This window comes from Varanus komodoensis, unplaced genomic scaffold, assembly GCF_004798865.1.
Source record: "Varanus komodoensis strain SLA01 unplaced genomic scaffold, ASM479886v1 scaffold39, whole genome shotgun sequence".
Taxonomy (NCBI): Eukaryota; Metazoa; Chordata; class Lepidosauria; order Squamata; family Varanidae; genus Varanus; species Varanus komodoensis.
In genome coordinates this window covers 5,426,569-5,541,572 of record NW_025335922.1, presented here as the reverse complement: position 1 = coordinate 5,541,572, position 115,004 = coordinate 5,426,569, and the positions used below count along the sequence as shown (strand labels likewise).

General features: G+C 40.8%; 2 protein-coding genes across 2 annotated transcripts; one reads left to right on the top strand and one right to left on the bottom strand.

Annotated features, from left to right (window-relative positions):
* Window positions 1-11,022: 11,022 nt before the first annotated feature.
* Window positions 11,023-56,439, top strand: WASHC4 (WASH complex subunit 4). The gene is made up of 34 exons (XM_044441015.1): window positions 11,023-11,165; window positions 20,001-20,140; window positions 22,227-22,280; window positions 23,217-23,282; window positions 23,425-23,470; window positions 25,613-25,680; window positions 27,554-27,636; window positions 28,686-28,728; window positions 29,527-29,630; window positions 30,158-30,278; window positions 31,065-31,182; window positions 31,292-31,419; window positions 32,641-32,801; window positions 33,928-34,054; window positions 34,798-34,923; window positions 35,760-35,867; window positions 38,570-38,716; window positions 38,820-38,899; window positions 39,851-39,956; window positions 41,296-41,412; window positions 42,491-42,659; window positions 42,908-43,062; window positions 43,484-43,558; window positions 43,658-43,762; window positions 44,740-44,874; window positions 45,351-45,459; window positions 46,102-46,168; window positions 46,844-46,930; window positions 49,350-49,497; window positions 50,099-50,195; window positions 51,506-51,702; window positions 52,373-52,472; window positions 54,052-54,127; window positions 54,955-56,439. Exons 1-33 carry the CDS (start codon window positions 11,105-11,107, stop codon window positions 54,117-54,119), a joined length of 3,516 nt encoding a protein of 1,171 aa, XP_044296950.1. The 5' UTR covers window positions 11,023-11,104; the 3' UTR covers window positions 54,120-54,127; window positions 54,955-56,439.
* A 1,314-nt stretch (window positions 56,440-57,753) lies between these two features.
* APPL2 (adaptor protein, phosphotyrosine interacting with PH domain and leucine zipper 2) lies at window positions 57,754-89,604 on the bottom strand. The gene is made up of 21 exons (XM_044441016.1): window positions 89,291-89,604; window positions 80,406-80,504; window positions 77,295-77,354; window positions 75,678-75,749; window positions 74,510-74,597; window positions 72,517-72,558; window positions 72,371-72,429; window positions 71,916-72,062; window positions 70,306-70,388; window positions 68,841-68,999; window positions 67,679-67,867; window positions 65,872-65,914; window positions 65,714-65,770; window positions 65,493-65,581; window positions 64,141-64,302; window positions 63,977-64,029; window positions 62,684-62,858; window positions 60,427-60,463; window positions 60,189-60,329; window positions 59,418-59,465; window positions 57,754-59,126 (listed from the first exon to the last, which is right to left on the bottom strand). Exons 1-21 carry the CDS (start codon window positions 89,342-89,344, stop codon window positions 58,995-58,997), a joined length of 1,989 nt encoding a protein of 662 aa, XP_044296951.1. The 5' UTR covers window positions 89,345-89,604; the 3' UTR covers window positions 57,754-58,994.
* Between the last annotated feature and the right edge of the window lie 25,400 nt (window positions 89,605-115,004).

Sequence of the window (115,004 nt, the reverse complement as noted above, 5' to 3'; positions counted from 1 at the left end):
ACTTTAGTCTTTGGTTGGGTAGGGGACTCAGTAAGGTTGCAACTTTTCTTTCCAGGGAGGGCTTTCCATTCCCTGCAGAAATTTAGCAGGGAAGAGCTTGGGGTGAGGGCACACGCTAAGCATCTGTGTAAGGGCCTTTGTCGTGCCCATCAGTCTAGGCTTGGCCAATCTGGTGTCATCCGGACATGTTGGACTGCAACCCCCATGGCCAACAGCTACGCTGGCTGGGAAGGAGGGGAGCTGTAACCCAACACATGGAGGACACTGCCTGGGTTGTCCCACTTTGTTCCGTCAATGCCCCTTTAGCAGCCTCTGCAGACTGCCCTGTTGCTGTAAGTGATGGGAGTTGGAGTCTGAAGGCCTCCGGAGGGATACAGGCTCTCTACATTTCATTATCTTTACAAAACAAAAGCTGTTCCTTCAACGAATTGTCACCTAGCAACTCCAGTACAGAGCATCTAGAGTGATCCTTCCTCTGCAAGAACCAATGGAGAGCTTTTATTATGAAAAGTAGAACACCCCATTCTGAGCCCTAAGGCATGAACCGCACCTCTGAAGTGTACCTTTTTGTGCATTATTGAGTGTAGCAGGATCAGGGGGGAGCTAAGCCTTTTGTAAGCCATCCTGAGACATTTTATCATAAAGGACAGGATAAAAATGTTTTAAATAAATAAATAAATGGAGGGCCGAAGGTGGGGGCTCTTCTATAAACCTGTGCAATTTATTGTGCCACCTGTTCAGTCTGCATGTCTCTTGCACCATGGGTGTCCACCGCAATGTTTCTAGGGAGGCAAAGCTGCACCGTAGTTTGTAATTTGTGTGCACAATTTGGTACCAAAGGGGCATGGCACCAGGTCTAACAAGTGGTACAACACAGCTGTGCACTCTCTTCGTGCTTGTGCTCTTTGTGACTTAGCATCATGTTCTGCAACATTTAAAAGCCTACACCAAGTACTATGAGATCCTGAGAAATGAAGAGCAGCAATGTGGAAGAGTGTTATATTCAAGAAGCATCATGAACTTCTTCAAAATTCTATGTGGAGTGAGAGACACATACCTAAGAACAAGAGAAATAGACCACCATGCACAAACATTGTACAACTGTCTCAAGATTATCATATTGTATAACTTATGGGATCACTTGACCTATCCTAGAATTATCTTCTTCATCTTGGAAGCATTGATGAACACTGCAGAACAGTCTTCCCGAGTCTGGTGGCTGTCAAGGATATTTATAATTGTTCATCAATTCAGAAAAATATTAGTAAGATATGAATCAGAAAGCTCAAAAACTCCTGTATTTGGTATTCCCTTTGGCTTCTTCATATACATACTACTGCCCAAATCCAGCTAACTTCAATCTGAACTTTAAAGGATCTATCCATGGTACTGAATTTATCCCAAAAGGGGCTCAGTGCCAAGGATAGCTTCTTAAACAATCAGGGTGAAATCTGGAGTGGATGCACCATCCCACGGACACCAGCCTCCCCTGCTAAGAGTAGACACCAAGTAATACTGGCAGGTGAAGTGTAGCAGCCACTTTGCTGAACTCAGAACATCGTCATGACTGGAACATGGGTGTGGGCGGTTGCACCCCATTGGCCCAATGAGTGCTTGCCCATGTATTGCACCCGTCCCTGCAAGGATCAGGGGCTTACAAAAGGAAGTACTACTTCACACAGCATATGGTTACATTCACATTTTCAAGTGGCATTGGCCACCATCTTAAAAATACTTTCTTGAGAATCAGACATATTGCGGTGCTTAGGGAGCAGGATTGAAAACCCAGGAGATCCCGGTTCTAGTCTCCACAGGACCATGAAATTCACTGAGTGAGTTTGGGCCAGGCACTCACTCTCTGCCTGACCTACCTCACAGGGCTGTTGTGAGGATAAAATGGAACTATGTAAGCCACCTTGGGTTCCTTGCAAGAAGAACAAAGATGTCATGTCATCAGCATCAGCATCAACTATAAGGCTATCAAAGGCCAAGGGCTTTTCTACACGAGGCATTTATCATGCACCCGTCATTCTATATTCAGAATAGTTTTTGGGTTCTTTGGTCAATGACATCACCCCCTAGTTTTCCTTCTGCATCTAAAGAGCACTTCTGGGCCAGTGGCTTTTAGAGCAGGGACAATGTGACATTTAACTATCAATGCAAAAGAACGTGCGGTTTTCTCTTGTGCATCTGTGCCATCCTGCTATGCTCTATCGCTTCCTAGAGGTGATCTAGCCAAAAAGCAGAAAGGTTAGTGCTTTATCATTTATCATCAATTCTGCTATAGCACTGAAAGCAGATAACACTGCAGAGGTCCTTTGCTGGGAGCCCTCTTTGAAAGAGGCGAGAAGAATGGCTTAACAGCTGATTAAGCCAATTAAGTGCCTTAGAAGAGCTTTAATCACCATGATGGGCATATACTGCTTTCAAGATCAGAGGCAGTGTGCCTTTCAATAGCAGTTTCTGGGGGGCAATATCAGGAGCAGATTTACAGCTCATGTTCTGTTTTGGGGCTGGTTTGTCAACAGGGAAACTGGAGAGGACTTTAGTTCAAATCCAGCAGTGCCCATTTTATGGTACACTCTGTTTCCCTTACCAGGTACATAGTTCATGTTTCTGTTAGCCATGGGTGATCAGTAATTAATGGTTTCCCTCCTGCAAAGTAAAGTACAGTGAAGAGTTTTATTTAAGAGGATTCTAGTTGGTTGCTCCTACCTTATTTTTGCTCACCCTACCCACTTGTTTTTTCTTCCTCTTCTTCCCTTTTTAGGGCACAATCTATGCATGTTTCAACAGAAAAAATAGCTTACAACTCCCAGCATACTGCAGCCCCCCAGCAATGGTGGAGTTGTAGGACTTTTTGCTGTCTAAACACGCATAAGATTGCGCACTAAGTTGTCTTCCAGGTTTAACTGTGCTTTGAAGCAGTTTGCACAGGTAACTCGTCTTTCTTGTTTATCTCTGCTTTTCTTTTCTTTTGCTCAAGATAGAAATATTTACAATTATTACACAAATTAAAAAGAACATGTTAAACTTTCTGTTATGCTGCAGGGGAGAAGCTAAGTCCTTTACTTCCAGTTTCACGAAACTTTTACTCTGGGTTAAAGTTGTCTCCCTGTTTTCATGCTGAATTGTTTTCATCCTGCTCAGGGTTTATTGTATTCTTTTTATTGCAGTCATGTATTGTACTGTTTTCCTCTATTTAATTTATAAAGAAAAGTGAAAAGAAATGAGGGTTTTTTTTCCCCAAAGTGTTTACTAGAACCATCACATAGATATCCAAGAAAGAATCCAACTTTGCTCTGGGATAATTTTGGTCCACCAGCTTACAGTGATGTCTGGGAACACACTTTGCCCCCATAAACTCCCCCTGGGCCAGTGCAGGTCACTTTTAGTAGTAAGGTTACAAACAAGGTGTGCTGTGTGAGGTCTGCCCATTTGTTTAGCAGAAGACACAATTTTGGCCGAAGTGGAAATAGATTGAAGCAGCACTTTAGGACTTAGTGCCTGTTCTCATTTATGTGGCAGAAAGCTTGGAGTTGTTGTTGTTGATGATGATGATGATGTATGTGCGGGGTGGGGAGGCATGTATTTGGAATCATTCATCAGTACATGGGCAACATAGCTTAAACTATTATCAACAAAGACCTGCCAGTCTCAATTCCCTATGGGTAATCTGATAGGATATATCTTTTCTGAAATACAGTATCTCTCACACAGATTGTTTTCTGATTTGTGTGTTTTCCATTTAAAAACTGAAAGATAAATTTCTGTACTGAGATCAGCCATGAGTACAAACCACTTGTGTCAGAATTACAGGGAACAGTTTAGGGCCTAGATATCTGAAGGAATGTCTCCTTCCATAAGAACCTGGCTGAACCTAAAGATCATCTGTAGAGGTCCTGCTGGGAGCCCTCCTTGAAAGAGGCTAGAAGAATGGCTACTGGGGAAGGGCCTTCTCAGTGGTAGCACCCCATCTCTCCTCAGAGAGGTGCCTCAACACTATTCATTTTAGTGCTGGACTAAAAAATTTTATTTGCTGGATATTTTAATGGTTAGAATGATTTTATGACATATTTTTATTGTAGGTTGTGCTTTTATTCATGTGCTGTTGTGGATTTTGCTGTCCTTGTTACTGTTGTTTTATTTTTTGTGTAAGCTGTCTAGACATCCTGACCAAATATACATGTTTTAAATAAATAAACAAACAATTTGGGATTCAACTGTGATTTGTCTCGGACTGCAGCTCTCATTAAGGCTAGAGATTATGGGAGCACCAGGTCAACATATCCAGGGGTTGGGGTGTGGGGAGGTTGGGAAACAATGCTTCACATTCACTTACCTTTGAAGAAGTCCCATTGAACTCAATAGGGTTTACTTCTGAGTAAACATGTATAGGATTGCAGTATCAGGATCTCAAATTAAAGCAAGATTATAATTACAGAGCAATTATAATTTCATATTCTGGCACTGAAGAGTTCATTTATAAACTCTAACAGTTCATTTATAAAACCCCTAGAAAATAACTATAATTTTTCACTTGATTTCCTTAGAAATTAATGTTTTAAGCTCTGGAGAGAATAAGTATGTAACCCATATCTCAGATTAGCAGGGTAATTTAGCACATGCCACAAGATAATCCAGTTAATTTAATAGTCAAAGCATCTTCTCTCTTAAAAGTGAAATCTTAGTGAGTGCATCTCAAGAGGTAAGCTACAAGGTGATTGAGAAGTGCAACATCACAGTGGCTGTGGATATAGTGCCACCTTGTGAGTGCACAAAACTGTTGTTGTCAGTAACATACCATATTTTTCGCTCTATAAGACGCACCTGACCAAAAGACGCACCTAGTTTTTAGAGGAGGAAAACAAGAAAAAAATATTCTGAATCAAATGGTTTATTAAACTATTTAATAAACTATAACAGAATACAGTAATACCGTATTTCAACCTTGTAAAGTGAACAGCAGTCAACAGTGGCATTAAGAACCATCATCACTGTCATTAACAAAAGAGAGACTTTAAAGTTCGAGTACTCTTCTAGTTTTCGTTGAACCCATAGAACTCATCATAACTAGAGTCAGAATTTATGAAGCTCTGTTGCTCACAATCACTGACATCACTTTCTTAGTCAGTAGTGGAATTATTGAAGGAATCCACAATCTACACCAGTTATTCAAGTGCTGCTGCAGACAATTCAATAACAAATCTAAAAAAGCCAGTAATGTCCACGCTGCCCTACTAGTAAATAATAGAAAAAAACTTCTGACAAAAAATGAGATATTGTATGGTAAATCAAACACACAGTGGACTAAGTAGCCTTTGAAGAATAAACTTCACACACGAAGGTAATGCTGATATCCACTGATCCTAAAAAAAATGTGTCTGATCAACTAACAGATAACTGATCCATGGAAAGCTTCCTGATAATCACAGGCACATTCCCTATCGCTTCCCCATGGGCTTCATTAAAAGACGGGTTGCCATTTGAAAACACACACTGACCTGTGATTAACAGCTCTCACCTGTGCCGGAGGAGGGGGGCGGAGCAGGGCGTGCCGAGCACGTGCTGGCCAGGTGGTGCCACATGGGGCCGGCAGCATGCTGGCGGTGGTCTTCCGGGCAGCGCGGCGGCAGGTCTTCCCAGGCAGTGGGGGTGAGCAGTTCCCAGGCGGTGGGGGTGAGCAGTCTGTCTCTCAGTGCGGCTGGCGGGTTAAAGTCTGTGGCTCCTCCTCCTCTGCACCGCTCCCCCTGAGCGGCATAGCTCCCACCTGCACTGGAGGGGGGGGCGGAGCAGGGTGCGCCGAGCGTGTGCCAGCCAGGTGGTGCCACGTGGTGCAGGCGACAGGCAGCGTCCCGAGCATCGGGCACACACACATTCGCTCTATAAGATGCACAGACATTTCCCCTTACTTTTGAGGGGGAAAAAAGTGCGTCTTATAGAGCAAAAAATACGGTAAATGTCTTGATACTGGGCAAGCCAATGAACACTTGGAGCATGATAAAAACCCTTTCCCCCAACCACAAATGATTTGGTAGTTTCCAGGCTTCTCTGAAGTTTTACACCTTATTCTAAAAGACTGAAGCCAGAGCTTTAAACTCTATTATGCTGATAAGGCGGTGGTGATGGTTTTGGCCTCAGTCATTCCATCTTCGGCCCAACCCAGCTTGAAAGTGGCCTCTGAGAGCTTTATACACTGGGATTGAGTTTACCCTTGGGCTGAAAGAAGCTCCCCACTTCTGCACTGGAAGGAAGAAGAGACTTTCCAGATATCCAATGACATTGATTGCTAGTAGATTAAAGGCAGACAACAGGAAGAAAAGTCTCTACACTGCACCTACATCCATTTACAAAATTTGCTGCCACAAGATGTCTTGATGGCCAGTCGGTTGGAAATCTTTGAGAAGGTGCTGATCAAAATTGTAAAGAAGACGTCCATCAGTGGCTATTATCTATAATGGCTAAATGGAGCCATCATGTACTTGCATCACTCCCTGTCATTGATCATACTGGCTGGGGCTGCCCAGAGTCCAAAACATCCGGAGGATCCTAAGTTGAGGGTGGAAGAGGCTGTCCTATTGCTTCCTATAACTCTTTTTGTAGAGGAAGAATGTGAATTTTGCAAGTTATCAGCAGCTTGAACCCTACTGCAGTGGAACAACAAACAACAAACAGCACTGCTGTTTTGATCCACTGGGATGTCTAGACATGCCTTAGATGGGATGGTATTAAAAGAGTCTACTTCCTAGCCTGAGGCTGTCCCATGCACTACATTCCTCCGTCATTAGGGAAACCTCTTTTGGCATTTCTTGTGTCATTGCCCAGCCTCATTCGCAAAATGCTTGGGGTGGGCAGTACAACCTGTTCATCTTCCACCTGTAGCCCTCCCATGCTTTCCCACTATCTCAACTTTGTTCTTTGGGTACTTCCAAGTAGAGGGCTCCTAGAACTATTAATCCAATGGTATCTGTATAGCTGTCCTCCTTTTTACTGGGGTTTGTTTGTTTTTTGTTTGTTTTTTGTTTTTGGTGTGAGAAAAAAGAAGAAACCATAGGAGGGCTATAGGGAGAAGATGATAAATTCTAAAGGACGTAACATATAATTCCATGAATGAGCCAGGAAGATTTCATAATAAAAGCCTTGTCTCTGCAAGCATGCTATGTACACACCCACTCACCACCGTTGAGAAGAAAGGATGGATTAACTTCTCAATGCATTTTTGAGTGGTCGTCTAGGAGCACTGCATCCAGAAGCACCCTTGAACACTTTGCCAGTGAGGCATTCTTGTCTTCAGGAAGTCATACACAAGGTATGTTTCCCCAAATCCTTCTATTCTGAAAACTGTATTTTTTCCTTTTGCAGGAATTAGAAGAGGGAAATTGTTATTTTCTGTGCCATCAAGTTGTTTCTGACCTATGATGACCCGATGAATGAATGCCCTCCAGAATGTGCTATCCATGACAGCTCGGCTCTTCTAATTTCAAGGCTGCAGCTTCTTTTTTAGAGGCAATCCATCTCTTCTTGTGCCTTTCACTTGCCCTAGCATGATTGTCCTCTCCGGGGAGTGTTGATCACTCATGATGTATCCAGAGTATGACAGCCTCAGCTTTGCCATTTTTGCTTCTAGGGAAAGCTCTGGCTTCAATTTGATCTAGGATCCACTCGTTTGTCTTCCTGTCAGGCCAGGGTATTTGCAAAGCACCGTGCTTCAAATGCATCAATTTTCTGCCTGTCAGCTTTCTTCATTGTCCAGCTTTCATGCCCATGCATTGTGACTGGGAATACACTAGCATGACTGATCTTGGCCTTGGTCTCCAGTGAAATGTCCTTACACTTGATTATTCCTTCATTGCTGCCCTTCCAAGACTCAGTCTTCTTTGAATTTCTTGGCAGCAGTCTCCTTTGAATTGATGACTGAACCAAAGTATGCAAAATCTTTTACAGTTTCAATTTCTTCATTGTTGAACTTAAAGCTATGCATTTCTTCTGTAGTCTGTACTTTTGTTAATGTTCAGCTACAGTCCTGCATTTGCAGTTCCTTCTTTTGCTTTCATCAGGAGAAGAGGGAAATGGTGGGAGAGAAATGCTTCCTTGGTTTTTATTTATTCTGATTTGTCCCTGCAGAAATGGAAGTGTACGAACAGTGCCAGCATGTACCAGGAGCATCAAGGCCCACTTGCCACAGTTTCTCCAGTGACTTAACACATAGAGCCAGACTGCCTTTATTTTATATTTGTCACAGCTCACATGAGAGTCACCAAGAGAAGCCGTAGCCTGATGTTCATTTCTTCATGGACAAAAGGGCATCTAGCCATGTAGCTTCCACTGAATTTAATTTAGCTGCCAGCTGGATTAATAGTGGAATTTTCTACAGCAGCATCTGAAACCTTCTCGGGTAGCTTTGGAATTTAAGAAACTGCTGTACGTACCACTACAAAATGATTCCAATTGAGGATGTGTACCTTCCCTTCTACCCCTTGCTTAAACTTGCCTTTTTTTTCTGATTGGTGGCAGGTTCAGGAGCAGAAAGGAACTTCTGCAGCCCCAATGCTATTCATTTTTAAAATTAAAAGTATTTATTTTAAGGGGACAGAAGGTGAAGGATTATGTAAATGCTATTGGAGGTGCCCATGAGTACTGTACTGGGGTCCACTGCACCTGTAACAACCATCTTTGTGCCACCTTACCTCAATATGAGCAGGGATGGGGAACCTGTGGCTCCAGCTGTTGTTGGATTCAAACACCCATTGACCCCAGCCAGCATGGCCCACAGGCATGATGATGAGAGTTGTAGTCCCATGTTTGAAAATTCAGAGGTTCCCCAACCCTGCTACATGCTAATAGCTCATGCTCCATGGTATAGATCCTTACATAGCCGAAATTATCCTCCATCTGCACAAAAGAGCAGCATGTGCAGTGGCTGCCAGAAGCTGGCTGACTGATGCCTCTGAGGAAATGGATTACAGTGGGGTAATGGTAAATTCTGCAGAGCCGGCCACCACCACCATAACATATTGGCTTTTTGAACTGTTTTAAAGCTGTATATTGGAAGTTTATGTTGTGTTTTTATCTTACTCGTGTCTCTATTTTTATTGTATCTTTTGTTGCATTTTTGAAAAATTGTTGTGAACTGCCCGGAGAGCTTTGGTTATTGGACTATATAGCCATCAATCAGTCAGTCATGATCTCAGTGGTCTCCATAGCCATGGCCCAAGAATAATCCAAAAATCTTCTACAAGTGCCTTAGCAGTACTAATAGCTGGATGTCTAGATCGCAACCTGTTTTGCTCTAGGCAAACTGCATCACTCAAATTGGCAACAGGGAGTTATCAGTTATCTTATCTACTGCTAGGGCACTTGCAGATGATTTTAATATTCACAATATGTGGAAACAACACTGGATAGAAAATTGTCCCCCACAATGTTGCAGTCAGCCCAGCATCTTGGAAAAACCACCTGGATTTGACCAGTCCCATGTGATATGGACAACAGTAAATCGAATTCACACTGGCCATGGCAAATGTGCAGATGCCCCTTATACATGGGGCAAAATACCATCTCTGAATTGTGTTTGTTGGATCAAAAGACAAACTATCCAACATATAGTGACAGAGTGCCAAAAATAGAGCTTATAAAGGAGAGTTTGTTAATTTCCTGGTTGGGACAAACAAAAGCAAAAAATATACCTGTAATCGAGATATACATTTATAATGTTTTGGTTCTTGTATTTTGTATGTGTTGGGAAAATGTGGATAAATCCTGTCTGAAAAGCATTACTCCTGTGTGCCTTTGCATTGTGGGATCAGACCCTGTCTTCCTTCTCAAAACCAAGCTGTCACCGTTTAAAATGGCATCCCCCCCCCCCACCACCGCTCCTTTCTCTCACCTTTAGCTGTAAGCTACAGTAGACAGGCCATTTTAGCCCAAATATACATTGTAAATAGTCATAGCTGGAATTCAGTTTACAATAATCTTTTGATAGCCCAGAGGGCTTCATGTGCCCTGATCATGCAGAATGTTTAGAGTCGAGATAAGGGTCTGAGCTTATCATGAATAGTTTCTAGTAGCTTGAATTTGCATGTCTGAGCAGACCTGGAGATGGGTTCAAGTTACTCAACTAAAGTGTCAATACAGGCAAATAGAAATATTTTAATCTCATTGTTACAGTGTGATTGACTGACATTTCTTTATCTGTTCTGTATGTGATGACCTCAGAATCTTATTGTAATCTCTGCATTCTGTCATCAATTGCCCTGTACCTGTGTACCTATAAATGCCCTGTAATGGTATTGAAGCTTGGCAGCGAGTTTATCTCTGCTAGCTCGGTAATGCATTATCGTGAGTCAACCGTGGGAACCTGGAATAGACAATAAAGACACGGAGGTTCATAACGATTGATCTTTCCTACGACTCCGAGTTTTATTTCCTCTTCTCAAATTGAGATTCCGGGATTCTGACATATGCCATGTTGTTATGCCTGTGCTTTTTCTAATTGAAGTGTGATGTGAATGTGCCATACAATAAATAATTTAAAACGTCCAAAACTGGAGGCTGCTGCTTGATCCATATTAAGAATCCAGTTCTAGTAGTTTTAGTCTCCACCAGGTGCAGCCTTTTGTCACTTGAATAGATGTTAATCGTCCATTCATGACCGAACAAACCCCAAAAGACTTTTCATTACAATAAGGCATAACATATTGTGTCTGGGGAAAAATATTTGTCCCTACAGAGAATTGCGTTTGTTCGAAGGAATTGATCAATAAGAAACAGGGTTAGCAAAACACCCACAATCATGGTGACACGTCCTTTACAGTACGTCTCTCTCGCGACATGATTCTTCAGCACCACTACCCTGGGCCTCTCTCTAACCATAGACACTCACCCGTAGGGGGCGCCGTTGCCCCGCCCCGCCCCGCCCCGCCTCTTTCGCTCGCTGCCCAATCGCCACAGCACCGGCGTCCTCCTTCCCTCGACAGCGGGAAACTACCCTTCCCAGAATGCTGTGCAGGCGTGGCAGGAAGTCCCGTGGTTTTCAGTCAGTGGGGCAAGGGCAGCTCCGGTTTTTGCTTTTGCTATCGCCGCCGCCGGTGGGCGCGGGGCTGCTATGGCGCTGGAGACTCTGTCGCCGGACTGGGAGTTCGACCGCGTCGACGACGGCTCGCAGAGTAAGGCCGGGGGGAAGGCATGAGGCGGAGCGTGTCTCGTCCTCCGAGGGAACCGCTGGGGGTGTCTGAGGGAGGCGGCGGTTGAGTCTGGCTGGTCCTTCATAAGGTGAATAGCGGAGCCCCCCCCCCCACAGTCGAAACTCCTCTCTCCGACCCCCCGCAAAATGGGGCCTCCCAGCGAAGTAGCTTCCCCTCCTCTTTTCCCCTTCCCGTGAGGGAGGCTCTTTTGCCTGTCATGCTTGTCCGCGGAACCTGTCAGCAGCCTGCTGCACGGGTGGTTGGGGGATTTCGAGGGGCTCATTCCCGATCACTCCTTGGGGGCAGCGATAGCCCTCAGCACAACTCCGACCGCTAGTGTCTTCACCGTCAAGGTGGGCGAAGGGTAAAAGAGTGGACTTTCTTCATCGGTGGAAAGATAACGGCTTAAAATTATAAAATTAAGGCAGAGAGAAAATCTATACATGCATTCGTGTCGCACAGGCAAACAGGAGTTTCTAGTCTGAAATAGAAAAAGTTGCCTTAGAAACTTGTTTGATTATGAGTACTGGTCAGGGTTTTGCTGTTGGTTAGTTGTTGTGCAAACATTTCTCTTCTCTTGAATGGTCCTAAATGGTGCCTTTCAACACTTCACTTTAGAGGGTAATTCAGTGTGGATAATAATTAACATGTTTTAGGCTGACTTAAAGTCTAATAGGTTTGGGATGTAAGCATTTGCGAACTATAGCACGTTATGTGAACATCTGAGTCACATACATTTGTTAGTCATTAAGGTTCCTCAAACTCTTCATTATTTTATCCACCAGCAATCTAACATGGCTAAGCAATCGTTAATGTTTGTAACTATTTCAAAATGGAATACCTTTAATACACAATCAAGCCTTTTCAGGAATATTAAATCAGGGATAAATTGACACCCCCTGTTCTGTAATTGCATGTGTCAACACAAACAACACAAATTCAAGTCGCAGGTGTATCCATGATTGTGCACTGATAAAAAGGGGGATGCTTTTTAACCACCTTTATAACTCTTCAGCCAGCCCTTATTGCAAGTATCACTGTGGTTAAAAGTGCTAAAACATATGGTTAAGAGTGGCATCCTATGTGGCTACCCTTAACTCGCCAAGCTCAGAAGATTATGGACTTTCTTTTGAGTTTGGAAGGAATGTGAATTGCCTCCTCTTGTCCTCCAAGACATGTAGACAAGTGATTTTACCCCTCCTCAGAAGGAGAAGTGGAAACATCTCCCGGATTCTTCACAGAAAGGTGGTGGCTTGCTTTTCCCTGCCTTTGGCTACCTCTCCCCCCCCCCCCCAGCACCTACTCTAAAGATGGTGCCTACTCAGCTGTTGTGTAAGGATCCATGCCAGCTACAAGGGTGGAGGGAGGGTCCTCCAAAGACAGAATATCCATTGTGATTTTGAAGGACTTTGCCAAGGTTGCAGCTAGGACTGCTCAAGGGACAAATCTCACCTGTGTCTCGTGCTGCTTGTGTGCCTGTAAATGTGAAATGCTTTCAGATGAAGATTTTATTGTGCACTCAAATTGTCTCATTCATGGCATTTTATGGGGGTCTTCAGACCACATCTCCAATTTTTGGCTTTCCACTTATTTTCCTACTGCAACCATCCGTTCTGCTTTCCAGAAAAAATCCATTAAGGAAGAAAAGATGGAATAGCTGCACATTGCCAATTGATTGGAAACATGCTGGGTTAAAGGATAGTATGGGGAAATCAGATTCTTTAACTGGCAGTTCAGGAGGCAAAGAGTCTTCTTCTTTCCACCACCAGTTTGGGACTAGGAATGCAGGAACTGATGGAGGATACTGGCTATTTGGAAAAGGAAATGTGTCAGCCAGCCTCATCTCACAGGAGAGCGGGAAGGCTTTCATGACAAAGCATGACATTATGGCATTATGTGAATGCTTTTCCAAAATCAGTAGATCAGTAGATGCTGTAAGCACAGTTTAAGAGTTGAGCTATCTTTCAATTCAGCAGTTCCATTTTATGTTTCAACAATATTCTTTAAAATTGTACTTTTAAAGTCAGCTAGTGGCGCTTCATGTCTCTTACATTTCTTTTTTAGGAAAACAGAAAATTCATATGTTACTATATAGTACTTTTAGTTCTTTGTTGCCAAACATTGAAATACTTAAATGTTTTCTCTGTGTAAATATTATGGAAGAATGCCAGAAAAGCAATTTCTGTAGCAAAAAGAAAGAAACATCTAGATGAATGACAAAAGAAACATTCACAGTAAGAAATACTAAGAACAGGAAATAAACAAAAGCTAAAGGAACCAAAATAGGGTCAGAATCCTAAATGCAACTTTCACCAACAATCGTGTAGAGACAAAAAGCACAATTACAATAACTAGTTCAAAAAATAAAAATAAAAGAGAGCAACAGAAGTGGGAAAACAAGGGATCTCTTCCAGAAGATTCAAGAAATGAAAGGAAAATTCAAAGCTAGATTAGGGATACTAAAGAGGACCACATTATTTGACCTGGATACAATAAAGAGAAGATGGAAAAAGACCTATATAGAAGAGATGAAAGGATGGCAGACTCCGTTGAAGAAGAATCCTGGGGAAGAGCCTACAATATTAGAAAGTGAAGTAAAAGCTGCTGTGAAAGCACTTGGAAGGAACAAAGCATCTGGAATAGACAAGGTACTAGTAGTACTGTTTCAAGTGGTAGAGACTGAATTGGTCCAAATTCAAACAAGAATATGTGAACAAATATGGAAAACAATACAATGGCCCATAGACTGGAAATGTTCAATATATAGTCCCCAAGAAAGGAAATACAAAATAGTGCAGCAACCATAGGGCCATTGGACTAATTTCCCATGCAAGTAAGTGATGTTCAAAGTGCTGTAACAAAGGATGTTACCCCATGTGGAGCAAATTGGATTCTAAAGAGGAAGAGGGACTTGAGATCATATTGCAAATATATGGAGCATACTGGAGCACACCAAAGAATTTCAGAAGATCAGTCTATGCCTTATAGACTATTACAAAGCCTTTGTGTGGATCACAAGAAGCTATGGATGGTCCTGAAAGAAATGGGTGTGCCTCCGCACTTAATTGTCCTAATGTGTGACTGTATTTGTGGACAGTAAGCTACTGTTAGGACAGAATATGAAGGAACAGAATGGTTTCCCATTAGACAAGGGCGAATTTTATATCCATGTCTGTTCAATCTGTACACAGAACATAAGGAAAAGCTGAATTAGCATCAGAGAAGGAGGAATGAAAATTGGCAGAGCAAGATACATTAATAATTTAAGATGTAGAAATGATACCATTTTACTGGCAGAAAGCAGCAACAAATTGAAATGACTCCAGATGAAAGTGAAAAAATAAAGTGCAAAACTAGGACTGCAGCTGAACATTAAGTATACAAAGAAGAAGAATTACACAACAATGAAGAAACTGAAATTGTGAAAAATTTTAGAAACCTCAGCTCAATCATCAATTCAAATAGTGGCTGCATCCAAAAAATTCAAAGAGAACTGAAACTTGGAAGGGCAACAATGAACAAACTAGGAAATATAATTAAATACAGTTAAAGTGGTTTCACTGGAGACCAAGGCCAAGTTCATCCACAGTATTGTATTCGGATCACTATGTATCCGTACAGTGAAGAAAGCTGGCAGAAAGAAAATGGATGTGTTTAAACATGGCACTAGAGGAGACCTCTGCAAATAACCTAGACCAGTGGTGGTGAACCAATGGCATGTGTGCCGCAGCGGGCGTGCAGAGCCTTCTCTGTCAGCACATGAGCCAAGTCACCTCAGCATTGCCCCAGCACCCAAGCATTGGATAACAGCACGCATAGGGGCCATGCGCATGCTTGGAAAGGAGTAGTGGCACCAGGTGATGATGTCACGAGCCGCAACTCATTAACCGCGACTTGTCCGAGCTTTCGCATGGCCGGTCAGTGCGCTGCCAAGGATATTTATATATTTGCTTGGAGTGGCTGTGAGTTTTAATACATTCATTTTTATTAACACAAGATTTTAGCTTTGAGTTTTCGCAAGGAAAAATGAAATTTAATATCTAAGATTTAGCAAGAGATGTTCTAATTAAAAGACTGAGATTCTTTTAATGTTGTGCTGTCCCCCTGGCATATTTGAATCTGCAGCATCATATTTAGTTGTTTTTTCTAAACTAAAACCTCAGTATTCAGGGTTTTTTTGCAGTGTTGGCTCTTTGTGATGGGTTTTGCATTGCAGTTTGGGCACTCAGTCTCTAAAAGGTTTGCCATCACTGACCTAGACCAACAGAAAGATGAACAAGTGGATGCTAGATTAAAAGTGGATCCTAGCCAAAGTTTTCCCTAGATGAAAACATAACAAAACTGAGGATCTCCTACTGTCACATGAAGGCAAAACTCCTTGGAGAAGACAATTATGTTAGGGAAACTCAAAAGCAGAAGAGAAGGAAGATCGCATCTGAGATGCATTGACTCTATAAAGGAACCCTCAGCCTTGAATTTGCAGGAGCTGGGCAGGACTGTCATGGATGGAACACGTTCGTTCATAGAGTTGCCATAAGTTCCAGATGACTTGATGGCACATTGTTTTCCAATCTTTTTGCCTCTGTTCAGAAAAACAGAATATAGCAACTGCGTCTGTCTGACTGTGTGATAAAATAAAAGTTTTATGCTTTGGCTATCGTAATTCAGGTTGTTTTGTAAATGCAGTTACCTCATAAGGTTGCAATCCTTTGCATGCTTTCCAGGGAATTAGAAACATAGGAAACATAGAAAACAGAGCGAGTCAGAAGGGGTCTCCCGGGCCATCTAGTCTGACCTCCGGCACCAGCTGGCTCCGCTCACAACATGCCCACCATGTGGACGTCCAGCCTGTCCTTGAATACCCGCACCGATGGGGCCTCAGTGACCTCTCGTGGAAGCCCATTCCACACCCTCGGGGTCCTGACTGTCAGGAAGTGCTTCCTGGCATCCAAATGGAACCTTGGCTCCCTGAGCTTTGCTCCGTTGGAGCGCGTCCTGCCTTCCTCTGCAGGGGAGAACAGGTCTCTACCCATCTCCATGTGACATCCCCTCACATACCTGTATGTCGCCAACATATCCCCTCTGAGTCTCCTCTTCTCCAGGCTGAAGAGACCCAGTTCCCTCAGTTTCGCCTCATATGGCATCCCCTGCAAATTGGCCACCAACCTTGTGGCCCTACGCTGCACTGACTCCAACCTGGCTATATCCTTTCTGTAATGAGGGGCCCAAAACTGAACACAATACTCCAGTTGCAGGCGCACTAGAGTCGTGTAGAATGGTAGCAATACCTCTCTTGATCTAGAAGCCACACTTCTGGCTATGCAACCAAGGGTGGCGTTTGCCCTCTTGACCACTGCATCACACTGCTGACTCATGTTTAGCCTGCAGTCAACCAATACCCCGAGGTCCCTTTCACAAGTGCTGCTCTCCAGCCACTTATCACCTAATCTGTACTTATGACAGCTATTCCTATGCCCTAAGTACAAGACCTTGCACTTATCCACATTGAACACCATCCTGTTGTCTCCTGCCCACTTCCATAGTCTGTCCAGATCCTTTTGGATCTGGAGTACCTGCTCCTCAGTTGTGGCCACTGCTCCAGTGTTAGTGTTGTCTGCGAATTTGATCAGCAGACTGTTCACCCCTTCTTCCATGTTGTTAATGAAAATATGAAACAGGATCGGCCCCAGGACAGAGCCCTGGGGGACCCCACTTGTCAATGGCCACCATCCCGATGATTCCCGCTAATGGTTACCTTCTGCTTTCAGTCAGTCAACCATGCCCTAATCCACCGGACAGTGCTTTGGTCTATCCCAAAACTCCTTGCACTTTGTCAAAGGCCTTGCTGAAATCCAGGTATACCATATCCACTGCATCCCCTCCATCTAGCCATCTCGAAACCTTGTCATAGAATTCCACAAGGTTTGTCTGGCAGGACCTGTTTTTGCAGAAGCCGTGCTGTGTGGCTGTCAGCCTCCCTTCCCTATCTAGCATCACTAGATCTCTCTCTATTATGAGCCTTTCCATTGTTTTTCCTACAATGGATGTAAGGCTAACTGGTCTATAATTCCCCATGTCCTTTCTACTACCCTTTTTGAAAATTGGGACCACTGACGCCACACTTCAGTCCTCTGGAACTTCACCTGTTCTCCACGAAGTCTCAAAAATGGAGGCCAGCGGGCGTGAGAGAACCCCTGCCAACTTTCTAAGTACTCTTGGGTGTAACCCATCAGAGCCTGGCGCCTTTGTAATGTCCAATGCCCTGAGGAGCCGCTCGACTTCAAGGAGGGTTGACTCTAATCTGTGCCCCTAAGTCCCCAGCCTCATCTAATCTCCTATGCGGATATCCCCCATCCTGCTTTGGGAAGAACACAGAGGCAAAATAGTCATTTAGCATCTGTGCCTGTTCCCTCATATCAGTCATTGGATCTCCTTCCTCCTTATTTAGTGGTCCCACCACTTGTCTCCCCTTCCTCTTCCTATTTACATGCTGAAAGAAGCCCTTTTTGTTGCTCTTGATATTCTTGGCAAGTCTCAGCTCGTAATCAGCCTTAGCCTTGTGAAGAATCCTTCTGCAACGGGCCTCCTCCTCCCAATATACCCTTTTGTCTATTTCCCCCAGTACGCATTTCCTACGGAGGTTCCTCTTTCGTCTAAATTAGTTTCAATGAGCTTAGCAGGACCGACTTATCAGGTAGACACATATAGGGTTGTACTTTGTCTTAATTTGGAAATAAGATTTGCATTGAACAACGAAAGTACTATAAACAAATTAAGCTACATTTTATCTGGTCTTTATTCTTAATTAATATCCATTTTCTATATTTGTAGTAATAGAGAGCATAAGCATCCCTGCTTGAATATCCCAAAGGTCATCCTGGTACAGATATATTGTTGTGGGAAGCCAATCACCGTGGCACAGAGGCAACAGCACCACACACATTCATATTCCTTCCAGTAACTAGTATTCATAAACATGCTTCTTTGAATAGGAAGTACCTATTTAGTTGTTGTGGCTAATCACTGTTGATTGATGTAGCCTTGATAAATTTACCCCCTCTAAATCCATTTGAGGTGTGATCCTAATCATATTTAGATAGAAAAAGCTCCTAAATGTCCCAGCTGTAAAGATGCTGGGAACTGTAGTACTTTTTTCTTTCTAAACATGCATATGATTCACCCTAGTATAGCTACATGTGTACTGTGAAGGTGATTTCTTTTATCTGTTCTGAATCTACTGTAATCAGTTTTGTTGGTTTCACTGCGTTCCAGTGTTTTGAAAGAGCAGGAAAGCATTGCTCTGTTCACCAACTCTGCAGAATTAATAATGCTTCTATTCTTTCAGTTACCTTTTTTAAAATAAATTGAATAGACCTTTCCTTACAGGGAATATGTTCTGATCCCTTGATGTTCTCAATTTCCTATATTCAATTCTGTTTTCTGAATTGGGAAAACAGAATTGAATATAGGATTCTCAGTGCGACTGCATTGTATATTCGTATAAGTATGGTATTGAACATTTTATTTTCAGTCCCTTCCCATATCATTTCTAACATAGAATGTTCCTTCCGTGCTGCGGTTGTACTGAGCAGATGTTATCATGAAGCTGTCTTCAGTCAAGACCTCTTTCCTGTTTATGCCCCAACTCTCTATGGAGTGCATCGCTCTGCACTTCACACTAAAACATGATTTGTACTGAATCAATTCATGAATTAAACAATTAACTCATGAATTGGGTGGCAACTGAATTGCATCAGCTTTGTTGAACAACCCAGGAATGCTTGTTAGTTGTGAAGCCTGTTTTCTTTGTTCCATCTGCACCCTTTCTTGAAGGAGGAAGATCTAGCCACAGTGATCTGTGCCTTAATCTTAGTAACCTTCTATGTGAGGTTTTCCTTGAAAAGTGTTTGGAAATGCAAAATGCAGCAGCCAGACTTTTTAAAAGAGCACACTTGCTAAACATGAATTTGAGCCAATTTCACTGGCTTCCAGCTTGGTTTCCAGGCACAATTCAGTGTTGGGCCTTATCTACAAAATCCTAAATAGTTTGGGGCCAGGATATCTGAGGGGGCTGCCTGCTTCTCTGTGAGCCTATCCACAAACTATAAAATTTATTGAAGGACATATGTCCCAATACTGTGAGAGGTTAGGTTATTGGTACTTGAGACAGCCATTTGTGCAATTGTGCAGCTCCCCACTAACAGGATTAGATTAATTTCCTCTTTGTTATGCTTTAGGTGGACTGTGATGAGTGTCCTCTTTTGCCAGACTTTTAATACTGTTTAGTGTTTTATGTCATCCTTTACTTTTATTATGTATTTATAATTTTATTAATATTTTATAATTTTATTATATATTGAATGTGTTTTATTCCCATATTTGTTTTTCATGATGTAGACATTTTTCCTAAGTCTTTATTGTAGTTTTATTGTATGTCTCCTGGATGGTTGGAGGGTGTGATTCATAAATCATGTGATTCATATATAAATGAATATATAAATACTTTTGTGAATTTGAGAAGTCATAAATAAAATAAGTGTGATGGTATACAGTAACAGGGAAAAATAGGTGCTGTAATTAGTTAAATTGAGTATGAACATCTGTAATATTTTATTTAAAAGTTTGTATAATATATATGCTTGTCTTAAAAGGTTTCTGTTTTGAATATTGAGTTTTAAGTAGATGGCTAAATTTTGTCCTTTGTACCTAGAAAAAGGTACAAAGTAGAATAATTAACATATCAGATCATTTCTGTTATTGAAAATTTAAGAAATTTTAATAATATCCTGTCATAATGAAAATACTGTTTCTTCTTAGAAATCCATGCTGAAGTGCAGTTGAAGAATTATGGGAAGTTCCTTGAGGCATATACATCCCAGCTGAGGAGAATTGAAGATGCACTGGATGAATCTATAGGAGATGTTTGGGACTTCAATCTTGATCCCATTGCATTAAATGTATGCTTGTTTTTAATATTCATGTATGTCACTCATTCTGGAAACTTCCAGGCAAAGGCTTTTATTGTCCAATAGCACTGCTTCAAGCATGGAATTTTACAAAGGATCTTTCATTTGTAATCCTTTCATATTTTCCCAGTTCATCCATCCTTTTACTTACCATAGCAAATCTGTTACAGAGGGAAAATCTGCAAAACTATAGATGGTTTGCATGACATGGCAACCTACCTTGCAGATAAGCTATTCAGTGTGAGTTGTTTGACAAACAGCCCAGGGTGTCTGACAGATGGATCAGTATCCCAGTGCCCTTCAGGACACAACCTAATCTGTCTCCCCGTCTACATTCTAATTGTGACTATAATTCATTCATCATTGGGGTTTTGCCTGGAAATTCCAAAAAATGTACCTGTGGTATTTTTTTTTATTTGTTTGTCTTCCAAAATGTTCACACACATTGTTATTTTTTAAATTATTATTTATTATTGGTCTTTCAGAGTTGCTAAAGTGTGGTATTTTGCCTTTCTGGTATAGGCAGTCTTGCCTGGTCTATGTTGTGATAAAGGGCATTGTCTAGGCAAGACTGCCTATTTGGACGAATAGATGCTTGTGCAAGTCTGACTGGACATAGAAATATTTGTGCACATTTGGCATGCAAAAATTAGTAAGGATAGATGACAAAGTAGTGACAGTCTCTCCACTGTACAGTTGAGCCACGCTGAAGTGGCTATTACTAGCTATCCATTTGGATACTGTAGTTCATGATCTCCAGCTGCAAGCTAGAAAGAGCTTGTGATCCTGATGAGCTGGTTTTGTCATGGAGTCTTCTGAGATACCCGTATGAGCAGGAATGGAAACAACTTCATGGGGGGTCTGGTCTTCTGTCAGGTGTACTGTAGGTTGCTCAGGAATCAACCCACTGTAGTTTATTGCCAGGGTGGTTTAGTTTGATGTGTGAACCTGCCTGTCGTATAAGCAGTAGTTAGAAGCTGGGTTTATATTGATCTAAGTAATTGTCTTTTGTTTTTTTCCCTAAAGAGACCCATAGATTTATTTATATCAGACATTATAAATCATTTTCCCATGTTAAAAGTGAATTAAATAATGATAGAATATTTGCAATTATATTAAATATGAAACATAATTAGGAATTGTCAGTATGAGTTTTTTGGCTTAGGCATATCCTCGTTTGACTTCCACTCAGGACACACTAGCCCTGAGTCTTTAAAGAGCCATAAGGAAAATGGGGAGTATGTTTAGGAACTCCTGTTTAGGACTTCCCTAGCCTTTAAAAAGATGTAGCATAGAAAGTCACTATGGTAAACCCTTGTGGGTTAAAAGCTGATATATAACATAGAGAACATTACTGGACAACCAATAAGCCATTTTAGTTTAGACAATAGGAAGATCTCAAGATTAGCCAGATGAAGAAAAATGCTGCAACCATACTGCCATCTGTGTATATCTTTGTGTACAAAAGCATGTTGTTTGTTGGAAGCCACTCTGGATCCGGAATCAAATCAATATTTTACTAATTATCTAAAATCTGACTCATTTTAGCTTGCTGGGCTTGTTAGTTTATATCTAAAGAGTTATAAAGATTCAAGCCTCTCAGGAACCATACATTTTTGTTATAATGAGAAATCTCACTATTTAAGTACATGGCTTTGAAATTCTGACAGATGGCATTTTTGGCTGAGTACATGAGCCTCTAAAGGCAAGCAAAATTGTCTCTTTCCAATGGTCATAGCTAGGTATTGTCCTATGTACAAACCTTATACAGTTACTGCTTGGTAGATCTTTTTCTTACAGTAACCATAATTTATTTAGTATGTTTTTGCATTAATTTTGGAAGGAAATCTCATAGCTTCTTGTCATATGTGTTTTCAGGGAAATAGAATGGAGTTTGTTTAAATATGGGAACCAATTATTTCTTGCCTGTTGGCATAATTAACACTTTAAAAAAGCCCTATGGAATATGGACCTCAGCTTGAAAGAACTGTGTTAGGGTAACTTGCTTCAGTTAGTGCAGACATGTGACAGCCCTCTTAATTTCCTTAAAAACACTAATGTTTTTGCTTAATTTTAGCTTTTGCCTTATGAACAGTCTTCCCTACTTGAACTCATAAAGACAGAAAATAAGGTAAAAGTCTCTAGATTCAACTACTTGTTACACAAATGTTGATGATACTGTATTGTCTTTTTTAAATTACTGCTTTTATATATTTTTACTTTGCCTGACAGTTAAAGATGCTTCCAGTGTGACTTGCTTAGGATCAGTGACACATGTTTTGTTTTGTTTTGTTTTGTTTTGCTTGTTTCATTTTTATACTGCCCAATAGCTGAGGCTCTCTGGGCAGTTAACAAGAGTTGTCCATAGCGATTCTTTCCATTTTTAAAATTAGCAAATTATGCCCTGCCTTAGAAATGGAAGTTCACAAGCAGACTCAGTTTGCTCCATTGTAGGTTGGTACTAGTGTGGTGCTGGAAAATTGTAATCCACAATCTATTGGATTCCCCCCTCCACACACACACACACACTGGATTCCATACTCTTACCATCTTGAAGACACAACACTTGTTTGGATGCAGTGGCAACAAATCATGGATTAAATCATGGTGTACTGCTGCCATTTTGTACATGCACTTTCTGATTGGCTTGATTGAGGTTAGTCCATGATGCTTGAACTCAGACACTATGAGGTTAACAGTGGGTTAGACAACCCAGTGTTACTCTAACAACTGATTGCAGGTTAAGCAACCTCTAATCCAAGTAATCAGAAATTGCATATTTAAAGTGACCTACAATCAATGCACAATTTGCTGTTTCTTCATGTAAACTGACAATAGGACAAAGGCCAGGGAAGGTGGCGGGGTGGGAAGCAAACTTAGCCACCTGTTTTAAATTCTCAAGTTTTTACTATGCTGAGCCTAGATGAAACAGTTCAAGGATAGGGTAGCCAAACAGAACTCATCCCTTATCAGAGCAGGTCCTACTTCCCTCTCTGCAGCAGCCATATTTTGTTTGTTTGTTGCTGTACATTTACTATTCTGTATTTTTTCTATTTGATTTATCCAGGTTCTAAACAAAGTCATTACTGTGTATGCAGCCCTTTGCTGTGAAATCAAAAAACTAAAATATGAGGTAATATCTTTAAGACTTCATTAAGTGCAAACAGCCGTTTAGACTTTGCAGCTTTTATTCCCTGTTTTTGAGATATAATATTTCATGCTTTGAGCCTTTATAGGTTTCTTAGTTAAGTAAAAATATCTGTTCTTTTTCCTAGGCAGAAACAAAATTTTATAATGGCCTCTTGTTTTATGGAGAAGGAGGTAAGTACCTTAATTATGCTAAAATGTGAAAACACTTGTGCATAATTTAATTCAAACATGGATTAATTCTTGATAAATAGAGCAGACCATTTTGTCTACATTGTATCTAAATATCTTAATAATCAGTGACAAAGGATAAAGGGCTTTTTATGCAGTTTACAGCAGAATGATATATTTCAGAGAGACTGTAGGAAATAAAAGCAAACAACTTTGAATGTCCTTGGTCATAATTCAGACAGTTGTGGGTAGCTGTTTCACTCATAGTTGCTTCTAAGGTTCCTCTTGAAGTGTCAGCCCCCATGCCACCTCAAAAAGCTGCCTTCTAAATGAGGAGACCACTCAGGAGCAGCACTGCATAAAGTAGAAGGGACTTCCCTCAGGTGCAATGTTTGTTTCTTTCCTCTTTGGGATTTCACCCCTTGGATGTTCAAAATCATTTGAGCAGACTGCTTGATTTATGAGTAACTTTACTGGTTTGAAGTCTACAGGTGGCCATGAAATGAATACTTAATTGGCAAAAGTCAATTCTGAATTTTATATTTTAAGTAAAGCCTAAAATTAGTGGCATTTCAGTGTGCGGTCTGTAGTTAAAGAGCAACTACATATGAAGGAATTGCTACACTTTGAGTACAGTCTGCTAGAACCAGTTTGTTATATTTCAGAATAGGACTTGAAGTCACTATAGAATATTGATATCACACACATCAGTTCTTTGTCGAAGAATAGTTTTTGCTATTGCTTAGTGCTTTGATGGGTAAATCATAAGGAAGCATAATTAAAGTAAAGTTTGTGGCGGAAAGAAAGTTATTGCCAAAATGGTGAGAAGACCAAGAACAGAAATGTTAGCCACCTGATCAAATCCTTCCAGGCAAGAAGCATTATATGCTTCTCTGTGCTTATGGAAATATCTCTGTCTCCTTTCGCTCATCAGTATAATGAATGAGATCACACTGCTTTCTGTACAGTCTTTTGAACATTGGCTCATTCATCCATTGAAGGAGGAAGAGGTCTTTTGAGGTCATAAGACAGAGGTTGCTGCAGAAGTGCTGTATAGTAATTGCTTCTAGTTTAGTTGATTAAAATAACTTTGCTAATATATTTTAGCTGTAGTACTCACAAAGGAAGAAAGTTGTGAATACTATTTCAGGTAATCTATTTTAAAGCTGTGAGTGACTTTTAAGTTGGTATTGTTCATATCTTGGTCTCTCTATTATTAAAATTCTGTTTGAAAGATATAGTGATATAATGCCAAAGCTAAAACAAAGCACTTCTGATTTTTTGCCTCACTGGCAGGAAGCAAAGAGAGCTGAAGCAGCTGCAAAATTCACATTATTGCCAGTAGTTGTTTTTTTCCTGACTCTGTCGCGGCTATGCCATTCAGATAGAGCTGGCATATTCAAGTAAATGGATGTAGAGAGTCTGTCATGTACAGTTGCTTCTATCATGAAGCTACAGTGGTGGAAAAATTCTACATAGATGCAATGTATGTGTTAGAAAACTATATATGCTCTGTATATGTCTGAATATGCACATATTCAGTATCCAGCTGGGCTCCCATGCTTTCACAGTGGATGCAGTGCTAGCAGGAGCAAGCTCTAGCACAATGCCCGATGATGTCAGCTGGAACAATGGGTTCTCAAAGAAAACTGGTTGTGCTTTCTGATGCTGCTGGTATTGTGCTAGAGATTGTTTGTTCTACCATTTTGTCAGTGGCATAAGTGAAATGACTTGTTGGATATTGCCCTCTGTGTGAACATGGTCAGCATGTGACAAACGTACACTTTTTGCCATGTGGGCAAAGGATGGGAAAACTTGATTGTAGGTGGCTTATAGCATGGACTTAAAATGAGATGTACAGAAAAATGATTTTGGCACAATAGATGTACATGCCATTAAATGTACTTATTGCCTCTCATAATATTCTTGATGTTTTTTACACAAAAGTAATAGTACTAAGCAATCTGTCAGTTTTTGTGATCCACAATAGTTAAAAATATATGCAGAGTGAGCAAGCATCCAAATAAATAGATCTCATTAATAGCCACATAAATTTTATATTTTGTAGGAGGGAATAGAATTCTCCACTTAATTATTTCTGATTTGTGATCAAATCATCTTGCTGTATTTTTTTTACCTTTCAAGCTGTGGGTTCCAGTAAGGTTGAAGGAGATAGCCAAATACAGATGGGAAGATTTATTTCATTTTTACAGGTAAATTCTATGATAAGGTTCTATAACTTCTGAAATACATTCTCTGTTAAGCAGTGGCTTTCCTATCTGTTGCTTGCTACAATTACTTGTAAATGTTTGCTTAAGCCATTTTTGGGCAGTGCACAGGCAATAGATTTCATTGACCTGTGGTGCAATGTTGTATGGTTGTCATTACTTGCGTTACACTCAGTCTGTTTTTCTGCCTGCCTGTGGTTTCTGGTTACCTGGTTTTGCAGGATTTGTTTCAGCAATTCCTAGGAAAAGCTAAACACAGATTCTAGCAGTGCAGTCATTTTTGTTCTGATATATATGTGTGCATGTTGATCTGACTGTTACAGGTATCTGTTGTACTGATTTTTAAACTTATTCTAAATTCTTAAATCAATTTTAAAACATGATTAGGATCCTTGCTTAACTAAAAAGGGAGAGGGACAAGTCTAAGATTTTCTCTTTTGGGGAGAAAAGTAGCCGGGGAATTGTGTAATTTTGAGTGGACAAATATATGGGAGGGAAAGAGTTAAGCAACTCCTTCCTCTTTGCCCCCTTCCTTTTCAATTCCTCCTTGCTCAAAAGTGCAGTTAGTGAGATTTATGCCTTTTTCTAGACTGAGGGAAGATCATAACTACATGCAATGTAGTTAGATACAAAAAATAAACTTTTACTCCTTGCAAAAGCTATGCAGGTTGAAACACTGACTTGTAAAAGGAACTTTCATTTAAAGATATTTAGTATTTCAAGAAACCTTAAAAAAGAGATGTATTTTTAGAAAAAAAAATAGCCACTGCAGGGTTTTTAAAAAAAATGAATTCAGGTTCTGAATTGCTAAACTTCCTGTACTTGTTATTTTTGTTTCTGGCATAATTTCAGTAGCATGTGATTGTTGTATCTTAATCATTTTCAGTGTAAAATTGAATTAAACTAGGGAGAAAAATATGATTTTGAAAAGCCCTATCTAGGGTAAAGATCAGCTGGTGGTTTTTCTGTAATCTTTCCAGGAAATTGATACCTGTCTTTGTTACACATACCTGCTCTTTTTATTATATTATAAATTTCTGTGCTGTGGCTGGTTTCTGTTGAGTAGTTATTTGAATGTTTATACTGAAGTTTTAAACTTTTACATATTACATTTTATTGTCTGGTATCTATCTATTGATTGTTTCAATGTATATGGCACTATGTTAGCCTACACTTGGAATCTCTTTTATGGTTTCAGTTGTTGTGAATGGCCCAGAGAGCTTTGGCTAATTGTGTGGTATCTAAATATAACAAATCTGTTCAGTTTTATTTATATTTTGCTTTCTTTTATTTTAAAACTACAGAGGTATAAGTGATAACATTTTGGATAATATTTTACTGTTTCATAGCATACTGTTGGGGGGTATTCCAGGCAATCTAGATTTTTTTTTTTTTACTTTTTTCTTTTGCTACTTGTTAAGGCATGGGGCTGTTAGCACTTTCCAGATGATAGAAAATGCTGACTAGTAATGGTTTATCCCTTTCTGGGTGGAGTCCTAATTTAATGTTAGTCAGTTTCCTTTTACCCGGACAGTAACAGTAAATAGTATGCATAACTGTTGAAGTTGGAACTTCAGGGTCAGTCTCTGGAGAGATCAAATAGTGTTGAAAATATTTAGAATTTATGGGCTCTGTAACCAGGACTCTGCTGCTAATGTCAAGGGATTTGGCAGTATTCAGGTCACAAATACTCTGACTATGTGGCACATAGTTATGGTTGTAGCATATTTGTTTGTTTTAATAGGATATTAATGTGTCCAATTACAAGGGTGTTTTTCTGAATTGCTCCATAATAATGTACTCTAATTTTATTGAGGAATAGTTTTTAATACAATTTTTTTTACCAAACTTGTTTCAGGAGCTGACTTGCTTTGTGACACGATGCTATGAAGTGGTGATGAATGTAGTTCACCAGTTGGCTGTACTTTATACCAGTAACAAGTAATAATACTAAACCTTATTTTTAAATATACAATACACATATTAAAATATATCATGCTGATTAACTTCCTAAATGTTGTATATTTGGGGAGAGAATATGGGATATTGTCTGATGAATCCTCTGCATTCATAAAAGAGTGTCTGGATTTGTTTAGTTGTAACATTAACCATGGTTTAATATTGTGAGAATAATCCTAGGCTCTTCTGTGCTTATATGTTTTCCTTCCCCTCTCCTCCTTGGACAAGGCTGCAATGAGATCAGAACCATCAGCTTTTTAAAGATTGGCCCCAGTTTAGCATGACTTCTTAATTATGGTTAGTAGAAATAAGCCAACTTCTTACGATCTAGCTTAAAACTGTATTGTTTCCGCTAACCATAGTTAAGATTAACTAAATGATCTAGTTCACACATAGTGGTGTGAATTCCAGAGTTAATTTTGAATGTGCAACCTGTGATCAGAGGAGAGGTTGCTTTGTGACACAGATCTGGGCACTATGGGTTAATCGTGATTAAGAAGCCCCCAGGCAACCTACAGTTAATTGTTAGGTTAACTGTGGCTTATTTAATCTTATAAACCCATAGCATCTGGATCTAGATTTGAATGTTGTGGAACAACATCTGATTGGAGGTTGCAAGTTCAAAGTGGCACCATGACTTGTGAATGGAGGCTGTTTGTCTGTGTTCAAATGACATAGAAAGGAGTGGTTAATCAAAACTGGAACTAAAAAGCTTCAAAACTCCTTATGAAGGAGTGAAAACTGAAGGAGGTAAAGGAACTGCACAAGTATTTGATGGCTTGTTGCAGCTCATTCATTATCTATCTGTCTCTCCATCCTGGAGGTTTTAATTTATTTTGATATTGATATATTTTGTCTTGCATTTGATAGTATTGCATTGCTTTTGTGGCAGTAAAGGTGGAATATAAATAATGAACAATAATTGGCTGTTATGTTGCAGTTGACAGTTAACTTGTTTAAGGGTTAAATGCTGTTGCTCCTAAAATACTTTAATTAAAGGTTGTGAAGCACAGTATTCTTCTGTCTTTCAGGAATGCCCCTAAAGTTATAGAGACTTCAGGAGTTCATTTTCAGGTGAGACTTCTTTGTGGTTTTTGACATGGTGTGTAAAAACGTTCGGAGTACCTGGAGGTTGGACTGTGCTGTCTGTACTGCTCTTGAGCAATCTTTTTAGGGTACAGTCCTTTGGACTGCACTTCTGCTGTTCAGAAGCCTTTGAGCTTGGAAACTTCTAAGATTCCTGTGCCATGGTAGGCTGAAGCTAGCTGGACGGGGGGAATGGAGGAGGTGATTTTTGTCTCTCTGCCCTCAGTGTTTAGCAAATCTTGCTAGACAGTCTTTTTTGCCTGACAGTGGAGAGTGCTTTAGAGAGGGAGGGAAGGAGACTGAAGGAAGCTCAGGATAACTCATATACTGGACTTCTCCAGTGTCCTCCCCTCCCACTCACTGGAGCACCCTTTTGCTTCTCCTTCAAGGTCACATTTTCAAACTTGGAAAACATGCTGTGTGGTTCTTTTCACACTGGCTTCAAGGGAATGGGAAGGGGGTCGGAGCTCTGATTTTCCTTCCAAATCAGAGATACCCCTTCTGAGTGTGCCTTGCCTCCAAACTCAGAACAGTTTTCCTATCAGACCTGTGCTCCCTGAGACTCTTCTGTAGGGATGAGAGAATTGTTCTCCTAGTAAGAATTGCATTGTGCTATGTTTTTAATAGATTTTAATAGCTATGTAATAGCTTTCTTGAGGATACTAACAATACAATCCTGTTCAAAAGTCTGTCTATTCAAAAACAGTCCCCGCTGAGTTCATTGGAGATTATACTGAGGAAACTGGGTATAGCAGTCTAAATGGATAAACTATAATTTCCAAACAGGCTATGTATGAGCATCTGGGGGAGCTGCTGACAGTTTTACTCACACTGGATGAAATCATAGAAAATCATGTCACCCTGAAAGACCACTGGACCATGTACAAAAGGTGTGTGGGTCAATTATTACTTTTTTCTGCTGGCGTTGCTGTTGTTGAAATTGTTACTTTTTTACGATCACATAAAGGACTCCTGGACTATGCCTATTTTGGATTTTGATTAGGAGGCTTGCTCTGAATTTCTTACTTTTTAGGCTTTTATGCTCTGCCTCTTGGATTTTATCACTGACTTCCAACAAAAGCCTAATGTTGCTTAATGTTGTAATTATTGTTACACTGACCAAAGGATATGAGCATGTTTAAGCTGCACATGTGCAATAGTTAACACCCTTGACTATGATGGGGGCACTCATCATTTTCCTCTAAAAATGTACCTAGAAGCAAGACTTCAGCATAAAGTAATGCCATTCTCAGAGATATTCTGTTGCAGGAATGCAATCAAGCAATGAAGTCTTAAAATTTATGTGTGTGTTGGGTGATGGTGGCTATCTTATGTTTAATGGTATGCTCTTCCACAAAGTTCTGAATTCACCTCACCACTGAAAGTCTGAGAATACTTTCTCTTTTCACCTTGTTAGGTTATTAAAATCTGTCCATCACAATCCCTCTAAATTTGGAGTCCAGGAAGATAAATTGAAGCCATTTGAAAAGCTGTTATTGAAACTAGAAAGCCAATTACTGGATGGGATGATATTCCAGGTAACATTAGCAATACTGATTATTGTATATGCTTAATAGAATTTAAATGTGACATTTAAGATGTTCTGTAATGGGAGACTTCTTTTCTGAAAGCCATATGACAGGCACTTTGGAAGTTCTCTCAATTTGAAAAGTAGTTTGCCAAGTTGGATGGAGAAATCTTGTTTGCAAATACGAACCCTTCCCACCACATGCTTGACAAGCTGTTTATAAGTCAGGCCTGCATAAATGAGGGAAATAGTAACTTTACTTGTTTAGATTGTTGTTTCAATTACCTAGAAAATATGTAAAATTTACTATGTGGGGAAGAGTTGTTGTAAAGAATCTGTGGCCACATTTTTGTATATAACAATAAGCCAGGATTCCTGGCCTATCCAAGCATTAAATAAATTTGTATGCTGATACATGCAGCCCGTGTGCTTCTTCCTTTGTGTGAGTGGGTAAAAATACATAGACACTGATAGCATAGCTTTCAATGTATTTTATCATGTTGTAAGCCGCCCCGAGGTTTCGGCAAGGGGCGGCATAGAAATGTTATAATAATAATAATAATAATAGCTTTAATAACAATCAGTGTGGCATAGTGATGAGAGTGCTGGACTGGGACTGGAGGGATCTGGGTTCTAGTGTTGCTCAGCCATGAAACTCGCTGGCTAATGTATTAGGACAACTTATAAATTAAATTGTCCCCATCAATTATGATTGCTTTACTATAATGTTATCCATTATTCTCTTAATCTCCATAATGCTTCTGTTATAAACCAATCATATTTTGTCCTTACTTAGGCTTGTATAGAGCAGCAGTTTGATCGCCTCAGTGGGGGAGTATCGAAGAACAGCACTTTTGCTGAGGAGTTTTCGCATAGTATTCGCATGATTTTTGCAAATGTTGAATCTAAACTTGGTAATAAAAATAGATTTTTGTTTTATTCACATTATCACTTGAAACACTTATCCTTTTGTTTGTCTAGTAGCAAACTTCATTTTTTTTAATCTGTGTATATTTATTCAAGGTGAACCCTCAGAAATTGATCAGAGAGATAAGTACGTAGGAGTTTGTGGGCTCTTTGTACTGCATTTTCAGATATTTCGGACTGTAGACAAGAAATTTTACAAATCGTTGCTGGACATTTGCAAGAAGGTGAAAATTTTGCTGTTTATAACTTTCCTTTAAGAGTTGAAATTCCTACAAAAATGTGAAAATAAAGCCTTTAATATAAATATAGTTTAGACACATGAGAATGTAAGTAGATATTATAATTAAATTTATCCTCAGTATAAATTTCTAGCTTTCAAATAACTCTAGCTTTAAAATATTTTAGTAGCTTTTTTCTCTTTTATAGTTTGAATTTGTTATCCTGTCTGAATAATAAAAGTAGATATCCTGTGTGAAGCTAAAGAAACAATTTTTTCTAATATCTATGGTACTTCTGTTGCCTTGGCAAGGGATGAAACAAAACTTGCTATAAATTTGCTTATTGACTCTATGTAGGGTTTTTTTTTATATGTGAGCATATAGTTATTGATTCAGTTTGCATGGCATGAAAAGCCATTATGGATATAATTAGCCACTATAGATTGTCATATCATCTGAACCAGGACCGCTTTCAACAGAATGGTTATTTTTGCCAACAAGTCACCCCGACAACCCATAGCTTCTTTCAGGGCTTGTTTGATCCATGATAGATTGTTGTGTTATCCAAATCCTGAACAGCAATTTATTGTGCGCTGTGGGGATCCTCTAGTGAGTTGTCTAGCAAGAGCAGTGAAAAGCCCTGCACTGAACACCATTTTAGCCCCAGAAAATTGCACAAATGTATTCACAATTTTTATTCTATATTACTATTGTTGTTAGCCAGTGCTGTTATGGCTATCCAATATGTATAGCCTTTCCTTGTCTATCTCAGCTGTCAAATGAAGTGAGGAAGTGAAGTAGGTGACAGATGACAAGGAGAGAGTGCATATAGACATACTTACACACTGTTGTCTGTGGGGCAGTCCACAGGTTTTTCTATGAATCACTCCCATGGTGGATGAGCTTGCAGAAATGGTTGAAATCCTAAGACAATAGACAGAAAGTGACTGTCTTGTTATATATGTATGCCTTGGAATACGTGATGAAAAAATTAACAGTGTATGTTATATTTATTTTATTTATTTGGGATATGTCTAACCTGTCCAATCACTATGCGTCTCTGGATGGCTTACGGTTATAGGATAATTCAACATTTGTGGAGGTAGTGAGCATGTGATTTCAAGGTGTATTTGAATATCTTTGAATTGCTTGATCATAGAAAATCAATATCCACCCTACTAGAAACTCATTTTCTCTTTTGCTCAAATGTTACTGTTGCTGCTTCAGGTGCCAGCTATCACACTTACTGCTAATATTGTTTGGTTTGCTGACACCTTTCTGATCCAGAAGATGCCAGCTGCTGCCAAGCTTCTGGACAGGAAAAGTTTTCACTCTGTAAAAATACACAGAGAGAGCTTTCTACAGCAAAAGTCGCAGTCACTTATCAAGTAAGTTTTGAAGAGATACAACTTTTTTGGCCTATTTAAATTGATACCTAGCCACCTAGGAAGGTCTTGGCAATTATAGGTGGCCTATAAATACATGTAAATAAATAAATAAATAAATAAATTCTTCTGTACCTAAAAAAGTCAACTGAAAAGGAATAGAAACTAGCTAAAATCCCAATGCTATACATGTTATATAACAACAACTTCTGTAGGAATCAGTGGCATTCACTCCTTGGTAAATGTGATTAGTTTATCTAAACACATGGGAATTTGTGTTTGTCTCTTATAGTTTTTGTACTTTTAGTAGTAATCAGTAGTACTGCTAATGTAACTTCACACCTAGGAAATATGCTTTTCTGTTGCAATTCTAACCTGCTTATGTGAAAGTAAGAAATAAGTTGGTTGGAAGACTGGAGCCTATGAAACTCATATCCATGTGAAGGTAGTTTGAAATGATTAATCAGGGTAGCATGCCATTTTTTTTCCACACTGCTACAAACATTCTTTAGAAATTCTTTGGTACTCTCTGAAAAACATACCTCTTATTTATGTGCTGGAATAGCTATATAATTTATCACATGGAGATAGCAACACAAACACAGCTGTTTAAAGCACCCCCACCCCTTCTGGGGGTATTTTTGTGTACACTGGCCCTTACATTCAAGAGCAGGCTGTTACATTATCTATATGCTTTGAAACAGAGGATGTATTCATCATATTTGTTCAATTTACTTGAAGATTGATATAGTCTCATTACCAAGTTATGTTTATCAAGTTGGCACTGCCTGAAATTAGACATATCATACTGTGATGCATTCTGACTGAAGCTCAAGATTCAAAACAGTTTGGAGTTGCTTGTTTGCTTCATAGATTGATTTGCATTTCCTTGGTGCAGCAACTCTTGCAATCAGACAAATAGTTGTAATTATAGTTTGTCAACTCAGGCATTGTGTCAAGGAAGACTCTGCAGACTTGTGTCAATCTGTTACTCCTGTTCTGCAGCCTACTGAAAGCCATGGTTTGCCAATTCAGTTATGACTGCAAACTATAGTCGTGCTTCCTTAACCTAGGTTTGGACTATCTGATCAAACTTTTAACTAACCCTGAGTATTTGTTCTCACTTTAGAGAGATGCAATCGTATTATGTGTTTGTAAGCTCATGGATGATGAAAATGGAATCTATTTTGTCGAAGGAGCAACGAGCGGACAAGTTTGCAGAGGATCTCACTAACAGGTGCAATGTTTTTATACAGGTATGTGCTAGCTTCTAAAGTAACATGGTTAGAAATGATGATTGATGTACTGTTAGGTTCATATGTGTTGTTTTTCTTCTGCTCTAACTGGTGTTTGTCCAACCATAATCCGCTTTTGCATATGAACTGAAAAAAATGTTGCTTGCAGTTCTGGATTATTCAATAAGCAGAAAATGCATGGTTGGATTCAGGTGTTTTCATGTAAAGCCATGCAGGAGTGGAGATGCCAAGCCATGGGTTAACTGCTGGGCTGTTAAAAGAATCCAGTTGTCCAGATATGCAAGTCCCACACTGCAACCCACAAAGGTGCTCACTGGTGGGCTAAAAGTGGAAGAGGCTTCTACTCTTCTCATCCCAACTTTTACACAACAACCCAGAGGTTTTTCACAATTGGGCTGTCATCACATGTGAACCATATCTTAGTTATATCTTGACTTAGGCCTATTAAAAATAGTATTTAGTGATGACTAACTTAAGTCCCATTGATTCACTGGTTCTACTCTATTTATGACTATGTCTGGTTTGGATGTAACAGGGCATCGTGATTTGCTGCAGATCACAGGGTAGGGAAGAAGAGAGCCCAAGGCTCATTCTAGATTTCTTCACTTCGTAGTGACAGACCATGGTTTGTTTTGTTTGTCTTTGTTTGAACTGTAACTTCTGGAAAATTAATGCAAATACAAACTGCTCTTATATAGCAAACAGTAAATGGTGATTCACTTTTTCCTCTAATTTATCTCTAGGGGTTTCTTTATGCTTATAGCCTTAGTAACATCATTAAAACTACAATGAATCTGCATATGTCAATGCAGAGGCCTATGACTAAAACCTCAGTTAAAGCATTGTGCAGGCTTGTGGAACTTCTCAAAGTAAGTTGCATTTTTCAGATGTTTCTTGGTGATACTAGTATTTGCAGTAGTTTTCTGAAGCTTGTCATATAGATATGAGTTTTAAGATATGTGTCAGTTTAATTTATAAGGCAGGCAGAAGCAGGGTATAATAGAGGTAAACAGTAACTGAAAGAAATATAATGTGGAAGGGATGAGGGTCTTGTAGCCCAATAATCAAAATGGTCCACAACCTCTAAAAATAGCCCACCACTGTTCTAAATGGTATACTTATCACCATTTTTTTACATACTATATACCTCAAGGTTTTCCTTACTACATCCTTTTTCTGCTTGAAATATGATTCTGAAATGACTTTAGGCCCGGTTCTTAAAAGGTGATGCTTGCTTTGAAGTCATATAGTGATGCCTAATTGTATACATGCAAGCAGAATCTAATGTACTCTGCTTGTAAAATGGATATCTGACTGTGGTCTTAAAATACTAGAATAGTTGTTACTGATGGTAGGATATCAATAATTCAAATTGAATCAAACATCCTTCATATCGATTGGACTGTTAAACATTTGGTGTAAATAATTTTCCATAAGGAGGAGGTAATATCATAGTTATGTAATTTGTTTTCCCCACTTTTTATTTTTTAGACAGAAAAACATAAATACAATCACAACGACAATAATATAACATAACAAGAACATAATAATTAAAAAAGGATAAATGAAAGAGTGTACCCACCACCCCGGAGACCAATGCTACCGTTGTACACATATTATAACAATAATATATAACCTATAATATACTTATAGTTACACAATTTGTGATGCTAACTCTTGTGTTCTGAAATGTGGTCAACTGCAGGCAATAGAACATACATTTTACAGAAGAAGTATGGTTGTTGCTGATTCAGTCACGCACATAATTCAGCACCTTCAGTATCAAGCTCTTAATGCCATTGCTGTAGCCAAGGTATGTAATAAAAGTTTCAGCAAGTACTTATATTTTACAACCTAAAACAGTATCATTAAAATGAGTAGTATTGTAGTAGCTAGAATATTCCCACTATGCGTTTTCATTAAAATTTGCTTAAGAGCTCAGATGGTCAAAGTGGTGCTCTTGGTTTTAGATACTGCAACAGAAAAAGGGGATGCCCTGTGCATGACCCTATTCTGTGTCACCTTAAATTTATTATTCACCAGCAATTCATCACCAGTTTGTTGCAAGTTTTGGACAAAGCATACATGAAAACAGTAGTGATTAATGACCACAGATTGAAAGGCAAGAACCTTCTGTTATTTGTTTTTTAAAAATCCAGTTCTTAATAGTACATAATCTTGTAGGTAAGTAAATCATTTTAGCTTTCAGTGAGTCCAGCATTTTCAACAAGGTCAGATGTCCTCAGTTTTTGTTTTACAGAAATACTTATCCCCCCCCCTTTTTTTTGATGAAGTACCTGAAAAAGTACAAGAAGCTGGCTGCATCTCTGACACGGTTTATTGCCATAACTGAATGTGCATGACCTGATGACCCATCATGGGTGACAAGGCAAATGGGTTGTCAGGTTGTACAAATCTGAACTGTGTTTCCTACAGGGTGGTTTGTTCATGGACAAGAAAACCCCCTTGACAACACATGGATCATGTTAGGGGTTGTTGTGTTAGGGGTTGTTGATGGATACTCAAACCTTGGTGACCAAGCCTATTGTAAGTACCAGCTAGTGAGCTGCCTAGCGACAATGACAAAATCCCCTCCCTTGCCAAAAACATCTAGGACACTACCAGTGTCCAGTGCCCCACCAATGCACAACTGGCATGGTGGAGTGACTCGCTCTGTGCCTCCCACTGCAATAGCAAGCACTTCTTGCTCGTTGTGGCTTTCTGTTGCCATCAGTTTTGAATATCTCCCTGTGGGAAAAGAGCATCAGGAGTCCTGCCAAAGCCCTCTCTTAAAACAACTTGGAGTTATGACAGCTTGCTGTCAAACCTCTGTGTTCCCATAAAGGAGGATGGCTCACAGCTTCCCACTTTCTGCAGCACATAGAATCTGAGGATAGTGGGACAAAGTGAGAGGACCTGCAGAGGAGACTGGTTGAAAAATACTCATTGAAGTCTCGCTGTGAAGGGGGCGATCTAGTGCCCACCCCATTCTCATGAGCAAAAATCACTTGTGACTGTGGTTTCTCTTGACAGCTTAGCTTTTGACAGCAGCCCAGATAAACCAAAACCAAAACAAAAAATAAAGTCCTTAGCAGCTTTTCTTGGTCAGTCCCCATGAGAGCTGCCTGCTACACTTGGATATTACCCAGACAAGTCATGCCATTTTGGATCTGTGCGGCTGAAGACAGAAAGACAGAATTGTATATATTTGTGGTGTGATTTTTTAAAAAAGAAGTTGATTGTTTTCCACTTGTGCACTTTGAGGGGTCTGTCACTAACTGCAAATGAGAGATCACATTTTGAGATCTCCATAAAAATGTTAAAAGGAACAAAAGGACATGAAACCACATCAAGTTAATGGTGGAAGAGTGGGTCCTGCTTTGTCGTCCCCTGGGATAACTCTGGGGCAACTGAAGGGGAGTGAGGGGCTGAACAACGTACAGTGAGCCTGATTGTTGGTATAATAAAGAACCCATTGGTTATTGTTTGGATAATAACCCAACCCTTTGGCTGGATTGTTTGTATAATTATCAACCCATTATGAATTTTTACCATGGTAGCTTGTCATGTCATATGATCACAGCCTGAATGAAAGAGTCTCAGGCTAATGTCCTCCTCTTCCTCCTCCAGTGAAACTTTGAGAACATCCAAAGCTTTTGGTTCTTTCTCTTTTTCAGTTAACTGCATTTTAGTGTTGTCTCTGATCCAGGACAAACTGGTTAGTCTTAGTTAGCTGCCTTACTGAAACAAGCCAACTTCACACTGTTTTTGAACTCGGCTGAGCATTTTCAGTCTCCCTGAAGATATGTCAGAAGGGAGGGGGAAGCTCACAAACTGGAGGCTTACTCACATAGCACTAAATTAGCATTCCATTTGAATGCAATCAGTAGAAGTCTTAGCAGTCTAAGATATCTATGGACTGCATTCAGGTGAAATAATAAACTATGGTTTATGCTTATCTGAACATGTATGAAATGTCAGACAAGTTCACATACTGATTTCTTTTGTTGTTAACTAATCTAAAATCGAAAAGAAAGACCAAATAAATTAGTCACCTCAACTGTAAAGTGAGATTTTAAAATAATAGTGCATGGATGAATGAGCATCAAAAGAGAATGAATTCAGAAGAGGAAGCATTGAGCTTATTCACTGGGGATTTGTCTCACTCAAGCTGTTTTGAAATTAAAGTGAATCTTTGATCTGGCAGAGTTCCCAGTCATTTGAAAAGGCCTCATAAAGGAAGAGTCTCTGGTCAGCTATGCCCACTAGTCTTTTGAAAGTCACAAGGTCTAAGTGACTTCAGGACAGCAAGAATGTGATGACTACTTAAGCTGCAACGAGGGAGAGGGAGTTAGATTGGAGATCATTTTTTGTAATTTATAGTTAATAAATTGGGTTCGTTGGCATTAAATTGTTCATACCTGAGTTCTGGGGGCAAATAATTCTGGCAGTCTTATAAATGCAATTAATGCAGTCTTATAAATGCAAATTCTTTTTTTTATCTTTTCAATCAAGAAAAGAGTAATTTCTGACAAAAAGTACAGTGAACAGCGCCTTGATGTACTTTCTGCTCTTGTATTGGCTGAGAATACTCTCAATGGCCCTAGCACAAAACAGAGACAACTTGTTATTTCCCTTGCCCTCAGTGTGGGCACACAAATGGTAAGTGCAACAGTGATTTCTGTATACACTCTAGTGGTAACAGTGTGATGCAATATTGAACTGATATTCCTCCATGTCTGTTTTATTTCTTCCTATCTTTCAGAAAACGTTTAAAGATGAAGAGCTCCTTCCTCTTCAAGTAGTTATGAAAAAGTTAGCCTTAATCAGTGAACTTAGGGAACGGTAAGTAAGACTGCAGAAGGATAATGGGAAAACAGGGTAGTTTTGCAATATGGACCACTGAGAGTGTGCTAAAGATGTATTATTATTAGATGTATTATTATTTAACTTTAATGTACCAAATGTAATTTTATGAGCAAGCTGCCCATTAAATAATATGTTTATTATTTTGAAAGGAAATCTCTCATAATACAAAATTGAATCTAAAGTTCTTGCTGGGAAAAGAAATGAAAAACCCCACTTTTTTTCTCTCTCCTTGATTTTTACAGGTTTTTCCCCTGAGCTTTTATATCTCTGCATGGAGCCTTGTTGACTTTTGCAGAATGTTCATTATGTATTATATTTATATCCTGCCTTTGTTCCTTGCGAGGAACTCAAGACAGCTTACCTAATTTTCTTTCTCCTCTCAATCTTATCCTCGCAACAGCAACAACAATCTTGTCCTGCACTTTTAACCTCTTCACCACACTGGTTCTCTCATTCCGTGCCATAATTAGGATTTTGTGATTTGGTATGAAATGTAGCTTTTAGATATGCAGATTTAGTAACTTGAGAATTTTCTATTGTTCGAAAGTCAAATGACTGTTCGACGTCAACTTCGTTGGTGTTACATGCGGTCAAGTCATGTCCTGCTTATGATGACTCCATGAATGGCTGCCCTCTCAAATGTCCTGTTCTTAACAGCCCTTCTCAGCTCTTGTAAGCTGAAGCCTTGGCTTCCTTTATGGAACTGAGTCATATCTGTTTTTTTATTGCCATCTACTTTCCCTAGTATTATTGTCTTCTCCAGTGAGTCTTGCCTTCTCATGATGTGTCCCAAGTTCCACAGCTTCAGTTTTGTCATTTTTGCAACTTCTGGCTTTAATTGATCTAGGATTCACTTATTTGTCTTTCTTTCCAATACCACATAAATTGTGAATGTTTGCTTTTTTACCCTATTAATTTCTTATCTAGTGTCCAAGCACAATGTGACTGCTGCTTCTTGTACTGGCACAGAACTGTATTTCCAATTTATTTGGATGATGTGTACGAAAATGCAGTAGATGCTGCTAGGTTACATGTAAGTAAAAAATAATCTGAAATATTTTTCAGAAACAAGTTCAAGTATGTGAAAGCATAGTTTAATATCATGATTTGTTAATAAACTTTAGTAAGAACAAATCACAGTTCCTAGCATTTTTATATATATAGACCTGTGTCTTCCAAAGTAAAAGCTTGTGAAGGAAAAAGAAAGTGAAGGGAGAGCAGGAAAGGCTGATGCTCATCTGTGACCATCTAAAACAACAGTGACCAGCCTTTTACAGCCTGGGAGCTGAACTCCATGATGGAAAAGCTCTCAGTGTCCCCCATACTCATGGTTGTGGTGGACACAGGAAATATGTGAAAATATTGGGCTGTAAATCCCCCCTCCATTTCATTGTTACCAGTCTACTCAGGAGTAAACAGGAAAGAATCACTCAGTTGTATTTTTGCAAAGCATCCCAAACACTAGCACTTTACACATCTACTCAGAAATATGCACACATTTCTTCTCCTAGTACCATTGCTTCTGTGCCACAGGAAAGAAACATTTATGTACAATCAATGGCTGACTGCACATAAGACTCTTCCTTCCATTGCACATGGGTATTGTCACTTCTAGGTCTCATTATACCTTTGAGCCAGAGATTCCCCATCTCTGACCTTTTTTTTTTAAATGATGATTTAACCAGACCAATGTGTTCAGAGGTCTTTCTTTAAAAGTCTTCCAAGCACAGACTTAGCTCTTGTTTGGACTTAAGCAAATTATAGCCCTAGTGTTTCTAAAATAAGCTGTAATGGACCTGGGGCTTGCACATATGTCCCTTCCATGCCTTTGCAGCTGTGGGAAGGCGCTCAGAGTTTTTCACCTGTTTTAGATTAACTGTTGCTTGCTGTGTTATCCAAACACAGCCAAACTATGGTTGATTGAAGCATGTCAACTTCAGACCATGCATTACAAGGTTGGTTTGCTTCCATTAACCATAATAAAATGTAAGCATGGTCTAATACACTGAACTGAAGCTAATCTAAAATAGAAGCTAAGATTTCTGATCTTGCAGTCACATTGGAGGAAGACTAGAGAGGAGCAGAGCATGCCAGTCCAAGTTTTACTGAGGCTGATCCTTTCTCCTACTTGGTGCCCTTTGGATGTTTTAGACTTTACCTACCAGCCAACATGGATAATGATCAGAAATTCTGAGAATTATAATCTGGAGGATATTGGGTTGGCAAAGGCTGAACCTTGGTTTGGTATTAATCTGAATATAGTCTAGTGATTCATTACTGTTCAGCATGCTCAGGATCTCATGTTGGCTTTAGATATCTGTTAGCCTATACTGTTGCTTGGATTCTTGGTTAATTTGAAACCTCATTTACAGTACATGTTTAGTGCTTTGCGGGATTGCGTACCAGCTATGATGCACTCAAGGCACTTGGAATCCCATGAGATTCTTCTGGAAAGCTATGACAAAGAAATCATGGATGTTTTAAATAAGGTAATCATGAAAGTATTGTATTTTATTTATATAAAAGCTGTTAGGAATATCTATCAAAATCTGCTATTGAGGATTTTTGTGAGCAGGCATATACATCAGGCTGGTAGCCATTGCTGTAAATAAAAAAACAGTGATTCTTATTATGTAGATTTTAGGGAGAAAAACATACAAAATATTACAGATTACTACTAGTAAATCCTAGTATTACTAGGATTAAATATTGGGATGAAATTACTAATATTAAATACACAGGCTCTTACTAGATGTGATCAATTGTATTTCTCATTGGGCTTATGCAGTGGGAAAGAAATGCAGCTTAGTATTGATCAGAAGGCCAATCAAGTCCATGCAGAATTGTAGGAGAAAGAGGAGTAGGGATTGATAGGAACTGAATGAATCATGTGAATTGCATATCTACTGTTATCTAAAGTCTCAAGTTTCATGGCAGTAGCATTGTGACAGCTGGTTACTGATTCCTAAATTATGAATTATAGAGCAGTTTCCCAAATGTAGTACTTTTAGTTTTACATGTAAATTTCTACTACCATAAAAATCACAATTACATACAAATACATTTGTCACTCCAAATTCATACCTCTCTGCTTTCTTCTTATTTTTCTGAGTTATTTTAAAGAAATGGGAATTTCTTTATATAGTCTTATGCACATGTAAGACTTATAATATAAACTGCATATTATAATATATTATTCCTGGTTTTCTCCTTATGGTTTGACAGAATTTAATTTTTAGACAGTGATACCATAGAAAATTAACATGCATAATATACTTTTCCCATTTTAAACAGTATACAAATATTTGGTCAACAGATAGACTCTTGGGACAACAGCGTAAAATTTTACCTTAAGTAATATGTACAGCATTTATAATAGCTCACACATTCATCCTGTTTATGAATAAAAGTTATCTAACAGTCCCACATCAGAGAAAGAAAGCAAGTTGGCGTCCATTTCACCTTTTGTAAGATAACATAATTTCTACATAGAAACAAGTCTCCTTTGAAAAAGGATGTGTCCGACTCTATGAAAATAGTGTTTGTTATGACTTTTGTTTTGAGCAGCACCTTCTGGACAAATTATGCAAAGAAATAGAAAAGGATCTGCGGCTCTCTGTGCATACACACTTAAAATTAGATGACAGAAATCCATTCAAAGTTGGAATGAAGGATCTTGCCCACTTCTTTTCTTTGAACCCGATTCGCTTTTTTAATCGTTTCATAGATATCAAAGGTAGGCTGTACTTAACTGTTATATCAACATACTTTTTCTGTAAATTCAGAAACTGTAAGATCCATTCCTGTTTCTGTTACCATTTTTTGGGGGGTGGTCCATTCTCAGTCTGTCTGGTTTAACTCCAGATTACAAAGCATTTCGAAGATTACTAAATTCTAGATGGCCTGTGTTATTTGTAGATAGACTTGTTCTGTTCCCTGTTCTCCAATTATTTATAGTGAAATCAGTTTTTTTTCTTTTTACAGCCCATGTGACACATTACCTGGATAAGACTTTCTACAATCTCACCACAGTAGCTCTACATGATTGGGCCACATACAGTGAAATGAGAAATTTAGCAACTCAGCGCTATGGCTTAACTATGACAGAAGCACATCTTCCTAGTCAGACTTTAGAACAGGTACATCATGTTTATGCTGGTTTTCAAATTGGATCTTTCTGTATTTTAAAAAATGTTTTCAAAATATTATGACTTTCCCTGGAGTTCAGTACATCAGAACTCCTACACTGTAGTTCTGTAGATGTCTACTGAAAAATGTAAACTTCATCCAACTAATTTGGGATGCCACAGATTCTTTACCCTGTTCGAAGGAAACATGATAGCAGCAACTGTGCTAACACTAAGCAAGTCTCATTAATGTCTGGATGGGAGAACTATATCGGAACTCCATGTGCTCTGTCTGGAGTTCCATCAGGAAAGAAAGCAATAAAAGATGCCCTCCATTTGTATTGTCTTTATATTGTTGTAAAAGTTTCAAACTATATTAATTGGATTATTTCTAGATGTGGTGGTGGTTAATTGTCTGACGTTGTTGTTGCAGGGTCTTGATGTTCTGGAAATCATGAGGAATATTCATGTATTTGTATCCCGATACCTCTACAATCTCAATAATCAGGTGAGGCTGGGAAGTGGGGGAATATGCACCTGAAATATTCCCATTACTGGCTGAGTTCCATTCTGTAGATATAATGATACAGCAATTGTTTCATTGTAGATCTTCATTGAGAGAATCAGCAATAATAAGCATTTGAACACCATAAATATCCGGCACATTGCTAATTCAATTCGAACACATGGCACAGGAATAATGAACACAACAGTAAGTATTACTCAATGTTTTGTAGAACAATATCTGAGTTCTAGCATTTATTTACTTTATTTAAACTGTACTGTGAAAAATATAGAAGAAGCTATCAGAGGAAAGTGTCTTAATCATAAGACCAAAGATACACATTGTGTGCATTCGCATGTCACACCAACCTACCTTGGCAGTAAACCATGGAGGGCTTGCTGCCCTCCCTCTGCTATCTTTCATCCCATCTAGCAGCACCAAATAATCTCCTGACCATGATCGTGAGCCATTTTTGACTCACCATCGACATGTTTCTGCTTATTCTTTTTTCTACAGAAGTGCGGAGAAGCCAGCTTGACAACACACTTTGTCTTCAGTAGGACAATTACATTATAAGCAAATTGGTTCATTTTAAGTTGGGTGGTGCTACATGTTGGGGCTAACTGATACAAGGGTTCAAGTTATGGTGGACCCTCCATTAATTAATTAATTAATTTTTGGGTTTATATCCTGCCTTTTTTCCTACAAAGCACTCAAGGCAGCTTATGTCATTCTCCTCTTCCATCTTATCCCCACAACAACAACCTTGTGAGGTAGGTTGGGTTGAGAGTCTGTGACTGGCCCAAAGTCACCCAGTTGGCTCCATGGCTGAGTGGGGACTCAAACCCAGATCGTCTGAGTCCCAGTCCCACACTCTTAACCACTACACCACACTGGCTCTCATTGCATCAGGAAGGACTTGGAAGGACATCCATCCATGTCATGTAATTCTTGTTCTTAGACAAGAACAAGACCTTACCATGTCTAAGCAGTGGTCATATCAGAACACTAATGTATGAATTTGCTTTTAATAGTATGCTGTAGGAACATTTCAGCATTGTTGGACAGAATATATATGTGTGTGTGTATATATATATATGCAAGTCTCTATGCAAATAGGAAGCATGAAAATACTATTACTTCTTCAGTAGTGACGTTTATTGTATTTTAATACTTTTCTTCAGGTAAATTTCACATACCAGTTTTTGAGAAAGAAATTTTATATCTTTAGCCAGTTCATGTATGATGAACACATCAAATCCAGGCTGATCAAAGATATCCGATTCTTTAGGGAAGTTAAAGATCAAAATGATCACAAGGTATGTTGTATGTAAAACTTAAATAGATTTAGCCTTTTCTTTCCTTATAATCCTGATTAGCTTGATTCTGGCTTGAGAACTCTAGCCTGTCCAGCTGTTGGAGAGCTGGGATGCTCACACCTCTTCCGTTAAATCTTATTCTAGGAATAATTAAATCTATTTCTATTTTAATTATTCTAAGCTTACATTACAAAAGGCCTTATCAGTTCTGACTGCATTATTAGGAAAATGGGATTATACTTGGGAAGTATATAGGGGAAATAAAACCCCTATTAACTGGGGCTGTTAGTATGTTCAGAATGCAGGAGTTTATCAAAACTGTATTAACAAGATGGCACTTCAAAAAGTATTTCAAACATAGCATTCAGATGCCATTATAGGTGTTTGGACTATGTTTGCATTTAAAATTTCTTCTCAAAATATAAGTTGGTTATATTGTTTCTTCTTTTTTCTTAATGTATATCAAAATAATCTAGTATCCCTTTGAGAGAGCAGAGAAATTCAACAGGGGGATCAGAAAACTTGGAATTACACCTGATGGACAAAGTTACCTTGACCAATTCAGGCAACTAATAAGCCAGATAGGTATGAAAGTAGATGCTATATAGTATATTACTGTATTGAAACATATTATAATCATGTATAATTTATATCATGTAATGCTGTTTTGAGACTAAAATTGAAAGAACTGTTTTAGATGTTGGGCATGCCTACTGATTTTATTTACTTTTTTGGATGTCATATCAAGACTACTTTGGGAAGTCCTTCAAAAGTGGTTTGCCATGTGGGACAGTTTGGTGGTTGTTTAAGAAACATAAGATGGCTTGGGTAAAAGGGAGTTGTTCTATTCTATAAAGGAAGCCACAACGTTGAGATTACATGAGCTAAGCAGGACTGTGAAGGACAGGCCATTAATTCATACATTCACAATTCGTTTATTTAATTGCTATACTGCCCAACAGCCAAGGCTGGGTGGTTCAGAAGAGGATATTTTAAAACAATGTAAGATATACCAATTAAAACATATTAAAACCATAAGCTATAGATGATAGCATGTAACAAAAATGATACTTAGAAATTATATAGTATAATTAATTCAATTAAATAGTTGGAAGAAATTCAGCTTTATTAGATGTGCCCAGCAGGTTTTATTTGTCTAAATACCAGTCACTTTTCTAATATTGCTTTGATGCATACATTTCTTATTTACTGTATTTATTTTTAAAGGAAATGCTATGGGCTATGTACGGATGATAAGGTCTGGTGGACTTCACTGCTGCAGCAGTGCAATTAGGTACGCTCAAGATATACCTCAGCTTGCCTGTTGAGGTTACTGTATAGTCTTTGTAGTCTCTTTTACTTTTATTTTTTTCCTTGCAGTGTGCTTTACTATTATAGCAGGACTTGTACTGGATGGCACAAAGTACAGTAGGAACACAGAAACAGAGTTTTCCTTGTCTTGCTATCTTTATAATCAACTTGGCATTTGAGTTGGTTTGAAATCTGCTTTGTTCTTTATACATCACTTCTGGAAGAAAGTTACAGATTCAGTATGAAATTCAGCAGGTTAAAAATCTAGGGTATAATTGCTGGTTCTGCAGAAATAAAATAATTCTACTGCTTATTGCCATCTTACATATTTTTTACAAAACTGTCTTTCTGCAGTTGGGTAATTTCAATGACTTTCATCCCCTGTTTTATGCTTTTTTCTGCCACTCCTGCATTATTGTTGCAGCTGGTTGATTTAAGCTAGGCTAAAAAGCTATTTTAAGGTATTTGTATGCTGGCTCAAGCAAACTGAAGCTAGCCTAAGAATGTGGGAGTTGGGAATTAGACCTCTGGTAGACATGTAAAATGTTAGAATGTGTGTGATAAAACATGAGAGAAATAAAACTATTTAAGAAATGCAGAGATAAGTTCTTGTATGCATGCCATGATGTACAATTATGAATGAACCTAATATTTCTAGGTTTGTTCCTGATCTTGAAGATATTGTTAATTTTGAAGAACTTGTCAAAGAGGAAGGTCTCCCAGAAGAAACACAAAAAGCAGCCAGGTAACATACCTTGTGTCAAGTTAAAAAAAATCTTCTGGAACTGTATTTTAAAACCTGTCAAAACAAAACTGTGGTTCTGTTGATAGATTTTCATGCCAATATTTTGTGGGAACCAGTTTGGAAGCCACAGCAGGGGAAGGAGTTACCTTCATGTCCTGCTCGTTGGTTTCCCAGGAGCATCTGGTGGGTTGCTTTGGGAAGCTGGGCCAGAGAAAATGTTAGTATGATGCGGCAGGGCAATTTACTTACTCTGATTTTGTAATTTGTTTTTGTTTTTTAATTGTCAAAATCTTTTGAAGAATTAACTTGAGGCCAAACTACACATGGTGTAGAAGATCTGTTGCCCTGTTTTGCATGATCACTGTAGGCTGAACAACCTGCACATGCTGGGTGTGAGTTGCATAATCCCCCCACCCCACCCCATGCTGTTTGAACAGCATGTCATGGCTTATTTGAGGGATAAACTACTCTCAGATTACTCCTGGGCTGCTGTTGTGTTCTTACCTCTCATCAAGCCATGCTACCCAAGTGCAAGCTGTAATGGATGCAGCTGATTGCACGAATTGCCTAGCACTGTGACTTGTTTAGCCTACAATGATTGTGCAAACTGGTCAGACTCTCCTGATTTTTTTAATTTGAATTTTAAAATGATCTCTGCAATTTGTACCGGTAGTTGGAGAAGTTAGCCCTTTTTCCTAACTTCTTTATTGTCCTAAAGAACCATGCCTAAGCTTTTAGCTGGGTGGGTGGGTGGGGGATTCAGGCAACACCCAGTCTGCTTTAAAAGTAGAATTTTTAAAAAATCACTAATCTTCTGTACCATTTGTAGTTTGGCCTTGCTGTACAAACACTTAACCAGTGGCAATCTTTACACATTGCTTACTGAAATCAACCTTGAGTGGACTAAAATTTGTGTCATATACTTAAAATTTGACTTAAGGTGACGAGAAAGATACAACTGAGAACACTACCTTCTGTTAACTTAGCAAAATAAAGAAAGGCTTGTTGAGGATGCTGCCAATGTAACATTTCTTTAGTTAATGGAAAGTAGAACACTGACTTTAAAATCTGCAAATGTGGTTGTGATGATGAGAGAGAACATTTTTGTTAAAATTCTTTAACAAAACATTATGAGTGTCTTATCACTTAGAAAATAAAAATTAGCCATAGTTAGACGCATTCACAAATCTTAAATTACTGATTTAATTTCTTATTTCATTATTAGTTTCATGACTGAATTTATTTAGTGTTGTTATATGCTGACTCTCCTTCTGGAGAGTAGAGGTTACAATAAACATTCTTATTCTTGCATTGCTGTTCACTTGACACCACATTCTGCTGAGAGTTTGTTCACATGTAAGAGGCAATCTGAGTGCTTAGAATCAAAGAACTGGAGGGATCTATTTTGGTCATTAAGTTCAACCCTCGCTTCGGGCAGGAATCTAGGTCAAAGCATCGCTGACAGGTAGCTGTCAAGTCTTTCCTGAATACCTCCAGCAGCTAGAACCCACCATTTCCCTGGCAGCTGGTTCCATTAGCTGACTGCTGGGAAGTTTATTCTGACATTCAACTGGAACCTGTCTTCCTGTAACTTAAGCCTGAGGTTTTCCGTTCTAAAGTCCTAGCTAATAGAGAGTAGATTGCAGACTCTCTTGTGTGACATCCGTTTAGGTACTTGGAAAGTGCTGTTCAGTCTTCTTGTCTCAGAAGCAAACATACCCTATGCCTTCAATCTTTCCTTGTAGGACTAAGTTTTTAGTCCTCTAGACTGCCTACCTCTGAACTGATTCCAATTTATCTGAAAGGTTGTTAAAGTGTGATGTCGAGAACAGGTCTCACTAGCACTGAATAAACTAGAACTGTTATTTTACATGATTTACAAACCAGGCTTTTACTGATGCAACCTAAAATTGCATTTTCTTCTTTTTTGCAGCCACATCACACTGCTGACTCTTACTCAGCTTGTGATCAACTACAACTCAGAGATTTTTTTCATACATTCTATTTTTGAGCAAATTATCCCCCATCTTATACATTTGATTTCTCTTTCCTAAAACATTTCTTTCTTCAAAGGAATTTACTGCAGATTCAAGGGCTAAAAAACTGAACAACTTTGAATCTTTCTTATGGAGCTAAAAGAATATTTGTGTCATATACTTAAAATTTATGTATAAATTTTCTCTTAAATGTATAAATAAAGTTATTAGAAGAAATTAATCTTCTCTTAAGATTAATAAGGTCTTAAGAGAAAGCAAACTGTCTTAAAGTAGTTAAGGCAGATTCAACTATTTCTGGCATAAAGTCGCTCTAGTCTAGATCATCATGGAACACGTACTTAGCCTTTGCATAAAATTGTCTATAGCCCTAGTATAATCAGACTGTTTTCCCTTTAGAACTCAGGTATATCTTTGCTTTACAGGCAACTGGATTCTGTACTTGGTGATCTTACACGCAACTCTGCAGAAGGCACAGAGTACTTCAAAATGCTTGTGGATGTGTTTGCTCCTGAATTTCGCAGTCCAAAGAACATGCATCTGCGCAACTTTTATATAATTGTACCCCCACTGGTTAGATTTTCCTTATTTGGCTAATTAAATGATAAAAATGATCACATTGTGGAATGTGTTTGCATTGAAATGGCTTGAATGTTAAAATAGTATGCACAAAGTTTTTAAAGTCTCCTTCAGAATTGTCTAGCTTGTGTGTTGGAACTATATACAAATGTTGTGCCTACAACACTAACACTAATATGTGGAGGACAAATTCCTTGGTGAAAGTATATTTTAATATGTAAAAGCTCCTGGGTTTTGCTCCTGGCATCAAAGGTTTCAGATAGCGGTTCTGTGAAAAACCTGTGCCTGAGGCCTTAGAAACTGGCAGACCCCAAGTATCTGACTAGATTACCTAACTCTGATATTTAGACAGATAATATCCTTGTAAAACAGATATATTTAAAACTGTACTCCTGCCTCGGTTGTATAATTCTTCAAATGTAAAGAAGCTAGAGAGATAAAAGACAAACATAGCAGATGTGTTCAAAACTAATACATACAAGTTGCATGTGTGCTACCTTGCTACCTTTTTGTTGGACTATATCATTTAATTTTAACCATTTTTGTGAAGTTTATTTATTTGGAAACTCTACTGCTTTTTCTCTTTTTTGTTTAGGCTCTCAACTTTATAGAACATTCAATTGGTTGCAAGGAGAAACTGAATAAAAAGAATAAAGCTGGTGCAGCTTTCACTGACGATGGCTTTGCCATGGGTGAGTTCAGTGTTCAACCTTTGTACACTGATGTTTTCCCTATAGAATCACTTATTTAAAAGATCTATGGAGAGAATGTTGTTTAGAAAAGCTTATAGACTTGCCTTCCTCAACCTGGTGCCTTCCAGATGTTTCGAATGTCACACCCATCCAGTATGACCAGTGGTCAAGGAGTTTATATTCCAAAACCTCTGGAGAGAAGCAGGTTGGGGAAGACATGTATGGATTAACAGGTTTCATATACTATTTTCATTTGTGGTATTATATGGAAGGGACTGTAGCTCAGTGGTTGAGCAGGTGTTTTGCACATAAAAGGTCCTGTATTATTCTCTGACATTCCAAGTTAAAAGATTGTGAAACAAGTCACTGTCCATCTGAGGAGACAATACTGTTCTGCATGGTCCGATATGAATTTCATTTCATTTCATTTTTATACTTACCTGACAGCTGAAGCTCTTGGGGCCATTAACAAAAATAAAAAGCATAATCAAGAAAGGAAAAAAGAATTAACATAAGACAATAAAACCACAGCAATCTTCATATGTGATAATATATCTAGTTGTCTACTGAGTGTATACATTTGGCACTTGACTGGTTGCTCTGTGTGTGTGTGTTACTGGAAAGTTTCAGCATTAACTAGTGTGTTAGTGAAAATAATTTTCTTGGAGAATTGAATTAAGGAATACTGACAGATGTGCACCCAATGACAGAACTGTAGTCTTGAATGGATTTTGACAACTTGTCATTGGCTTCCTTGCTATTGTTGTTGTTGTTAGTCGCAAGGTCGTGTCCAACCCATCGCAACCCCGTGGACAACATTCCTCCAGGCCTTCCTGTCCTCCTCCATCCCCCGGAGTCCACCTAAGCTCACGCCGACTGCTTCAGTGACTCCATCCAGCCACCTCATTCTCTGTTGTCCTCTTCTTATTTTGCCATCTATTGTTCCCAGCATTAGGCTCTTCTCCAGTGAGTCCTTCCTTCTCATTAGGTGGCCAAAGTATTTGAGTTTCATCTTCGGTATATTATTCTTTAAAAATTTCACAACTTCTTTCCCTCTTGAACACAGATGGAAAATTTGTCACCTGTTTGTGGACAGAGATCCAAATCTATTTTAAACTGTAAATACTGACTTCTGATATAGATCAGAGAAAACAGAAATGCAAAGAACAGTCACATCTTTATAGAGTTGCAGTTTTGACTTCTTTTAGTTTAAATATATGACAAGGGAAGCTGATTATGATACTAGTGATAAAAAGCTTACTTTTTCATTACTTACTTTGGGGAGGTGTGTACTTGTCTAAACCCTGCAGGTGTGGCTTACATTCTAAAGCTTTTAGACCAGTACCAAGAATTTGACTCCCTGCACTGGTTCCAGTCAGTACGAGAGAAGTATTTGAGAGAGATCAGAGCATTAACAAAGCAACAGAACGTCCAGTCAGCTAGTCAAGATGAAAAGCTACTACAGACTATGAACCTTACTCACAAGCGACTGGATGTTTGTTTGCAGGTATTTACTGTCACTTGTATGATTACTTACTTAGAGTTATGGCTACTGAAGCATCAAGTAAGCTTGTGGCATATTGAAAGTTAAATTTGTTAGATTAAATGTTAACATCTTATTCAGTGGAGAAGATAAGATCAAGCTACAACTTGCTGTTAAGATCATAATGTTTAAGTATTTTTTAAAAACTGCTCTCAAATTTCTGCTAGAGGACAATGTCTGTGTATTACTCAGATAATCAGAGTGTTAGACATACTAGTTCCATGAAAAGCAAAATAAACGGCCAGTTCATGCAGTCAAATTATGAAAATACTATATATAGAATTGGGAGGGAGGCAATCAGGATACATTGTATTTCTTTATGTATGTATTTAATACAACTATAGACTGTTCTGTTAATGAACTAAAGCTACTTTATGGTGTAAACTTGGCTTGCAATCTTGCAAGTGGAAAAAATACACTGATTGGTTGTGACCTCATTTTGAAAGGTGGTCTACTTTTCCCTATATTAGATTTTTAAGGATTGACCTGTGCTAATTTAGATGTAAATTATACAGAATTACATTATTAGTAGTTTCTGGTATAATTAAACTTTAAGAAATGTATAGATATTTTGAGGACTTCAATTCTGTGACATGCTAACATTCGCAGAGGGGTTTTCTTTAATTTTTCATAGGAGTTTGAACTACTTTGTTTCTCGCTAAGCAGTGCAAGGATCTTTTTTAGAGCAGATAAAACGGCAGCAGAAGAAAATCAAGATAAAAAAGACAGAGAAGGTTAGTGAACAGTGTTAAAGTCTCAGGGAAAGTAATGGCATTCAGTGCAAATCATTTTCTGTTGCTATGTACTTTATAAGCCTAAAGGATAGTAGAATGATGAAAGAGTAATGGAATATCCAGTAGTGCTGCTGCTTTCAGAAGAGCAATGAGCAAGAATCCTGTAAGATTCTGCATTATGGGGGAGTCAGTTAATTGGCTGTGGACATTGTTCTAAACTCTTCCTGCTTAGGATGTTAAATTGAAGCCAAACTTCATCTGCCTTTGTCCCAAATGGACAAGAAATAATGAGGTTTTCCATTACCAAGCAATTCTGATGTGGTCTTCAGTACTCTGGGATGCCATTTTAAATGATATCCTTAGTTACATACACACTGAAAATGATTGCTTGATGCATTCATGTGCTCCCTTTCTGCCAAGATACACACAAGGTGTAGCTTACAGTTTTAAAATACTAAAGCGAATGAAATTACAAACTATACTTGAGACCTCTCAGGCTGATTGGCACTGGGTTTTTACTCTCTCATAGGACACACAGGTCTTAGATAGCCCCAAGTAAAGAAAGAGAGTAAGTTTGCACATCCGTAAAGACCACGTTGACAATAAGCCATGGTAGGCTGATTGTTTTTGAACAACCCCTGATATGCCTGACAGATGATAGGTCTTACTGTGGATTGTTCATTCCCTCCTTTCCCCTTCATGAATTATTCGAGGAGACTTCACTTTCCTGTTGCTCCCCCATTGATGTGATTGCAAGCTCCTCCTTTTTTCAGATATCACAAACCCAGCTTGACAGCCAGTGTTAACATTCTCATCATAGCTACAGGCAGTCCCTCCAAAGTTCCCAAGAGGCATAAGGGATGAGTTGTCATTGGCTGGCAAACATTAACCACACAAACAAAAACAAAAAGAATTGTGCACACAATGGGCATAAAGTGTTGCTCTCAAACAAGCCACCCTGGTTCACACAACAATGGGTTCTCATGTTCTGAGAACCAAATAAAAGAGATTGTCTGTAGGATCTTCTATTCTAACACTCAGGGTTTACCTAAATGCTGTCGATGTCACAGAATGTAAAAGTATTAAGTGGACCATGTCTTGATGGTCTATATTGGTACACATATAAGCTTTTCATCTTAGCTATTATGTAGCAATGATCCAAATTTGGATGCTTTAAGTATAGCATATTTATTAAAAATCCATTTTTAAGGGCCCTTACTATGCTATGCCAGGCCTCTCCCTGTCAGCTTCACAAAACTGCCACTTTGGAGGTGTGATGGAAAAAATCCTGTCAGCTGTGGGAGGGAATTGCTCTTGTATTAATAATGTAATGTGGAAGTAAAGTGGCAGTTTTCTTTCCATTTCTTGCAATGTCAGTGGGGGGACATCCTAAATAGATGGGGGGAAAGCCATTTATATCAGTTATGTCAGCTGCTCTTACTCACATTGAGCTCATCTAGATGCTAAAATGTAAATATTGTTTGGCTGCATGTTTTGTGTGCCTCTCTGTGTGTGTGAAGTAAGTTTTGATAAAGAGAATACACTGTTGCTGTGAGGTTCAACCCCTTTTCTCTCATAGATGAAACTGTAAAAACAAACAATGGAGATATGTCCAGCTCTACTTCTGCTGATCCTCTTGTGAAATGAGAGCTGTGGTATGCCTTTGTTTTTGTATAATGTGGTAGTACAGCCCAAGTTTATCATAGTAGAATGTCATCGTTAGAAATGCTATTAATTTGCAGTTAGGATTTAAAGTTCTACAATAGCAAGAGTAATTGGCTGAATTTCTAGCTTGATGACATTGTCTTCCTTACCTTTCAATGGATTCATGCTGGTGATCAGCATAATAAAACTAAAAATGATCCCTGAACTGAAAAGCGTGTATTTTGCACCCAATTTCAACTCCCAGGTTGCTTAAATTACCTTCAGTATTAGCATTATGATGATGTTGAGCACTGTGATATAAGTCCTTTTACTAGATAATCTCTGATGGGATAGTTTGAGAAGGAAGATGCCCCAGCTGGGAGGGAAGGACAGTGGTGCTGAACAGGAAGAAAACCGGGGGATATTTGCACATTCATTCTAAGTGGCTTTCAGGGGAAACTTCTACCTACCAAAAATGTTTTTCTCAACCAAAAATGTAAACTAAAAATGTGTGAATAGTCAGCACAACCTAGTAAGACAGAGTTATTACCTGCTCCATTTTTCTAACTAATTAGAAAAGATCATTGTTGTTTCTCACCTTTTCTAACAAAGGAAATTACTTACGAATCTTAGGACCTAGTTAACGTATTTCTCTTTCAATAGGGTTGTATGCAACTGTGCCTACCCACTAGCAGTTGACAGAACTGAAGCCCCCATCCTCTGTAGTTCCTCTGGTGGGTTGGGGAAATGCAAGGCAAAGAGGGCAAGTTATGTTGCTGAAGTTGTCCAGACAGAACATGCAATCCGAGTTTTGATCTTTTTTCCCCCTGCTCTTTAGAAATCCAGTACAATGGTGATTTCATGAAATGGATGAGATGAATCCAGCATGGAATATGTTACCTTCTGAATTTTGATAATGTCGCAGAAGAAAAAGTATAGAAAAAATCCTCGCTCGTTTAGCTCCAAATTGACAGTTCATCCTTTCTGTTGAAGTTTCACTAAAATACATTTTTTGGCCTAAATTACTTGTTTTGGTGTGGGGGGGGGGAGAGATTTGTTTATTTACTCTTACAACTATTTCATAGCTTTCTTTCTTTAATTCTCTTGTATTTTGTGTGACTGAATCAGGTAGATGTCAAATTACACCCTTGGCATTGCTGCTGCTGTGTATTTCCTATTATGTTATGTCCCAGCTTAAAGATCTGCCCTAGTTTATAGACCTTTGGAATCCAAAGAACCTGCCAGCTTAGAGGGGCAACCTCTGTCTTTCAGAGACTGACAGTGTACAAACACCTTTCTCCTGTAATAAACATACTCATCCCCATTTCTCCTTTTTGACCTCCAATTTGACAGAATTCTTAACTTAGAGCATCACATGTGCCTGAATTGTACAGTGCTAACCAAACAACCATGGTCTTAGTGACACATTATACACATCCTTAGTCTTTACCTGGATCTCAACTCATATACATGCACTGCTTATGTGAATATATACATATGTACAGTAATATAGTTTTAATTGTGAATAAAGGATGTTAGTCATTGAACACCTTTCATGTTGTAGAAGCTGTTAAAAAATGAACAATTTGGGTCTTTAATGTGATTTCCAATTAACATGGTTAGTGCAGGTAGCAATATATTCCTACTGGTGACAAGGAATGGAATCCCCTTAAGATCACTCGCATGCAGCTTCAGGTAGGCAAGAGTTCTTTCTGCTGCTGATTATAGGTGGCTTGAAACTGGGGGAGGGATTTCCATCATTAAAAGGGTGGTACAGGTCAGTAAGTTGATATGGAGGTACTGTTTCTTCTCGCTCATTCTGCCTTTGAATAATCCACATTTATGCATAAACACAGCAGCTAATGGTCCCTCTTTTCATAAGCTTTGTTTACAAAAAATGAGTTTTTTCTTCTCATATTCAGATCTCTTCTTTTCCATTAAGTCTGTAACAGAACATCACCCCTAAAAGCAGTTTCCCATAGCAGAAATCTAAGTGAAAGAGACTCTTGGCAGTTACATGATCTTAAAATGCTTTTCCATAAGAGTAGTATGGAAGGGGAAAAGGAGGAGGACATGGATCAATCCAGCCAAGTCACCAGTACTTTGGACTCTTGTATGTTTGAGCTTCTGACCTGAGGTACAGATTTGAGGTCTTGTTGCATGTTGTCATTGAATTAATTTGACCAGTTCCATCTATAGCTATGTTTAAATTCTCAGGAATGAAAGGGACCAAATATGTCTTATTCCAATTTGTTTTACAAAGTTGTTACCTCAATTCAGTTTATTCTGTACATAATGTTAATAAATGTAACTTTGGAAAGTGGATTTGCTTTTAGTTCTTCTAACTACTTTTGATGTTACATGACCCACCTGTAGTGAAGTACTTGCTTCTATGCACTAATGAATTTCTATCCAAAACAGACTGTCCCTTGTATAGCTAGTAAAAATTAAGTCATCACTCCTACTGTAATATCTTCCTGTGTTGCTTGCTTCAACAATTTGTCCCACCTTCTTCCTGAGAAAATATTAGTTGAAGGAGCATCATCATCATACTACAAAATTTAATCTAGATGAAAAGTTGGGATAAATCTGCGTAAGATGGCAACAACACTGACTCAGCATTGCAGCAGATCGCACATGTCTCCAATGGAATGCCATTGCCCCAGGGGTAAGATGTACAGCATGGGTCCTCAAAGTACGGCCCGCGGGACGGATCCAGCCCGCGCTGCCGCTCACGCATGCACTTGCTGCGTGGGCACGGAGGCGGTGCCTTGCTCACTCGGAGATGGTCTCCAAGCGAGCAAGCTGCTGCTTGCCTCTTGTGTGTGCTCGCCGCTGCCTCGCAGCATGGGCAGAGAGGTGGAGGCTTGCTCACTTGGAGATGGTTTTGGACTCGCTGGGAGATCTCTGAGTGAGCGAGCCACTGCCGCGCACGCCGGACGGCACCCCCCACCATGACAGTCACCACAGCCTTTCAACTCCCCCGCTATTGAAAAAGTTTGAGGACCGCTGATGTATAGTGTTGGAAGAGGAACTTGTTCATGAGATAGCTACAGCTCTGTGGCTGTGCCACAGCACCACCATACTTCTTTATGGTAGAAGTTGCCATACCACCTATTAAGTCTGCCTAACATTGAATTAACACTGGTCTGTTGATTCTCCTTGACAGAGGTTCTCGAAGAATGTAGGCAACACACTTTTACAGCCTTGTTATCTTAGAATCTTAAACCACAGATACTACACGGATTAAGAGCAGGCAACCTAGTGTTCCCGAGACATTTTTGGACTACAATTCCTATCAGCACTAGCTGGTATTGGTCATAGATTAGAGAAGATGTAGTTCCAAATATCCAGGAGGCCCTGGGTTGCCTAAATCTTCATGAACATGCTTAAGCTCCATTATGTTTTACCCTACCCTACAAGATAGCTGAAGACAGTTTCCCAGTGGTCTCTGATCACTCCCACCCTGCTTTAGGTTCTTAAATGAGTCAGTTCAGTATTTACTTCAGATGTCATAATTTAAATAGTTTTATTTTCTGATAACTGCAGTTAGAGCTATAGAGGATCTCATATATTCATATTTTCCAAAAGTCAAGATGACTTAATTGTAAGTTTCACACAATCACAATACTCTTAATTTAGTTCAAAGAAGATTTTAATCTAGCATTATTGCTAAACAGTAGAATTGCAGGATTTAGACCTTGCTTTGTTAACTATAAAACCAACACTTGTCTACAGAGAAATCAGGTAAACTTCATTAGAGCCGGCTCTGTTCTTAAACATTGCTTGAATAGTAAACTCCAAAGTTCCAGTGCAGTGGTGTGTCCCAGTTTGTACAGTCTCATGAGCATAAGAACTTACAGACACTATGCTTGGATTGTTTCCTGGGAGGTGCTTTGCTTTCTTGGTTCAGAAGTGCTTCATGTGCAGGGCTGCGCACATCTAGGCTTGAAGAAATCCTTTATCTGGGTAGAGAGCGCTTGTTTAAGACTGACCTAGTGTCCATGTTAAACCTAGGGGGGCACTAACCCAACTTTACAGAGGAATGTACAAGTTAATTTACCTGGCTCATATAAGTGGTAGTTCTGAGGTTACTTGCCCAGAAGAAATTACTATTCACCCCAGTGAGTAGCTAAGACTTCAGATGGGATTAATATATAACTTCTGGTCTATCTGCTAATCTCACTGGGCTGGAATGCCAGAATTATACAATGTGTAAGTATGGTCCCCACAAAAATGGTAGGCACTTAGATTAATATTGAAAACTTATTCCAGATACAGTATAAAAATAGATTAATAGGAAAGTATTTACCAAATAGTGTTCTAAACAGTTTAGCTCAAAATAGTGTTCCTGTTACCCCTTTTAAAAGTATACTGGTGGCTAAAAACTAGCATAATGGAAATAATGAATCCCATTAACTGTTACTGTGATACATAGAGACTCAAGGTTTAATAGGGCTGTATATATATCTGGAAGAATTCAGTCTCCTTGATAACCTCTTATTCCAATCTGCATTGTCAAAATAAGAGGAATACCTGGTGAAATTTATGTGGCGTACACACAGCCCTAGTTGCAAAGGCTAGCAGTAGGTGGACCTATGGATTCTTGGAATTATATGAGGAGAGGAAGTAGTTTAACATTGCAAGAAGAGCTGTGATGCATGTCTTGCATTAAATCTTTGCTGGTGGCCATCAGGATTTCCTCAGTGCTGGTAGCAAGTGAACTGATGCTGACTGTTGGGGGATTTCATTGATTTCCAGCTTACCACACCAAACATTGCAAGTCAAACTCGTTCATGCTAACTCACAATAGCTACCTATGTTGGATCAAGGCTGAGAGCACAGAATGTAGCCACCTGTGCTGAAAGAATGTACAACTTATGCTTCTGACTCCTCCTGCCCATCTCCATGTACAACATCATCCTCTTCTGACTGGTCATTCAAAAGCATGAACTTTCCATCATTGGTCAGTGGCATGGATGACATTAACTGAGCTAGCGCTTCTGGATCCTATAATGAAAATACAATGAGACCCAATTGAATTGTTAGGACACAGCAACATTCAGGCAATTATATGAAAGGCCTTTAACAGAAGTAAAATGCTGGGGTGGGGGACCAATCAAAGCAAATGGGAAAGGGGCTTGAACCCTTTGTGCTGTACTGCAGTCCCAAACCAGTTTGCCCCTTCACACACCTACAAGACTTTAAAAAGTAATTTCTGTAATTGCTTACTGTGTGAATAACATCAAGGCTGGCCTTTAGTCAACAAAGGATGTGAAAGTAAGACTAGTGGAACCTCACCTTCCGAGCCTCTAGGATTTCCTTTCCAAGGTTTATTGCATAGCAAACCTGCAAAGCAAGCAGAATTAAATTTATAACAACTTCTAAAAGGATTTTCTTTTTAAAAATTGTAATGATTTAAGAAAAACCAACCTCCCTGTTTACAATCATGTAGGCAAATTTGTCTAAACACAAATGAGGAAGAGTTGGTAAGTCCTGAAAAGATTCTTCTGTTACCATAGGATCAGAAAAGCAGGAACATATGGCAGGAGTTGCAAATCAGTAAGCTGGGACCAATTAATGAACTGTGGAAGCTTTAGCAACTATAAGATAGTGTGACCACTGCTGTAATTGTGGATTTTCGGCAGTGGCAGTCAGTTTGGATGGAATGACTTTTGAAACCCCTTCCAATGCTATGACTCTAAGATGAGCCAAGGGACTTGTGGCCTTCCAGATTATGCTGTATGGCAACTCTCACCAACCTGTCAGCTGGGGCTGATGGAAATCAGTGACCACTGTGGCTAGCAGGGATCGTAAGTGGATGGCCCCACTAAATTCCAGCCAGAGATGCAATATAGTACTAAATTCAGATTTTAAATAGTTGGGAGCCCTCCATCTAGGCAAAGAAGTAATATAGTTAACTTCGAAGAATCCTTGATATGTCCCTGCTCGTTTTTTTCTCTTACAAAATTAAGCATGGGAGTCAGCAACTCACTAAATTCTTAAGACTTGTAATTAAAGCTCACAACTTCTTAATGTATTTTAAATAATGCAAGAAAACCATCTCCAGACCTTTTCACCTTCGGTGTTACTCTCAAATACATAAGCACTCATGGAATCTTCACCTGGAGACTCAGAAACACAAACCACAAACCCAATCAGCCTCTTGTTTTCTTGATGAGCAGCAAACTGTGTCACATTGGCAAGTTCGAACTGGAAAAACAGATTTTCAAATATTAAAACTACTAAGTCTTAACCACTACCCAGCTGGCAAAAGTGATTGCAATTTCTATATCATGAATATACTTACACTTGTTCTTGTAACTTGGGTTTGAGGATCTATTAATCTGTTGGTGTAGAGAGAAAGAATTAAAATTGAACAGTTACTGCACTCATAACTCAAGCTGGTTATGACTCAAGCTGCACGTTTACTGGGAAGTAGGGCCATTGAACTGTTGGATTCTGTCCATGTAGATTATATATAGGATTGCACCGTAAGTGTCGATGAAATCAATTGTGCTTAAAACATCAAGTGTTCAATGACAGACAAGACTAACAAGCTGCTGCCTTGGGTTCCTTGCAAGAGGTGCGAGACAGGGTATAAATATAAGTATGCAATAACTACATTTGTTATTTCAAAAATAGCTAGTGTGCCTCTTCAAGCTTTCATTTTTGAAATACGTAACTTGGAAGATCTGTGTAACTCAGTGACTCTGCACTGTTATTCAGCAATTTCATTTCCAGCAAAACTTAGTCACATGTCAGCCAAGCAGCATGCAAATCTTTCTATTCAGAAAAAATTCCATTTATGTGTTCCTTCTTCTTCTTTCACCTTTGCGGAGGCTACAAACCAAACCAAAAATTATATTTTTTAAAATGAGATATTATTATCTTAACATTTCAGGACTGTACTGGGAACTACTGAAGGCCATGCTAACAGCAATACCAGCTGCCTCTCTTCTTTCCAGACTCATCTGCAAGATGAGACTGAGAGTTCCAGGGAGGTTTCCTGTAGGTCCAAGAACCAGCCCAAACAGTTCTACCTTTCTCAAGTTAAATTTATGGACTGCTGTTGTCTGATGTTGTTCTCTCTTTGCTTGCCCTCTAAATGCAAGTCATCACAGCAGCAGTTGTGCGTGTGGATATTGTGATAGATTTCAGAGACAGAAAAATATACTTCCAATTTTTGACTAGCCAGTACACTTTTCATTGCTATCTGTCTTCATACTAGGACAGAGGTAGACTTGCAGTAAAAAAATCTGCTTTACAAGTAAAACCACAAACAAAATGTTGCAATGTGATATTCTTTTGTTCCAGCAGGCACACATACCCATCTCAAGATATTCCATTGTGTTTTTCTACTCCATTGCCAATAAAACCTCACTGTAGGCAGTTTTGTTTCATTTTAATTAAAAAAAATAGCATAATGAAGCCATTGAGCATGTTGGGGGCTATTAGGGAAGCGGTCTGCCCTCCTAAATCAATCCCAAGGCTTTTTTGTACATATGCAACTCCTGGTGTTCTCCTGACCATAGTATTTCTCTGTGGACCTCTTATTTCTCAGTGGTCTATTTTGACTGCCATCTTGCTGGCACTTGCCAAACAAGTACCCTAACAAGTATGCTTGGCAGGCATATTGATTGGGTACATGTACGTTCCAGTTTTGACAGAGAGGTTACATTTCTCAATGCCCTTAATTAAGTACTTCTTCACACAATGTTTGGTTAAACTGAGGAACTGGCTGCCACTGGGAGTAGTGATGACTGCCAATCTGGATGGCTTTAAAAGGGGACTGGACAGATTCATGGAGGAGGAGCAAGAGCCTATCAGTGGTTGGCTACTAGCCCTGCTGGCCATGTGTTACCTCCTTGGGGCAGCTGGGTTGCCACCATGTGTATGGAGTGCTGGACTAGATGGACTGTTGGTTTGATGCAGCATGGCATTTTCTTATGTCTTTGGTCTGGCACCTGTTAACACTGTTTTGAGAGGGTTGAGCTAATCACATGGTATTAGAAATACCATACATACATACATACATACATACATACATACATACGGGGAGAGTGTAAGGTGATTTTTGTCAATTCTCTTTCGCCTACAAAGCCCATGGAGGCGGCAGCTATCAAATGTCATCCTGATGGCTTTGTATTACCTCCAGTATCAAAGGCAGGGTGCTTCTCCATATCTGTTGCTGGAGAAATGAGCAGCTGGTGCTATTAGGTTTAAGTTGTACACGCACACTTGCCACTGTGATCAGGCTGGCTACTGGGAACAGCATTTTTGACTAGAGAGGCTTTTAGTCTGGTCCAGCAGGGCTTTTATTCTATGCTTAGGCACTCCTATACCATCCGAGGCTCCCCCAACTTTCTGGAGCAAATTTAGAATACAGAGGGAGTCCCTCTTCTGTGAGGAGGCACCAGGAGTTCCCCTTTTCAGTGAACATAATTCTGCTCACAGGATCAGCACAAAACCAGGAATCTCACCTGGAACAAGCTTTACTTCAACCGGGAAGAAGCTTGCAGGCAGAGCACAAAAAAGGAAGTAGATAGCGAGAAAGTGTTGCTTACTTCAAGTCATTGCTAGTGACCATGAGGTGTGATTCTGTTGTGCGGAAGATGTTGTGGATGGCCCGGGCTGCCAGCACCTGCCTCATCGCTTCATAAATCACCTCGACAGTGTGGCTGGATTTGACGGCCATGGAGCCTAGAAAGCGGACTACAAACATCTGCTGCAAGAGCAAATCTGGGAAAACGAGACAGACAAAAGAAGCACTTTTTCCCCATGCCAGTTTATATTGCCTCTCAAGATGCCGAATGACTTCAATTTCACCCAAGCCTGCATCTGGAGGTACAGAAATATTTTCTTCAGTACATGGGTTCCAAGAGTTTGTCCACAGATATGGATGTGCACTGCATGACTTGCAGCATCAAGTGTTGCTTTGAATGTATGAATGCACCAAAGATCTCCCTATTCTCTTTGGGATTCTCTTGGGCTATAGCCTGTCAGGGGTTGCCTGCTGAAGGTGGCTAGGGACAACGCCAGCGATGGGCTAGGCCTGGAGCAGAAGAGGTCAGGGTCGCCCTTTCTCTTTCTACCACCTGCTTCTCTCTTCCCAGCAGACTGCCTGAACCATTGGCAAGAGCAATGGTTGTAAAAGGCTTCTGAAATTAGTCCAGACTGCAGATTGTGCCTTCCTCCCCAAAGCAGGCAGCCACTATGTTCATTCACGAGAAAATCAAGCCTGTGTTGTGACAAGTAATCGAGTGATGTAAATATTTTGCCAGATCCCTTTGCAGCACTAATCTGAAGGTTGAATCCTGTGACTTCCATGTTCCATAAACCATGACTGCTAGTTCCAATCCCATTAAAAACTACCAAGGACGGGGTTGCACTGGAGTAGCTGATTCCATATTGCCAAACTGTATTTAGGATACTGAATGGGCAGTGTCATTCCCCGAGAGAGGGAGAGAGAGAGAAGGGCAAGACTTTCACACTTTGCTCCTGAACACTTAAAGGCATTGGCTGGCTGCACAAGGCACATCCTGGTCCAAATGGAAAGTTGATTTTCTTCCCTTTCAAAACAGCACTTTGGTATAAGAAGATGGCGCAACATTTGAAATGGGAAGAATTTACCCCGGCTTAAACTGACCTTGTCATTCTTTGCCTTCTTTGACTTTTGGAGTAGCTGGTAGCCTGGCTTGCGAACAAGACATTGCCTCTGTGGATACCACAGCAATAGTGCACCAACACTCTGCTCATGGCACAGCTTTGTACCAAGTACACAGATGACTGCAAGCATGTTAAGGAAGGACAGGTGCAATCAAGTTGTGATCATCATTAAGGACATCTCCAACACTTACCTGCCTCATCCTCTTTCTTGCCATCTTCAGACTCTCCAAACGGATTTGTGCGCCTGTAACACAGAGGTAAAGGTTGCTTCTACATGATCGCCTTGTGACACCTCAAGAAAAGGCATGAAAAGAAGGGAGCACTTTAGGAAGCAGAATATTTTTCTCAGGCTTACTTGCCACCCCTGTTCTGATCTAGGAACTCAGTTGCGGGTAGGACAATGTCAAACTGAATTGGTGTTCCAGGTGCAATTAACTCGGTGGAGTCTGGAGTGCTGCTGGCAGCTTCTTGAGGGACAGTCCAGTCATTCAGCAGCTCCACATTCTTCACATTCTGGCTAAAGCAAGAGAAAAAGAATGGCTCCAGATGACAAAGGTAGATGGAAAGGAAGACTGAGTCCCATGAAGGCCAGAGAAGCCAGGTCAGCTCTTTCTTAATGTCTGCATAGACTTTCAAATAGACTATCATCAGCATAATACTTGGGTAGTGGAAAGGTCTCAGAAGTAACTAAAACAGAGAACCTGTCTGCATGTGATTGCAGCACCCAGTGCTGGCATGCAAGGGGAAGGGATACACGGCCCCTTCACACTTCCTGTTTGCTTTAACAGTCCTCAAGTACGGCACTGGAGAGTAGTTCATGTGACATCCAAACAGGGGCACTTATGATTGATCATCAGTTAAACCATTCCAAGTTTACCCTTGGTTTAATTTGGGGTTGTTTGACCCCCAAAACTACCCCAAATGCCCTTATTTAGATAGCATGGAAAGAGCAAGGAGCATTTGAGTGTTGCTAAAGCAAACAGGAAGTAGCTAAAGTGCAGTATGGATCCCCTCAATTCATGGATCAATTACCCCATGGTTTGCTGTAGGCCTCCACCATCTATATCATGTTGAACATGCACATGTCAAATTTTAGACAGGAATCTATAAGTATAAACAGTATGAAGAAACACAGACAGGTCTGTAATTTGATTTAAAACTTTTATTAAGTAGGTACATGTCCACCAGAAGTTGGACTGCCTAACCACAGGGTCTTAATTACTTAACTATATTCATATCCTGCCTTTTTTTCTTTCGAGGCACTCAAAGCAACTTCCATAATCCTCCTCTCACTCTCAATCTTATCTTCACAACAACCCTGTGAGTTAGGTCAGTGACTAGCCCAAAGTGAGCTTTATGGTTGAGTGGGGACTAGAACTTGGATCTCCTGGATCCCAGTCCACCACTCAATCCACTGCTCTATGCTGGCTTTTACATGCAACTGCATTATGCAGGTGATGGGATCTACCTTGTCTTGCTTAAACTTACAACACATTCAAAATACCATGTGGTAGTGCCCTCCACGGAAAGTACTAGTAGGACAAATACATAATTGAATGTCCTCCTATGTCAAAAACTTTCTAAGTGCATGTCAAAGAAACCAGAATTATAGCCTAGCGCCTTTGCCCCGTGGTGCTAATTTCCTAATTACAAGAAGCATCCAAATAATCCAAGACAAACATGGTTTGTTCAAACACACAATGTTACCTGGGAGAGAAACTGTCCTGCTTTTTCCCAAAGCTTGTAATTGGGGTCACAGCCTGTAGCGCTGTCTGATTTAGCTTGATAGCAACTGCCTACCAATGAAGCAGACGCAAATGGTTAAGTATAGTTGTTCAAAATGCCTGAGCCAACACTGGGCCGCAGAAAGCAAATTTTAGGGAAAATCCCGTTTATAGAAAAAAACCAGCTCTCAAAAGCATGCTCACTTCAGGATTGTCAGTAAGATAGATCTGCCGGGAGATGTTGTTGATTGCACATATCCACTGCAAGAGCAAAAGAAGCAAAGGAAAAAATAACCTTGAAGTTCTGGAAGTCTTAATTAAAAAGAAAAAAGAAAAACATTAACACAGTGAAAAAAATTTACCTCCTCATATTCCTTCTTACTTTCTGCCTGAAGGGTTATGCCTCTACAAAGAAATGCATAAGCATTATTGTTCTTCATTTTGACCCACATAGAGTGGATTCAGACAACATGATCACCTACATGCAAAGGCTGAGCATTAGTTGTTGGTGAAGTACGGACTGTTGCTGAAAGGTGTGTTATCCAAGCCCCGCTGTTGCATGAACCAACCCCCTGGTTTCTTGTTGAGTTGTGAACTGGGGATGGTTCACAATGTTTTGTTATTTCACCTGGGTTCAGACAAGTTGCTAATCCATGATGTAAATACAATTGGTGTTTCAGCAACAACCCACACTTAACCTATGTTCTCCTCTAAGAGTGGCTTACCTATCTGAACCGAGGCACAATCTGTTCAGACACAGGGTGAGTTTGCAAAACAAGACAGCTAGAGACCCTACAGGTCTGATCACACCCAAGCAGCATTTTGATTTCTCATCAAGTCAGCGCAGTGTAAGGGGAGGAGAAGGAAGGTGGAAAACATGGGATAGAAAACTAATATTAGAATGTGCAGAAATCTGATGGAACACTCCAGGCCAAACAAAATGGGATGGTGAGGTTTGTCATATACTTTGGATGCTGGTGTCTTTTTTTAAAGCTAAATAAGTAGGCTGGGGAGAGGTGGAGAGAGCCAGACTGGGTCTTACTTTTTCACCCCCAATTATAGTCCCGACTGGAACTGGGCACACACAGGTGCATGCGTGTGCGCAGTATGCAGTGGGACCAACCCTCCCACTGGCACCTTCCCCAACCTGATGCCATTCAAGTCTGCTGAACTAAAACCCTCATCATTCCCACTAAGCACAGCCACTGGGGAAGTCTGCCCCATACAATGCTGCCTATCCAAAGGATGCAACATCTGGGGTGGTACGTGAAATGTTTGCTCATTTGGGATGAACACCAGGTATGGGATAGCTTTGATTGCCTTGTATTTCCACATGTATTAACCCCTGTCTGCAGCCAAGGTGCAGCTGGCTGAGGGCCTGATCAGTAATATTCAAGAAATGCTGCAGGATCTCTCACGACAGGGCATGCAATGGGCCTCCCATGCAGCAGTGACACATTTCAAACTGCTCTCGCCACAATTCTTTCTTCTACACATCTAAAAGGTATAGATGCAAAGGAAAGATTTGCAGCCGTTGTCCATGAAAGTATAGGGAGGGGAATCGATCACCAGGCATAACTGGGCCTGCAGGTGACATCTGGAGTGCACAGGTTGGGAAAGGCTGCTCTTGGGGAACAGAGGAGATGACACCTGTCACCTGGCAAAATGGTATGAGTCCTTTTCCTGACGAGCTGCTCCTCATGGTCCCTGCTCTTCATCTGTGCAGAGTCTACAGCTAAGGAACTGTTGATGGGAACCCTCCCCAAGAACTACAGTTCCAACAAACAACCTGTCTTTATCATGCTTTCCTGCTGCCCTATCCACTGGCTATCCCATTTTAAGCAGTTGTTGGGTTGCACAGCTGGACTGTAACCCATAATATTATGTAGATAGGTGTATACTATCAAAACGCCTTTGCAATCCTGGTTTACGAAGGTTTTCCCAATGTGATGCCTGCCAGATGCACTGGACTTCGACTCTCATAATGGGGGCTGTGGCCCAGCACATCTGAAGGGGACCAAGTCGGGAAAGGCTGCTGTCTTTGCCTTCAGTTGAGGGGGGGCTCTCACTGTGTTGAAAGCTGCTCAATTAATACAGACAGTTTATCGGACTTCAACCCTCCTCTCTGGGGAAAGAGTCACCCCCTTGCTGCAGCCCTGAAGCACATACGGTTTTCCTGTTGGAGTGGTGATCTGAAAGCAGTACCGCCGGTCTTCGCAATCCACAGCCATCACAGAGCAGTTGTCCAGGTCCTGGATCAGTCCCCCAGCTACAGCTCCCCTGGGCTGGCACATCAGGTTTCCTCCTTGAGTGAAGAAGTACAACCGGTCCCATGTTGTAGTCACTAGCCCTGTTTTGCTGTAGAAAGCACACGGTTCAGCTGTGCTGGATCAGACTGCTGGTCCACCTGGTCCAGGATTCTCTTCACACAGTGACTAACCAGCTGCCCACAGGATCCCACAAGCAGGCCAGGATTGCAACAGCACTGCCCCACCCTTATTCTCCAGCAAATGCTGCACATAGACACACCACCTCTGCTACTGGGGATGGCATACAGCCATCTGTACTAACAGCCCTTCTCCTCCATTAATTTGTCCTATCCCCCGTTAAAGCCATCCAAATCGGCAGCCATCACTACATCCCACGAGGATGAAAATACACTGTGTGGAGAAGTGCTTCCTTTGATCAGTCCTGATTCTCCCACCAATCAACTCACAGGATGATGCCAAGAACTAGTATTATATGAGAGAGAGAGAGAGAGAGGAGTCTCCATCCTTGCCTTCTCCTCACCAGGCAGTTTTGTACACTCTACCAGTCTTCACCAGTCATCACCACCAGTTAGCCGGTCTCCCTTCTTTCAACACTGAAACAACCATTTTCCAATGTCATGCATCCAGTGTCAGTTCTGCCCTCTTCCAAGCACTCTCCATCACCACTTCCCCAACACACAGATACTTCACTGATATGCTACAAGGCAGGACATATCCACTTGTTATTGCTTTTATTCTCTTTCAACCACTCCGATTAATGACCCTGACTGTACACTTGTGCAGGGAACACAGCCCAGTGCTGAGCAGAGTGTGAGGTACAGAAAGCCCCAGGTCCTACCCCTGGTTTCCCCAGGTGGGGCTAGGAAAGAATTCTTCATGAAATTTTGCAGAGATGCAGCCAATCCATGCTTAGCCCTATATTAGTTATCCTCTCATTTCACTTTTAGGTATATGGCATACAAATTCAGCATCAGATAGGAACACCGAAAATCCAGAAACTAGCTTAAAGTACTAGACTATCTGCTGAATTCAGAAGCCAAGTTCCCCAAGTCTCTCCTTACTTCCTAAGATTTAGATAGCCAGCCTTCTGAATAAGGTTTCTATTGATGAGAGGCGAGGCTGCATCATAATCTGGAGTGTAAACTGATTCACCAACTGAAAGCAGATCTTGCTGTGACACCCGCATGGCTTCAGCTTCAGTGTCCAATTCTTCTTGTACGCTGCAAAAAGGAAAAAAAATAAGTTTTGGAATGAAAATACAGTCAAAGCAATCCTACAAATATGGGGCACAGCTATAGGGGCAATACTTTTAAAGAGGGGTCATGATTTTCTAAAATTCCTAAATCTATGTCTAGGTACGAGACAGGAAGAAATTTAGGACCATATATTCTAAAGTATTTTGTGAATGCTAGTATTTCCATGAATTTTGTGAGTTTACTAGTTACAACATGCACAGTTGTATTCTGGATTTATCACAGATCCTAACCCAAGAACCAAGTACCTGGAAAACTTTGGCAATATTTTTCAGAAAATGCTTTTGCTGTAAATTATGTCATGATTTTGCTTCATTCCTTGAGCTTTGATAGTGTCAGTTTAAGACTCTACAGAAATGCTCTCAGAGAAAAAGCAAAAATCTGCTTAGGTTTTCCATAGGACTATGCTCAGTTTCCCAGAGTGCACTGACCCATTAATGGTCAAGAGCAATCCTGGATATGCTGGATATCTATCTCCTGCTTCTACTTCATTCATGATGAAGAACAAGTAAGAACTCTGGGTACCAAATGGTGAATGATAAGGAGTCACTGTGGTCAGTTCCCATCCCATATCCCCACAGCATAGGACACTGTTCCCAGGCAAACACTAATGTATGGGTAATAAAATGCTGCATCCAGGGCGGTCAAGGACAAGACATATTGGAGGGCACTTTCTCCTAGGGTCACCGTAAGCTGGAGATGTCTCACTGTTATGCAATAACAGTAATATTCATATTAGGACAATACTTTTACCAGGCCAACTCAAAATACCATGTAAGCTTTCATGAACTCCTGATGTCTTCTTCAGAGAAGATGTTATAAAATCAGGTTTGGGGATGAGGAAGAGAAGTTTTGTTTGTTTTTCGGCACCAGGCCAAGACCTTTTTATTTAAAACTTATTTTAATTGTTAATTTATTATGGTATTTATAGGATTTTAAATTTTTAAGCCAAGATGCTACCGGGCTTTTTAATCTTTAATTGTATTAATTGTTATTTACATGTTTTAATTATGTTGTGAGCTGCCCCGAGGCTTTGTTGCGATGGGGGCAGCATAGAAATGTTTTAAATAAATAAATAAGTGGGGAAAGGCTGACAATGTTGAAGTCATGAACTCTTACAGGGTCAGAGTCTTAAGATGGAATGTTGGAAGAGGCTGCAGATGTTTGTATGAGACTCTGCCGGCTGTCTGGATAAACCAACTCTCTCTCTCTCACACAATCAGCCGCAACAAAAGCACAAAGCAAACAAATGTAAGCTAGAACGCGCAGTTACCTTTGAACCATGCTTGAAACAGAAGATAAAAAGCTGTCCATTTTTTTGGAAAACATCTCAGCACCCTTCTTAAAAAACTTAATCTGTAAAATATTAAAAAGGCATCCAAATAATATGTCGGAAGAAAGCCTTAACTTGCAATAACTTGCAAGGGGAAAGGGAGAAGAGTGGGGATACCCTGCATAAGAAGTGGCTTTGGGTTCTGGGACTCACAGCTGGCTAGAAAGCAGAAATGAAACAAAGCAATGGGTCCAGCAATAAAATTCTCCAGAGTGCCAGCCATGCTCTCTTCCAACATAGTCCATTCCATTTGTCCTTCCAGTGTTTTCTGTCCTCTGAGCATGCTCAATCTTCACTGTACTGCTTGGTTCTCCCTGGACCCTAATGACTTTTGGCACTGCAAACCTTAGGGCTCCTCCAAGCCTGCTCCAAGTCTTCCATTTTATGCATCGATAGTGACATTTTTAGCTACCTAAGAATCCACAGTCTGAGAATGTGTTTGCTATTAGTGCATAGGATAACTATTTAAGGCCTTCTATTAGATCTCCACATTCCAACATTGTCTGGGCAACTGACTAAGAAAGCAGAGAGCAAATTTTCCCTCTGAGTGCAATCACCCTCTTCGTGTGATCCAGGAACAGCGAAATAATGAGGAGGACCCAATATAAGGTCACTTCTTTTTAGTTCTGTTGCTCCAGTGCCAAGTGCCAGCCTCAGTCATGACCAACTTGTTCTCCAATAATGCAATATGAAAAAGCAATTGCCTTAACATCTAAGCAAAAATTGTTTATAGGCTGTGAAACCAGAAAGTGGGGAAATTTTTAATTTGGTAACCAAGGCTCTATAGCAGCAGATTTTCATGGGAAGGGGGCAAAAACTTGCCTTTCTATCTCTCTTTCTTCAATATTACTATTGCAATTAAAAGCCCTGAATATTCTTCCATGTGTGCTTTGCTCAAAGCCTTTGACATCTTCTAAAATAGCCGCCTTGAATCCGACTTGTAAGAATGAACACAACATGGCCCAAAACACAAACACTGCTGAACTACTGGAAGTATACTGGATGAACTTTGGGTGCAAAACACCTGGAATATCATATGGGTTCCTTAGCACAAATTTGCATGTGGACATATCCAATTTATAAAAATCATGAAGTGGCTACCAAGGTTTCCAAATTGAGCCAAATTGTAATAATTATTACACTTGATACTCAACCCAGTTACTCAGATGCACAAAAGCAAGGACTTTTGGAAACCCCTGGAAGGAGCAACGAGGCTGAAAAGGTAAGTGATCTGATCTAGTGGGTCAAGCAGTGACTTGCCAACCACTTTTTAATGAAATAACCCTTTTTTCTTTGCTACCCTTGGACCCAGGTATTTGAAACAGCTATAACAAGGAGTTTTATGGGACACACTTTAGCTCCTGTGATTTCTTTAAAATTGTTTTAGCTATAAGTGCCTCCTCTCTCTCTTTTTCTGATGCCTATACAAATATGTCTTTTATCAATTTTAAAGGTTTTTAATCTTTGTAAAGCAGTCCTAGAACACCGGCTATTTGGCAGCCCAAAAATATACCAAATGAAATAGAAACGAAATATTGCTTTGCACAGACCTGGGAGCGCGTGTACCCCAGCACAGGCTCCAGCATGGCGACTCTCTTGCGGTACTGCAGCGCATTCAAGGCACAGTAATACTGCAACGAGGAGAGATGCTGCTTCCTCCGGGCAGTGGCCACCTCTTTCGCAACATCTGCCTTCAGCTAAATAAAAAGCGCTTGTAAAGAGAAGGAAGGGATGCAGGCAGGTCCTTAGAAACAGAGTTGGCCATGTACTGCCCAAGCCATTCAGCTGCACTGCAGACCCGCTGCTATCCTCGTGACTTTAACACGCCCCTTCTCAGAACTGCACCCATCCTGTGGCAGCCCTGTCAAAGTCATTCATCGTCCCCATATTTTTATTTGCATGTACATATAAAAATGCATCGATTTTCTTTCCTCCATCCAAATTATTATTGCACAGGAGTGTTGCAGCTGAAAAACAAATGAGCCAGCAGAAGACACTGTTTTACCTTTTCATTCTCTTTCTTTTTGGGCAGTCTGCTGTACTTTGCCATAGAAACATCGTGTTCTGAAAGCATCAAAGGCACAGTTTAGCATGACACATCCTGCAGAGGTGCATATCGTCAGCAAATTTCAGTAAAAATTTGAAACATACCATTGCTAGCAAGGCTGAAGAGATCCTTTAAAGTGCTTACTTCTGTTGGGAAGGAAAAAAGAGAAGCTGGTTTGTGCAACAGGGCAAAGAATTTAAGAAGGTTCCTCAGAGAAATTGGAAAGGATAGGTGCTGTGAATATTCAAAGATTAATCAGCACATCTCAGAAGTGCTGATTCATCTTTGACAGTTCACTGTTAATTTCCTTTCAAATTACAAAGAAATATTTGATTTTGTACATGTGTCATTTGTTTGCCTACATTTCTCCCTGAATATTGTCCTTAATCAGCCCACCAAAGCAGTCTGAGTTCATGTTCCAGAGTTCATTCAACATTAGGAGAAACATGATCAGGAGAAGCACTGAGAAAGTCACAAAATGAACTGTTTATTAATTTAAAAATAGTTTTTGGTCAGCCTTCAGCCACACAGATATTCTTTGTACACTGCCCTGTTCTAGTATCACTAAAACTAATGATACCAAAATTAAAATGCAACAATACCTCCATAATGAAACAGTTTAGAGGCAGCTAAACAATACAACAGACTAACTGCCAGCTTGACATTCTTGGACAAATAAAAAAATCTGCCATATAGATTAGCCTTTTCCAAGTTGTTGACCTCCAGGAGTGTTGAACTACAAGTCCCTTGATTCCTGACAACTGAGTCTGCTGGTTGCTACTGATGAGAGTTAGTCAAAAAATATGGAGGGCACTCAGTTGGGTAAAGCCTATATAGATAATGGACCCAATTCACACAGATGATGAACCACCAAATGTGTTAAATGTAGGTTGCCATTCAACTATGGATTATTATTGAATTGTAGTTTGCATTGTTGTGCAAACACAGCTGCAGTAACACATTACAGTTCGTTAACCAATAACAACCAAAAGTTCACAACTCAACAACCATTAATTGTCTTCACGGGCTGTTTGTGGTTAACAAACCATGATTTGTTAAGTTGCTGAGTTCACATATCACACCAGCTCACATTTTAATTTAAACTCAACCTATACTCTGGCTTGTTGTGTTGCTTGAATGCAGCCAATGTCATCTGTAAGACTGTTGTTCCATATGGAAGTCAGGATCACATCCTTTCTGCCCCTTAAAATTGTACTTGTCACACACATCACATTGTACATATACATGCTCATGTATATGAAAAAAAGAAAGGGCAGCATACGTATTCCTGTTTCACTTTAAGGGAACTGCTGACCCAGTAAGTCTGTTAACTGAGCTGAGAGAAAGCAGAGGACCACAAATTTCAGTTGGACTTGGTAGCCAAGCTTACCTTTGCGGTTGCTTGGCCTCTGCCCCCCACCTTCAATGCAAACCTATCCATGTTTGCTTATTTTCAAATAAATTAAAAAGATCCATATGTCTAAAAGAATATAAAGCTTGGTACTGCAACCTCATTTAGAAATTTTGCTTTAAAAAAAGACAAGAAAACCATTGTAGCCAGGCAAATCAGGGATTTTATGATGCAAAAGCAGCTTGACCATGTTGCATTTTGAGTAATAACAGTTAGCAAAAATATAACTTATGATATTGCACAATATTTTGGCACACAACTCTAGCAGTTGAAAACTATCTACCATTGTAACTGGCAACTGGAGATCCCATAATGTCCTTATTTCCTCACTATCTAGAGGATAGTCAAACTTTTTGGGTTCTACAATTCCTAGCAGTCCTCATCAGCACAGCCAATGAGGGGATTTCTAGGCCAAATGAGCTGGAGGGCAACAAGTTGCCTGCCTCTACCTAGAGCACATAGCCAAAGCCAGCAGGACTGCCTTTATGTTATTCTTAGCCCCTTACAATGGGCCATGTCCACCATGTCCACAAACGTGGCCAAACCCACCAGGTCAGCCTGACTAATTTCCAGGTAAAAATTCAAGATGGCTCTTAGAAGCCCCACTTATGCCTATAGGAAACTGCAGAGTATCAAAATAACTATTCTGGCGCACCCCAGTTTAGAAGAAACCAAGCAATTTTTACCTGTAAGGTCTTTTTCACGAAACTGGACAATGGGGAGAACCATTGTGTCTGCCAACTGTTTGGCCAGTTCAGAGTGCAGAAGGTTAAGCTGAAAAGAAGCAGGGCAAGGGATACAATCTCAGGACCCCTCAGGCTAGAACAGGATGTTCATCATCGTGTGCTTGAGAGGTCAGCCAGTGTTGTTCCATGGAATGGAGAGGAAACTCAAAGTGAGCCGTTCCGATTCATGCTTAGAAACGCCACCCCTAACACAGCTTTCCACAGCCCAGGGCCCTTCAGATGGGCTAGGTGACAAATCCCATCATCCCACTGGCCATGTTGTATTAGACCAACACATCTCGAGAGTGACAGGTTGGGGAAGGCAGCTCAAGGATTTGGCCTTTTTCTTATCCCCACGTAGTTCTCTCTAGACAATTACTGTTATAATAAAATTAGCCATCCAATAAGCTTGTTTCATAGTGTATCAGTTCACTATGAAACAAAAAAGCCACACTGGACAAAAGCGGCACCATCTATCTATAGAGCTAGATATAGTATATTAAAAAGGAACAGTATCTGTACATATTTCAATAATGTATATTTAAAACTAGAAAAAGCCATTACCTTTCAAGAATGGAGTCTTCAGTAACTCCTTAATAAACAAGTCTTAATAACCAGACTTGGGAGATCTGGGTTCACCATGAAGCTCACTTGGTGGTGTTGGGCCTTGGGCAGTTGCTGGTTCTCAGCCTAGTCTACCTCACAGGGTTGTTGTGAGGATAAAATAGAGAGGAGGACCACCTAAGCTGCCTTGGGTTTCTTTCAAGTGGAAAAGGGCAGGATAGAAATGACGATAACAGCAGTAATAAAAATGTATACCAACATATCCCCCTAATCAATTGTACTCCAGCTTATGCCATAAACAAATTGTCCATCTTTTAACACTCTGCAAGACTCTTCCCAGAAATTTAACCAGAACTACTAAATAAAACAGCAGGCCACTCCAGGACACCTTTTCTCTCTGCCTTTCAGCTGTTGCATAAGAGCCTCTTCCTATAGAGGTCGCACAGAGAATGAGCCGCTCTCCCTTCTCTGGCTTCCAGGAAACCCCAAGTAGGGTAGTTTCAGTGAGATACACATACACTAAAAGATAAAAGGTAAGAAAATTGTGTCTGGCCACTCAGATTACCTCATCCACAACCTTTGAAAAGTACTGAAGGGTAGATATCACTTCTTCATCTCCTTTACCCAGGGCAAAGTTCTGCAAGGGAAACAGGAGTTATAGGGGTTTCTTTTTCAGCAGTTCTTATAGAGTTCTATGGGACAAAGAGAAAGGCTGCAATATCAGACACAGCTGAACACTCACTTCAGGCACTGGAATGACAAGTTCTGCCCCAATCCAATGAACCATTTATTTTCCCCATTCCAGTAAATGTCTGAAACTCAGTGCCATAGGGAAAAGGCGAAGTGTTTCACTTGTGGGTACTCAGCATGCAAGAAAAGGGAAATATGCCCACTATACAAGTATGCCTCCTGGTGCTCTCCAGGTATTTTGGACTACAGATCCCATGAGCCCCATCCATATGCCTAGTGGTATGGGGAACATGGGAACTGAAGTCCAAATCATCTCAGAGGACATGAGATTACTACCCTGTCAAAGCTGGGCACTTACAAAGCCTGGTCTCCTGGCTCCAAGTCTATTTCCCAGGTTCTCCAACTCCACTGGGGTCAATCACAGAAGTTTCCTTTTCTCAGCTTAAGTGGCACACAGGGGGGATTTCCAAGATCACAGTTAGCTCTGTATTCCCTGTTTACTGTGCCCTCCTCAAATGCCCCCTCTGCATTGCATTCAACCTAGGAAGGAACCGTCCATTGATGCTATGGGAAGGACTGCACCCCAGGTGCCTTGCAAAGCCCCCGCTGAGCAGTCAGGGCAATAGGCAGAGGTGTCGGGGGTGTTGAATGGTGTCCCAGCCCCATTCCTGTGCTGAGACTTAATCTTTGTCATTTCCTCCCTTCGCACATTCAAAGCCCCAGACCTTTCTTGTAAATGTTCTTTATTGACCAAAGCGTTTCCCAGAAGCACAATCAGCCAGAATGAGTCCCTGAGCATGCACAGAGTGGTTCATTGAACCCAATCTAGTGTCTACTGCTAGAATTCCCCTTATGAATATGTCTGAGCCCCATTCTTTCAGGAGGGGCCTTTTGGAATGAGCACACCTCTCTGCACACTGATCCTCTAACTGGCTGACCTCTGCTGCTGATGTCACATCGTGGGGCCGAGAGCAGCACCTGTTTCATCTACCTCTGAGAAACTCCCCTGTTCCAAGCCCCTTCCTGATAACTATACATCTTGGATATTCTCAGAGGCCGCCTGAGGCACCTGGGGGGTCTGACCTTGAGATAAGTGCCTCTGCTTCTCTTGCCATTTGGAAGTGGTCCACATTCCGAGGCCTTCTCCTGCTCCTCTGAGCCCCAGTCAGGAAGCCCTGGGAATGTGTGCCAAGAGCAACTGTCTTTCTCACTCCCAATAATCTTCCTGTGAGAAAAACAAAGGACCAAGTGCAGCGCTGTGGTTTGGAGGTCCAGTTGCTAACTCCAAGCAAGGTCCTGAGACAGCAGTTCAAGCGCTCTTCACTAGCCATGATTCTGCTCCTGCAAGGCTCCCAGTCTCCCCCAGTGTCATCTCTATGAGCGTAAGTAAGCACGTGCCTGAAAAGCTTTGGGTGTGCCTGCTTTTCATCTCCACCCTCTAAGCCACCAAAGATGGAAATCGCTCAGGGTGCAGATGGAGCATCAACCATACCTGCTTTTCATATGCAAGGAGCTGCTTAGAGAGCTGCTGTGTCGCCAGGCACATTTCATTCTGTGAAGAGAGAAGACATCTGACACTTGAAGGTCACACCCAATCAAAGCCTGAGAGGACTGACCAGATCTTGCGTCCCACTGGTTACACAGGTCTATTCTGAAGCGAAATAGCTTCTGATTGGCTGTGTTCAATCAGACTTACTCCAGAAAAGTCAACACAAGACAGCAACCTAAGCTGCTTCTTTCATTTTTGGGACATCATAATGCAGGGGCAGTTGCTACGTCTCTTTTACACAATTATTTTGCATGAGCACCAATATTTCTGGAAAGGTTGCATTCTATACACTGAACGGACCTACGTACATGGTATTTTTTGGGGGGGTAGTCTTTTGCAGATGAGCAAGTGCATTGTTATGTCAGATATAAACATACATACATATGCTCTTGCCTAGTCAATGCCCTTTCCAACTTCAGCTGTCAAACAGTAACAGGTTGAGGAAGTGGGACTGCATATTGACTAAATGGCAAGCAGCTGACAGCTGCCCAGCTGCCAACTGGAAAACATCAACAAAAGAAAATGACAGGCAGAACAGACACACCTAAAGAGATGGGCTGAAGATCTTCCCCTTAGCAATTTAGAGCTGTTAAAACAACACCTCTCAGTTTGCTTCACCATCTGGACACTACTGCACATCTCCTGGTAGTCCATAGAGGGGTGATCTTGAGGCTGCCTCCTTTTCATGGCTGTTACTGAAGTTTGACAGCAGTAAAAAATGTTAAGAAGGTGGATGAATGGAACAGATGAGGTACCACACTCAGCAGGGACACCTATGTTGTTCCCTCTCATTCTGCCACCTGTAAATGTTCAGGTTTTTAAAAAAACTCTCTAGGATAGTGTTCGTTTTTTTGGGCAGGGAGGAAGATGCACATTTCACCGCTGAAAAGTAAACAGAGGGGAAATATAACAAAAATGTCCTCTCTGCTTGCCCATACCTACATGTACTTGTGTATATTTCCCAGTCTGTCAAATTTGGATCTCTGTGTATTTCCCAGACTGTCAAACTTGCTTTTTTTTTTTTTTTTACAACACCATACTCAATAACTCTCTAACCTGATCAATTCCAGTGCAAAGGATCTAGCAAACTTGTGTAGGTTTGAACAATATATAAGCTCCGATGCAATTAGATAAAGCATTACAGATAAGAGTAAGATCACCTTCATTATAAAGAGTCCATCTCATTTCATTCCCGCTAATATTTAAGGAATTGCTATTTCAACATAGCTACTCTTTCTCTAACAGATACATACAATGTTTACCAAAAAGGCAAATGAAATTTCCTCTGTGCTGCAATTTCAATTATTAGCAAAACTATAAGACAATATCATTCCATGCTTGACAATTAGTTTGACTTCTTCCACCTAATTATTAAGGAAATTATGAACTGAAATGAGCACCTAACCACACCTATAATTCCCAACATGTAAACATACTTCTGATGACCATGCAAATCTTTAAATAAAAGTCTGTACTAACATGAAAGAGAGGAAGGTGTGTCCCTTAAAGGGCTGTGTTCCAGATATTCCAGGTGGCTTTTACAGGAAGCAGAGCAACAAGTTAAATAGCCCAAATCAAAAGCCTTGCAGTAGTTGGGTGTTAGTGCACTGACACTTCTACATATACAAACAAGGAAAAGAGGGAGGGGTTAGAAGGTTCACATGGTCATGTTGCTATTCCTGTCACACAGGACATTGAGCATCTTTCAGCCCAAGGGCTGAATTCATTTTAGAGCAACTCTTAGAGGACATTTTCCATAGTGGGTGGAGCCTAAGGCAAAAGGGGCAGGGCCAAAATACAAAAATAAAATACCAGTCTATTTAGCTATAAGCGTTTAGTACTGAGAGAGGCAAGGTTTGGGTAGGGCAGGTTAACCTCTCAGAACAAGCAGTAACAGAGCAAAACCCAGGAAACCACCAAGCATTGGCAGGCAGGGGAAAGGGAACACAGCTATCTGGAGGGGGAGGGGGAAGGGGAGGGAGGGGGAGAGGGAGAAACTCTAGCAACTCATTCAGCTCTGCCTGATATGATGGCAGAATCAAATCCATGGGAGCTGGTAGCTCCAGGATCACTGAGGTGGTGGATCCAGTCCAGGTTGTAGGCTGAACTTCTAAGAAGGTATCCAGAGTGCTAAAGCTATTTGGGTTCAGCACCACAGACAGCTCATTGTCCAAACTAAAACTTCACACTTGGAGCTGCAAGTCTCCACCAATAAATTCCTTTTTGCAATATACAGACATATGCCTTACCAGCCTTACAAATAACTTCCTGACCACGTGTGTGCATGTTGCTGATCAACAGCAAATCCTGACTCCTTCTAAAACTGCTCCGCATTGTCTTCCAGTTCAGATGAAAAGGCTAAACAGAAACTTCCTGGTTTAAGCACAGCTTGTTGGGAACGGACTGCATGGTCAAAAGTAAGATATGAACATCCAGACATGGACATTATATTTGTACAAATTGCCTTGGCATGTATTATTTTCTGCATATTTATGTTAGGTAGACCAAAATGAAAGCAAGCAACAGGAAGAATAATTATAATTATTTTTGTAATTTGTGGGAGAAGAGCGACTCTTTTTATGGTTTCTATATTATCAGGCACAAAAATTGGGGGAAACCCCAATATGAGTACAATCGTGTGACCTCCTGTCATGTGGATGGAGACCAGTTGCTTCAGTGTCGCAGCTCTAAGACCCTGCAATTTTGGTGCTGGGATTCTGAAAAGTGAGCCTTCCCTTGAAGACTGGGAAGGAGAAAAAAAGAGGCACGCCTGGAGGTGGAAGAAGAGGAAACTGGCCCCAGGATACATGCCAATTCCAATTGGTTTCCCAGCCTCCTTCCCTCCTCAGTGTTAGAACTAGATAGCCACAAACGGCCACCTGGGGAAAATGCAAGGCAGAAAGTACAGCAGTGGTAGAGATTACGGACACTGTGCCTTCCACTGACATTCATAAAACTTTCAGTTCAGAAGCTTATGAGCATCCAATGCAGGGATGAGACTGCATCTTAAGTCATTTAAAAGAAAAGAAATGTATGTAGATGAAATTGGTTTACCTGAGCCCCATAGACTCGTTGCATAGCCTGAAGTAACTGGTTAGTATATTCTGTAAGAGTTCCTGCATCTTCTTCAAACACACTTAGCAACGAACGAGTCTGTTGAAAGAAAGAGATCAGTGGTTTACTTCAAAATGTAAAATTTTGGGATAGAGAAGTATACAAATTTAAAAACAAGCATGTATAATGAAGACAAACCAGTAGTAGAATTGTGTCTAGCAGTAAGACATCTGTTTATTACATACAGATCTCACCATTTTTCCTGCAAAGAACCTCCAGTGGTTTATATTACTTTTCCTCCTCCTTCTCATTTTATCCTCAGCACAACCCTGTGAGGTAGGTAAGGCTGAGAGTCAATGACTGTCCAAAGTGATGCCTTAATCACATTGCTGAGATAGTGGCCTCTTTGCAAAAACTGTAGCATTTCAAGCATACAGACAACTATTGACTGATGAACATGAGATTAGACTCAGTAGCTTGGCAACCAGTTCACCATTAGTTCTAACCCAGTCAATCATAACTAGCTGTATCAGTGGGATCCAGATAAGCACGTCTGCCTTACATATCATCTAGTATTATTATTAGATATGTTTATACGCTCCTTTTCTTCCTCTTCCAAAGAACCTGATATGGCTTACAAGGTTCTCTTTCCCTCCATTTTATCCTGTGAAGAAGTTTAAGCTGAGAGTCCATGACCCAGTGAGCTTCATGGCCAAGTCAACCCTCTAACCCTTATGCCACACTAGCTGTCTTCATATCTGGCCTGTGGTTTTCCCCTGGGCAAGCTGGCTAGCCACTGGGAGAAACAGACTGCTGGACAGGACAGGAGTTTGGTCTGACCCTGCAAAGCTCTGCTTGTGTGCTTAATATTTTCCCCATTTGAGAATCAGTGGCTTTCAGAATGGTTTTCAATATTGTCAATTATTTATTATTTTATATTATTCTAAACTTGTTTCCTTGTTCTATATTATGCTATATTAGTATGATAAACTGCTTAAAGATTTTAAGATATAAAGCTATATAAAAATAGTGTATATAAATGAACAGAGACCAGGACTGGAAGTGGCTGATTTGACATGCTATTTGTTCTTCAACCTCTGGCTGCGTTCAGATGACAGGTACCCCATCCTCCAGAGCCCTCAGAGCTCAGGCATTCCCTCCCTTCTCCACGCACTCACATCAGCAGTTCCTTGTCAGATCGACATTAAAGTGCTCTCAATATTTTAAGGAGTTTGTTTGATCGCTCGGCTTGGCTATCCCTTTTTGTGGAAGGGTTTTCTTCACAAAGAACAGCTGTTGGTGAACTTCCACACAACAGCCAAATGTTTTGCTCAAAATTATGGAGCCACCTTGGATTGCCTGCAGGAAAAGGGTGGAAGATATGAGTACGTATGTATAAATGTCTGTTTCTAAAGACCCTAGAATAAGCTTATAAAAAGACAAGGTTTTGTGGCTTAAAGCTGCAAAACCTGAGCTCCAGTCCAACCATGGCAATGGACTGACCCAGTGGCCCTGGGCAAATTATGGATCTGTTAACAATCTTCCTCTGTTAGGGACAGTACTTATATCCTACCTTTCTTCCAAGGAACCTAGGGTAGTATTCATGCTTCCCTTCCCTTTTAACCTTCTAACAACATTGTGATGTAGGCTGAGACAGTGTTTGACCCAAATTCATCCAGCGGTACCTCCAATACCAGAGGTGATATATAGCCATTATGATTAGCATTCACTGAGATAGCGTTATCCTCCATGAAGGTGTGTTATCCACTATGAAAATAGTGTTATCTTCTTTAACCCTCATCCCCTTTAAACCTGCCCAAACTGACGGCCATTACTTCACCAGGTGGTACTGAATTCCATAGTTTACTGCAATCTGAGGGCTGAATTCCATTTTGGAGCAGCTCTTGAGGTAAAAGGCAGAAGTGGGCAGGGCAGAAAAATCCCCAAATCCCACCATTATTCCTTAAATCATACTAGTTTCTACTGCATGTGACTCTGCATGTCTACTCAGAATTAAGCAACAGCAACCACAGGACTGCAATGAAAGGTGCACTTGTTGGCCAGCTGGAGAGTTGGGGTATTTTTAAAGTCCTATACACCTCCAAGACATTCCTATAATTATTTCTGCACTGTATTTATATCCCATTCTTCTTCTTACAAGGAACTTAAGGCAGCTTACAAGGTTTTTCTCCTCTCCATTTTATCCTCATAACAGCATAGTGCTGGACTGGACTACCCTGTGAGGCAGGTTAGGCTGAGAGTTTGGGTGACTGGCTCAAAGTCACCCAAAGAGCTCCATGGCTGAGTGGCGATTCCCAGGTCTCCAGTCCAACACCCCCACCTCTACATCACAGTGGTCCTCACTACCTAATCAGATGCAAGTCACAGGGTAACTTTGGCTCAATTCAGTGCAAGTCTCTTACCAGAGGCTGTATTAACTGCCGAGGGTGGTCTGTTACTCATGAATCTCTTCAAAATGATTTCTTAAAAATTATCAATATACAGGTGAGATCAAGAGGGATCATAAATGGATGGGCTGCTGCAGAGACACTCTAGGTGAAGGGTGGACAGAAAGCTGATTTTCAGATGTTTTTGATTTCAACTTCAGGATTCCTGACCATGAATCATGTGAGCAGAGGCTTTTGGGAGTTCAAGTCCCAAACATCTGTAGCTCTGTCTTCTGTTCCCTATTGCTCTCTTCCTTACCAAGCAGTTCTTCCTTCTTTGAAGTCTTCAGGAAGCACACAAGATAACGGGAAGTAGTCAGAACATGCAGCAGAAGTTCAGATAGTGTTCTGAGTACTTTTTTTTTTCAAAAAATACAACTTTATTTGGTCAAAAGGAAGCACAGACTCATTGGCAGCTTGCAGAAAAAATCTGAGATCAAAGCACAAAAGTGACACTGGGAAGGAGGCATGAGAATTTTAGGAAGTTTGGTGGCCTAATGAGACCCTGGTTTAGCTATATGCTGGGTGAAGTCACTTAATGTTTCACAATACAGCTATGCTGAATAACCCTGGGAAAAGGGATAGAGGAAAAACTGTCCTTAGAAGGTGCAATTTGCATTGACGGGGGTACAGTGATACATAAGGTGGCCATTTATGCATTGCCAAAGAAGAGAAAAATGCTTCATCCAAAAGGGGGACAAAAGAGAATACAGACTTGCACAAAATTGGTCCAGGTGAATTTCTACGAATAGATGCACATTTAGGTGCAACTACTATAATTTAAACAAAAATACACTAAAATTTCATAGTGGGGAAGACTATGACCAGGTGACCTGGGTGCTTTGAACAGCTCTTCAAACAGAGGACTCTCCTTGGTAAGGCAGGGCACCTGGTCATCCTAGAAATCCCCACTGGCATGCATACAAGATTTCTGTCAAAAGCAAACACAAGCTTCAGAAGAAGGACTACAGTGTGGGACAAAAGCATTACAATCTCTGTTCTGCTCTGATCCCGTTAATTATCACCTCCCTTCCAGCTGATGCAATATGTACTGTCAAAAACATCCCTGCACATTAATGTGGTCAACGTCATGTTTAGTTTCATGCTGCACAGAGAAATCCTTTGGCCCCCAGAGAGTGTTTAGGGGCCACAGGATGCTTTGGATTTCCAGATCCAAGGTATGAAATGAGCTCCATCTGTGATGGGATCTGCACTCAGATCCTTCTCCCCAACCGCAACCCACTTGCAGTTGGCACAGAAAGAACTGTGCCAGCTGCTTCTGTAAGGTCTTCCAGGAAGGTGTAAAGAGGTGCTTCTGGAAGGCTTGGAGGGAAAAAGATTAGGCCTGCCAGGTGCCATTCCAGCCTTCTCCCTTCCCTCTCCAAAGCATTGCTACTAGATAGCCAACCAGCTAGGAGGAGCAGGGAGTTTGGAGGTTTATTGGCATCCCACTTGGACTGCACCCTAAGGCTTTTTTCCCTTTCCAATGTTTCAAGAGTTGCAAACAGTTTCTAAGAATCTCTTGGCCACCTATCACCTCTGCACACTGTGGTCTGGCTTTTCCTACACAGCTCATCATGAGTATAGCAGCAGTTTTCAGGAAAGGGACCCGGGGAGGATTTCAATCACTGAAGGGATCCACACGGAGAACCATATCAGAATCAGGGCAATGTCGTGGCTCATGTGAATCGAATCTGAGTGATTCAGACAGGTGTGAAATTAAAGCAGCATTCCTCAGGCTGGTGCCTTCTGCCAGTTGCTGTCCAACATATCTGGGGAACTGCATGCTCAACTAAACAATTTTTTAAACATCTTGACTCAGTCACTGATAGTTCCAGATATACAGGTCCGGTGATCAGCAACAATTTTTCAGCTCTTAAGAAACCTTGCATTCATAATTTTGCAAAAGTAATACCAAAAAAAGTTAATCTCATTATGAAGGCTGAGTATTTTAAGATTCAAACTATATCCCCAGTCCATAACTCAATAATTGTCGTGCGTGACGCCTTGGCCAAGACGTCTACTCGCAAGGAAGAAACAGGAGCTGGCAGTGAGAGTTTGGCATTTGACCAAGGAGACTTATATTTGAGAACCAATGCTCAGATGGCCCAGACACAGCCTGACTCTCTGGCTGCTGAGCAAGAAACCTCTCCTCCACCTCATCCCTTGGCCCCTGAGCATGCCCCCCCCCCCCCCCCCGCAGACCGAGGAGGAAGAGTCTGAGAGAGTAGCTCTCTCTGATTCCAGCTCTGGACTGCCTGAGAAAGATGCACCCTCCGCTCCAGACCCTGAAGCTGCTGAACAGGATTCAGCAGGAGAATTATCATCTGCCTGGGACAGAAGAGCCTTGACGAGACAGAGCCAATTACGACGAAGGGACAAGGCTCTGCCACGCCCTCGGGCGGAAAGATGAGACAGGAAGGGTTGATACCACGTGCTGCTTTCGTAGTCAACTCAGAAAGAGGCAGCAACTGCACGGGCGAGGGGCTCATGAGTAGAGTTATCAGTTACGTCGTAAATCTTGTAGAAAGCAGCAATAAAAGTGGGGATAAGATGGAGGAGATGTAAGCTGCCTTGAGCCCTTTGTAGGAAAAAAGGCAGGATATAAATTGAAAAATAAATAAATAAATAAATAAATAAATGAAATACGGCCTGCTGTGTGAGTTAATCGAAACGTGAGATGACCTCAGGACAATAATGCTGCAATGATAAAGCTGCTTTTTTCCCATTGCACCTTCCAACATTTAAAAATGAAAGAGGGAAAAACAAGACTCCCATAACTAACACCAACATGGCTCTACACTGTCAACTCATCAGTTAGGGACTTGAAAAATCATACATACTCTGATGTAAAGGGGTTTAAGGACTAGGAAGCCACCAAGGAAGGTGCATTATGAAGAATGATTTGAATAAAGTAAGTAGCAGCATCAGGCAGGTGCTCCACAGTCGGGGAGCAAGGAGGTCCGCTTTTACATTGTAATGGAACCAGGCAAGCTCATATGGGAGAAAATAGTATAATCTCCAGCCATATTGGGCTTCACAGAACATAACCAGCACTTTGAATTCTGCCCAGAAAGAGACTGGTGAATCTGTGGTAACATGAGAGTCACGTACTCCCTGTAACTGGCCCAGTCTGGAGTAGCTGATGTTTCTGTAACTTTCAGCCTTATGGACATGACCATCAGGGTGAGACATGGCAAGAAAAAGGAGGATTGGGTGGTGCAAGCAGTGATCGTGTGTCTTTTTGAAGGAATTAATTAAATAAACTTTAATAAGTGAGCTGTGACAATTTAAGGCAGAGAGTAACAGAGCTTTCATTGATGCAGCAAGGTCAAGTCCAGAAAAACTATCTGGGAGGGCAAACATGCCTAAGAAGCGGATAATATTTTGAGAAGAATCCTTCTCATTATCCCTTGCAGTAATCCTTGTGACATTCAGTCAATTTGTTGCTACCAGGAAGATTCTTTTCTTCTCCCAAGGCTTCTATCCTGAATTCCCTTCCCTGAGACATCCATTTCACAGAACTGTGTTTATTTAATATCCACAACACCCATAACCTTGATCCTGTAAGGTAATTATCATAATGCAGTTACAATGGCAAGTGGTTTCTTAGGACACTAGGCTGGACATGATCTGCTTATGACAGGGGCAAGTATCAGTCATCAAGCAAAAATAAAAATAAAACACAATGGACTGAATTCAATTGGTTAAAAAGCTCTTTATCCATTCTTTGTCCAGCTGCTCTAAACATATCATTGAACTTTTAATCCTGTAAGGTGAAAGTGTTCCAACAGGAAAAACAGTGTAATATTTCAGATGTAAAGGTTTCTTCCATATTAACATTTATGCTGGATTCGTTCAGAGTAGAAGCTGTGTATGCATCTAGTAAAATAGCATTATATGTGCTCCAGGTAAATCCTGGTTTATCTCCTGGACCAAAAGAAAATGGGGAAAGGATTTGGAGATCAGTAGCCAACACTGATTTTCCTCTTCAGGTCAGAGGGCTAGCAGCATCTGAAGGGGAAGGGGAGTATGGAGAATGTGATCTGAGCATTCTTGGCAAAATGCACTGTATTAAAGTTTTGCAGCAGCACGTTACTAAAGCGCATACTTGTTGAATTGACACAGCTTCCAACCAAATATTTATCTGAAGAAAGCATACAGATTAAACTCAATAAGATATTTTAAATAGGAAAGGGATGCAGGGGTCTTCTTGTGTTTTCCCCCACACTGAAATAATATCTGCACCCTGGAACAATAATTACATCTCCAAGTAATCAGAGACTGGATCACTGAAAAGAGACTGATAATATAACTCCTCGAGGGGAAAACTTGCTGATCATAGAATTTATCCTTCATATAAACTCATATATTCAAGTTTTTGGCCTGTCCCATTCTAAAGACTTGGAGCAGGTAACAAAGGTAAACATTAAACAGAATTAGTTTTAAAATTCAGAACCAATCCCAATGCTATTATACTTGTGATTAACCCAAATTAGATGGCAAAAGAAGAAGGGGATGGCAGAGGATGAGGTGGCCAGATGGAGTCACTGAGGCAGTTGGTGCGAGCTTAGGTGGACTCCGGGAGATGGTGGAGGACAGGAAGGCCTGGAGGAGTGTTGTCCATGGGGTCGCAATAGGTCGGACACGACTTTGCGACTAACAACAACAACAACTAAGTCTCTGTGCCTGCTCATCCACATCAACACAAGCAAGATTAATTAGAGAATTTTTTTTTCCTGAACCACTTTGAACTCCAGGGATTGTATGTCTGAAAGCTCTCCCACTAATCCAGCTGCTTCCCCTGGATGTTCAGTTGCAAACTAGGAGAGTCACTTCAAGTAACTCAGAGAACAGACGTGAAAATGGTGCACACTGGATAAGTTAGCATCCTTGAATAGGAATGCCTGAACTTCAGCAGTTGTGCCTATTGCACTGTGACTTCCTTAAAGAAATAGAAGATTACAGGCCATGATTTTTTAAATGTGCTTTGCAGCCTCTGCTCTCTCCCGGGTGTTGCATAAACCAGCAGTCAGGCTTAGTAGCATCCTGGCCTTTGAAATACTAGCATCCATTTAGATAAGTCACATGATGCCTGCACATCAGAAACCCCATTTGCACACATACACACACACACCCCACCAATCTGTCTCAAAGAACAACCCAAAAGCCTCAATGAAGGAAACTGCGGGGCAAAATACTTGGTAGTAAAGCCTCTTGTGTAAACCCCATTTACCCTCCACCTGCTAGACAAACACAAGGTATACACAAGAAGTTTTGAGTTTTAACCACTTCCTCCTTACCCTTAACACTCTATTAAAGATCTTAATGGTGGAGTCTCAATAATTTGTTTATCTTAATTATACACTGTAATGTTTTGACATGGGGGGAGTTAGTTATTCACATGAAGCCTAGGCGATCAGGAGAACAAAAGGAAACAAATATAATTATCTTTCCCTTCCCTCCCCAAAATTGCAAGGAGAGGTACGTGCAGTGCACCTCCTGTTAAAACTGACCTAGATTTATCATCAGGGAACTTCTCATACATATGCAATGATAAAGATATTTCTTTGCCTCCTCCCTCCAAAGCTTATTAATATCTCCAAAGAACTCTGCATAATTACCCATTGTTCTAAAGCTTTCCTTACTTTTTACCTTATAAAATGGAGGGATGTTATAGATTTAGCAGCAGCTGCATGAACTGTGTGCTCTCACAACATGCTAGATGGGTAGAATACAAATTATTATTTTGTTATTATCAGGCTTTTTCTTCCTGTTCATAGGATCAGATTCCTTTATAGCTTAGATCATGTCTACAAAGGCTAGAGTTTTGTTTTTCATCTTGTGTCATAATACAGATTCCCTGGAATTGTATTCTACTCCAAATGAAGCATTTTGATAAATTCAAAAGAATTTGTGACTTTTTTGTTAGTCTTGCAAACATGCCACTTTTACCATGAAGAGCTTATTTATTTGGAAAAAAGACTGAAAAAAGGAAAACAAAAGCACTCCCTTTCCCACTTAATACGCTTTTAACCATTATGGTTACCATTCCATTTTGATTCCTTGGCAAAGAAAAAGCAGTCGTGGAACTATTAGAACATCATATTACTAATTGTTAAAGAGGATTTAAACATGCATCTGCTTCCAAACAGCAATGAAAAACAACAGAAAGCTCACCTAGTTCACAGGTTTGCTTTGACGCAGCCAGAAGCCGCATCCGTAAAAGAAAGATTAGAAGGGACAGGTCATCCTGGTCACATAATGCCTTACTCTGGATTATCGGCAAGCCTGCAGACTTCGCGCCCGGCCACCCTGCCCGCCCGGCCGGCCGCCCCGGCTGCAGGTCGCCTCCGCGTTCGCACCCAGCTGGCCGCTGGCGCCGCTTCCTCCCTTCCCGACCACCGTTCCGATGACGGCCCCACTCAGCCGTGTTACCTGCGGACTGTCCTGCAGAGCCTCTTCCAGGCGGAGTTTGTCGACGGCGGGCATTGCCTGGCGCTGGAGAGACGCGGCCGCGAACGATGTAGGCTGGAGACTTCAGCTGCGAAAGCAGCGGCGGCCAAGCGACCTGCTGACACGTCCTACTCGGAGGCGGTGCGCACGGGCGCGTCTCCTTCTCTCGCTCCGCGGGAGGAGGAAGGGAAGCGGCGGCCTTTCCGCAGCCGCCCAGGTGGGTAAGCAGGTGGCTCCCGCTGCCTGTTGCGCACAAAGTCCGCCAGCCCCGTCTGCTAGCCGACAACTCGCCCAGCGCCGCTCCTCCCGATTCCTGTTGCTGGGAGGAGGTGGGGCAGCCGACGAAGGGCAGCCGGAAGTGTTGCGTTGCGGATCTTCCTGCCTCCATTAACTTCTTTGCACAAGCCTAGCTCGGCAGCTTTCTTGGTCAGCTGCCTTGTTTTGGTCAGCAAATCGGGCTTGCAAAGATGTGTCATCGGGAGTGGATGCTGCTCAGCCGGTCAGCCGCTCAGCCATGCCTTCTTTTAGGATATCCTGTTTCTTCTTTCCCTGCCACAACTGAATGCATCCAATTTTTATCGAGCTCTTGGAGGGTGGAGACGGTGTTCTCCTTTCCCAAGAATTTTTGTTGTTGTTCTTCTTCTGCAAAGCAGGAGGTTCTCTTACGGTGCATTCCCCCCACCCCCTCCCAAAAAAAGAAAGAATGCAGCACCACAAAATAGCCCCCCAGATTTGCTTAAGCCTTGCTAATGCTAATTTTCCACATGTGAATGCAAATTTAGAAACAATTATACTTTGAGAGCCAATGAGTGTAGCGGTTAGAAGAGTCGATGGAACCGAGGAGATCCAGGTACCAGTCTCTGCTTCGGCCATGAAACTCGGGGTGATTTGGGGTCAGTTACTGAGACAGTCTAGCCTACCTCATAGGGTTATTGTGGGGAGAAAATAGGAGGGGAAGGAGCATGTAAGCTGCCTTGGCAAGAGGACAGATAGGACAGAAATGTGAATAGTGGTAATAATTATCTTAGAAATACAATTTAATGACCCATGTGCCTGCCTGTTCAGCCTATCCAGGTGGCTGTGGTTGATAGGCGATATCAGGGATCCTGCTGTTCTTGCATCTCACAGTTCTTTATCCTTATCATCTTATGGCATTTATACCCTGCCTTTCTTCCTCTTGCAAAGAACTCCAGTTGGCTCACAAGGTTCCTCTCTCCATTCTGTCTTCACAACAACAACCCTGTGAAGTAGATTAGGCTGAGAGTCTGTGACTGATCCAAAGTAACTCAGTGGGAGCCAGACCCTGGATCTCCCAAGGCCCGGTCCAGCACTCCTAACCACCCCACCACACACTGGCTCTCTTTAAACTATACCTTGACAAGGCAGTCTTCCAAATAGAGAACTACCTGTGCAAAAGACAATTCATCGGTGCCTGAGGTCTCCCCAAACATGCTGGTACCCCTGGGTTTTTTCTTTTCTCCTCATTGGCCTACTTTTGGATACCCGCCTTGCAGCAGTCCCCAGCTCAGCTCACTCTTGGTGTATGACTATCACTGTAATGAACATTGCATTTAAGGTTCCTAACTGGCCAGGAAAAACAAACCCAAAACCAGTACAGCCTGTACTGTTATCAGAAGTTTGATATGAAGAAAATAGCTGGTGATTTTTTCCATGGCATAAAGCCAAAATGTCTTTGGGACTGCAGTCATATACACACCAACCTTGGGAGTAAATTGTGTTCAATTAAGACTTGCCTCTGATTAGATATATAGGATTGTACTGTTATTTATGTTTACTCATTTGGTCCCTTATATCCAGCCTTTCTAATATTAAAAAATAAAACTCAAGGAGATTTGTTGATTATGAATTAAAAGTGAAATTTACTGGGACCAGTTATTCAGATCTATTTGAGAAACATGGAGTTTGATTTAACTGAGTCCCTTTTAATAAAAATGTGGACTAGTTTAAAATGATGTTACTTATAGCAGGTAAATATGTTTGTGTTCTAATCCTGGGAAAGTCTGGCTGCATCATCCACAAATTACTAATGGAGGCTATAGAACTGCCAGAAATTGATAAACTGTCTGATGTAACACTTGAGAGAAATGACTCAATATGAACTCTAGATTTAGTACATAAATGGAATCCCGTTGTAATTAATGGCTATTTGCTCTAGAAACATGTAAGATGAGAGAGTTTTATTTGTGATGTTTTAAAAATGATAATTGTTTTTTCAAATGTGTTAATAAATATTAAAATTAGCACCTTATTGTTGATCAAAACAAGGACAGCTACAGGGACTGGCTCAGATCCCTGGATCCCTGGCAGAGCACTCCTTTAGCCACTAGAAATTGCTAGATGGCCAAATTCCCAGCTATTAGATTGGGAAATTACTGTGACCCATAGCTGGCAGTTCCAAGTTCAGATACCCCTCTGCTCGGCAGCCAGCATGGAAAGAACTGTGCAGGCTTAGCAGCTTCTGCAAAGGACATTTGGGGGTTTCCCAGTGGGTAGGAAGGGAAGGAGACCAGTGTTGCCAAGGCACAAAATATCCTGGCAGCACCTCAGACTCCTTCCATCCTGCTCCAAAGTGCCTCCAAAGGTCAGATTCTGACATTGGTAATTAAGCACAGGCAGGAGATGTGCAGGAATGACCTATATGCTCCTTCCACCTTGCATATCATGGCCATCGTGTTCAGGGTTGGGAGGGTTAGATTGTGCCTTCAGTTGTTATCACATAGAATATTCCGTTAGACACCTGGGCACACAGATAGACAAAGCAGGTAGCATTCACCAGCTAAATTAATAATCTATGGAATGTGCTCCCTAGAGAGGTCCACCTGGCGCTGACGTTATATACTTTTCGGCACCAGGACAAGACCTTTTTATTTTTCCGTAATTTTAATGTTTAATATTTGAACTATGTTTTATGCTCAGTTGTGGATTATTTTGTATTATTTGGGTTTATCTGTATTTATTGGATTTTGACTTGTAAGCCATTCAGAGACTGGCAATGTATTGGACGGGGTAAAAATACCCAAATAAATAACAGTTTGAATGAAGCAGCAGAGATGTTCACAAGTCATTGTCAATGGGATTGCATTGCACCTTGAGTGATGCCAGTGCACCAGAAGGGTGCGGGCAGGAGCAGTTTAAGTTTTGTAAATAAATCTATGGAAAATATCAGTTAAAAATCAGTCTGGACAAATTTATGTTGCATATGAGAAGCCACAGCAGAAATAGATCCAAGGGTGACATATTAGTCTGTTATAATAAAACATATATAAAGAATTTTAATTAAAAACTTAACAGTTTTGTCATGGTACAAATTGAGGTCACAATAAGCTTTTTCAATCCACAAAAGTTTGTGTCACAGAGAACCTTAGGGTGCCCCCAGACAGAAAATTCTGAATGCTACCAAACCTTTTGTAGCTATTCTGGATTCTCCTCCTTAACAGTGTTTTTCTAGGAATAAAAAAGATGGTGGAAGCTGCTCTAAAAATACTCACTGAAAGTGCTTGTTAGAGACAGAAGCAAAACAGGAGGGCAGCAACATTGTCTAAATAAGCCATAAACAAGTATGAGTGGGGAATTACAAGCATATGATAAATTGTCCCTGTAGAAAAGTTCTAGAATCTAGAAGGACAAACTACTAAAATAGACCATGGACTGGTAAGATCAGTAGGAGAGATCTTCCAACACAAACAGCAGCAAACAGGCGGATAGAAAATGGAGCGGCCAAGTAAAGATTTAGCCACTTCATAACAAAATTGGTAATGGTTCGTTCTGATTCTAAAACTGCTTACAGACAGCTTACATCATGGTACAGGCAATCCTGATCTTGCAGATAATTACTCATATTACATTTTTGGTATACAACCTATGCCTAAAGCTTCTGACCTTACCCACTGAACATTCATCCAGGTCCTGTAGATACATATCCATCTTGACATTCAGCTACTCATTAGTATTGTTCTGGGACAGACAACCGTATTCTGCGAATAAGATTTTCTAAGTATTCTAAGAAGTGGCCCTAACCTAACACTTCGTTGGAACAATGGACGTGAACAAACCTGGGGGGTAACAAGGACCAATAAAGCCTAGAGTGACTACATTGTAAACATTTTTACAGATAAAGGTGGGAGAAATTACATGTTCCCCTTAATGGATTGGATACCCTTGTAACAAATGTTAAAGCAATTCTGTTTTGCCTCCTCACTGTTAGAAAATGTTATGCATATTTGTCAGTACCTGATAATTAAGTAGTACAAGAATATTTATTTGGCCCCAGTGCAAATGTATAGCTACTGTAATAGATGTGAGAGAACACAAATTCCCCATGAACTGATATTTGAAGCTGGCCATTAGCCAGCAAAACTTAAGTTGACTGGTGATTTCGGTTAATTACAAGCATTGTTAATATCTGTGGTGATATATACCAGATTCAGATGACACAAACTGTTGTTTAAACAAACTGTTGGCTGTTGTGAGTAACTGGGAGTGAGGATGCTACCTTCTGACTCTTCCCATGGTCAGGTAAACAACCCAGGGATACTCCATCCCTAGATGGTTTACGTAGTACAACCTGCAAACCTAGAATTGTTGGGTTGTTTAGTGCAGTGGAAATGAACTGGAGTCACCATGCTCACTTTCCTTCGAACAACAGGGATTTACTTAACCATTGCTTGTTGTGTTGTCCAAATGTAGCCATAATGTTTAGCCATAAATAAAGCTAATGGGAAGAATGGGAGGAATTTATACAGGAGAGGGGAGAACCTGTAGGAGAAGGAATGCAATCCCACTGCACACTCCTGATTTCTTGACAATGAGATCTACATTAACAGATTATTAACATTTTATTTATTTATTTATTTCTACTTTTATGCTGCTGCATAGCTTGAGTTTCCCTGGGTGGCTTACAAATGCTGAAACCAGCATATAAAACACAATAAAACAGATAATAATAAATTGTTTATTTAAATAAACAAATAATTATTCTAATTATTATTAGAATACATTATTATTTAATAAATAAATATTTTAGTTAATAAAATAAAGTAGTAAATAAAAATAATAAATTGTTAAAATATAAAAATATATGAAACCATACGCAACATAACCCAATACAGCCAGATAAATTAACAACTACAATTAAAAAATAACAACAGAATACAATTTAAATTAATAGCTTGTTTGATCCAGAAACGTTTACCTGGCATCTAAAAGAAAGCGAAGTCAGTGCCAACTGTATGTCCCTGGGGAGTGAAATCCAGGGTTTGGGCACCTCTACAGGAAATGTCCCCCTCCTAGCCCTTTCTCCCTTGATTTCACTGGGGGTATTGGAGGAGGACTTCAGAGGAAGATCTAAGTGGGCAGATAGCTATATATGGGGAGAGGTGCTCCCTCAAGTACCCTGGTCACAAGCCATTTAGGCTTTTTATATGTCAAAGACAACACTTGAATTGGGCCCAGACTGCACAGATTACCTCTATATCAATTACCTCTATACCGATCCATAGAAGGGGTTAGCAGGGACTATAAAATAATGGAGCAGATCTTCAGTAACACGTGGGTCATTGAGCTGAGAAAACTAATAAAAAGTGCTTGTTTGAAGTAAAGGTCACTAATTATAGCCAGCCATTATGCCTTTGGGGTTTACATAGCTTTGACATTGATTGATATTGCGGATGAAGTTCCATCTGTGACCCTTTCACCCAGTGTGCTAAGGCTGCCTTGGCATAGTTTTGCGCTGCTGGTGCTGAATTTGAACAGTCTGCTTCAGTCTCTTAATTAAAGTCCATAGACAAGACTGCTGTCCTCATTAGGCTTGTCTCAACAAAGAAAAGCAGTTAGTCCTGTGCAAAACATCGGCTCTATCACTGGTTGCAGGCTGAAAACAACATGAAATGGGTTTTAAGTGACGCTTATTGTATTTTTGGAAGGAGTTAGGAGAAAAAGGATATGCCATGAAATACAGTTACTAGAAGAGGCACTATTGAACTGGGTAGGATTCTTTTTGCTGGGCTACATTAGCAGGAGGAGCTCACATGAACTGACAAGAGAGGTGAGTCTTCTGCCCAGAAGTCAAGAGACTTCCAGGTTAACCTTCTCTCCTGTCATCAGCATGAGTCTCTAAGTTGAGAGATGCCCATTGCAAAGGAGGGAGGAGGGAGGAACTGAGAGGCTTGAGTTGTCCCATTACTGGAAGTTGTTGGTTCCTTGCTGTCCATGTAGAGTTCCTTCATGCTAGCACAACATAATTTACATTAGCAAATCCGCAGCATCAGCAAATGCTCTTCCCCTGTGTTGGAGGTTGCTGACATGGGCGCAAAATAGTGCCATAGCTTGCTACTGACCACAGTGGGAACACTGCTAGATTAGATGTACTCTTGGTCTGATCCATCATGGCTCCATCATGGCTCCATCGTGTTAGCAGTGGTGTTGCCCAGTATCTCCATTCATCCCTTATTTTCAGTGGTGGTTTCAGACTTTGACATCCGCATACAAAACTGAGATGACCAGGTTGAAATGCACATATACAGCTGAGTAGTGCCCATGCCTCTTCACACGTAGGAATCTGCCTTATCTGGGCCAGACCATTGGCCTATCTAGCCAGCAGTGTCAACAGCGATAGGCTGGGACTCTTCAGGCCTTCAGGGGGGAGTTTTTCCTGCCTTACCTGGAGAATCTGAAGGTCAAACCTGTGACTTTCTGCATGCAAAGCAAGTGCTGTAATGCTCAGTCCTTCCCTCTCACTACAGTTAATGACAATCAATGGTTTGTAGTACTGGGCTATACCAGCAGCTGGTAGCAGTAGGCTATGAGTCAGCTCCTAAGATCCTTCAAAGTTAAAAGCATTTAGACTCCAAAGCAGTTTGCAATGTAAGCCAACACCCAACCACTTTTTTCTCAACTTGAGGACTTTATCCTGCCGTCATCTAGAAGGGGGGGGTGTATACACGTGATTGTTTCGTCTATGATCCAAACCTGGACGTCTGCTACATCAACAACATTCTATCTCATGCTGTCATTTGATGCAAGGCATTCTACTAATTTTGGTGACACAACACTGAAAATACACGATTGTTCAAATAAGAATGCAAAGGCAAACCCAGAGGTTTTTCTTTTCTTTCCAATGGGTCATAATATCCATATTTTTATCATTAAGCAGTTTAAAAATGAAAAAAATGAAAAAAAAAACTAATTGCCTGAATGTAGTTACATCTATTTGGAAGATACCATGAAATTCACACATTGGCCCTTTCAGCCCTACGTAAATGCAGGGCTGAAACAGGATAGCAACACACAATTCTTCTTCTAAAATATATATTTGGATTAAATAACAAGTACTAACTATCTTGATGTTAAAACATTTATATTTTACCAATGAAATGATTGTTATAGTTTTGTTTGGCTTGCTGGTTGAAGAGCTGACATTTTATTTTGTATTTTAATGTGTAAAGGTACATTTTTCATTTTGGGTTTGTTTATTCATTCTAACATTGCATATACAGCACCCTGGGATCAATTGAAGATGAAGGGTGGTTTATGCATTGTAAAACTAAATTAATTAATTAATCAAGTAATTCATGAAGGAGAGGGACTCACTATTTTGTTCAAGTTCGGAGTTAGCACTGTAGAGCAATGAAGGTTTTCTAGGATATTGTTTATCCAAATAACTGTCACACCTTGGCTTTGGAATCACTCGAGAACCAGCTTTTGTAGAATGAACAATATAACATGCAGGAGGCGGTGAAGAAGATTTCTCAGTGGCATGTAATGATGGGTAAGGTTGTAAACTGGACCTTGGTAGGAAAGGAGTATTGCAAGCATGCCCTTGTTTTAGCAGGTGAAATGCCAGAGGGTGTGAAACCAGAACAAATGTGCTGCTGCTGCTGCTGCTGCTATGTGCCATCAAGTTATCTCCAACTTACAACAACCCTATGAATGAATGCTCTCCAAAATGTCTTCAGCCCTCACAAGCTCAAGGCTGTGGCTTCCTTTATATTTAGTCTACCTCTTCTTCTTGCTTTGATTTATCCTTCTGGACAAGATGCTAACGAGGCATTACGGCCCTTCAAGAATTTGGCTCTGTGCTGCCTCTGTTATCACAAGCCTGCTTCCGCCAGTTGCTGAGGGGCTTGAACAGGGGGCAACCCTTGTACCCATCGTGCCAGCATGTGAATGGAGCACTGGACTGGATAGACCCTGGTCTGATCTAGCATGGATTTTCTTATGTTTTTATGTGAAGGTTTTTCAGGAAGGCTGGAAGTGCAATCCTGCCCTGTTGCTGCCCTACCGTAGCTGATGACTGTGCTCCTTACAATCTGGAGGGCCATGGAAGGCATATGGCATTTTACTTCCTTTTTGGCTGCCCAAAATTGCTGAGCGGAGGAAATACACTCATCAAATGTGTGCTGCCTTGGCAGAAAATTAGGGATTCTGTAGAAAGTATCAACTTCCGTCAGACTATATGAATGCTTGTGGTCACACAGAATTGTGTCTTGGGTTTTTATCTGTGCCAGCTACTTTCATATAATTTGTCACCCAAACCCACTCCAACAACTTTGTGCAGTCTCTATTTTATGTGCACAACAGTGGCAGTGAATCCAGTGGGAAGAAGGGAAGGAAAGAAATTTCCACTGCCAGTGGCCAGGAAAGGCAGTGGGCCGGAATGCCCGATTGCCAGTGTTCTGTCCCAGGAGCTGAGTCAAAGCATCTGTGCCATACAACCTCACCCTATGCCTTTCCCACATTTAGAGGTGCCTTGAAGCGAGTTCACACTCTGTTTTTTCTCAGTCACTCATGCATCCAAATTTAAATATCAGCTTAGTTATTGAGTCGCTGAATGATCTGAGCAACTCATTGGAAGCCCAGAGCAGAGGGAAGCTGCCGCTTTGCAGAATGTGTTCAGCAATTTCAGAACGGAGGGTGATCTGGCTATGTTGGCAAGAGAAGCGGCTGAGCTCTATGGAGGAGAGGAATAAGGGAAGAAGAAATGCAAGCTAGTACTTGAATGCTAACATCTTCTAGCGGATTGAAATGCATCCCATTTAAGACTTAAACCCTGCAAGGCTGCTGGGATGGAGTGAGATTAAAACCTCCCCAGCCACCCCAGTGTGGGCAGCTTTGTGTGTGCCCACATGCTTTCATATGGCATACCCAGCTGCCACCAAATGTGGATTTTCTGGCCAAAACAGTTATGAAATTGAGAGGAGGAGAAACTTGTAAGCCACTTAGGGTTCCTTGCAAGAAGAAGAAAGGTGGAATATAAATCTAGAGTAATTATTATTATTTATTTGCTTCAAGCTCTCTGGACAATGAACAATGGTTAATAAATACAATAAATTACAAAGATAAAAATAAAACAGTAAAAACATCATAAAATTGTGTTAAAACCAAAACAACAAAGCAACAAAAACTGGTTCATACTGCTAGGGTCTGCTGAAAAATAGAAAAGTAGGTAATACTGTCCCCATCTCCATGAGCCTTTTGGAGCTGGTAAATGCCTCAGCAAAGCAGTCTTAACCTGACACTGAACAGTGAGTACAGTTGGTGCAAGGTGGTCTTCAGTGGGGAGATCATTCCATAACTTGGGTCTGCCACAGTGAAGGCCCTGCACTTGTCACCAGACAAGGCTTCCTTGGAAGTGGCATTCAGAGCAAGGCCTCAAACGTAGAGAATAGTGTCCGGCTATGTGGCAGTTGGGAGTGGCATTCTGTCAGGCACTGTGGATCCAAACTGCAGGGGTAGGGTTGGAGTTTTAAGGTTTAAAACCATACCTTGAACTGGGCTCAGAAGCATATAGGCAGCCGATGCAAGTGGGCCAAAATGGATGTTCAGACCATCTAGTTGCAGTTATTAGTCTGGCTGCTGCTGAACTGCTGCAGCTTCTGCACAGTCTTCAAGGCCTGCACAATACAGAACACACTGCAGTATAGCAGGACCCCCGTATCTGCTGGTTCAGTCACGTGTTTTCACTTCTCTGCAGTTGACCTTAGTCCAAAAGATAAGTTGTAAAGTGCTTCCTTTAAGTGAAAATTCTCAGTTTAATGGGGAAAGAGAAAAAAAGTATGCTGAGGTTGCTAGGATGTATGGCAAAAATGAATCTTCTATCTGTGAAATTGTGAAAAAAGAAATATATATGTACATTTGTATTACTGTTATCCACAGTTTCGGGCATCTGCTGGGGAGCTTGGAACCTACCCCCTACAGGGTTCCTGCTGTGATCTATTTTAGAATTTACTAGTGCATACATTACTGAAGCCAGGCTATCATTGTCCTGATAGGGGGATCATTAGGGCACCAGTCAAACCTGCTGGAAGGCCCTCCATGCCACTGAAGTGCCAAAAGTGGATCAAGGAGCACCCCAAGCCATGAACCTGCTCTTTGAAGGGAAGTGCCACCCCTGCAGATCAGGTTGAGCACCTGCCATCTGGTCAAAGGAACTGTCCACCAACAGCATCTCAGTCTTGTCTGGACTGAGCTACACTTTTTGAGCCCTCATCCATTCCATTGTTACAGTCAGGCATCCATCACCTGCGGAAGATGAAAAGGAGAGATAGAGTTGTGTGTCATCAGCATACCAGTAACAATGAATTCCAGAACTCTGGCTGATCTCACTCATCCATTTCATGTAAATGTTGAATAGCATGAGGGGAAAGACCAGCCCCTCAGAAGCCCTGTACTGGAGAGTCCACAGGGCCAAAAATATCCCCCAAGTGCCACCTTCGGGAGTTGACCATCCAAGGAGGAGCAGAACTAGTGCAATGCAGTACCCCCTACTCCCAGTTTGGACAGTCACCCTAGAAGGATACCATGATTTGTGGTATTGAAGCTGCTGAGAAATTCAGGAGTATCCACAGGGGCATACTCCTCCTGTCTCTCTCCTGCTATAGGTCATCATACAGGTTGACCTAAGCCATTTCCATGCCAAAACCCTGGCTGAAATGAATCCAGGAAATCACTCTCATCCAAGAATGCCTGGAACTAGTTGGCCACCACCCACTCATTGACCTTGCCCAAGAAGGGAACATTTGCCACCCACCTGAAATTAGTTGGATCTTCTGGGTCCAGAGAGGGTGTCTTAGGAGTGGCCTAGGGAGTGGCAGCGTGGGACCACTCCCTCTGATAAAGAGGCATTGATCACCTCCCTGGCCCAGTCAGCTCTACCCTCCCTGCTAGCTTTTATAAGCCAAGAAGCGGCAAGGATCCAACAGGATGTGGTTACATAATCTGTCCAAGCACCTTGTCAACATTCTTGAGTAAATCCTAGAGAAACTCAGCCAAAAAAGCTGGACTAGGTTGTACACTAGAAACCTCACCATATTCAACAGCTATAAAATTGAACTCTATGTCCTGACAGATGCAAGAGATTTTATCCTGGAAATATTACCTCAGGCTTCAGGTGGTTCTAAGTTGTCCTTTGGACCTAGACCCAAAGAACTCCCCTGGATGGCTGGATAGAGGCAGGGCAATGTTGTTTCTTTGCTGCCTGCACTGGCCCTAAATACACTTACCAGGGCTTGATTGCACCACTAGGAGGCTTTTCCTCCCCTCTGTGTCCAGGTTGTCTCCTGTACAGTTTCTTTGCTCTCAGCTCCCTGGAGTGATTGTGTCGATTGTCAACCAGAGATTTAACAGGCCTGCCAGCTGTATCAACCAGAAAACCCTTAAGGGCCATCTGGAAAGCATCCTGATCCATTAGCCTCTTCCCCCCCCCCCCCGCCACCCTGTGTGTGTGTGTGTGTGTGTGTGTGTGTGAGGGAGGGAGGGAGGGAGGGAGGGAAGGTCCATTCTAATAAGTCCCTTGCAAGGTTAGTCTTAATCTCAATATTAGTCTGATAATAGAACCCTAATTCAAGTCACAAGCATCCTGGTAAAGCAAAGATGGGCAGCATGTTGCTGGCCAGCCACTGTTGCCCCACTGTCCCCATGGTGGAAGCCACAAGCCCCACCACACACCTGAATTTGGCAGCTGCACCCCTGCCTTCAAATCTGTTACAAATGAGCCCTGTTAGCACAGTAGAGTATTAGAAAGGTCAAATGTAGATTGTTCTCCAGCTAAATCTTACCCATTTAGCATTCCATAGCTGCTACAGAGTGTACAATGAGTCAAATTTAATTTGAAAGCAAACTAAATTTTATCCTCTCAGTGTTCTGTTACAGTTTGCTGATGAATTTTGCAGCAAACCCTTGCATCCTGTGGACTTGATGGCACAAAAACATGGCCCCTGAAATCTCTGATGTTGCCCACCTTGTGGTAAACCCATAAGGAAGCTGGGATGCAAAATGATACTTCAAACACCTTGTGGAAAAATAGCCTTTGATGCCCCCTTTCTTTATTTGTGAAGAATGACAGAGACTTTCTCACAATTCCACAATAAAACTTGCCTGAGAAGGAACCTTCTCAGAGGGGTTGATGAAACTGCACATTCATAAAAAATCTGGAAGGAGTGCTGAGTTTCTACAAATGAATCCATTTACAAACAGCAGATACATTTTACACCAAGCCTTCCATAGGTTATTTCCCTTTGGTTGCTAAAAATTAAAAACAAAAAAGTGTTAATGCTACTAAGTTCATGCTTGATTCTTGATACCATTGTTGAGTGAACAATAAGGTAAATTTTCCCTCATGCTGAAGGGGTGAAAAGGATGTTAACAGAATGTCAGTGAGGAAGATCAGTTTTGCCAGTAGACATGAAATAGGTATATTTCATTGAATAGATAGCCTGTGGCAGGTGCCCCAACCGTTTGCACCCAAGTCTGCCACCATCGGCAACCAGTTTCCCCTTAATTCTACATTGCTCCCAAACAGGAGTTGGCCCAAAAAATCCAGGAGAGGAAAGAAAAGGGCAAAAGGGTCTCTTGGAGATATGAGGGATGAGGACGTAAGCTGGTCAGTTGTTTAAGAATTTAAGAATTTACTGTGCATTTTCATGAACAGGTTATGTGGCATATTAATCAATGGTCTAATGCAACCCCTGCAGTCCACCAACTGATGAATAACTGATTTGTACCTCTTCTCTCTCCCTGGAGTACACTTACTAACCCTGTGTAAGTGTACTCCAGGGAGGGGCTGAGAATTGAAACTGAAGAATATTTGTTTTGGAGACCAGGAGACTGACACCCACCAGAAAAGGGTCAGCTATAATTGGTTCTGGGAACATTATTGTCATTACCCAAGAAAGAGAGAATAGCAGCACGGAACATTCTGAAGTGGCTGACAACCTTGATGCTTTCAACAGCTGAAGCTGCATCATTGCCCTTGTGGGTGAGTGGTGGGCTGTGTAATGATGCCAAGTGGTTTTCCTAAGAATTTAACAACATGGAAGAGCAGAGCATTCCAGAAAGAGAACACTGGACTTTGACTTTTGCTTCTCTGTCAGTCAACCAAACTGAGGCACCTCTTTCCCTCTAAGTCAGGGGTCCTCAAACTTTTTAAACAGGGGGCCAGTTCACTGTCCCTCAGACTGTTGGGGGGCCGAACTATAGTTTGAAAAGAATATGAACGAATTCCTATGCACACTGCACACATCTGATTTGTAGTGCAAAAAACAGGAAAAAACAATACAATATTTAAAATGAAGAACAATTTAATCAACATAAACTTATTAGTGTTTCAATGGGAAATATGGGCCTGCTTTTGGCTAATGAGATGGTAGTGTCCGGTTCCATATTCGCTCCTCTCTTCTGCATTCAGATCCAACGCGTGTGTGCAATAAGGGGAAGATCCAGCACATGGGCAATTCACGCTGGCAAGACCAGCGCAGCAGCAGGAAGATGAAGCTGCTGTAGTTTATTTTATTGAGTTAGTTCTGAACAGATGTACTCTGGGACTGCACAGCCATGCCACAAATATACTTTCGTCTTGGCAGATGCAGTGAGTGGGGGTGTCCAGCAGTGAGCAGAACGTTCATCTGAACGAAACCTTTCAGGATCTTGTGCACTGAAGTATTGTCCTTCCTCTAAAATGCTAGGAAACCATTGCTAGAAATTCTCTCTCTCTTCTTAAGGAAAGCGAGATTTCTGCATCATCATCTAGACAAGCAAATATGGCAATAAATCATTTGACCTTGAGGCAGCAGCTCCCCAGAGCATTGAGCCAATGAAATCCAGATCAATGGGACAAAAATATCTGCAAGCTCTCAAGGCAGTGAAGGACTGCCTCCCTCCATAGAAGAAAGACTTCTGCTGATTCAGGGTCTTGATAACTTGCCAACTTATTAACCTTGCTGCCATGCTTGCCAGAAGGTGGCAACTTTTTATTTCTATTTTATGACTTTTCATTTGCAGTAATATTGAATTTTGCAGCCACTAAGCTGTATTCTGGAGCTGTCCTTGTTCAGGTTTGTGAAGGTGCAAAAAGAAAGTGAACGTTACCTTGACATTGTTTGATTCATCTCATTCCCTCAGGCAGAGGGAACAACGTGCAGTTCTCCTGACGTTTTGGCCTGCAGCTGCCACTTGCCTAGTGAGCAAAATCAGTGAGGGGGGATGATGAAAGTTGTAGGCCAAAACGTCAGGAGGGTCACAACTTGCCCACTCCCGCCCTAAAGTCAAACAAGAAAAATAATTATTATTCAAGTAATTGAATGATACCACTTAGAAAATCTTGGAATGCTTGAATGAAGATGGTCAGGCAAAGCAAGTCAACAGTGCAATATGGAAATCGCATGTTTTCCACTGGTTATAGCTGATGTCTATGCATGTGTGGGGAGTAAAGCTAAGGGAGATACATTAGGCTTTTAAGTTTGTTTGTGTCTTTATGCATTTTTTCATGGCTGCATAAATTCTATGTTAATTTGTAGTATTGGTATTCAGATATACAGTCCCCTTTGCTAAATTTTGTTGCTTTGTAATGATCTGATGATTAGAGAAAAATACATTAAAACCTCAAGTAGTTGGCACAGCATGGCCAATTCCTGGGTTGTTCAGCCTGGGAACTATCAAATGCACTGCCTCCCATGTGCCCATCATTTCCGTTTTACTTGACAATCTAGGAACATTCCAGGAATTATCCATGGCTTGTTGCTGGGTAAACTGTGGGTTGTTTAATCCATAAACAATTCAATTCCTGTTTTGGACATCACAAAAACCTCCAAGAATAGGGCATTAATTGAATACAGAAGCAACAAATGTTCAAGCAGCAGAACACTCTCTTGTTCTCAGGCACCCTGCCAATTCCTTTGTTAAGCAATCCAGGAATTGGTCCTGAAGTGCGAACTGGGTCAGTGACAAGTACCACAGTCTTGAGAACTACAGAACTGCTGTCTGCAAGCTTCTACTAAACAAGTGTAACTTTTGATGTTTGATAGTAGTTCTCCAAATTCATTCTGAAATGCAACATTTTTCTTTTTCACTTCAGGGCCTTTCAAGTGCAATTTTCCCTTTTGTTTTGGGAACACAATAGGGACTGTTGATGTTATATTTTTTTAAGCACAAGTTTCAATGGGCATGCACAGAGCCCTTAGACACACCTAAAGGAGCTCTTTGGCCTACAGCCAGAGTAATTAAAATGTGATGAACATAGCAGTCATTGTTATGATGAAAGTGTTATATTGTGGGTGTTACGTTTTCTTTATCACTTTTAGTAATGCTGTAATTTAGATTTTAGGCAAATGCTGTGGGTATTCTTTGTTACTCAGTTTTATGAATATTTTAACTTTATGATTTATGGTTTTTATGAATATTTTAAAATGGTGCTTCCTAAAAACTGTGAGCCCAGACTTTTCAAGTTATTTCTTTTAATCCCTCCCAGCCCCCAGCCCCCATGTCTAGGAAGGTCCATAAAATCACGTTGAACTAGTTCTTTGTACATTCTTTCCTCTCTTTCTCTCTTAAGCTGGCTTCTTATTTTAAATTGCTTAATAAACATTTTATATAGATTGTTTAATGAGGTTTTATGTTGAGGGTGCAGGTTTCTTGGCTCTTTGCATTCTTTTAGGAGTAAACATAATAAGCCCACTGGTGAAAAATACAACATAAGCAATGGGATTCTGTCTTTGAACCAACTTCCTTGCAGGATGCAAGATTTCAAATTATACAGAATTCTAGTAAAGCAATGGGTATAAAAGGAACTCATTAAGGCAGGAATATACAGTACAACAAGTGAGCTATACCTTAATCATCATATAAATAGTGGCCTAATTGTTAAAAATTCAGCATTTCAAACATACAAAAACCATTCATTGATGAGCATGAGGTTGCAGACCAAAGTCCACATACCCAGTATTGTGGTAACTGGTTCACAATAGTTTGATCCAACTCTAGCCAATTATAACTAGTGAAAACAGTGAGTGATTCTGAATAGTGCATTCCCATCTGCATCCAAACATGCACCTGGCTATTCCTTCCTTCTAATTTCCCTGCTTGTGTTTATGCAAATACTGTGGAACATGCAATTTACACCTGCCCAGATACTCATTTCCATATCATTACTTAATATGTTTAAGAGCTGACCTATGACAATGAAAATAATTTCTGGGGATAAGTTCTGGATTGCTCAGCTGAGATGAATTCCTGACCATGTTCTTATAGCCTTGAAGGTCTGTCTTTCTGTATACAAGAATGGTATTCATTTTATTGAGTAGAAAGACATTACTGAATTAGCTATTTTGTTCAAAAGGTCTGCAATAATGCATTTTAAGTAAAAAAAAATATTGCAGCCTTTGCAAATCTATCAAAGGTCTAGAGTTTGTTGATGTGCATGAATAAAGAATGTAATTTTTGTTTTAAGCAACCCTTTAACCACTATGCTATGCAAGCAAGAAGTAAAAAAAAAAAGGAAAGAAATGTTCTGCAATGGATTGGGGCGCTTTCAACTTGTGCAGTTTTTGTTTTTCTAAAGACTGTTTCAATGTATGACATGCTTGTTGTATGAGTTTAGGAATTTGTGCACAATATGAACATCATGTGTTAAAAATTATGTCCCACTTCGCAATAACAACATGCATGTACAAGCTGTAGTTCACAGCAAAACATAAATTGAATAATTGCTTTACAGTGTGTTGATGTGTATAGCAAAAGTGCTACTTCAAGACCACAATTAATGGTCATACTCCATCACACATTTGGATGCTTTTGGATTAGACAAATTCATAAAGGAGGAGGAGAAACTGGCTATCTGGCTGTTAAATAAATCAAAAGAACATCCGTTCCATGTTCATTGTATGTCACTGCACTGCAACCAGTGAGCTTGCTTCTGGTTGTCTTCCCAAGGTCATCTGGTAAGCTAACATTGGAAGCTGGATTCTGGATTTGATGGACTATTTATAAATCCAGTTTAGCAGGGTTCTCCCAACTTCTTAGAGCAAGAGTGGAGAGCAAGTAGACTGGGATCAACTGATAGTCATCTCTAGGTAGATCTCCACAGGGGTCAGTCTCCCAAAAGGTTAACATTTGCAAGTAAAACTTCAAGAAACTCACACCACACACACAGGACTAAATTCTGTGCCAAGTGTAATCTTGTACTAGTCACTTCTCTCTCAGTCTCAGTGTTCCCCAGCTGTAAAATAGAAATATGAGCTAGTTACCTTTCACCAGGTCTTTGTTCAGCTCTGTGATCCCATTTTAGAGTACTGTGTTAAAAGTCCCTGACTGGATATATGTGAATCTATTTGTAGTTCATTATGCAGGCTCCTGGTGGAGGTGTGGGTGCACGGTAAATTGTGTTTGCATCCCCGTTTTGCAACAGTCTCTACCTCCCACTTCCACTGCTATTGTGCACCTGCAGAGGTTGGTGGGCCTCTCTGAGTTCTAGTAAAAAAACCAAGTACCAAAGTAAAACGAAAGCGCTGTTCTGGGAGGTGCAGTCCACCTTGAATTTACTAGGAGCATCTCTTCTTTCGAAGTCCCGCTCTCCTCTGCTCAGGCCAACGGGAAAGCGCTGTGCGGGATGCAGGAGGCGCTGATTGGCTGCTGCTGTTGCCAGGGCGACGGGTGGGGAGGAGGGGGTCCTGTCGGTGCTTGACTCTCCCTTCTCCGCGCCGCCTGGTACTCCTCTTGGCTTCTCCGTCGCCTCCAGAGGCGGCGGCGGCGGCGGCATCTCGGACGTCCTCGGGAGCGGCGCCGCACGCGCCCCACCTTCCACTGGGAGAGCGGGGCCTCGGCGGCAAGGGATGGGTTGCGGGAACTCCACAGCCCCCAGCGCCGGCGGCCGAGGTGAGGGAGCGGGGCAGAGGGGGCGGGGGGGGCGGGAGAGGGGAGGAAGGAAGAAGGGAAGGGGCGAGCGGGAGACGGGGGCGAGCGGGAGACGTGGCTGGGAGAGTGCCCGCGGGTGAGGCCGGAGGAAGGCACCTCAGGTGGGGGGGAAGCGGCCAGGAGCAACTGGAAGAGGTCGTCGGAGGGGGCAAGGCAGAGGTAGGAAAACCTGCTGGGGAAGAAGCCCGATCTGCTCCAGAGGCTGCTTTCCAGCGAGGATGGCAAGGCGAAAACAGAAAGGCCCTCTCTAGTCTTCGGTGGGAGGCAAAACGGAGCCAGAGCGGGCGCCCGCGCTTCTAGAACTGGCTGGAAACTTCATGCCACTCGACCAGGGCTCCTCTGTTTTTTTTGCACTGGCCAGCAGGAAGTGAACGACTAGGGAGCACCCCCCGCCCCAGAAAAAAAAATTCACACGTGAGGACACAATCCGTTTCCTTTAGCTTCCTCCCTTTTCTTTGCTGGGCGGAAATGAACAAAATATGTGAGGACCCCCCCCCCCGTCCCAGATTCCTTCTGCAGCGGCCCAAGCTGGGCAGAATTAGCCCCCTGCCGCTGCTGAAATGCCATTCCTGAAATCCGTTTTGCAAAAAAGACAGTGTAAAAAAAAATCTCTTTGCAGGGAAATGTTCTTGGAGGAGGGTGATGATCGCTCCCTCGGCTGGTTTGCACCATCTCCTTTTACCAGATGTGTGAGCAAAACTAGTGCCATGAAGAGGTTGACTGAACACTGTTGTGGCTGCTCTCTGAAACTGATCTTACAGCACGAGATCTCTTTACATTCTTTTTGTACGAGGTGGCTGATATTCTGTAGACCCTCTTCCCCTTCTCCTCACACAAAAGACTCTTTCTTTTCATCCACTTGAAATGCAGGTCACCCAGAGTGGGAATCATTGATCTGGCACTTGTTTGGCATTTCAGCTTTCTCCCTGCTGAGGTTGCAGTTTATGCCTGCAATGATCCTGCTTCAGATTCTGTGGAAATTAAGGGGAGTTTTTCTTTAGCAAAAATGGGTTTACTTTTTGCCCCTTAAATGACATTTTGCAGCCACCAACTGCATTGTGGGGTGTTTTCCAGGAGTTGCTCTCAAAGAATCCACTAGAACTGCTGGATTACCAATATAAAGTGGCATATAATCCATATGCAGAAATATTTGCAATTTTCAGCCCAATTCATCTAGAAATCATCTAGTGTTTGCAAAATGTTATGCTCTTGTGACAGTTTGTCTTGAGACTAAGGACACTGTTTAAGAGCCATTGTCATCAGATGCTTAAATCACTTCTTAATGGTCAGTAGGACAAAGTATTAAATAATTATATTATTTTATATATATTAGGATAAGATGGCAATAAAAGGTAACTATTAAAAGCAAGCTATGCTGGTAGAAGTGTTTTGCTTTGCATTCCTTAACCATTTGGGGCATATCCAAGCAAAGTAATTTTTGAGTGAACTGACTGCAAGTTACTGGTCTCAGCACTCAAATAAATTATATACTGGTCTAGGAGATTTCAAGTGCAATGTTATAATTGTCTACTCAGAAGTAATTTCCATTGAGTTCCATGGGATTTACCCTTAGGTGTGGGGGAGCAGGATTGTAGCCTTACAGAACTATCAGATGCAGTTTACTTAGAAGTATTCCTGAAGAAAGGATCATTTAGAGTTATGCTTCTTATTTCTTCAGTGCTCATACATGCTGCATGTACTAAACTACATTTTTCCTTCTTCCATATGTTCTTGAAATAATGTGAGGAATGAGTTTTCTCTCTTGGGAGGCGCCTTCACGTCAGTACTAATCATTTTCCATACCCTCAGTGGAAAACTTGTTCAAATTCGTAGGGATTTTCATCACAGAATTAGCTAAAATTAGCTTTCACCTAAACACTGAACTATGCTGGGCTCATTTGGTAGTGCTAATTCCATGGTAAACATAAGATAAAATTAACTGGTACTGGGGAAGGAGCTCTGCATCTCTATATTTATTATGGCCACCCCATTCTGTTATGATCGCTTGTTTGCAGTCAGTCCTTCAGCTCTTGGGCCAGCCTGCCTCTGGAGCAGGGCTGGGAAGCCCGTGGATTCCGAGGAGCAGAGCTCCATACTGTGCACTCGGAAGGCCCTTGGTTCATTCCGCAGCACTGCCGTTCAGCATTGGGAAGGAGGCATGGCTCGGTGCAGTATAAGACAGCTTCCTACATTCTTCGTTAAGCCTGAGGGCCAAATTCAGTTTTGGAGAAGCGTTTTGCTAGTGGTGAGTGTGGAAAAAGGCAAAGCTGGGGAGAGGAAACAAAAGGGGAGGTGGCCAAAATACAAGAGAAAGTCAGTACATTGTAGCCTGTTAATTGTTTCCTTTCCATCTCACTTGTTTCCTCTTACAAGGAACCCAGTGAGTTTATATAGTCCTCCTCTTTTCCATTTTATCCTGACATCAATCCTATGAGGTAGGTTATGCTGAGAGTCCTTGAATGACCCAAAGTTACCCAGTGAAAGTCATGGCAAGAACCTTGATCTCCTAAATCCTAATCCAGCCCTCTAACCACTAGGTCACACTGACTTAAAGGTGTCATTACCAGTATCTAAGCATTTCAACCTTTTAGAATGGGAGAGGGCTGCATGAAAGCTGGGAAATCACCAAAAAAACTAGATGGGGGATGGGGGATGGCAAATTGGGGAACTCTAGGAGTGCCAGCTTGGACCCTCAGCTTCGCTGCATTAGGATGCTAAGCCTGAGGTTTTCTGTCCCTGCTCTTAAAGGGTTAAACTGCTCCACTTCTTATCACCAATTTATTTAGGTCAGGAGCAGTCTAGAAAGTGTACCCACACCAGATCTTCCCCTTCCAACAGGGTAGCCAGGTGGAGAGATAGATATGCATTTATTAAATGTATATTGCCTCTTTCTGAACAAAATAGTGTTCAAAATGCAGATTAAAAACAAAATCTTAACTCAAACTATAGAAACTGATCAGTTAATAGTACAACAATAACAAGAATAGAAAGGGTTGGTTCCAGAATAGTCATAAGTAGTAGATTTAGTCAAATTAAATGAATGGAATTAAAGCCAGCATCACTAACTTACATCCCATTGATTTTGATAGGTCTGCTCTTAAGCCCAACCAGCCAAAAAACGGTTCAGCAGCAGACCAGAGAGAGTAGGGTTGGAGCTCTGGTTGCTAGTTCTCTGGTCTGAGTGCTATCTGGGAATCTGAACTATTCTGTGACCCCTCAGACATGGAGTAGGGGCTGTAGGATTGCTCCCCTAGGGTATCGGCCACCTGGCTGTGTGGCCTAAGCCCCATTTGGAGGGACAATAAGGACTTTGATAACCTGGACTCTGCCCCCATTTGAACCAGGACTACATAAGACAGAAGTCCTTTTCGCAAACACAAATGCGCGGTTTACTAATGCTGGGGAGAGGCTTTAAAAATATTTACTTGGGTTAATTAAACATTAGATAAAACAATTTATGGTTGTTAAATGAGCCTCTGTTCCAGGAACCCTAAAGCTTTACCTTTGGGAAATGTGCACAAAGCTTGTATCCTTCCATTTGCAAACATGTCTGTTATATAATTTGCACTAATTAGCTAACTGTTAACAGCAAGACTGAAAATGATCAGCTGGGTCATACCCAAGAAGATAGTTTTGTTACACTGACTGTTTCATGCGCCGATACCTTAAACAATTGCTGTTTTGCATTGTGTACAGAATGAAGTAAACCCATATAAAATTAGAGGTATAAATGAAAATAGTTTAAAGTTATATTTTGTTTGTTGCTCTCTGTCACCTAACACCAAGGAAGTCATAACCCCTGAATATTGCCTTTGTTCAGTAATGAACTGGATGAAGTTAAACAAGCTGAGGTTAAACCAGTGATGTGGGATATTTTCCCCCAAAATAGAACATTTTAAAATGTTTTTCTGCAGAAAATCTTCTATGATGTGCCTTCTTAATAAAATGAACTTATGGTGGTTGCAAATGCTGTATTAGGCAAGTTTGGTGACATCAAGTATGCATCCCTAACAACAATGTGGGATATTACATATGTCACTGAAATGCACTGTGCCTCAGAGTGAAATAGAATTCACAAACAGTGACATCAAAATCGAATTGTCTCCACAACCACAGTGAGAAATGGCTGAACTCCCTTAAAAAACATGAGCATTCCATTACATCGCTAAAATTAAGTTGCACCTGTGTGTTTTCTTAAATTTAAGCAGTGTGAGGGAAGTACATGCTGTTTTATTTCAGTTTTTGCAAACATCACAGTAGAAATGTCTACATCCTATAACATTTAAATAATGGAGCATCCAATGAATCCTTGATAAAATGATTCCCCCAATGGCATACATAATGCATATCACTTATCTTAATTCATATACACAGAGTGGGGGGGGTCTCTGCCCTTGCTGCATAAAGCGCAAGAGAGTTTAAAGACAACATAAGGCCTGAGGATTGATAGCACTGGGAAATTTCCCCCAGCTGCCTGCCACTCCTCAGCACCATGGCACCGGCTTAACTGTCTGCTTCCACTTCTGTGAGCACAACACACCTGTGCAGAAGGTGCTCAGCATCAAAGGGAAATAGAGGCAGCCCATCATGGAGGGTGATTGTGCCAGGCACTCTTCATGATGTGGCTAGATAATTTGCCCAGCCCAGCAGTTGCTAGCCAGTTCAAACAAGATTGGATGGCCATGAGGATGCACCAGACAGGTGAAATTGCTGCGGAGTGTTGGGAATGAAGCCAAGAAACCAGGTGTGGAACCAGGTGTGGAAATGCAGGAGAGCAGGGCACAGTAGAGAGTGAAATGAGAGTTCCGCTATTCATAGGTGCAAACATTTTTTAACCGTAGTACAATCATGTAGGCAACCAACCCAGATCAGGCTTCCCACACATGGGTAGGGGAAGCTTCAAATTCTCTTCCTGCCTCAAGCGAAAGAAAAAAAACCTCTCATGCTTATTATCAGGTAAGGTATTGTTTTGAAATAAAAATGGGTGGAGGGTTTTAATTTCTTTTATATTTTTATTTTAAATCTCTTATTAGAAATCTATTGACTTTTGTGGTGGGGTCTTTTTTTAGAACTGTGCTGTGGCACTTAAATTCAGTTTTTGTAATGTATATTTATGTCTTGCATACCCTTTTGGGCTTTTTCTTATGCCCTGTGATTGAAGCTTGTTAAAGACCAATGTGGGTTCAAAAGAACTGCTTTAATTCTGCCATTTGGGCCAGAGGAACTTCCTGTCCTCTGGTTTGCTCTAATGATAGCCAATACCTATATTTTTGCAGCATTTTTTCCTTTTCCTGTATGTAGATGGGGAAAGGGTTGGATTTTGCCTGCTCAGGTGGTTATTTGTGGGTAAACTAGCCCTCCTTTCTTATGGGGATCTCTATTGTGCTGCTTTTTGCTATTACTTCTGAGGTGTTTCAGAGAGGGGTGGGTAAAACAGGTGGGAAAGAAACATCTGAAATTGATAAAACAAGCCACATCTAGTTTTTTCAACTGCAAGAAAACATTGCTATTGCGACAAGCCATGCTTAACTTAAACCAGGGCTTAGTGTTGTGTGTGAACCCAGTCAGTGTTCTGGCTTAAACTCATCCAATCCTAAAGCAAATCTTTTCTTTTTTTTTTTCTTTTTTTCTTTTTTTAGCTCATCTTTTGTGTGTGCATGATTTGGTAGGAAAGCTGAGATATTTGACTTTTACTTTCCTTCAGAATTTTCCACTTCTACTCCTATCAATAATCTATGTTGTATTTTAATACCATTCACTGGCAAATGGTTGAACCGATTAAGACTTACTCTTTTCTCACTGAGGTGTGCTTGGCAACTTTCTTTGCTGGCATCTCTCCCTGCTTGATCCCATGTTAGCAAGTTAAAACATTTCAGCTGCAGATTTCTGCAGATGAAGCTCTGTTAAAGGCAGAAGATTGGGCAAGACTGTTTGTGGGTGGGGTGGCAACTTTTCTGGAAGTTATCATAGTTTTTGCTTAATAGGGAGTAACTCTAATTTCAAGCATTTGCTTAGTAAGTGTAGTAATAACTCCATTAGGTATTTTAGGCACAATAGCATCAGAGCGTTATCGATCTCCATGAATCAAGGGATAAGCTTTTATCCTGTCCTTTCCATCCCTCCTAATGATCTGAGAAATATCCTGAGGCTGAGCCTTGCTCTTCTGCTACTTTGTCCTTTTATGTTTTACTCCCATTAAAATCGTTTCATGATGAGGTGCTCTTTTATATTGCATCTTACGATTGTATGTGCACTTTTAGATTGTGTTTTGTATGACTGCCCTGATACCTTTTAATTTAGTTCAATTTCAAAATATCAATAATGAGTAATAAAAAGCTCAGTAAAAATAGTGGTTTCGCAAGATAAAAACCAGTAGTCTTTCACCAAGGTGGTCTGGAAAAATACACATAAGTGGTAGGAACTTCGATAGAGAAAAGGCCTGCTGTTTCCAGTTCCCACATACAGCTTTGCTGTCTCTGGCCTTCCGTGTCTTTCCTTTGTGTTGCAAGTGGAGTACCAGTAGCCAAAGAGGACAGAAATGCAAAAATATTAAAGGGCTGTGCAATTGTTGAGTGGATTGGCTACTCAAAATTTCAAGTCTCACTCATTCTGGCAAACTCTAGCTGAGAATACCTGAGGGAGTACCCACTTTGCCTATACTGAGGGAGGCTTGGAGGATGGCAGCAAGTGAGAGAACCTTCATGGGTTCCCCTGACTCCCAGCTGTGAACGGTCTCCATAGTGAGGTTGGCCTGACACCAACATTAATCATCAGTTCAGACCTCCCTCTGTTCCCAAGCATTTTGATGGCATGTGGTGGATTCCTTAGTGTATCAGCTGCGTTGTTTGTGGTTTTTATTGAAGTTTTAGTTCTTTTATGAGTCAAGATGTTTTATTGATAACTGCTTTGAGTTGGTTTAAATTGTTCAAAAACTTGTATGTCTTAATGTTGTTGTCTTGAGTCTGTATGTGTGTTTGCTTGTTGAGATAGGCATCTGATGATGATGATGTGTCCTTGAGTTAGACCATGAAGCCAGCATGAGGGGAAGGCCTAACAGACCTCCATCTCCATCTCGATACCAGCCTACTCCAGTCCCACCCAACTAACATCTGCTTGATTTTTTTAAGAGATGGGAAATCCAATTAGATTTGTAGCAGTCCATCTAATTTTGCTCCTAGGTCACGAATTAACAAGTGTGCTGTGATTAATCACTGTTGGTTATCCCATCACTGCTGCTTAGCTCTGACATGCTCTTCCGTGAGCTCCTTGTTCTGCTCAAAGCAGTGAGCATAAATCTTTTGCCAGGTTGGGTGAATACAAGCAAGCCTAAGCTAGGCCAGGTGCAAAAGGAGTTGAAGCACTTGCATCTGTAAGAACCCTGTAGTGAAGGGGATTGTTACGAAAGACTGGGGCCTTGTTCAATGTCTGCATCTGAGATAACAGGGAAGAAGTATAAAGCCCCTTGAGGGCATTTCCAAGCTGAGAGGTATAAGCA

What these genes read in the sequence shown, in the direction of transcription:
- WASHC4 (XM_044441015.1), top strand. Translation starts at nt 11,105, where the DNA reads ATGGCGCTGGAGACTCTGTCGCCGGACTGGGAGTTCGACCGCGTCGAC. An exon ending in GGCTTGTGGAACTTCTCAAA is followed by an intron (nt 34,924 to 35,759) that starts GTAAGTTGCATT and finishes GGTCAACTGCAG; the next exon opens with GCAATAGAACATACATTTTA. An exon ending in ATGCCATTGCTGTAGCCAAG is followed by an intron (nt 35,868 to 38,569) that starts GTATGTAATAAA and finishes TTTTCAATCAAG; the next exon opens with AAAAGAGTAATTTCTGACAA.
- APPL2 (XM_044441016.1), bottom strand. Translation starts at nt 89,344, where the DNA reads ATGCCCGCCGTCGACAAACTCCGCCTGGAAGAGGCTCTGCAGGACAGT. An exon ending in GTTTCAAGCATGGTTCAAAG is followed by an intron (nt 69,000 to 70,305) that starts GTAACTGCGCGT and finishes TCCTTTTTGCAG; the next exon opens with CGTACAAGAAGAATTGGACA. An exon ending in GGCTATCTAAATCTTAGGAA is followed by an intron (nt 67,868 to 68,840) that starts GTAAGGAGAGAC and finishes TGCTTTCTACAG; the next exon opens with CAAAACAGGGCTAGTGACTA.